The following is a 130,344-nucleotide window of genomic DNA, read 5'->3' as shown; positions in this document are numbered from 1 at the left end:
CTATGTCCCCAGCCTTACAACAACATATAAAAAACCAAACCTGTTGCCATTGAGTCAATTCCAACTCATAGCAACCCCATAGGACAGAGTAGAACTGTCCCCATAGAGTATCCAAGGAGCCCCTGGTGGATTCAAACTGCCAATCTTTTGGTTAGCAGCTGTAGCACTTAGCCACCAGGGTTTCCCAACAACATATAGCGACCACTTAATAAATATTGAACGAATGGATGCATGTTGTGTAGAAAGCCCAGCAGAATTATCATAAAAATCCAGATTTGGGGAGTCTTTTGAAATTTCTGAAAATCTTGCAGCATTGGACCCACTACAGTCAGCGGAGCTGGGGAGAGACTGCCTCACTTAGACAGAATATAGGTTCCCAGTGAGCCATAGACTCCACTACTCCCTACTGACTCCCTGTTACAGAGGCTGCCAGTTGTGAAAGTCACCATACTTGCACTTTGTTTATTTTGAGTAGAGAAATCTTTCTGAACCTTTGTCTCTGTTGAGAATGAGGTAAATGAAAGGTAGACAACAAGCCTGGTTGCCTAGCCTCTCTTGCATCACACACTTCAGGAATACTAAGGCATTTGTAATTCCCTAAACTTGCCATATTGTTTTATTCCTTTGGGTCTTTGCACAGAGTTTCTGTCTCTGGAATGCCTTTCCCTACTTCTTTGAAAACTTCTCATCCTGACGTTTTTAGTGGAATTGAAGAATCAGGAGGAAAACGGAAAGGTTGGCAGGAACAACATAATGTGGACCTTTTTTTGTTATGTAAGGGGTTTCTAGGATTTTTATCTAAAAACAATAGAACGCAACTATGCAGTTCCACGACTATTTTATAGAAAGGCGAAGAGATGCTCTGCCATAGAGCCTTCAAAAGATTAATATTATATGTTTCTGTGTAATATAGATAAGGAGCCTTGGTGCAGTGGTTAAAGTGCTCGACTGCTAACCAAAAGGTCAGCAGTTCAAAACCAACAGTGGCTCCATGGGAGAATAATGTGGCAGTCTGCTTCTGTGAAGATTTACAGCCTTGGAAACCCTAAGAGGTCACTGTGAGTCGGAATCAACCCAATGGCAGTGAGTTTGGTTTGGGGTAATTCGTAACCTTACATTTCTGCCATCTGAAGTCATTTACGCTGACAGCGTTCATTGGTGCCCTGATGTGGAAATGAACATTGCTATATCAAGCCTCGAGCCCTGGTAGCGTAGTAGTTAAGAGCTCAGGTTGCTAACCAAAAGATCAGCAGTTCAAATCCACCAGTCGCTCCTTGGAAACCCTAGGCAGCAGTTCTATACTGTCCGATAGGGTCACTATCAATCAGAATTGACTCAGCTGGCAATGGCAATATCAAGCCTTATCCTCTGAATGCAAACGCTGAATAATTGTAATAGTTACACCGACCACTAGGGGCTGATCTCACACAATATTTCTATGCTCAAAACCTCTTCCCCATATCTGACTATTGACTTTTATCCAAATCATTCTCTCCAGCCTTAAAGTTCCTGAAATTCTTTCTCAGATTTGTCTCCAGAATATAATAAAATCAAACACCGTCAATTCTTTCTTCAAAATGTTTGCACCTAGGCCCACCAGCACTGGTTCAGCTGAGGTCATCATGGAGTCTTGGCGACTCAGGTAGGGAGTCCCTGGGTGGTGCAGAGAGTTGCTACCTTTGAAAATTGAAGTTTTAAGTCCACCCAGAGGTGCCTCTCACCACGAGTCAGAAATGACTTGACAGCAAGTGGTCTAACTCAGGTCGCTACAAAGCCTGATCTGTCCTTGACTGTAACTATTTTCACAGCATTCATGATAAGGAGTAAAATCAAATTTTAAGTGAATAGGGGAGTATTCCAAGGTTGGTATTCAACTTTATTTTTTAAAAGACTAGCTGGAGGAGTAAACAAAGGGGGAAAAGGGATGAGGCTCTGAAAGCCAATAGAAGCAAGAAAGAAGGAAAATTGAGTTCCTCTAATATTCTTTTCCCATTTGTTCGTTTGCTCATCATTGTTGTTATGTTGTTGTTAGGTGCCGTGGAGTCAGTTCTGACTCATAGCAACCCTATGCACAACAGAACGAAACACTGCCCGATCCTGAGCCATCCTTAAAATCATTGTTATGCTTGAGCTCATTGTTGCAGCCACTGTGTCAATCCACCTCATTGAGGGTCTTCCTCTTTTCCGCTGACCCTGTGCTGTGCCAAGCATGATGTCCTTCTCCAGGGACTGATCCCTCCTGACAACATGTCCAAAGTATGTAAGATGCAGTCTCACCATCCTTGCCTCTAAGGGGCATTCTGGCTGTACTTCTTCTAAGACAGATGTGTTCGTTCTTTTGGCAGTCTGCGGTATACTCAGTATTCTTCGCCAACACCACAATTCAAAGGCATCAACTCTTCTTCGGTCTTCCTTATTCATTGTCCAGCTTTCACGTGCATGTGATGTGATTGAAAATACCATGGCTTGGGTCAGGCGCACCTTAGTCCTCAGGGTGACATCTTTGCTCTTCAACACTTTGAAGAGGTCCTTTGCAGCAGATTTGCCCAATGCAATGAGTCTTTTAATTTCTTGACTGCTGCTTCCATGGCTGTTGATTGTGGATCCAAGTAAAATGAAATCCTTGACAACTTCCATCTTTTCTCCATTTATCATGATGTTGCTCATTGGTCCAGTTGTGAGGATTTTTGTTTTCTTTATGTTGAGGTGTAATCCGTACTGAAGGCTGTAGTCTTTGATCTTCATTAGGAAGTGCTTCAAGTCTTCTTCACTTTCAGCAAGCAAGGTTGTGTCACCTGCATAACGCAGGTTGTTAATGAATCTTCCTCTAATCCTGATGTCCCGTTCTTCATATAGTCCAGCTTTTCGGATTATTTGCTCAGCATACAGGCTAAATAGGTATGGTGAAAGAACACAACCCTGATGCACACCTTTCCTAACTTTAAACCAATCAGTATCACCTTGTTCTGTCCGAACAACTGCCTCTTGATCTATATAAAGATTCCTCATGTGCACAGTTAAGTGTTCTGGAATTCCCATCATTAGGTAATTTAAATAGATGGGTAATCTTGAGGGGATGAAATACAAAATAAAAATCTTTAATGCCAGTTTTAAAGAAAAGGGTGTGTGTGTGTGTGTGTGTGTGTGTGTGTGTGTGTGTGTCAGGGAGTCCTAGGAGTATCAGAATCACCTGAGAAGTTTTTTAAACTATCCAGACCTCACACCAGGTCAATTATATTACAATTCCTGGGGTTAGGGCCCAGGTATTGCACAGTTTTAAAATATCTCCAGGTGATTCCAATATGAAAAAAAGATTGACACGCACTTACCAAGTTTTTTTTTCTTTTGGTCCTCAGGTGCTCAATGAGCATTTGTCGAAATATATTTGTAAAACAAGATTGAACAAAGGTGACTTCTAATGTCTATTTTCACTGTACAACTCAATAATTCCATGACCAACTAAAATATATTTTATTGCATATGCAAAATAGCCTCCCTGATGTAGGCCTTCTAGTGTGAGAAACAAAGCAGGCATCAACTCAACGTTCATGTAGAGCAGGAAGTAATTTCTTCACCCCTTGATAACAATCTGTAGAGCAATAAAGAATTGCGTACTGTTGGACTAATATGGAAAGTATTCCAGTCTGTGTTACACGTATGGCATGGATCCATCTTAGATCTTTTTAGCTTATTTGGGTATATTGTCACAGTGGCTTAGCACTTGTCTGAAATGAAGTATTTTTTGTTCCCTTCTACATTATGTCATTCAAACTCTACACCTTTAGCAACACTTAATCTCTTAACTGTCTAACAAGAAATACGAGTTTGTCTACTAATGTAAACTGCGATCAGGGATTGAATTCAAGTATAGTAGAACGGCTTTGTTGCCTCTATAAATGAGATCTGAGTGAAAGGATATTTTCTCGGCTACAACTGCAACTAATGCTGGGAAAATTTAAACCCGTTATGTCTTGACCCAGGTCTACTTAAGCATTTGTTCTTTCGCTTTACAGAAATGGAGAGCTCTCTTTCTTTCAGAATTTGTGCAGATTTGGTTAAAAGTAGTTAGTGACAACATCTTACCTTTTTTTTTTTTTCAAGATTATAGAAGGTCTACCAGCATGTGCACCTGGTAAGAGATAGGCCCAGAGATGCAAAAGTCAGGAAAAAATTAATCAAGAATCCAGAGACATCCATTTGCCTTTGAAAAGACAAGAATTATTACAAAGAAAGGCTAAGAGAAAGTCAAGGTTCAGCTTTTGAAATCCAAAATAGGATCTTTGAGTTTCAGCAAGAAAGTAGTCTTGAAAGCCAGGCTTTGCTGAGAAAGGTTTTCTTAATTCTTGTAGCTCCCACTGGCCTATCTTGAGGAGAAACAGAGGAGAAAGATGAAACCATTGCCCCATGAGATAACTTTATTTAAACAAGAAAAGGCCAAATTAAGGGTATCTCAATTGGAAGATTTAAGACTCCACCTCTCCCCCATTACCCAGTTGGGTGTGAATGTGAGGAGGATTAAGTCTGCCTTAGAAAATAAAGCAGCTACGGTTGTCTTTGTTTATGTTAATAGTCAACCCCAAAACAATTGCTAGCTTTACTCCAAGCTAAAATGTAATTCCTGCATATGGGAGATAAGGAGCAAGACTGAATTGGAGTGATAATCCCTCACCATCTGCCTCCTAAAATAGCATCAGTCTCCAAACAACAGCCTGTCAAGAGGGGACGGAAGGCAGGTTTCCCAGGACCACTCAGAAAAAGGAGTAACTAAGAGGATCTAAAATTTGATTTACTGAAGGGCCTGTGTCTGAAGGGCACTGGGGATCCCTCAAAGGATAAAAATTACTGTGGGATTAGGAAGATAATCCTGGCCCAGGCTACGAAGAGTGTAGGGGCCAAGATGGCTCCGGGGACTCTATCAAGGAACTGAACACAGAAGAGTACCATTAACTCCCAGACGTGAAAGAAACATGGGCAGTTGATACTTGAAGCTAAAACAAAAACGAACAAACCCAGAGGAAAACCACATGCTCTAGAAATAGAAGAAGAGACGGAAAGACTGGGCACCTAGGCCCCACGGTTTTGATCCTTGGAACCTAACAACAGAAACAGTGTTAGCAACCGATTCTGTCTTACCGCTAAATATTTAGTTCTGATTCTAGAGAGAAGGATTAATTTAACAAAAGGATACATTCTTTTAACATATGTGTACTAAATGCTTTCTGTGTGCAAGGTACTATGCTAAGTATTAGGGAATACAAAGATGAGTAAGGCATGGTCCTTAGCCTTAAATAATTTACAATCTAGTAGGGATGAGAATCCAGGTACATAATCCAGTGGAACATGAATAAGAATGTAGTGATGGGTACAAGAGGCTAAATGGGTCGAGTAGAAGGAAATAGCTCTTCTGATTAAGGATTCTGGAAGCAATCATGGAAAAAGTGGCTCTTCTGCTTGGCTTTACGGCTTGGATAGAATCAAAGGGATTGGAGAGGAAGGTGCTTTCCCTGGCAGGCCATGGTATGGGTGAAGCCATGGAGGCCAGGGCACACTAAAGTAAGAAGAATAGAGTGATGCTTTTGCTAGAAAAATTTAATGACCAGAAAGCTCCTTGTCCTTTTGTTAGCTCTTCAATATTTTATGATGTGTTAATACTTCATGATCATAACATTGATTTTTGTACTTAAAATCCCAATGCACCTATGCAAATATAGAAAATAGACCTGTTTTACAATGTCCTATTTTTACATAGAACAAAATAAAAATTCTTAATGTGACCAAACATCAAGTCAAGTAAAGAAATGTGGACTGGTTTAAATATTTAAAGAGACTGAGGTCACTTGTAGTCTCTTGCCAAGTGTACAGCCGCTGGATTCTAGAAAAATGAGAAGTTGGTTGCGCAGCCGTAAAGTTAAAGATTGACCATATGTTGCATTAAAAATCAATAACTGGTACGAGCTGGTACCAAGTATTTATTTCTGATATGAGACACTAAACACACCTGCTATTAACAAATAATGACATGATATTGGAGAATACCCAGGAAACCCGACCAGGGCTGCTTAGTCACACAGTGTCATCGTGCTAGCAGTTACCACTGGGCTCCTCATAAAGATACTTAAGAATTCTCTAGTCCAGTAGTTCTCAACTAGGAGCACTTTTGTCCCCAGGGAACATTTGGCGATGTCTGGAGCCACTTTTGATTGTCACGCTGAGGAGGGTGCTACTGGAATCTAGTGGGCACTGGCCCAGGGTGACACATCCTACATTGCACAGAACAGCCCCCCACAAGAAAGAATTATCTGTCTCCAAACGTCAATCGTGCTGAGGTTGAGAAACTCTGCTCCAGACTACAAACCACGTGGCATGAAAATGAGTAGTCTGAAAAGCATTGGCCCCCAAATTTCTGACCCCAAATTCCAAACCAGTTCTGAAAATTTTAGGAACTCACACTCATCCTAATCATGCAGTTTTCAGATAGATGGCCCATAACCCGTTACCGTCAATCAATTGTACAGATCAGAGTAGAACTGCCCCATAGAGTTTCCAAGGAGCACCTGGCTTTGAACTGCTGATCTTTTGGTTAGCAGCTGTAGCACTTAACCTCTACGTCACCAGGGTTTCCAGGTAGAAGGCAGTAGCCTGAATTCAAATCCTCTCTTGACTATTTACTACCTTAAGGACCTCTGGTTGTTTAACCCTTTTGTGCCTCAGGTTCCTCATTGGTTAAATAGTGGTAACTATTGCGTAAGGTTGATAAAAACCAAATTAATTAATTAATTCCACCAGATTAAAGATTGAGCAGTATACATAATACCTGTAATTAGGGACCTGCTGTTTTAATACTGTCGACGTTCAGTGATGTTCACGTGCCTATACAATGCAGTTGGATTTTTCTGCAAGATGGTTTTTGTGTATCTTTTTAACCAGACAAGAATGTTCCTTTTAATGGTCTGTGTTGTACTAATTCCTTTTACACTTCTCCCAGAGGGTTCCCCCCAGCCCCAGAATTCCCCCGATGACGCTGAATTAAAAATAAGTGAATATTTTTATATAGAAAAGGAGTCCCCCATCCATATGAGATTGTTGCATTTGCTAAGAAAAAGAGAGCTAATTTCAATTTCCTATCAGTGTTTGCTTTGTGCATCCATTTAGGATACAATTGGTTTTTTGTCTGCATATTTGCTTATTTTCTCATCTATCTATTAAGCATTTACTGGATACACCAGGCTAGGTATCTGCAGGCACTAATAACTTAAAAGGATTCATGTTTTCTAGTCACTTAACCTGCACCCCAAAGTAAGATGCAAAACCTTCAACTTTGCCCTTCTCAGGGGGCTAAGAAGCATAGAAGTAGGATAAAAGCAGGATGAAAAAAATCAATTCTTGGAAATAAAATGAGTCGCTGTATCTAAACTACTAATGAAATTCCTAGTAAAGCTTGATCTCATTTTTTTACTTTTGAGGATTCTGTCTCTAAAAGTAGTCCTGGCTATCAGGAAAGGCTACGAAACCATAGTTATCTATTAAAAAGTAATATGTAGCCTTCAGCACATCACCCCTTGGCAACTACATTTTCCCTGTACTTATTAGTCAGCAGGTGATTTATTACGTTTCAGTTCTGTTAATTACTTATCTGCTATCATTATGTTGACATATTACAATTTTCTACAGCCTCCATTTAAAAAGATAGTTTAGGAATACTCATGAGATCTGCAACAGGCTGGAGAAAGATATCTATGAAACTGTGTTACTTGATCTTTACCTTTTGCCATATATAAATAACCAAATAAAGATTAGGCTCCATAAGTAGAGCCCACACATGCTGTGGTCCTTGGAAGAGCAAATGGTCTCAGAAGAAATAATTTTAAACATGGACCTTCTTTATAGAAACTTCAGGTCTTTATAGAAACTTCAGGTCTTGAGGTCAGCAAGTAGAGCCAAAATATGGGGAGGTTCAAAAGACAAGGAACTCTTACCTTAGGCGTGCTAGGCATACTGGACCCTTGTAAAGAAAAATTTAGTTTATAACATGGAACAGACTTCAAGACACCGTAAAAGTAATAAGAATCTGAAAATGAGGATCTCGCATATTGCTACTCACAATGCTCTACCCAGGATCATAAAATGAAAAGTCAGAAATAAAAATGTTCTTTCACATGTGTCTTAGGCTGGGTTCTCTAGAGAGGCAAAACCATTGAAGAGGCTCTCTCTATGAGACACAGAGAGAAAGATTTATATCAAGCAAATGGCTCAAGTGGCTGTAGATGCTGGAAAGTCTCAAGTCCATGGGTTAGGCCAGAGGCTTCTCCTGACTCATGTAGCTGCAGGGGCTGGGAACCCAAGATCAGCAGGTCAGACAATAGGCCTCTGGCTCACAGGCTGCAGAGGCTGATGAATCCCAAGATTGGCAGGTAAGCTGCTAGCTAAAGTTCCAAGAACCAGAAATCAGGTGAACAGGAGCCAGCTGCAGGATCCAGAGCAAGCAGAAGCCCCCAAGCCTTGCCAGCAAGTCCACCTACATTGGATGCAGGCCAAGGAAACTCCCTTTCAACTGATGGGCTACTCACAGCAGATCCCATCATGGAGTTGATCTCTTTATACCAGATCTCTTCATGGAAGTGATTACATCATTATACGACTGCCAAACTACATCCTAACTGCCAAACCACTGAGAATCATGGCCCAGCCAAGCTGACACACAACCTTAACATTCATAGCATGTTAACACAGACAGTGCTCACCTTAGGCAAATTTTTGGAATAAGGAAAGGTTTGTTTTTTTTTTGTACGTCAATACATTTTAATACATTAATGTATTAATATGAAGATATTAATCAAGGTCTAGATAATGCTCCTAGTTGGAACCATAGAATCAAGTTATTCTTAAGATGGAAGGGGCTTTATAAACTATCTGGTCTAACCCCCTCACTTTTAAGTTATAAAAATGGAAGTCCATAAAGAGGAAGTGACGTGCTCATAGCCATCCAGCTAATTACAAAGAAGCAGCGTGATGTGTAGCACCTTGTGGGTGAGGTGGCCAGGGTGACACGCGGAAGTCCCTTGAGTCACCCTGTGGACAGCCATCTGCCTATCTCATCCAAATCAGGCTGACTCTGATTCTAGTCAAATCTCTCTACACAAATTAATTAAATCAAGAAATAAAATTATATGAGAAAATACTGCTTCTGTTCATGTGATACATACATTCTTAAAAACCGGTGAGTTAATTTTTTAAATAAAATACATTTTGGACACTTTGCTTTCCTCATATTACTCTCAGGAGTATTCAACGTAATCACTTTCCTTCTTGAGACTCTCTTATTTTGTCTTTCTAGACCGCACATTCTCCCAATTTTCCTCTGCTCTTACTAGCTTCTTCTTTTTTGTCTCCTTTGCTGTTTGCTTCTCTTTCTCAATCCAGCAGGTCAGTGTTGGAATGCCTGAGGCTCAGTCCTGGGCCCTCTTCTCTTCCCTTTCTATCTCGTCTCTTCCCATCTCTTCTCTTCTCCATTCTCACACTCTCCATCAGTAATCTCAACCTGCCCTATGACTTACACATATGCTAATGACTTCCAAATGTACGTCTCTAGCCCAGGCAACATCCATACCCCAGCTGCTGGTTTAACATCTCCACCTGGGTGTCCAATAAACATCTCAAACCTAACATGATCAGTGCCAAACTCTTTATCCCCCTGCTCAATAATTTTTTCCCAGTCTTCCTTACCTCGATTAATGTTCTTACCTTCCACCCAGGTGCTTGAGCCCTAGATGGGGGAGGTGGGCATCCTAGAGTCTGCTTTATGCCCTACCTCCCCATCTAAACCACCAGCAAATCCTCTTGCTTCCACTTCCAAATCTGTCTCCACCTCTAAGCCCCACCTCTCTAGTCCAAGCCACCTGCATCTCTCACCTAGTCTATCACAAAACCCCTAATGTGTCTCTTCTCTGCCCCACTGTAATCCATCATCTATATACCCATTGCTGTTGAGCCGATTCCAACTCACAGTTACTTTATACAAAGCCCGAGTAATCTTTAACACTGGATCCCTAGTGGCACAGTGGTTAAGAGCTTGGCTGCTAACCAAAAGATCTTCAGTTTGAATCCACCAGCCACTCCTTGGAAACCCTATGGGGCAGTTCTACTCTGTCCTGTAGTGTTGTTACGAGTTGGAATTGACTCCATGGCAGCAGGTTATTATTCCAGCAAGGGAACAGTGGTTAAGCACTCGGCTGCTAACCAAAAGGTCAGCAGTTCGAACTCAACAGCAACTCTGTGGGAGAAATGTGGCAGCCTGCTCCTGTAAAGATTTACAGCCCTGGGAACCCTATGGGGACAATTCTACCCTGTCCTATAGGGTCACTATGAGATGAATCAACTCGACAGCAACAGATTTGGTTTTTTTAGTTCTTCCAATGGAGTCCCTGAGTGGTACAAATGGTTAACGCACTCAGCTGCTAACCGAAAGTTTGGAGGCTCAAGTCCACTCAGAGGCATCTCGAATTACTATCTACTTCCAAAAAATCAGCCACGAAAACCCTGCAGAGTACAGTTCTACTCTGACACACATGCGATCTTCATGAATAGGAATCAACTTGGCAGAGCAACTGGTAATTCTCCCAGTGGCTGCATCATTCCTGTCATTGAGGTCTCGGCTCCTTAGCCAGCTCCTCTCACAGGCCTCTCATTCCCACTCTGATTACAACTGGCCTCCCCAATTGCTCACCTTCATACCACCCTGGTTATTTCCACTATATCATCACATTTTCCACAACCTGTAATTATGTTGCACGCATTTGTGTACATTTTTATGTTTCCCCCATTAGAAATATGAGTTCCATGTGGGCACAGACTTGGTCTTGTTTTTGTTTGTTGCCATGAAGTTAATTCTGACTCATCACCACCAAATTCCCAGGGTCTAGTATAGGGCCTGGCACATAGTAGACACTCAATAAATTATCTGTTTAATCAATGAAGTAATGGGGTTAGAATGTGCTAAGGAATCTCCTTTCCAGTTACCATGGAGTTGACTCTGACTCATGGCAATCCCATGTGTGTCACCGTAGAACTGTGCTCCAGAGGGTTTTCAACGGCTGCTTATTATTATTATTTTTAGAAGTAGATTGCCAGGCCTTTCTTCTGAGGTACCTCTGGGTGGACTTGAACATCCAACCCTTGGAAAGCTGCCAATTGTGTTAGCCATTTGTATCACCGAGGAGCTCCAAAAGAATGCTAATGGGAAACAATTTAAGAATTACGAAATCACTTACACACATGTACTTTGTGGGGGGCGTACAGATAAGAATCCCACTCTTCCTACCCTGCATTGGTTTAGAATGAGAAAACTGCATACGTACACACACACACATGCTTTTTCCAGCCAAATTACCTATTTACTTAAGGAGTATTTGCATGATTCAAAATCTTGCTCAAAATTTTTTTGTATCCCTTGGAGTTTGTCATAACAACATCTGACCTGTGACAGGCAGCTTTCTAAAGAATCCTATTGCTTTCAGTGACTTTTTCAACAGAGACTTATTATAAGTCTGCTGCTGCCATTTCTGTGTGACAAGCACTATACAAGGCTCCAGATACAGAAAGGCAATGAGGACACAGCCTTTGTCCCTGGGGAGTCCCAGTCCGGGACTAGCATCTGCAACCAGAGAAGCAAGTAAAGACAATACAGGGGTATCAGGACCAGCCTGGTGGGAGGCAGCCTCATACCATATGCTGCATGTTTGTGTTGTTTTGTCTTGCTTTTGTGGTATCACCTTTTTCTGTTGAGTGTTCTGACTTCTTTGAAGGCACCTTTCTGCCCACCACCCTCCTAATATGCTTTCCAAGACACTGTTCTCAGCCTTCTGTTCTCTTACATGCTCCACCACAGCACATTCAACCCTCTTGAGATTCCAACATATCCCTATATGAATGACTGCCTATGATGGAGAATTTTATGTGTCAACTTGGCTAGATAATGCTGTCCAGTTGTTTGGTCAAACACTAATCCGGGTGTTACTGAGACGGTATTTTGTAAATGTGATTAACACAATCAGTTGATTTTAAGTAGTAGAGATAATATGGGTGGACCTCATCTAGTCATTGAGTAGCTGGATCCAGCTATGCCTGAAGCCAGCTACCCATACATTTTCCAATTATGTGAGCCATTAACTGTTTGCTTAAGTTATTGTGTGTTAGGTTTTTAGTCATTTGTAACCAGAGAGTCCTACCTGATATACCTTCCTAAATCCAAGTTGTTCATAATATTTCAGATGTGGAAGTAAGTGCAGATGTAAAGTCCAACCCTTATATTTACATAGTAGAAACCCGAAAACTGGGGAGAGTGAATTACTCTAATATGATCACGCCCCTAAGCAGAGACTAGCCTAAAACCCAGGTGTTTTCTCTCTCAGCGCTAAGGTTTTTCTGCCAAAAAGACTACATTAAGTTAAGGCATTTTTAAATATTTCAGTCTCCTACTTCTAGGCCTTGACCTCTCAGCTTTCTATCTTTCCGCTCTCTGCAGTCACAAACTCTATCCCTTCTTACCTAGGTATTTCCTGCGCACAGCAACTCAGCACCCTTGAACAGAACTCATCTCTGCAATGAGCACTGCACGTGAAATTGCCCTGTTCCTCCTGACCTTTGAGCTTCAAAAGCTTGGTGTGGAAGAGGGAAGGAGGGAACATTACTGATCATAGTTTCCTAGGAGGGGCTAGTGACGCAGAGGTTGGCTCCAAAGCCAGCGCAGAGGTGGGGCAGAGAGGGCTCGGCCCTGAGCAGAAGTTTGGGGCTAGCAGAGGAGGCAATGGAATATAAAGCAGAAATTAGACACTAGAGAAAAAAATAACAGCGAATGGTCAAAGTGCTGATGGTTAACTCAGGTCTTCTTGCCTTCTCCCTCATTCCACTGTCAATTCCTGGAGGAAAGAGATCTTGTCTTGTGCACCACTGTGTTCCCTGCGCCCAGTGCTCCTCCCGGCAGCAACAGACTCCAGTTTCTTTGGCCATCTTTCATTTCCTCCAATTTGCAAAGCTCTTTTCTATTTCTGAGCCTGAGCAAAAGCTAAGAACATTCTCTCTTTCCAAATGGCAGATTCCTTCTTATCCTTTAGTTCGCAGCTTAAATGGTAGCTCCTTGAGGAAACTTAATTCTATTTAAAAGAAATTATACATACACGCACAAGTTAGTCTCTGGTTCAGCATCTTATTTATTTTCTTCATAGTACTATGGCAGTTTGTAACTGTTTGTTTGTTTCTTGTGTATCTCTACCACTTGACTAGAAGTTGTAGGAAGAGAAAATCCATACCCATCTTGTTCACTGTTGTAATCGAGCAGTTAGCACATCCAAGGCGCTCAATAGATAAAGGCTGAAAAAATAAAAAAGTGAATATATACAATCAGAATTTAGTAAACTTCTACATAATTTGAATTCTCTGTTATATGGGGGTTTAATATATAATAAAGGTAGCATATTTGATCAGAGAGGAAAGACGCATTATTTAATAATTACCTAGGATTAACTGAATGACCAAAACTAAAGCTGAATCTCTCCCTTCCTTTTTTACTTTTTATATCAAAATAAATTTCAAATGGATCTAAGATGTAAGCCTTAAGAAAGGAAACTCTTATTTTGGGGGACATCTGGCTCAATTGGCATAACATAATTTATAAAGAAAATGTTCTACATCCCACTTTGGTGAGTAGCATCTGGAGTCTTAAAAGCTTGTGAACAGCCATCTAAAATACTCCACTGGTCCCACCTCACCTGGAGCAAGGGAGACTGAAGAAAACCAAAAACACAAGGGAAAGATCAGTCCAAAGGACTAATGGACCACAACTACCATAGCCTCCATCAGACTGAGTCTAGCACAACTAGATGGTGCCTGGCTACCACCAACAACTGCTGTGACAAGGATCACAATAGAGGGTCCTGGACAGAGCTGGAGAAAAATGTAGAACAAAATTCAAATTCAAAAAAAAGACCAGACTTACTGGTCTGACAGAGACTGGAAAAACCCCAAGAGCATGGCTCCCGGACACCCTTTTAACTTAGTACTGAAGTTAGTCCTGAGGTTTACTCTTCAGCCAAAGATTAGACAGGCCCATAAAACAAACAATAATTCTCGTAGCTCAACCACGTATACTAGACTAAATGGGCACACCAGCCCACGGGCAAGGATAAGAAGGCAGGAGGGGGATGGGAAAGCTGTACAAATGGAAATGGAGAACCCAAGGTTGAGAAGGTGAGAGTGTTGACACGTCCAGGGGTTGGCAACCAATGTCACAAAGCAATATGTAGATTAATTGTTTAATGAGAAACTAATTTGCTCTGTAAACCTTCATCTAAAGCACACTTAAAAAAAGGAAGCCGTTAAAAGAGCTTGCAGAAAATGTATAAGAAGTTTTAATCATCTAAATGTAGAAATCCATTTTCTAAGCAAGTCAAAAAGAGAATAGAATGATATATTTGAACACATAAAACCTAACACTTTCTTCGCATACACAAACACACTCAAAACATACACAGAGACAAAAGACAAATAGCCAGTTTGGGAAAAATAATTGCTACACTTGACAAATACCTGGATTTTATTTTTAAAAACTGTGTTGGTATAAATCTACAATGAAAAGATTAATAACCCAAAAGAATAATAAATAAGGGGAATGAACTGACAGATCACACATACACACACACACAACAATCATACAAATAGCTTTTAAGGACATGAATGGAATACACAATTTCAAGGATATCAAAGTGAAAGGCATATAAATTAAACCAATGAGATAATTTTCCCATTTGGAATTGGCAAAGATGAAAAATTTTCGTAATATGTAGTGTTGGCCATTATGTGGGCAAACGAACACTGGAATATTCTGGGGGGGGTGGGGGTAAACTGGAACAGGCTCTGAGGAGGACGACTTGGCAATATGTATCAGAACTCTACATGTACATAGTCTTAGATCCAGCAATTTCATTCTAAGATTTTATTCTTCAGATATACACACATGCATAAACAAAATGTGTAGATGGAGATATTCACTTCATCATTATTCTAAAAGCAAAAGACCAGAAATAACTCATATGACCTTTGAAAGTGGACTGATTAAATAAGGTTTGGTTCATACGTGTGATGGAATACCATGTGACCACTGAAAAGAAAGATGTCAATATTGCATGTCTCTTTAGTATATGAAACATACAACTAGGCATGGAAGAGACTGTATCCAAACCCATTTACTGAAACAATAGTCTAGAAAGAGAGAGAGCTAGACAGACAGATAAAGAGAAATAAACAGAACAACATGTTTGTACATGCATAGACCATTTCTAGAACAACTCACAAAAAACCTCTTGGAAAAGGGACTGGGAGGTCTTGTAGGTTTGTTTTTCCTGGTATCCTTTTGTATTACTAGAAAAAAAATCTGCACATATTACTTTTCTAATTTAAAAACTAGTCAAATTATAAAAAGATAATGTTAGCATAACTCAATGCAACCCCCAAGGAGAGTCTATGTAACAGTCATAGTAATATTATTAAAACAGTAAGTTTTTCCAGTTTATTTGCTTAATGCCTTTGTTATCACAAGGCATAGCTTTAAATGAACTCCTAAAATATAAAAAATGACTCTTTCCACAATTCAGAAGTGAAGCAGAGTTAGCCCTTTAGTGGCGGAAACGTTATTCAACTTTAAAAATGCCTAAACTTTACTTATTAATCAATATTTTAAAGTATGGCCTGTTCAAGGCAGCTTGGGCAGTTTAAGCTGTCTACCCATCCCCAACAGTGTATTCAAATTCAATGCCAAAAGTTACTTATTAAACCCAAGAGATACAATGCCTTGGGAAAACCAGTATAAACTTTGCCAGCAGGAGGACTGAGCTCTTAATGAAATACAGAACAACTATCTAGAGAAACGAAAATGGGCAACCGTCACGTAAGTATGCATTACCTCGGGGAACCAAACAGTCAAAATTTTAATTGTGGTTTACATGTAGAGAAATTTAAACTATGAAATCACAATTGATACTATTATACTTTATTACTATGTTTACTGTTATTGTTGGTTTTAACAATAGCATACCATACTTTTAAAATCAATCGGCAATACTTTTCTCCCCATCAGCCAAAAAGCTCCTAGGAGGGGCAAAAGAGATGTGTGTTTAAAACAAGTAAATTGTGCCTTGCCGAGAGCAGATGGTTAATATGTGTTTGTGGAATGTAGACCAAAACTGTTAGTTTGTAGCAAAGTTGCACAAAACTTCATAGACTATGCCTATTCAGAGTTTTATGGGAAAGACAGGGTCATGTTGCATTATAGCAGTAGGCCAAGATAGAAATACTGGAATGAGTCTGTATAACTTGCACTGAAACATGGAAATAATTGCAGCATCATTTCTAAAAAGTATCAGACATTTAGATATATGGAAATATCCAACATGTGGACTTAATATTTTACTTTTCTTCCAAAATAGCTAGGCTCTTGTAAACAGCATGTCCTGTCCGTAAACTATTCATGACTAAAAGCTGACGAAAACGTTACCATTTAGAACCAGCTACAGACAAGACAGACCAGAGTTGAATCTGGGTTTTTCATACTGAAAAATGTAAATTTAGAGTTGTTGCAATAAGAATTTTAATTAGATTTTCCTGCACCTAGTATAGCTTCCCCCTGTAATAATGATTTATCGTGTGCACATTTAGGAGTGAAACATGAAACTTCAAAAATTTTCTGTGAACTATAACTTGGTTAAGAGGCCTGGGTGGCCTAAGTGGTTTGCAATTGGCTGCTAACCCTAAGGTGGGCTGTTCGAGCCCACGCAGCTGCTCCATGAAAAAAAGCCCTGGCGGACTACTCCCATAAAGATTACAGCCAAGAAAACCCTAAGGAGCAGTTCTACTCTGTCACACATGGGGTCACCATGAGTCGGAATCGACTTGATAGCAGCTAACAACATAACTTTATTTATAAGGTTTTATCTACACTGTATATTAAATCAGCACTTAGCTGTTTGCAAAACTACGGTCATAGTCTTCAAAGAGGTAATATTTTAAAAATCATTTGTAAACAGCATTTTTGTACTAGGCAAGATTATGAGCCATACACTTAGGGTATCTTTGATAGAAACAGAAGCCTACTTTTAAAATACTTCTGAAAGCTTCAAAGGATGGGAATAACAATTTTCCCCCTACACTCATTGGCAGCTTAGGGGGCCAAGTCCATCTTTGGAAAGTCAACCTCTGGGGGCAGCTGGTCTCAGAGAGTGGGCCGGCATTTTTATGTATTTCTGTTTTAAATCCTCAGAGCCAGTCTTACTGCCTCTCAGAAGGCAGTCAGCAGTCACCCAGAAGGGACACCCAGCTCCCAGAAGTGCAGCCTCCCAGCCACCCATCAGAGAGTGGAGAGCCAAAGCCCCAACAGCCCGTAAGCACTTTATTTTCCCTCCAAATTACAGGCATGACCAGGCTCGCTTATGGGCCCCATGTTACTTACTAAAGACCTGTCATGTTGGCCCCTCAATCCTCCAGTCTGAACATTTCCTCATCAGGCATTACTTCCGAGCAGGGAAATTTTCCCCTGGAAAATATGTTACAATACATTACAGGCTTGGTAAAGTAGGAAAAAAAAAAAAAAAACCATTGCCATCGAGTCGATTCTGACTTATAGCGACCCTAAAGGACAGAGTAGAACTGCCCCATAGAGTTTCCAAGGAGTGCCTGGCAGATTTGAACTGCTGACCCTTTGGTTGGCAGCCATAGCACTTAACCACTACACCACCAGGGTTTCCTGGTAAAGTAGAGGGTCATCGGAAAAGAGGAGGACCCTGGACAAGCAACAGCGGGCTTAATCATAACAATGCTGGTGACCATGACGCAGGACTGGGCAGTGTTTCGTTTTGTCGTACATAGAGCAGCTCTGAGTCAGAACCAACTTGACGGCACCTAACAACAACAACCGTGTAAGAATATAAACTTCCAGAGAGGACATTTTATGGTTCAGTGGTAGAATTCTCTCACCTCCCATGTGGGAGACCTGGGCTTGACCCCAGTCAACGCACCTCACGTGCAGCCACCACCATCTGTCTGTGGAGGCTTGCATGTCGCTATGATGCTGAACAGGTTTCAGCAGAACTTCCAGCTAGGAAGAAAAACCTGGCGAACTACTTCAAAATCAGCCAACGGAAACCCTATGGATCATAACAGTCTGATTCAAAGCTTCTAGAAGCTCAGCTTATATTCCCAGCAGTGTTCCTGTAATAGCATTACTAGAACTGAGAGCATGAAGCTACACCGTGGCCACTGTGACATCTCAGAAAAATAGTAGGGGCATTTAAAATACATGCACGAGGACTGAATATACATTCTAAAACTGTCTTTCTAAATGAGTAAATACAGAACCCTTTTAAAGGACAAAAAATCATCCCAGTGATGCCTGCAATTATTTGCATTAGAAAGTTACTTGAACGTGTATAAACTTGAAAGTAGGATGCTTGTAATTTTGAAGGAACTACACAACCAAAACAAATTTATAAATTAAACACAAGCAAAATACAAGTCAACGGTATCCAAATGGATGTTATTAATTTAGTAAGATAGTGTTATTTTGCTGTGATTAAATAGCTGCATTTGATGTAAAAAATGATCCTGATTGCTATCATTTTTTTTTTTTTTTGGTCTGTTTTTTAGTTTCAGCATGACTTAAAATAGGATGTGGGGTCTGATTTCTTCTTAGTCCTCCTATCATACTTCTCTGTTCAGCCTACTGAGGAACTTTTGTTTATTTGACTCTCTGTAATGCCGTTGGCCTTCTCTTGACTCAAATGCATGCTTTTTACATTAAGGCTCTGTCCGTTCTCTGTTCTTTTATCATTAGCCTACAGAGATTAAAGTGAGGCTATTTGGCATATGTACAATCACAAATATAAACACAAATGCAGGCATTGAAATCGTATGCCAGCACTCGGTCATCTCGAGCATCTGGTTTTCCTATTGTTAATTATTTAAGTTATTATCAGCATGCAGTGCACTGTTTTAAAAGCCTTATAGAACAGTTTTGAATCCTTGAGAATACGTTCACAGACCAGGGTCCACAGACAACTATTCGAAAAAAGCATTGCTCTAAAGCCAATAGGATATGAGCCAGGACATTTTCCAAGATACTGTGATATCATTAGCCAAGCCTGTAAACTGAAAGTTACTTTTTGCTTTGTGTTTCCCCCAGTTCTTTTTCATCATTAGTGACTGTTTTTGAACTGAAGACCCAGTGTCTGTGACTAACCTATTTGGAGCAGCACCATTCAAAGAGTTGCCTTAGGCCGGAGGGCATGTCTTTGTGTTCAGTGAGCTTCAGGCAGGTGCATGTAGAAAAATCAGATTCACAGAAAAATCAGTTTAGATTTAACTAGATGGCTCTTCTATTATATTGTGGCTGTTTTCAAGAGCATCACTAACTAGATGAGACCAGAGAGTTGAGATTAACACTGGGATAACTTTACCATCAGAGCGTGGCTGTACAGTGAGGAGACAGACGAGAGCGGGACTGATAAACGTGGAAACAGTCACAGGCTCAAGAGGACTAATGATTTCTGGACAATTATTTGCAAGGCTGATTAACAAGCACTAGAAAGACTACCGCCTTGCTACTCAAACTGTGCTCCTTGGACTAGCAGCAACAGCCACAGTGCCTGAGTGCTTGCGAGAAACGCAGACTCTCAGCCTTATTGAATCAGGATCTGTATTTTAACAATATCCTTACATGATTCTCTATGGGGCAGTTCTCCTCTGTCCTATAGGGTCACTATGAGTCGGAATCGACTTGAGGGCACTGGGTTTTTGTTTGGGTTACCTGATTCTCATGCACATAGAAGCTTGAGGAGCGCTGGACTAGAGCACATTGAAATCACAGGGGAGTTCTAAGGAACACTGCTGCTTGGGCCCCAGCCCGCAGAGACCAAATCTGTTGCTGTCGAGTCAATTACAACTAATAGTGACCCTACGAGGACAGAGTAGAACTGCCCCATAGGGTTTCCAAAAAGTGTCTGGTGGATTCGAACTGCTAAACGTTTGGTTAGCAGCTGTAGCTCTTAACCGCTACACCACCAGGGTTTCCATCCCCTAGAGAGCCTGACTTAATTGCGTTGGTAGATGGACTGGGCATCAGGATTTGTAAACGCTCCCCATGTGATTCTAGTGGGCAGCAGAGGATGAGAAACTCTGAACTGGAGCATTCCATTACCCTTACAAGTACACTTTAGCACACTGCCAGCGAAGGCAGGTGTCATTCTGAAGAGCCATAAATGAAAACCAGCATGTAAATGTGAAAACATCTGCTTGTGCCAATATTCAGCCAACATAAACATTGTCTAAAATGAAAAGTAGTTTGGGACTTGTAGTAGGTGGATACCAGGCGTGAAGGCGGATTAGGGAGAATACCTGGCTGCTACATGACAGGTGCGGGATATGGCCAGATTCCTCCGAAGAGAAAGGTAGCTCTGGAAGAAGGTAAAAACAAAACTGGGTATCTGGGATGAAAGCAAGTATGGGTTTATCAAAGGATGTTCATTACACTGTGATCCCCAAACTTGAAAGAGACATAGTGAACCTCAAACAATAAACAGTCTAGACCATGTAATCACAACTCCCTCCTCAGAAAATTTTTTATCCTGGAAAGTCACTACATCAAAATATCACTGAGTATGTTTTTGTTGTTAGTTGCCATCATGGCAACTCCAACTCATGGTGACATTACATAGAACAGAACGAACTTTTTCCTGGTCCTATGCCATCCTCTTGATTGTTAGTATGCTTGAGTCCATTTCTGTGGCTATTGTATCAATCCATCTCATTGAGGGTTTCCCTCGTTTTTACTGACACTCTACTTTACCAAACATGAATATAAAAACCAAACACATTGCTGTTGAGTCTATTCGGACTCATAGCAACCCCATGGTGCAGAGCAGAGCTGCCCCTTAGGGTTCCCAAGGAGTGGCTGGTAGATTGGATCTGCCAGCCTTTTGGTTAGCAGCCGTAGCACTTAACCACTATGCCACCAGGGTTTCCTAACACAAATATAGGGGGGAAGAAAAAGGGCCTCTGATATCAAAACATGACACTCTTTTTTATTGAAAGACAAGTCTCGCATTCAAAGTCTAGTTACATTTTAGACACAACTACAGAGTCCTGGTCATTTGGATTTCTTGTCGATAGTAGATTTAAAACATCATGTTAAAGAGGAAGAAAAAAGGCAGCTTCTGCAGGTAGATATTGTGTCTTCTTACTGCTCTATTCTATAGAATGGTGTTCTGTAAATATTTTTGATAGATGGATCAATGAACAGGGAGCAGTGACAAGAGATGAGATTAGACAGGGGTACAAGGTGAGACCCAAAGACCCTTGTTTGCTGTACTGAGGAACCTGGGTTTTATTACTTTAGGCTAGTCATTGTTAGTTGCCCTCAAGTCAATTCCTGCTTAGGCTAGTAAACCAAACCAATTACTGTCAAGTCAATTCTGACTCTTAGCAACCCTATAGGGCAGAATAGAACTGCCCCATAGAGTTTCCAAGGAGTGCCTGGTGGATTTGAACTGCTGACCTTTTGGTTAGCAGTCATAGCTTTTAACCACTACACCGCCAGGGCTTCCTTAGGCTAGTAGTGGTTTTTAAAACTTACAAATCAGATTCCCTTAGAGGGCTTGTTAAAACAGAGACCTGGATTCTACCTTAGAATGTCTGGGGTAGCCCATTGTTGTCAAGTCGATTCCAACTCATAGCAACCCTATAAGATAGCGTAGAACTGATCCACAGGATTTCCAAGGAACTGCTGGTGAATTCAAACTGTCAGCCTTTTGGTTAGCAACCTGAGATCTTAACAACTACACCACCACGGCTCCAGAATGTCAGGGGTGAGGCTCAAAAATTTGCATTTCTAACAAGTTGTTAAGAAGTTGCTAGTCCAGTACCACACTTTGAGAATCCCTGCCTTAAGCAACAGGGAAGAGGTAATGATCTCAGTCCCCAGGTGGTGAAAACAGTTAACAGGTTCCACTGCTAATCGAAAGATTGGTGGTTAAAGTCCACCAGAGGTACTTTGGAAGAGGCCTGGCAATCTACCTGAGAAAAATTAGCCAAAGAAAACCCTATGGAGCACAGTTCTGCTCTGACACACAAGGGGTCACCATGGGTCAGAAATGACTTGAAGAAAAGAACTAATATTTATCAAGCAAACAAAAGAAAGAAATGACTTGATGACAACTGGTAGTGGTAACGGATTTCAGGCAAGGGATAGCAAGTCAGAGCTGTACAGGAAGCTGGTGGAAATGGTTTGGAGAGAAACGTGGCCAGAAGCAAGTAAAGCACTTGAGAGATAGTGGCCGTGATAGAGAGATGATAAGGCCTTCTCTCCCTACCACCAACCAAAGTAGCGATAATAGAATTGGAGAGAAGAGGGCAGATAGGAGGGACAAATCAACAAAACTCATTGATTGATTGAATATGGGAGGTAAAGAAGAAGGAATACTAGAAAGGGATACCCCGTGTATGGTGACTTATGTACCCAGGTGGATGGTGGTGCATCTGGGGGATACAAGGCAAAGGGGAAGTTTGCAAGGCGAGAGAAAGAATTTGGTTTGGGAATCTGTTAAATTTGAGATATTTGTGGTACACCCAGGTATGATACCCAACAGGTAGCTGGATCTGAAACTCAAGAGCAAAGTCTGAGCTTCAGGTAAGTTTGGGAGGTATGAATTCATAGTTTGTTGTTGTTATTGTTTTTCTTCATAATTAGTATGTGTTTGATCACAAATAGCAGACCACCAGACTAACGGTGATTTGCGTAATAAAGACATTTAATTATCAGCCTTAGTAGGAAGTCTGAAAGGAGATGATTACACTGTTGGTGCAGCAGAATAGTTACATCATTAAGGACCCAGGCTACATCTATATTTCCATTCCGTCATCCTGATATATTGGTGATGTCTCCCCTCATCAGTGCAAGATAAGGGTCATGTGTAAGTTAATGTCCTCACAAGATGGAATTACAAATGAGAAGAAAAAGGGTAGAGGAAAAAGGGTGTAGTTCTCCTCATGTACCACTCTCCTATCAGTGAGGAAAATCTTTCTCAGAAGTTCCAAGCAGATATCCCTTTCTATCTCATTGGCCAGATTGGGCAAATATCCAATCTCTGGCAAAGAGAAATAGGATATCCATGAATTCATGATTCATCTCAGGGGCTGGAAAAACTGAAGTTCTGTAACGGAGGAAGAAGGGCTCCATTGTTGGGTAGGCAACCAATGGCATCTACTGGAGGTAATGATTAAAATCTTGGGACTTAATAAGGTCTCTTAGGGAGAGAGGATGGAGAAGTAAACAGGGTTGATGATAGATTTTTTAGGTGGAAGTGACAGAAATCCAACTCAACCTGACTAAAGTGCATAGCAAAGTTGAATCCAATGGCTGAAATCATCTTGTCAGCTCCCTCTCTCTCTCTCCTTCTTTCTATGCGTTGGCCTCATTCTTTCCTACTTAAAATGAACTTTTTCTTTTCAATGACGTGGGAGGTTAAAAGGACTGGTAAATGAGGAGACAAGGTCACAGACTGACTGGGTGCCACAGAGAGTTCCATGGTCCCACATAGCTCCAGCTTAGCAACCTCAAGGAAAAGAGCTTCATTCTCTAGGCATCTATATATAAAATGTCAAGGAAGAATTCTGATTGGCTTGGGTCAGGTACCTAACCCTTGGGCCATCACTGTGGCCAAGGTTGACCTTATGCTTGGGGGCTAGGGATACTATTTTATCATTGCTGCTTTGTTATGACTATTATTTTTACTACTACTACTGGATAGACTGAAGTAGAAAGAGAATGAAGTCCTGAAGACAGGATAGAAAGGCAATAAAATAATTTGCCCTTCAGGTGATGGGGGCTTGGATGGTTGTACTGGGAATGTAAAGGAAGATAAACTATTAGAAAGAATTTTAAAGAAAGAATCAGCAAGTTAGATCCACTATAAATTTAAACTCTCTTAGCATTCATTTTTTTGATAATGATTGAGACAGAAATTTTTCTCAAAGCAAATATAGCTGTTTCACCTAGTTTCTTTTTCAGCAAGTCAGAACTTGTTCATATACTGTTGACTATGTCCTGCAACACAGCACCATTGGATGCTGTGATGGCCCAGCTCAGCCTCTAGTCTTTTTCTCTCTTCTGTTCTGTCTGCCCACCCACCATTCACTCTTAAGAATCCCAGAGTACACTGGCCTCCTGTATTTTTTTCTGCAAGCAATGAATCTCAAATTTATACTCTCATTGAATTGTCAGAAAACAGTCTTTGGCAATAGAAGAAGGAAATGAGTAATTATTTTCTAATGAGAAAATTGCTTCATTTTTCATAACCCTTGAAGGCATGGTTTCATTCATGGTTGAGAAATAGCCACCATTTTCCCACAATCGCCTTATCCCCCAAGCTCAATTTTGTTGATATAATACAGCAGTGATTGGATGTCTGGAAGTTTACCACTCTTCAGAGGTCTTTAAGTCCCAAAACAATCTGTGGGCAACCTCAGGGCAGACAATCATTTTTCCCAGGACACAAAATCTTGTTTTCAGACAATGAATGTTATTCCACCTCTACCAGAAACTCCAAGTTCTCCAGCCCAACATGGTACAAAATGCCCCTAAGAATGAGCCAACAGGGATGTTAAAGATCTCCATGATACAACAATCATGATGCAGACAAAGTGGCTGGGGAAAGAGGGCGGCGTTGATGACAAGCTTCTTACTTCTTTGAACTTATCTTAACTCAAACTCTTCCTTCTAGTTACCCCATGCCAGTAGCCATCTTCCAGATTTGTCACTTGAGTTACTTTCCAAAAAAAAAACTGAAACCAAGGAAGACATCATGGACCACTTCTAATCTTCCCTTTTTGTAACCATAGCAATTCACTCTTGGTGATTAGAGGCCTTGCTTTAGTTGGTTCATGAATAACATTTGCCATCAGAAGCTCTGCCTTCTCAACATCTTTTAAAGTAACATGTTGACAGAATTGTTACAACCATGAGGCCAATATTTTTCAATCTGTCTATAGACAAGGAGCCCTGGTGCTTCAGCGGTTAAGAGCTCTGGCTGCTAATGAAAAGGTTGCAGTTCAAATCCACCAGCCACTCTGTGGAAACCCTACGAGGCAGTTCTACTCTGTCTTATGGACTCGCTATGAGTTGGAATTGACTTCATGGCAATGCGTTTGGTTTTAGGAGCCCTGGTGGCACACTGAGTAAAATGACCAATGGTTAACCAAAAGGTTGGTGGTTCAAAACCAGCAGCCTCTCTGAGGAAGAAAGATGTAGCAGTCTGCTTCCGTAAAGATTACAGCCTCCGAAACCCTGTGGGGCAGTTCTACTCTGTCCTATAGGGTCACTATGAGTCAGGATCGACTCAACAGCAATGGATTTGGGGTTTTTTTATTGACGTTTGGGGCCGGATGATTCTTTGTTGCAGGGGACTGTCCTCTGCATTGTAGGGTATTTAGCAGCACCCATGGCATCTACCTACTAGATGCCAGTATTACCACCCTGGCCCCCCAAGTCAATCAAAAATGTCTCCAAATATTGCAGACATCATCTGGGAGATAATAAAAATAGCAAACAAACAAAAAACCCTGCATTAGACACAGACCTTAGATGGAACAGCAAGGCTATAAGGCAGGTACAGAACACAGCCCTGTCTTTATCTGGCTGGCTCTCCACCAGAACCATTTCTTGCCCCTCTAACCCAAGTCTTCCCGCATACACTAATTCCTCTCTTATCACAGGGTAAAAGCCAGCTCATCTTGAAGACTGACCTTTGTCCTACTGTTGATGACAGCAGCAGCTGGGGGCAGCAATTTTTCCCCAAAAGGCTGTTAGCCCCTAGTAACTTCTGAAGGCAGGGTGGGAAGGGCTCCACTGCAGGTGCGCTTAGTAATGAGGCTGCTGAACTGCTGTTTCCCTGCCTAGATGAGAAATATCCACATTTAATATGGGCAGCTATTGAGCAAAACAGTCATGGGTTGACTTGCTCACCAATCCTCTGTTTTATGGGAGTCCTTGGGTGGTGCAAATGGCTGCTAACCAAAAAGTTGGTGGTTCAAGTCTACCCAGCAGCTCTGAAGAAAGGTTTTGACAATCTACTTCTGAAAAACCAGCCATTGAAAACCCTGGGGAGCAGAGTTCTACTCATGAGATCATCAAAATTGACAGCAACTGATTTTTTTTCCTCTCTGTTTGGGTGCTAACCCAAATAGTCTGGCCCACTCAGTCGCCCTGTGCCAGAGCTCAGCACGTGGTGGGCAGTCACGTGGTGGACACTCCTGCGTGTACACCTTCAGAAACAGTGGCGCCCACCACCTCAGGCTGCCAGATGTTCCTACAGCCTTAAAGTCAGATCTCCTTGCCCCTCCCCAGCCCCATAGCCACCTTTGATAGGTAAAGATCACATCAACATGTATAACCCAAAGGGCATGGCCTAAAAAAGCTTGTCTTTCTGAAAAATGACCTAGTAACACCAATCTTCATTAAAAGATGTTCTTAAAATGCCAACATATAAATAATCCTCAATTGCAGAGAAAGCTTGTTTGTTTTTTTAACCTAAGAAAGTTCACTCACCTTTCAGAACATACAGTCAGCATATGTAAGTAAAGCATGCTAAGATTTGACCCAAATGGGGTTTTTTCCACTTTCAGCCTTAGTTGCCAAATGAAACAAATGTCTCGACCGTTTTAGGATTATGGCCACAAACAGTAGCCACACAGGCCGCTTCAAAATTGCATCTCGGAAAGAATGGATGAACAGCAACGGACAGCCTCACGTGTTCCAAGCACCCACATAGGGCTGGGCAGAGCTCAGGCTTCTAAATACACATTCCTAGCTATCTGGTTTGTCCCCTTGATTGCAAAGGAACACAGACAGACTTCTATGAGGGTCCAAGTGGGAAGAGGATCTAAGAGAGAATCCTAATTAAAATGGAGCAATAACTAGATGGTGAAATACCAAACATTCTTATAAGATTCAAACTCTGCTTAAACGTACCCAACAGAGTACCCTACAAAGTATGTATTTTCTCTATTGAGTAGTCTTATTTATTTATTTTTTGTTTTGACAAGCATTTAAATGGATTTTGATTTATACCAAAAAAAAAAAAAAGGCAAGACTTTATCAAATTTATTGTTCCAAGGAAACCATGCCCAAGAAATGATCGGCTTAATGAAACTAATATGTCACTTATCATACGGGACTTGTGCTTACAGATGTCAATGGCCCCTCTCTTCTGTTTCAAATGGCCCGTCACTCTCTAGTAAAGACGTCTGTGGATGTAAGACCAGAATATTTTCTGGCTCTGAATTCATGAACTTTAAAATTACAACTCTTTGCATCCATAGTGACTGGCCTCAAAGTACAAACGAGCAACCAGTTAGAGGTGAAAGATTATTGTCCTGAGAGAGAGAGAGGAAGGAGTCCAGGTTCCACAAGCAGGTAGGTGACCTTGGGCAGGTGATTTAACATCTAGGCCTCTGTTTGTTTATCTGTAAAATAAGGTGATTGGATGTGTCTGATCTTCCCCAAACTTTTGGCATAAGTACGTCCTTCATGATTGTTGCCAAATACATGTGCTACCTGGAATATTAACTATCAATATTTTCTTTAAATTCGCTCACCTTTTTGGCCTAAATCAATGTCTTAAAAGGAAGTTTATATTAGTACCATAAATGTAAAGTAAGTATCAACTAACTGATATTGTAGGTAAATATGGTAAATAAAAGCAAAAAGAATATATTAAATTCTAACTAAATACTGCTGCCAGCTGATGCCTCAGATCCTGTCACCTGTTGTCTCTTTCTGATAAAAAGACCCATTACCATGGGATATGGCAGGAGTCCGCAAAGTAATTATTTGAGGCTTTGTGGGTCACACAGTCTCTGTTGCAACTATTCAACTCTACCATCATATTGTGAAAGCAGCCATTGATCAAGTGTAAATGAACGGGCGTGGCTGTTTTCCAATAAAGCTTTATTTACAGAAACAGGTGATGGGCCAGATTTGGCCCATAATCTGTAGTTTGACAACCCCTGGGTTAGAAGAGTGGGACAGATATACTATCACCAGGTAGACTGACTCAATCAGAAGAATTGAGAGAGAATTTTAAAAGGAATTCCTTTCCCAAGTAGAGATCCAACGGGCTTCAACGCCTTCTCAGGGCAACACAAAAAACCAGCTCTGACCAGTGGTTTTCCATGTCACCTATTTGGGACAACCATGGGTTGGATTTTTATTCTAAGATTCTATGATGAGCCTCTTCCCTTTTCATGTATCTTTTGCCCCTTTGATAAGGTTCAGCATCTTTTACCTACACAGTCCCTTGGTACATTTTTAAGTTGTCTTTCTTACTCATCGGGATGTCCATGTGGCAAGTTTCCAGTCTTTGTCAGCCCAGTGGCTCTCAACCCTGGTTGCACATCAGACTCATCTGGAGAGTTTTTTTAAATGAACCAAACCTGAGCCCTATTCTCAGAGATTCTGATTTAATATAACTAGAGTGGAACTCAGTCATTTGTATGTTTTTTGTTTGTTTTACTGTGCTTTAGATGAAAGATTACAGCTCGAGTTAATCTCTCACACAAAATTTTGTACACATATTGTCGTGTGAAACTAGTCGCAATCCCCACAACGTGACGGCACGCTCCCCCTTCCCACCCTGGGGTTTCCTGTGTCCATCCAACCAGCTCCTGTCTCTTCCTGCCTTCTCATCCTGCTTCTGGAAAGGAGCCGCCCATTTAATCTCGTGCATCTGCTTGAACTAAGAAGCAAACTTTTCGTGAGTGTTATTTTATGTTGTGTAGTCCAGCCTAATCTTTGCCTAAAGAGTGGGCTTCCGGAATGATTTTAGTTTTGAGTTAACATAGTGTCCAGCAGCCATGGCTTCGGGGATTCCTCCAGTTTTCAGTCAGACCATTAAGTCTGGTCTTTTTATGTGAATTTGAGTTCTGTTCTATACTTTTCTCCTGCTCCATCAGGGACTCTCTGTTGTATTCCCTGTCAGGGCGGTCACTGGTGGTAGCCGGGCACCATCTAGCTCTAGTCTCAGACTGACGGAGTCTTTGGTTTATGTGGCCCTTTTGTCTCTTGGGCTAATATTTTCCTTGTGTCTTTGGTGTTCTTCAATCTCCTTTGCTCCATGTGGGTTGGGATAAATTGACGTATCTTAGGTGGCCGCTCACAAGTTTTTAGGACCCCAGACACCACTCACCAAAGTGGGATGCTAAACAGTTTTCTTAATAAACTTTGTTATGCCATATGACCTAGATGTCCCCCGAAACCATGGACCCCAGACCCCAGCCCCAGCTACTCTGTCCCTCGAAATGCTTAGTTGTGTTCAAGACATTTCTCAGCTTTTGGTTTAGTCCAGTTGTACTGACTTCCCCTGTATTCTGTGTTGTCCTTCACTTTACACAAGATGATTATTGTCTACTCTCTAGTTAGTGAATTCTCCTCTCTCTCTTTCCCTACCCTTGTAACCAACAAAGAATGTTTTCTTCTGTGTCATTTGTATGCATCCCAAATGATTCTGGTGTGCATCAGGGTAGGAAAGCTACTAGTCTGTATTTTGGGGCAGTGGTAGTTCAGTGGTAGAATTCTCAACTACAAACCTAAAAGTTGGTGGTTTGAACCCACCTAGAGGTGCCTCGGAAGAAAGTCCTTGTGATCTGCTTAAAAAGGTCAAGCCTTGAAAACCCTATGGACTGACGTTCTGTTTTGCAAATCTGCAACACGTGGGGTCTCCATGGGCTGTAACCAATTCAAAAGAAACGGATTTGGTTTTTTGGTTTGGGTGATCCTCCCACTACTCTGAGGGCGAGTTGCTTTAGGAAAGGGGGAATGAAAAGTTTGGGGTAAGATGGGGAGAAGAAGAAGAAGAGCCTTGAGAGCCTGTTAGAGATGGTACAGAAAGGCCAATTCTTCACTGCCAGCTCGGAGTCATCTGATAACGAAGCCTCCTCAGTAGAGTTATATCTACAGAAAATAGCACCTATGGCAAGCACTGAAGTTGCACCCCTGCAGGGGCAGAGGGGGCGTAAGGAGCACCCAGGGTCAATCTCTGAGTTGCACCGCTCCCCTCCATTTCAGTATGAATAAACGTTGATTGCAGCAATGGGTCAGCAGAAACACTTTCTTCCCTCTTGTCTGGCTGCCTCAGTCAGGCATGTTTCATATCTGCAGTGTTTCAGAATGTCATTCCATGCCTCGTCTGGCACACACTTGGACTTGTGTCCAGGGGCAAGTGCCCCTTGCCTCCCCCTCCCCCCATGCCTCTGTGTCTACTGTGCTTGAGGAAGGACGTTGGGCCATAGCAGGCTAATAGAAACTGCTCAGTGGCGCCCCCCCGCCCCCCGTCAAGTGGTGCCTAGCTTTCTCACGTCGTCTTATTTGATCCTCCCAAGATTTTGTGGGATAGGGCAGTGGTTAATCCCGTTTACAGATGAGAAGCGTAAAACACAACTCCATTTGAATCAGAAGGGACACCATGGGCAGAATTTGACAGTAGCACCTCTCCTGCATACGGGAGATGGCTGTCTGTTTTGCCTGGTAAATAGTGGTACCCAGCCTTCATTTTCATTTCATTTCCTGCTATCTCATCAACAAGAACACTTATTGATCTCAAACCTATGCAAGAGGTTCTTGGCTTCCCTGGGCCACAGAAAAGTCACAGGTCTCAACTGGTGTTTCTCTAAAATACCAGCATTCTGAAAGTTGGACTGAGTAGGGTTTTTTAAAAGTAACTTTTATAGGGACAGGAAAAAAAAAAAAAGACAACTAATTACTGAGAAGTCAATACTAGAGTCTCTAGAGCCAGACTGTGTGGATTTAAGTCCCTGTTCCGCTACTTAAAAGCTGTGTGACCTTGGGCGAGATATTAACCTCTCCGTGTCTTGATTTTCCATCTGCAAAATATATTAAAGCAGTAACACCTTCCTCAAGGAGCCCTAGTAGCACAGTGGTTAAGCACTTGGCTGCTAACTGAAAGGTTGGCTATTTGAACCCACCAGCTGCTCCATGGGACAAAGATATGGTAATCTGCTTCCATAAAGATTATAGCCTTGGAAGCACTGTGGGGCAGTTCTACTCAGTCCTCTAGGGTTGCTGTGAGTTAGAATCAACTTGATGGCTAAGGGTTTTGGTTTAATGCCTACCTCACAGGGTTGTTGTGAGGTTTAAATGAGTTATTGTGTATAAATTGCTTGGACTAGTGCCTGGAACATACTAAGTGCTTTATATTTTGCCACCATTCTAATTTTAAGTTTTTGTCCCATAAATTTCTCTTAGATGTTTAGTCTGTGCAACTACTTGTCTGTATAAATATAAAATGACTTCTGACTTAAGATAAAATTATACAATCAGTTGTTTTGAGTTAACTTTATATCCTTATTTTAAAGGCTTCACACAAAGTACCATGTAAGGGACTCATTCAACACTCAATGGGAATCAGGTGAAGATGGAAAGAAATAATAAAAATAAAATTGAGCACTCACCATGTGCCAAGAGCTTTTGACACATATTCTTATAACAACCTGTAAGAGGTAGGTACTGTATTTACCGTCTTCCAGGTGGGAAAACAGAGACTTAGGATGCCTATTGCCATCAAGTCAATTCTTGACTCATTTTCACCCCATGAGTTACAGAGTAGAGCTGCCCCATAGGGTTTCCTTGACGGTAATCTTAATGGAAACAAATTCCCACACCTTTCTTCTGTAGTGCTGCTGGGTGAGTTCGAACAGCCAACCATTTGGTTGGTACTGAATTTTAAGGAAATAAAGTACATTATACTTTTTTGGGGGGGAGGCAACCTCCCCTCCCCCCTCCCCCAGGCATTTCTGGGTGTACTGTGCTAATTTTTTCTTTTTTTAATAGCAACATATAAAAGGCAGCATAGAGTGTTTACGAAAATACCTGGGGTGGGAGGGCATGGTTGGCAAAAAATAAAAAGTATAACACACGTGTTAATTGCATAAAAATACGGTAGTCCAGGGGAAACTGTTTGGGCTACCCAGGAACCTATCTCCATAGGATAAGAAGAGAAACATGGCATCATGACATGCTCAAAGGTAAATTTCTGAGGGTGGGGGCGGGGACGGATGGTGGACTACGGTTTCCCCAAGTCTATAATCACACAAGGTATGTTTAGCCAAAAGCATCACCATTGATTGCAGATCCGGTGAACCAACAATGGCACTGGCAATCGCTTACAGGAGCCTTCAGGGACTCTGAGGCTTCTCCAGCAGCCTTCATTGGCCTCCATTTGGCTCCTGCTTTTTTTTATTAGCCTCTGCGTGGTTTTAATCCTGGCCCTTGCTTTTATCTTTTCGGCCTCCTCCTTGTTTCATGCCAGCGCAAACAGCAGCCTGCTTTAGATCAGTGTTCAGCGAGCCCTTTGCTCTCTGCACCCAGCACTCCTTAAGAGCCCTGCTGGGCCAGAGCCTGGATACCAAGCAACCACTTTGAAATATTTACTGAGCAGAGTGCAGCAAGCCAGGGCTTCTGAGGAGATGCACTGGAAATAGGAAACAGTCATAATACCATTCCCTTTACATTTTGATAAGACTTCAGAATTTACAAATGACCCTTAGATCTTTATGCCATCGAGCATCCCACCTCTTACGTGCTACCAAGAGAGTGCTTACTGTGACTCAGCTCTGTGCTGCTCCATCCCAGCACGATGACATCTAAACCGCGCACTACCCCATAAGTAAGTGCATCACCACTTTACAGATGAGGCAACTAAGGCTCAGAGAGATTGATCAGCTTTCCTGGGACCACGCAACTAATGAGAGGCAAAGCTAGATTAAACATTGTAGATTTGAGTCCACAATCCACACCATGTCATTATGCCAACTGTCTTGGTCTAGGGATGTGGCTTGTTGTTGTTAGGTGTTATCAAATTGGTTCCAACTCATAGCAACCCTATGTCCAACAGAACCAAACGCTGCCATTCTCATAATTGTTGCTATGTTTGAGCCCACTGTTGCAGCCACTGTGTCAATCCATCTCATTGACAGTCTTCCTCTTTTTCACTGACCCTCTACTTTACCAAGCATGATGTCCTTCTCCAGGGACTGATCTCTCCTAATAACACATTCAAATTAAGTGTGGCAAAGTCTTGCCATCCTTGCTTCTAAGGAGCATTCTGGCTGTACTTCTTCTAAAACAGATTTGTTCATTCTTCTGGCAGCCCATATTCTTTGCCAACACCATAATTCAAATGCATAAATTCTTCTTTGGTCTTCTTTATTCATTGCCTATCTTTCACATCCACATGGGGTGATTGAAAATACCATGGTTTGAGTCAGGCATAACTTAGTCCTCAAAGTGATATCTTTGTTTTTTAACACCTTAAAGAGATCTTTTGCAGCAGATTTGCCCAATGCGATACATCATTTGAGTTCTTGACTGCTGCTTCCATGGACTTTGATTATGGATCCAAGTAAAATGAAATCCTTGACAACTTCAATCTTTTCTCCATTTACTGTGATCCTGTTTACTGATGCAGTTGTAAGGATTTTTGTTTTCTTTATGTAAAGGTGTAATCCATACTGAAGGCTGTAGTCTTTGATCTTCATCAGGAAGTGCTTCAAGTCCTCTTCACCTTCAGCAGCCAAGGTTGTGTCATCTGCATATCACAGGTTGTTAATGACTCTTCCTCCAATTCTGATGCTGCATTCTTCTTCATAGAATACAGCTTCTTGGATTATTTGCTCAGCATATAGATTGAGTAAATATGGTGTAAGCATACAATCTGGATGCACACCTTGTTTTGTTTTAAAACATGCAGTGTGGGGGCGGAGCCAAGATGGCGGACTAGGCAGACGCTACCTCGGATCCCTCTTACAACAAAGACACGGAAAAACAAGTGAATCGATCACACACATAACAATCTACGAACCCTGAACAACAAACACAGATTTAGAGACGGAGAACGAACTAATACGGGGAAGCAACGATTGTTTCCAGAGCCTGGAGCCAGCGTACCAGTCAGGTACGGCACAAGCACAGAGAGCTGCTCCACCCTCCTGAACTAACCCCGGGAGGGGGACCAGCCGGTTCCACGGGCGGCGTGGGACACAACTGGTAGGAGAAGTCCCCGGGAGGCAGTGACTGGTCTTGGAGCAGAAAGAGCAGCATCCGAGCCGGGGAACCGTCCCGCAGGGATTTGGACTGGACGCAGGTACGCCATAAACACGGAGAGTTGCTCCACCCCCCTGAACTAACCCCGGGAAGGGGACCAGCCGGGTCGCGCAGGCAGCGTGGGACGCAGCCGGTAGGAGAAGTCCCCGGGAGGCAGCGACTGGTATTGGAGCGGGGAGAACAGCGTCCCAGCCGGGACACTCGGTCACGGCACAAGCACGGGGACCTGCTCCACCCATCTGAACTAACCCCGGGAGGTGGTCCAACTGGTTCTCGGGGGCGGCACGGCCACGCGGCTGGAGGGACGAGAAGTCCCCGGGAGGCAGCGACTGATTTTGGAGTCGAGAGTGCACCGTCCCAGTAGGGGAGCCTTGACGCTGGGCGTGGGGCTGGAAGCGGAGGATCTGACCGTGACTCCAGCGGGCCAGACCCCCCGGGGGAAATCTCGACACAGCCAGCACACATAGGCGACGCGCCCGCGGGAATCTCAGATATAATAGTCATTCCAAGCAAGACAAGCAACTCTGGCTATATTCTGAGGTGCTACTCTCCTATCTCTCTGATCCCTCCCCCACCCTCCCCAGGCGGCTTCATTAACATCTGAATAGCCTGAGCCAGAGGGAGAACTCTGGTAGGGATCTGACTGCATTTATTTTTTAGCGGATTTTCTGGAAAAACTAGTTTCCCAGTGATGGCTCGGAGACAACAATCCATATCAAACCACTTAAAGAAGCAGACCGTGACAGCTTCTCCAACCCCCCAAACAAAAGAATCAAAACCTTTCCCAAATGAAGATACAATCTTGGAATTATCAGATACAGAATATAAAAAACTAATTTACAGAATGCTTAATGATATCACAAATGAAATTAGGATAACTGCAGAAAAAGCCAAGGAACACACTGATAAAACTGTTGAAGAACTCAAAAAGATTATTCAAGAACATACTGGAAAAATTAATAAGTTGCAAGAATCCATAGAGAGACAACATGTAGAAATCCAAAAGATTAACAATAAAATAACAGAATTAGACAACGCACTAGGAAGTCAGAGGAGCAGACTCGAGCAATTAGGATGCAGACTGGGACATCTGGAGGACCAGGGAATCAACACTAACATAGCTGAAAGAAAATCGGATAAAAGAATTTAAAAAAATGAAGAAACCCTAAGAATTATGTGGGACTCTATCAAGAAGGATAACCTGCGAGTGATTGGAGTCCCAGAACAGGGAGGGGGGACAGAAAACACAGAGAAAATAGTTGAAGAACTCCTGACAGAAAACTTCCCTGACATCATGAAAGACGAAAGGATAGCTATCCAAGATGCTCATCGAACCCCATTCAAGATTGATACAAAAAGAAAAACACCAAGACATATTATCATCAAACTCACCAAAACCAAAGATAAACAGAAAATTTTAAAAGCAGCCAGGGAGAAAAGAAAGGTTTCCTTCAAGGGAGAATCAATAAGAATATGTTCTGACTACTCAGCAGAAACCATGCAGGCAAGAAGGGAATGGGACGACATATACAGAACACTGAAGGAGAAAAACTGCCAGCCAAGGATCATATATCCAGCAAAACTCTCTCTGAAATATGAAGGCGAAATTAAGATATTTACAGACAAACACAAGTTTAGAGAATTTGCAAAAACCAAACCAAAGCTACAAGAAATACTAAAGGATATTGTTTGGTCAGAGAACCAATAATATCAGATATCAGCACAATACAAGGTCACAAAACAGAACGTCCTGATATCAACTCAAATAGGGAAATCACAAAAACAAACAAATTAAGATTAATTAAAAAAAAAAATACACATAACGGGGAATCATGGAAGTCAATAGGTAAAAGATCACAATAATCAAAAAGAGGGACTAAATACAGGAGACATTGAACTGCCATATGGAGAGTGATACAAGGCGATATAGAACAATACAAGTTAGGTTTTTACTTAGAAAAATAGGTGTAAATAATAAGGTAACCACAAAAAGGTATAACAACTCTATAACTCAAGATAAAAACCAAGAAAAACGTAATGACTCAACTAACATAAAGTCAAGCACTATGAAAATGAGGATCTCACAATTTACTAAGAAAAACGCCTCAGCACAAAAAAGTATGTGGAAAAATGAAATTGTCAACAACACACATAAAAAGGCATCAAAATGACAGCACTAAAAACTTATTTATCTATAATTACCCTGAATGTAAATGGACTAAATGCACCAATAAAGAGACAGAGAGTCACAGACTGGATAAAGAAACACGATCCATCTATATGCTGCCTACAAGAGACACACCTTAGACTTAGAGACACAAACAAACTAAAACTCAAAGGACGGAAAAAAATATATCAAGCAAACAATAAGCAAAAAAGAAGAGGAGTAGCAATATTAATTTCTGACAAAATAGATTTTAGACTTAAATCCGCCACAAAGGATAAAGAAGGACACTATATAATGATAAAAGGGACAATTGATCAGGAAGACATAACCATATTAAATATTTACGCACCCAATGACAGGGCTGCAAGATACATAAATCAAATTTTAACAGAATTGAAAAGCGAGATAGATACCTCCACAATTATAGTAGGAGACTTCAACACACCACTTTCGGAGAAGGACAGGACATCCAGTAAGAAGCTCAACAGAGACACGGAAGATCTAATTACAACAATCAACCAACTTGACCTCATTGACTTATACAGAACTCTCCACCCAACTGCTGCAAAATATACTTTTTTTTCTAGCGCACATGGAACATTCTCTAGAATAGACCACGTATTAGGTCATAAAACAAACCTTTGCAGAGTCCAAAACATCGAAATATTACAAAGCATCTTCTCAGACCACAAGGCAATAAAACTAGAGATCAATAACAGAAAAACTAGGGAAAAGAAATCAAATACTTGGAAAATGAACAATACCCTCCTGAAAAAAGACTGGGTTATAGAAGACATCAAGGAGGGAATAAGGAAATTCATAGAAAGCAATGAGAATGAAAATACTTCCTATCAAAACCTCTGGGACACAGCAAAAGCAGTGCTCAGAGGCCAATTTATATCAATAAATGCACACATACAAAAAGAAGAAAGAGCCAAAATCAGAGAACTGTCCCTACAACTTGAACAAATAGAAAATGAGCAACAAAAGAATCCATCAGGCACCAGAAGAAAACAAATAATAAAAATTAGAGCTGAACTAAATGAATTAGAGAACAGAAAAACAATCGAAAGAATTAACAAAGCCAAAAGCTGGTTCTTTGAAAAAATTAACAAAATTGATAAACCATTGGCTAGACTGACTAAAGAAATACAGGAAAGGAAACAAATAACCCGAATAAGAAATGAGAAGGACCACATCACAACAGAACCAAATGAAATTAAAAGAATCATTTCAGATTATTATGAAAAATTGTACTCTAACAAATTTGAAAACCTAGAAGAAATGGATGAATTCCTGGAAAAACACTACCTACCTAAACTAACACATTCAGAAGTAGAACAACTAAATAGACCCATAACAAAAAAAGAGATTGAAACGGTAATCAAAAAACTCCCAACAAAAAAAAGCCCTGGCCCGGACGGCTTCACTGCAGAGTTCTACCAAACTTTCAGAGAAGAGTTAACACCACTACTACTAAAGGTATTCCAAAGCATAGAAAATGACGGAATACTACCCAACTCATTCTATGAAGCCACCATCTCCCTGATACCAAAACCAGGTAAAGACATTACAAAAAAAGAAAATTATAGACCTATATCCCTCATGAACATTGATGCAAAAATCCTCAACAAAATTCTAGCCAATAGAATCCAACAACACATCAAAAAAATAATTCACCCTGATCAAGTGGGATTTATACCAGGTATGCAAGGCTGGTTTAATATCAGAAAAACCATTAATGTAATCCATCACATAAATAAAACAAAAGACAAAAACCACATGATCTTATCAATTGATGCAGAAAAGGCATTTGACAAAGTCCAACACCCATTCATGATAAAAACTCTTACCAAAATAGGAATTGAAGGAAAATTCCTCAACATAATAAAGGGCATCTATGCAAAGCCAACAGCCAATATCACTCTAAATGGAGAGAACCTGAAAGCATTTCCCTTGAGAACGGGAACCAGACAAGGATGCCCTTTATCACCGCTCTTATTCAACATCGTGTTGGAAGTCTTAGCCAGCGCAATTAGGCTAGATAAAGAAATAAAAAGTATCCGGATTGGCAAGGAAGAAGTAAAGTTATCACTATTTGCAGATGACATGATTATATACACAGAAAACCCTAAGGAATCCTCCAGAAAACTACTGAAACTAATAGAAGAGTTTGGCAGAGTCTCAGGTTATAAGATAAACATACAAAAATCACTTGGATTCCTCTACATCAACAAAAAGAACACCGAAGAGGATATAACCAAATCAATACCATTCACAGTAGCCCCCAAGAAGATAAAATACTTAGGAATAAATCTTACCAAGGATGTAAAAGACCTATACAAAGAAAACTACAAAGCTCTACTACAAGAAATTCAAAAGGACATACTTAAGTGGAAAAACATACCCTGCTCATGGATAGGAAGACTTAACATAGTAAAAATGTCTATTCTACCAAAAGCCATCTATACATTTAACGCACTTCCGATCCAAATTCCAATGTCATATTTTAAGGGGATAGAGAAACAAATCACCAATTTCATATGGAAGGGAAAGAAGCCCCAGATAAGCAAAGCACTACTGAAAAAGAAGAAGAAAGTGGGAGGCCTCACCTTACCTGACTTCAGAACCTATTATACAGCCACAGTAGTCAAAACAGCCTGGTATTGGTACAACAACAGACACATAGACCAATGGAACAGAATTGAGAATCCAGACATAGATCCATCCACGTATGAGCAGCTGATATTTGACAAAGGACCAGTGTCAATTAACTGGGGAAAAGATAGCCTTTTTAACAAATGGTGCTGGCATAACTGGATATTCATTTGCAAAAAAATGAAACAGGACCCATACCTCACACCAAGCACAAAAACTAACTCCAAGTGGATCAAAGACCTAAACATAAAGACTAAAACGATAAAGATCATGGAAGAAAAAATTGGGACAACCCTAGGAGCCCTAATACAAGGTATAAACAGAATACAAAACATTACCAAAAATGATGAAGAGAAACCCGATAACTGGGAGCTCCTAAAAATCAAACACCTATGCTCATCTAAAGACTTCACCAAAAGAGTGAAAAGACCACCTACAGATTGGGAAAGAATTTTCAGCTATGACATCTCCGACCAGCGCCTGATCTCTAAAATCTACATGATTCTGTCAAAACTCAACCACAAAAAGACAAACAACCCAATCAAGAAGTGGGCAAAGGATATGAACACACATTTCACTAAAGAAGATATTCAGGCAGCCAACAGATACATGAGAAAATGCTCTCGATCATTAGCCATTAGAGAAATGCAAATTAAAACTACCATGAGATTCCATCTCACACCAGCAAGGCTGGCATTAATCCAAAAAACACAAAATAATAAATGTTGGAGAGGCTGCGGAGAGATTGGAACTCTCATACACTGCTGGTGGGAATGTAAAATGGTACAACCACTTTGGAAATCTATCTGGCGTTATCTTAAACAGTTAGAAATAGAACTACCATACAACCCAGAAATCCCACTCCTCGGAATATACCCTAGAGATACAAGAGCCTTCATACAAACAGATATATGCACACCCATGTTTATTGCAGCTCTGTTTACAATAGCAAAAAGTTGGAAGCAACCAAGGTGTCCATCGACGGATGAATGGGTAAATAAATTGTGGTATATTCACACAATGGAATACTACGCATCGATAAAGAACAGTGACGAATCTGTGAAACATTTCATAACACGGAGGAACCTGGAAGGCATTATGCTGAGCGAAATTAGTCAGAGGCAAAAGGACAAATATTGTATAAGACCACTATTATAAGATCTTGAGAAATAGTAAACCTGAGAAGAACACATACTTTTGTGGTTACGAGGGGGGGAGGGAGGGAGGGTGGGAGAGGGTTTTTTATTGATTAATCAGTAGATAAGAACTGCTTTAGGTGAAGGGAAAGACAACACTCAATACATGGAAGGTCAGCTCAATTGGACTGGACCAAAAACAAAGAAGTTTCCGGGATAAAATGAATGCTTCAAAGGTCAGCGGAGCAAGCGCGGGGGTCTGGGGAACATGGTTTGCGGGGACTTCTGAGTCAATTGGCAAAATAATTCTATTATGAAATCATTCTGCATCCCACTTTGAAATGTGGTGTCTGGGGTCTTAAATGCTAACAAGCGGCCATCTAAGATGCAGCAATTGGTCTCAACCCACCTGGAGCAAAGGAAAAAGAAGAATACCAAGGCCACACGACAACTAAGAGCCCAGGAGACAGAAAGGGCCACATGAACCAGAGACCTACATCATCCTGAGACCAGAAGAACTAGTTGGTGCCCGGCCACAATCGATGACTGCCCTGACAGGGAGCACAGCAGAGGACCCCTGAGGGAGCAGGAGATCAGTGGGATGCAGACCCCAAATTCTCATAAGAAGACCAAACTTAATGGTCTGACTGAGACTGGAGGAATCCCGGCGGCCATGCTCCCCAGACCTTCTGTTGGCACAGGACAGGAACCATCCCCAAAGACAACTCATCAGACATGAAAGGGACCGGTCAGCGGGTGGGAGAGAGATGCTGATGAAGAGTGAGCTAATTATATCAGGTGGACACTTGAGATTGTGTTGGCAACTCTTGTCTGGAGGGGGGATGGGAGGATAGAGAGAGAGGGAAGCAGGCAAAATTGTCAAGAAAGGAGAGACTGAAAGGGCTGACTCAAGAGGGGGAGAGTAAGTGGGAGTAGGGAGTGAGATGTATGTAAACTTATATGTGACAGACTGATTGGATTTGTAAACGTTCACTTGAAGTTTAGTAAAAGTTATTAAAAAAAAAAAAACATGCAGCGTGCCCTTGTTCTGTTTGAATGACTGCCTCTTGGTCTATGTATAGGTTCCACATGAGCACAATTAAGTGTTCTGGAATTCCCATTCTTTGCAATGTCATCCATAATTTGTTATGATCCACAGAGTAGAATGCCTTTGTGTAGTCAACAGAACACAGGGAAACATCTTTCTGGTATTCTCTGCTTTCGGCCAAGATTCATCTGACACCAGCAATGATATCCCTCTTTCCTCTTCTGAATCTGGCTTGAACTTCTGGCAGTGCCCTGTTGATGCTCTGCTGCAACCGTTTTTGAATTATCTTCAGCAAAATTTTACTTGCATGTAATATTAATGATATTGTTCAATAATTTCTGCATTCCAATTGACCACCTTCCTTCGGAATGTGCACAAATATGGATCTCTTCCAGTCAGTCGGCCAGGTAGCTGTCTTCCAAATTTCTTGGCATAGACAAATGAGTGATTCTAGCACTGCCTCCATTTGTTGTAACATCCCAATTGGTATTCAGTCAATCCTTGGAGCCTTGTTTTCTGCCAATGCCTTCAGTACAGCTTGGATTCCTTCCTTTAGTACCATCGGTTCTTGATCGTATGTAACCCCTGAAATGGTTAACGTCAACCAATTCTTTTTAGTTCAGTGTATCCTTTCCATCTTCTTTTGATGTTTCCTGCGTCATTCACTTTTTTGCCCATAGAATCCTTCCATATTGCAACTTGAATTTCTTCTTCAGCTCTTTCAACTTGAGAAGTGATGGACAAGGGCTTCCCTTTTGGTTTTCTAACTCCAAGTCTTTGCACATTTCATTATAATACTTTACTTTGTCTTCTCTAGCTGACCTTTGAAATCCTCTGTTCAGCTCTTTTACTTCATCATTTCTTCCATTTGCTTTAGCTACTCTACATTCAAGAGCAAGTTTCAGAGTCTCTTCTGAATCTATTTTTTTCCTTTCTTTCTTTATTGACTTTTTAATGACCTTTTGTTTTCTTCATGTATGATGTCCTTGATGTCATCCCACAACTCATCTAGTCTCCAGTCATTAGTGTTCAGTGTGTCAAATCTATCCCTGAGTTGGTCTCTAAATTCAGGTGGGATATACTCAAGGTCATACTTTGGCTGTCATGGGCTTGTTTCTGTGGCTTACATTCCAGGAACTGAAGGCCAGGCCATGAGAAGAGTGCAGGGTTGAGACAGAGAGAGCTTTGCCAGAACATCCATTTATATATTGGAGGCAGGCCACGCCTCCAAGGAAACACCCCTTTCAACTGATTGGCCAATCATATCAGATCACATCACGGAAGGTGATTACATTATATTACATTATGTAAGAGCAAGCAGTCCAGCTTCTGCCAAACCACTGAGGATCACAGCCTAGCCAAGTTGATACATAACATTAACCATCATACCACATTTATTATGTTTGTGTGCAGAAGCACAGTGCTGGGTTATAGCAAGCACACAGGTACACAGACTTAGTAAGTAAGCATTTTGTCTGATTTCCCTCCAGAATGTCCTCCCCAACCTTCATCACCACCCCCCCCCTTGTACTTGCCTGACTCCCACTCATCTTTTGGCACAAATGTCAACCTCACCATGAAAATTCCCCTTCTCCTCCCAGCTATTTGCACCCAAAGTCGTTACCATAACATAATGCAATTGTCATTTATCTATTTATGAGTCTACTACCTTGGGGACAAGGACTGTGCTTCATAGACATTGTGACCCCCTCACCTGGCGTAGTGCTTGGCATACAATAGATGTCAATGCTTGTGTGTTGAGGGAAGGAAGAGGAGAGGGGAGAGAAGGGAGGAGGGAGAGGAAAGGGGGGGAGAAGTCAGGAGAGGAAGGAGGGGAAGGAGCATCATTGGGTGGGAGCCTAATTTGTCTGCTGCATATTTCTTTTTAATTAATTCACATTTTTTTTTCATGAGACAGTATATTCTTAATTCCTAGTCTTGATGTTATCCAAACAGAAAATCAGGACATTAGAGAAATGGAACATGGCTTCACGTAAGGCTGTGTCTTGAACAATCCTAGTTACTATGAGCAACCTATTTGTAAACCATATCCTTCAGCCAGCTCCTTCAGAATGCTTCTAAATGAAAGGTTGGAGGTTCAAATCCATTCAGAGGTACCTCAGAAGAAAGGTCTGGTGATGATCTACTTCTGAAAAATCAGCCATTGAAAATCCTATGGAGCACAGTTCTACTCTGACATACACGGGGTCACCATGAGTTGGAATTGACTTGAGGATGTGGTTACTGGTTACTACACTCCTTCAGAAGCTCCATCCCCAGAATTTGCTGCAACCTGGAGGAAAGCTTTCCAAGAATGTTCCATGATAAGAGATAAGACCTCTTTGAATTGGAGTGGAACAGAGGCTTTCGATGGAGTGTCTGTTTTTCCATTCTGGTCCTTCTGGCTGAGTATCAGGAACTTGATACAAGAGCTGACCTTTCTTGCGGGTGAGGGATGAGCTGGAGCAAGGACGTCCATGAGTCATTTCACAGAGCAGGTGTTTTCAGCATTCTTTCTGCCCGTGTGACACCACTCATAGCATCTAAGTTTACTTTCTATGTCTCCTCCCTCAAGAAAAATATATCATCCATTTCCTTGTTTTAGATGAAAGAATATAGAGACACAGAGACGTGACACGTAGACATGTCAGAAGGAAGAAAAGCCAAGACTTGAAAGTCACCAGCTTATTCCAAACTCTCAGTTAGCTGCCAAGTGCTTTAACCATTTGCATCACTCAGGGGTTCCATAACCTTAACAGCCACCTATTATGAGCATGATATTGTTTGGGGCATATCTACATCTATGTATCTACACTCATCTCTTATATACACAAATAAGATATAAAATATATGCATATATATCTTCCAAACTTGTTGAATCAAAATATGTAGACGTGAAAACCTAAAAATCATTACAAGCTGTACCTCAAAGAACAGGGGGAAGATTAGCATTTACGTAGCTCCTCTATATATCTGGCACTTGAAATGTTATCTCACGTTAGCCCCAAACCTTGCAAAATAGACGCTGTCCCCATTTTGCACATCTTAGAGGTTAATGGGAGCTTAGAGGTTAATGACCCAAGTTCATGTGGATGCTAAGGGGCAGATTCAGGTGGGCTCAAAGCTCAGACTTTAGAAATCATTTTTATCAATATCTCCTATCGTCTTACTTCTGTTGTCTCTTGTGTGTGTTTCTTGAATGGCAGTGTTTAAGCACTGTTTTTTAAAAAACAAACAAACAAAACAGCACTGTTGCTCTACCTCTATAATGCCTCATAGTTGAAATAAGTTTAATATCCATGCCCACCACCTGTCTGTCAGTTTGTCATACTATGGTGGCTTACAGGTTGCTGTGATGCTGGAAACTATGCCACCAGTATTTCAAATACCTGCAGGGTCATCCATGGTGGTCAGGTTTCAGCAGAATTTTCACACTGAGACAGATTAAGAAGAAAGACCTAGAGATCTATTTCTGAATATTAGCCAATAAAAACGCTATGGATCAAAATAAAACATTGTCCAAAACAGTGCTGGAAGATAGGCCCCCAGTTGGATAGCACTCAAAATTCACAGAGGCCACAACAGTGGGCTTGAGCATACCAATGATCATGAAGGTGGAGGAGGACTGGGCAACGTTTCCTTCTGTTATACATGGAGTCACCATGAGTTGGAGCGAACTCAACAGCAGCTAACAACATAATATCTGAGTATAGATACATGCCCACCTAACCCTCAGCCACATTCCTGACCCCTTCTGGAGCCCACTTCCCGTCCATTTTGATCTGACTTGCATACCAGCAGACCTGCTTTATTTGAAAGTCCTGCTCATGAGATCCAGGTTTCAAACACTAAAACTTCTGACTGGCAAACTGGCCAGAGGCTCCAAAGTCAGCTTCCTGCCCCACAAACAATGAACAGTGTGGGTGGAATGTCAGAACTGTATACATTCCGGAGAAGTCCTTTACCAGCCCATCGGAACAAGCCATAGGACGCTCCTTGCACAAACATTGGGTGTCCCTGATGAATACGGCCATTGTTGGGGAGCCAGCCACACAAAGGGAAAAATTCCAAACCAACTGTTTTCTTTCTGCGTTTTTTTTTTAAATCATATCACATGATTTCTTCACTCTGACATCAAATATTCTGCACTTAGGAGGAATAAGACTGAATTATCTTCTCAGGAAGGATTGGGAAAAATAACCGAGATGGCTAAGAGAAGTTCCTACAGGGAGCCACGGGACTGCGATTCTGACCTACCTTTCTGATTGCTGTTCCTCTGATGTAAACTTTTGGAATTATTTGTTACTAAGCAAAAAAGAAAAAATGAAGTCCCAATGTCATCATCTTTATTCCTAACACACAGCTCAACACTCTCCCACTGTGACCCCCAAGTATCCCTGTTATTTTAGACCAGGTGATACTCATTTACTTATTTTTTGGCCTTGGATAAACAACCTGGACACATTCAGAGGGTTCCTTTCCCACCCCTCAACTCCTGTAAACCACCAGTTGCCGTCAAGTCGATTCCATTTGTGACGATCCTATGTGTGTCAGAGTAGAACTATGCTCTATAGGGTTTTTAACGGCTGATTTTTTTGAAGTAGATCCCCAGGCCTTCTTCTGAGGCATCTCTGGATGGACTCGAACTGCCAACCTGAGCACGTTAACAGTTTACACCACCCAGCTCCATAGCTCTATGATATTTGTATCATGGAATGACTTTACTAAAACAGGAAAGCAACACAGTCAGGGGTACCATCTCCCACCTGACAGAGACAGAAAGTCTAGTTCTAGCTCTAATTGACTAGGCCGCTGCCTGGCCAGGTGACCTTAAACAAGTCTCCACACGGCCTTAGCAAGCCCACACCACTTTGTTGTGCAAATGAGAAAAGGTGCCTCCCCTCAGGGTGGCAGCCGTGCCAGCACAGGGCTTGGCAAATGCAACCCCTGCTGAATTCCAGCCCCCACCACCCCTCGGCCGGGGCTCTCAGGCAGGACATAACCTGCACAGCCATCCACAGCAGCCCCTGGTCTCTGTTTCAATTGATCAGCTATGAAATGGGACAGATAACAGATGGTCCACCAAATTCTCTGCACTGATGAGACCTGGCTCAATTCCACCTCACTGCCCAGAGTCCTCCACAGAGTCATCTAATGAAAACAAAAGGCACCATTTACTCCTTTGAGATCTCGACTTTCCTACCCTCCTAAGCTCAGAGAACCACCTGTTCTAGGTTTTGACGATAAACAGAGTCAGCTTCCTGGGCATGTGACCTCTGCAGTAGCAGAGGGCCCCATGCTCAGAAAGGGCTTGCAATTGGTTTAACGCTTCTATGTCACCATCTTAAAATTTTTAATACTTTTTTAGTAAATAGCCCACATTTTCCTTTTGCACCCAATCCCACAAATTAAGTCATTGGTTCTGTCAACTAGCCTCCATTTGTATGTAACCTAGTATAAAGATGGATTGGGGGCTATGTTTACCTCCTTTAACTTCTCAAGGGGGAAGCAGAGTCAGTATCAATAGCCCAATGCTGATTTCTGTGAGGCGGAGGTCAGACGTGCCTCTTCTCTCTGCAATCTTTACCAGCTCTGACACCAACCGTCCCTTCCACAGCACTCTCTACTTCTCTGCTGGGTTCGGTAATTCATTGCAATGGCCACACAGAACTCACAGACCATACTCATGATGAAGGGGTTTATCAGGGAAGTAACGGTTACAATTCAGGCTCAGGAACACTCAGGATACAGTTCTTCCACCGGGACAGCCTGTTCCCAGCCATGCTCGCAGGCATGCTTCTCCTTTGCCCTAGGCCTCTCCCCAAAGGCACTCAGCTTTCTCTCTTCATGGGCCAGGAAGCTCACCATGCTGTCTCCTGATGCCGGGTCTCTGCCACTGCTTCTCCAGCTCCCTATCTCCTGGTTCTGGAACTTCTCAGCTCAGGGATCCTGGGTCCGAAGGATGTGCTGACTCCTGCTTGTGCTTTCTTGGCAGTGGTGGTATCTTCTCCTTTCCTGCCTCTAGAATGGCTCATTTCAAACCCAGCAGGATGGCAAAACTGACCAATACCTTTAGTGGGCCTTAGTTACCCTATCACACAGTCCTGCCTAATCACTCAGGTGGGAGTTACAAGATAAGGGCTAGACAGGCCACACACAAAAGTGATCTATCACACTGCACCTCGTGGGAGTCTATCAGGAGTAACCAGTTGTTTTCTTACTCTTCTCGAAAGATTTGAATAAGGAAAATGTGATGTGTCACCCTGTGCCCAAACATGAAGACCACAGTCACAGAGTGTAAGACCAGGCTGAACACGGGTTTTAGGAACAAATAGAGCTGGTTGCAAAACCTCAGACAAATTCCCTAACCTGTCTGAACCCAGGTTTCCTTCTCTGTGAAGTAAGAGTGATAACGCCTACTCTTTCCTATTAGTAATGAAGAAAGGTCCGTAAATTGCCTGGCACGTGGTAGGTGTTCAACCAACGTCGGTCTCCCCTGGCCACTGTTGTGTTTCAGGAATATATGCTTCACAATGGGCCACACGCTCGCATTTAAAAGAGCAATGGGGTGATAGGTGGCCCTGAGGATCCCTCTGGCTCTAGGATTCCATGATTTTCCATCACCAAGGCCTAGAAGCCAGCCAAGGAGCCCTGGTGGCACAACCGTTAAGCTCTTGGCTGCTAACTGAAAGGTCAGCAGCTCGAACCCACCAGTGGCTCTGTGGGACAAAAGACCTGGCAATCTGCTTCCATAAAAATTACAGCCTAGAAAATCCTCTGGGGCAGTTTGTACTACATCACATGGGGTCGCTATGAGTTGGACAGCACACAACAGAAACAACAGAAACCAGCCCTCCTCCAGGCCGTGGATATTAGTTAAGACATGTTTGTTTGCAAGGGCAGAAACCCAACTCCTACTAGCTTTGGCAAAGTGGGAGTTTCTTATATAACTGAGAGGTTCAAGAACAGAGCTAGTTCCAGGCACTGCTATATCCAAGGATTTAAACAATGTTATTCATTCTCCCTCTGTCTCCACTGCCCTCCTCACACTCTCATCCCTGGTATTTGCACTCTTTTTATCTCTTCTCTGTTTCATTCTGAACTCTACTGTCTTTAATATAGTGGGCAAGATGGCCACCAACAGCCCTAGATTCACACTCTCTCAGCTTAGCAAGTCCGGTAGAGAGAAACATCTCTCTCTTTTGATATCTATATATTAATCAAAGGGAAAACTCTAATGGATCCTGCTGAGATCCCCACTCCTAAAACAATCACAGTTGCCACAGTGGCAAGGTACATGCCCAAGAAACTACTAGCTGCTTAATTACAATTAACCTCACATTTAAGATTTTTTAATAGTGATACATTTATTTTTATGGTACTTTTTATTTATACAAGTGATATTGGTTTCCCATCTTAGTGCCTATAAAAAGTTTCCTCTTTAAAACAGCTTCATTTAAGGAAAAACGAAGTAGGTCAGTTGAAAGAAAAATAAGTGAATAATAATAATATAGACACGGGTAGCTGTGGACTAATTTGCTGGTGGAGTATGCTGAGGACTGAGTCTGAGAAACAAACACTTAGTACAGAAACAGGAATTTTCTCTCCCCAAGGAGCAAAAAACCAAACACTGTGCTCTTGTTGGTCTACCTAACAACTAAATATTTTTTCTGTATTAAACAAACCATTATTCACTTATCTCTGACAACTAAATGTTATTTCTAATTCTCAAAGCTTTAGCCCCGGTCACCAAGTGGATTTGTAGTAAGATCCTAGAACCCTCAGCTTCTGGCTGGCAAACCAATTCCCTAGATATACTTGTGTATAGCCAGCACTTCAAGATGTGGGCCTACTGTATTCTCTGTTTCAGAGAGAGACACACAAAGGTGGAGTTGATGTGAAAATCGCTTGTCCTGGAGGGAGCCAGGGTGATTGTCCTTGAGAATAGAGGGGACCATTCTCCTGTGGTCATCCAAGGCCAGCTGGCCCAAGGAGTACCAGCCATCTCGGGGGCCAGAGTTTCCAGTACTGATTTCCGCACATATCCACATGTAAAGTAGCAGCTGGTCCCTGGTGTGGATGACCACTTGGTCTTCCAGTTAGCCAATTTCAGCCAGAAATAATTTCTGAAGACCAGACAAGGAAAACCTTATGGGTCACAACCTAACATTGTTCAGTTCACTTGCTTTGGGCAAGTCATCAGAAGGGATCAATTGCTAAAGGAAGACATCATGTTTGATGAAGTAGAGGGCCAGTGAGGGCATGGGAGATCCTTGGTGAGATGGATTGACCCAATAGACACAACAATGGATTCGAACATGTCAGCAATTGTGGGGTGGCTCAGGACTGGGCAACATTTTGTTCTGCTGTACGTAAGGTCCCCATGAGTTGGAGTCAACTCAGCGGTAGCTAACAACAGCAATGAATACTATCCACTCACCTTTTCAATTATTTTTTCCAGGCCAAAGCAAAAAGTCATCAGCGTTTTGATGTGGACCGAGATGTCAAAAAGCTACACAAAGCCTGCAAAGGAATGGGTATGAAAGATATTTTGTTTGCTAATATATATTTTAAGTTAATTATGTGAACTTGATCTCAAGCCGAACTTTCCCACGATTTTAGGAACATGACCTCCCACTTGTTTTGTGTATACTAAGCTAATCTAAGTTGACCATTTCTAAGGATCACTTTATAAAAGGTCTCCAAGTTAAAGGGGACAGGGTGTTATGCTAAATGGGTATAGAGGAAGTTTTGGGGAGACAAATAGTGATGATGGTTGCAAAAAAAAGTTATACAGAGAGTGACTTGAACAGAGAAAAATGTTTGGAATTAACAATACTTCGAAATGCTGTAGGGATCTGATTCTATCACTTTCTAAAAAGCCATACTTTAGTGGGGGTTTTTTTATAGTCAGGTATTCCCAACCACTCACTGTGGCTTGCTAAGGTCAAATGTTGGCATTCTACCCATGCATACGATGAATTAGACCATTTATTTCACTTATTTTGGATGAGAGATACTAGGGAATGGAGCCCCTCGGGCCATCACGTAGGCTTCAGACATCTAACTCTCACCTTTTCTTACACTGGCCAGGTGAAATGAAGAGGGCAGGTGAGGTGGGTGGGTCTAGGGGAAGACGAGGGAGTGGCAGGATGGTATGCATGGAACCCTGGTAAGGGAAGGGTGATCTCCATCAAATTGGTCTGCATAGTAATGCTATTTGTTACCCTCCGCCCCAACCTGCAGTGTCCTCAGTAACTCATGTAGCTTGTCTATTTGCATCATCTGGAGAATTACCTCAACTCTCTCAAATTGATTCTTTACTACGAAGTCATAGAATAAGTCACATCTTCCTTCATAAACTCTGGTGTATGAAACCCACAAAAGTTCAGGTTGTTAGAGGAAAAAGAGGCTTTTGATGACACTTTTCAAAGAAATACTTTGCAAAGAATTTTTTTCATGAGCCGTTTAAGGTGGAAAGTAATATACATTGGGAGTCCCTGGTGGGCTCCATTGCTAACCAAAAAGTTGGAGGTTCAAGTCTACCCAGAGGTTCCTCAGAAGAAAGGTTTGGCAATCTGCTTCCAAAAGCCTTGAAAACCCTATGGAGCACTGCTCTGCTCTGACACACATGGGGTTGCCATGAGTCTGATTCAACTCCATAGCAACTGTTTTTTTTTTTTTGTGTGTGTGTGTGTGTGTGGTTTTATACCATAAAATATTTTATTTTTCAAAATGACACAAAGCTTACATTTCCTCAGTTTTTTTTTTGGTGGGGGGGGGTGCTGATTTCCTGGCGTCCTAAATGCGTGTTTGGTCTGCATATTGGGTAACCCAGAATGGCCCCCACCTATCACTGATGCTTCTTGTCATCTCCCCCTTTGGGCTCAGGCACCCTCTCCCACCCCCACCCCAGCTCCCAGGTTCCTTACCACCAGCCTCCACCCAGGTTTGACTCCTTTGGGGCCCTCCCAGCACTCTTGTTCTGAAGAGAATGCCTTAGTCCCGGGACTGTGTGGGCCCCAATGTCCATTTATTCCCTCTGAAACATAAAGGGATGTTTGTCATCCTCTCTCCTAGGACTACGGAAACATAGGCTCTCAGCAGTAAACACTGCCTTGGAGAGTATCTATTCCCCCGTTCTCGGTTAACCCAGCCGAATACTTTGTCAAAAATATAATTTCAATAGGTAATCAATATAAAATTTATCAATGGGATATTTTACATTCCTTTTTTTACGCTAAGTCTTTGCAATCCAGAAGGCAAGATTCTCCCCATTAGTTACCTCATCCATCTGCCCTGCACCCCCATTCACAAAGGAAAAACAGGGAGTGCGAAGCCCAGTGTGTTAGTGGAAAGACTGGCCTTGGAACACCCTAATCCTGAGACAGGGCTGAGCCCCTCAGCTCCACAGGGTAGGCTGTGGCTGCGTTTGAAGCCTGAGAGGAAGGTGAACTCTCTTGCCACCCTCTTGCTGTTGTTGAGAGGTGCCTTCCAGTGGATCTTGACTCATAGCAACCCCTCGTGACAGAGTAGAACTGCCCCATAGGGTTTTCTAGGCTGTAGTCTTTACAGAAGCAAATCACCAGGTCTTCCTCCTGAAATGCCACTGGTGGGTTTGAACCAACAACCTTTCAGTTAGCAGCCAAGCGCTTAACCCATTGCGCCATCGGGGCTCCTTCCGCTTGCTGTTAGAAGCCTGTATCTGGCTCATGGGTCCCTGGGGACTTTCCCACCCAGTGACCGCTATCTGCTAAAATATGACTTAGTATCTTCTCAGAAAAGGAGCCCTGCTGGCACAGTGGTTAAGCACTTGGCTGCTAACCCAAAGGTGGGCAGTTTGAACCCACCAGAAAGATGTGGCAGTCAGCTTCTGTTAAGATTTACAGGCTTGGAAAAACCTATGGAGCAGTTCTACTTGGTCCTACAGGGCCGCTTTGAGTTGAAATTGACTCCACAGCAACATAATTCGTTTAGTCCTGGTATCGTCTCAGAAAACTGTGGGCAAAGCAAAACCGAGGAGGCCCTGAGGCAATCCTAAGGCTGACCATCACCCTGTTCTGACCTCTACCCGTAATTACTCCGCTGTGTCCAAAGCACAGTTAGGACTGAGGTTTCTTTTCTCTTTTTTCAATCTTTCCCAGAACTACTGGGGACTGGCCCCAGTGTCTCAAACCACTGTAAATGTTTACAGGAAATTCTTCAGCAGCTCGACTGCTTATATGACACGCACGTTGTGAAATGCGAAATGAGGTCACTGCTCTGTCAGTCATGTCTTGGTTGGGCCGAGGAAACAGTTCTGGGATAAACCTGAGATCCAGCTGACTTGAGGGAACTCTAGGGGTCGCGTGCATGCCCTCTTCTCAGCTCCAGGCTGTTGCTGAGCTCTCTGGTCTCTTTTCTAAAGCATTTCAGGATGGGAAAGCCTAGAACACACTTTTTTATATGTGTATTAGTTTGATTTTCCTGAATTGCCCATACAATAGTGGACTACGTGGAAACCCGAGTGACAAAGTGGTTAAGAGCTACCACTGGTAATCAAATATGTCGGCAGTTCGAATCTACCAGGCACTTCTTGGAAACCCTTTGGGGCAGTTCTACTCTGTCCTATAGAGTCGCTATAAGTCAAATCAACTCCACAGCAACGGGTTTGGGTTTGGTTTTTGGCTGTGACATTAGAGAGGGTTTTCTATTGGTTTCTCAGTATCTGAGTATGGCAGCATGCAGCTTTGCAAAAATGCAGAGAGAAGGTTCCACCATAATGATGTGCAAATGTCTCCATCCATCCATTCATTCTTTCATTTACGCGGGTTTGCATGCATTGGAACATCCATTCATTCAACCGGTCATCTGATAAATATTGAGGGCCTTCTACGTGGCTGTATCAGTAGATAAAACCCCCTGCTCCCACCGACCTTGTAGTGTAGCGGGAGAGACAGGAAGGAGAAATGATAACGCAAGGGACACAGAGGGACGAAGGCTGCACCTGGCCTGGAAAAGTCCAGTGAGTTGAGACCTAAAGGAGGAGGAGCGGGAGTGAAGGTGAGAATTAGGGATAAAAGTGTTCCAGGTAGAAGGAACAGCCCACACATAGACCCAAAGGTGAGAACGAAAGTATCGTTTTTTTCTGGAACTGCAAGTAATTTATGGAGTTGATTAAAAGGAGGCCTGGGGGAGGGTGAATAGGTGAGACTTTGAGAGGGAAGTGGGAAACACTCCAATGGGCCCACATGTGCCCTACTAAAGAGCCGAGAATTTCTTCTGGATTTGAAGGGCTCTACATTTAAAAAAGCGAGCCCTGGTGGTACAGTGGTTAAGAGCTAGGGCTACTAACCAAAAGGTCAGCAGTTCAAATTCACCAGCCGCTCCTTGGAGGTCCTATGGGACGGTTCTACTCTGTCACATGGGGTCACTTTGAGTCGGAATTGACTTGAAGGCAACAGGGTTATATTAAAAGGAACTTGGTAACAGAGTGGTTAAGCACGCGGCTACTAACTGAAAGGTCAGCGGTTTGAACTCATGCGCAGCTCCACGGGAGGAAGATGTAGCAGCTGTTTCCGTAAAGATTTAGAGCCTTGAAAACCCTATGGGCAGTTCTACTCTGTGCTATAGGGTCACTATGAGTCAGGATCGACTCTACGGGGCAACCGAGTTGTATTGAAAGGTTGGATGCAGAGGAGTGACTGCCTGTTTAGCACTTCAGAAAGGTGGTTCTGACCACAGTGGGGATGCTGACTGGAAATGGTGAGAGTAAGGCAGGAACCAGGTGGGGTGATATCAGTAGCTCAGCTGAGAGATGTGCTGGAGGACAGAGAGAAAGGGGTGGATTTGAGACATATTAAGAAGGGAGGATAAAAGTGTCACTTTAAGGACTGAGGTGTGCCTAATCGAAGCCATGATATTTTCAATCACCTCATATGCACGTGAAGGCTGGACAATGAATAAAAAAGACCAAAGAAGAATTGACGCCTTTAAATTACGATGTTGGTGAAAAATACTGAATATGCCATGGACTGCCGGAAGAATGAACAAATCTTTCTTGGAAGAAGTACGCCCAGAATGCTCCTTGGAAGCAAGGATGGCAAGACTTTGTCTCATATACTTTGGACATGTTATCAGAAGGGACCAATCCCTAGAGAAGGACATCATGCTTGGCAAAGTAGAGGGTCTGTGAAAAAAAGGAAGACCCTCAGTGAGATGGATTTACACAGATTCTGCAACAATGGGCTCAAGCATAGCAACGATGGTGCAGGACCAGGCGGTGTTTTGTTCTGTTGTTCAAAGGGTCACTATGAGTTGGAACCGGCTCAACAGCACCTAATAACAACAAGAAGAAAGGAGAATAAAGAGGTCTTAATGTGGCTAATCATAATGACCCCATGTACACAGAGTAGAACTGCCCCATAGGATTTTCTGGGCTATAATCTTTAAGGAAGAAGATAACTAGGTCTTTTCTTCTCAGTACTACTCGGTGGCTTCGAACTACCAACCTTTGTGTTAGTCATTGAGTGAAAACTGTTAGCACCACATGGGGTCATCATGAGTGGGAATCAACTCAAGGCAGCTAACAACAATCCAACAAGTGTGGCTGATTGGATGTAGGGTGAAGGAGCCAGGGATAAGCCCAGAGTCCTGGCTGGCAGAATGCAGTGGGCATTCCAGGGGAGACAACGACAGCAAGGATCCAGGCCAGGGTGTGGAGGCCCTGGACCTGGGCAGGGGCACCCAGAATGTAAAGAAAGGGGCGATTCGAGAGACACTTGCAAGAAAAGACACTCCTTTTGAGGTGAGACTTCTGGCACTCAGAAGTTGAAAAAAGATAATGACACAGAGGAAGTAATTGGATCCACATTACGTCGGTGAAGCTTCAGGAGGAAACAAAGAGGAACAATGTAAATAACAGTGTTGGAACAGAATCAGAAGGAGGTAACTAATTAACTCCTGCTATTTATGCAAGTGAGCTCATTCTCCGGCTGGAATCAAATAGCTAAAGCTTTCCAGAATTTTGGAGGTGGACATGATCCTTAAGCTTAAGTGACTGGTCCAAGGACACAGAGCTAGATGTAGCGCCAGGACCAGAACACGGGTCTCTGAACACCTAGGTCAGTGGTCACTTAGTCCTCGCACTGTCTTCCCAGATATGACTCAAGGCCTATATCTTTTGTGTTTGTGTGTGTGTGTATGCGCACGCACGCGCGCGCGCGCTTTAGGTGATGATTTACAGAGCAAATTGGTTTCTCATTAAACAATTAACACACATACTGCTTTGTGACATTGGTTGCCAATCCCGCGACGTGTCAACACTCTCTCCTTCTCTACCCCAGGTTCCTCATTTCAATTCATCCAGCTTTGCTGTCCCCTCCTTCCTTCTTGTCCTTGTCAGAGCCTGTATCTTGATCTCCACTCAATTGTAAACACCTGGTGGGTCAAGAAACAGGCCACGCTTTTTTTTTTTTTTGACGGCTTTATTGAGATAAAATTCATATACCATCCCACTCACCCATTTAAAGTGTACAATTTCATGGTTTTTAATATATTCAAGGATATGTGCAACCAACACTACAGTTAATCTGGACCATTTTTGTCACCTCAGGAAGAAGCCCATACTCTTTAGCTATCACCCACCACGGCCCTACCTCCAGCCCTAAGCAAGCATTAGTCTACCTTCTGTCTCTATAGATTTCCCTATCCTGGGCTTTCCTATGGACGGAGTCATGTAATATGTGGTCTTTTGTGACTGATTCCTTTCACTTAGCATAACGTTTTCCAACTTCATTTACATTGTAGCATATGTTGGAGCTTCATTCTTTTTTATGGCTAAATAATATTGCCTCATATGGCTAATACCACATTTTGTTTAGCTCTTCATCAGTTCCGACTCATACATAGCCACCCTATAAGGCAGAGTAGAAGAGTCCCATAGGGTTTCCAAGTCTGTACATCTTTATGGAAGCAGACTTCCACATCTTTCTCCTGCAGAGTAGCTGGCGGATTCAAACCACTGACCTTTGGGTTAGCAGCTGAGTGCTTAACCATTGCACCACCAGGGTACAGTGAGTCTAAATCGACGCAATGGCAATAGGTTTGGCTTGGTTTGGTATCTTCATCGGTTGATGGACATTTGTGTTGTTTCTACTTTTTTGGTTATTATGAAAAAATGCTGTTGTGAACTTCTGTGTACATGATCTTGTGTGGACAGATGTTTTCATTTTTCTTGTTGTTTTTGGATGCTGTTGAGTCAATTCCGACTCGTAGAGACCCATGTGACGGAGTGGAACTTCCCTGTAGGGTTTTCTTTACAGAAAGGAGCCCTGATGGCACAGTGCTTACTCGCTGGGCTGCTAACCAAAAGGTCAGCGGCTAGAACCCACCCGTCACTCCATAGGAGAAAGACGTGGCAGTCTGCTTCTATAAAGATTAGAGCCTTGGAAACCCTATGGGGCAGTTCTACAGAGTGCTATAGGGTCACTATGACTCAAGATCGACTCGAGGGCAATGGATTAACCTTTATGAAAGCAGGTTGCCAGATCTCTCCCGTGGAGCCTCTAGGTAGGTTAAAACTGCCAACCTTTCACAGTTAGCAGCCAAGCACTTTGTGCCACCGGGGCTCATTTTTCATTTTTCTTAGAGACACACATATATGTGCATATGTGTGTGTGTATTTGTGTGTATATATATATACACAGACACACACATGCCTATATGCATATATATGTATGTATATATACATATATATATATATGTAAAACCAACCAAACCCGTTGCCATTGAGTCGATTCTGATTCATAGCGACCCTATAGGGCAGAGTAGAACTGCCCCATAGAGTTTCCATGGAGCACCTGGTTGATTCCAACTGCTGACCTTTTGGTTAGCAGCCGTAGCACTTAACCACTACACCACCAGGGTGTATATATATATATATGGGAGTGGAATTAAGGAACAGGCCATACTCAGCCCTCTTTCAACCACAATGCCCAGCACCATGCTTCATGGAAGGTGGGGGCTCAATGGATATTTGTTCTGAGTGAGTGAAGAGAATACTTCATCCCATTAGTGCCAAAGGATCCATCTAGGTTCAACCTGAGCCTTTGGCGTTGTAATCTGTGAGCCCTGGCTTCCCTGGTCTTAACAAGCCTCCATCTTGTTTCTTGTTCACCGAGGCTTTGTTGCTTTCTCCTGTACACTCTAGGAACCGATGAAGCAGCCATCATTGAAGTCTTATCAAGCAGGACATCAGATGAGCGGCTACAAATAAAGAACAAGTACAAGGCAACGTATGGCAAGGTGATTCCCAGGGGCCTCTGCCGCCGTGCGCACGGTCTTGACCTTGACCCCTCTGCTTCCTCTGCTTTTCAAGGCGGGGATGGTGTCTTTAAAGCTTTATTGAGTTAGTCCGGGAAAAGTAATGAAACAATCATTTAAAATTTAATTGACTTCAGAAAAGCTGAAGTTGCTTTGTTAACTTAATAGCCTGTAAAATCTATATTCTTTAACTCATTATTTTAAAAATTAACTTCATTTTTCCATTATACCTTGAATCATTTTTTTCCACTCAATTTGGACTAATTCCACATATCAATTTACAGATAGGCCAGTGATTTGAAAATCAGTCCCCACAGGTGGGTCTTAAAATATGCAGAAGTCTTCGCTTATTCAGCAGTCTTCAGGAATGAGATATTCTTCACAAGTGACTGTTACAGAAAATTGGAACACCTCCATTTCATTAAGCATCAAAACCTCTTTTCCTTCTTGCTTGCTTTTTTTTTCTGTTATGTACAGAAATTTTTAAGTATGCATTAGGCTTTTTTTTCCTTATTAATATATAATGATTACAATTTAACTTTTTCTTAATGTCATACGGATTATTGCTATGCAAAATGAATATCAATTATGCTGCATTCTAATTCATTTACAATTTCAATCACTATATAGAGAGAGAGAGAGAGGGATTTCCCCACTTCCTTATCAATGGGCAGGTAAGGATCTCTTTAGGCCTTGAACTCAGCTATATTTCAGATGACTGAGTGCCAGAGAGATGGCTTAGAACCACAAAACCAGAAAATGTTAGAGATGACCGAGACCAAGTCCCTGTATCCGAGGGGACGCATTCCGCTCCAAAGAGAGTGCCCTTCCTAGGTAGCGCAGCTCGTTAGCAGAAAAACAGGACTAGAAGGAGGTACCCTCAGCCTGCTTCTCTATCAACATAAACACACAAGGATTTGCTGCCACGTCTGCCACTTATAAGAGCAGGCAGTTGGGGTTTCTCTTCTCTGTAGTTTTATGTAATGCTCACCTGACCCAAAAAATATTTCTCATCTGTGGGTGAATACAGATCACGGAGTTCAGACCAAAGGCTTCACAGGATACGGTGTTAGCTGTAGCAGCTGCTGAGGGACCTGACCCAACCCATTGCCGTCGAGTTGATTCGGACTCATAGCGACCCTGTAGGACGTAATAGAACTGCCCCAGAGGGTTTCCAGGGTTGTAATCTTTATAGAAGCAGACAGCCACATCTTCCTCCCATGGAGCAGTTGGTGAGTTTGAACCACCAACCCTTCAGTTAGCAGCTGAGCGCTTTAACCACTGTGCTAACAGGGTTCCTCTAAGGGATCAAGGCAATACTATTACAACCACCTTTTAAAACTGCAGATCCAGGGCCTCAAACAAAAAACTTCTGTGTTTTTCCTCATTTGAAGTCCCTAACAGCATGAGAGGAACCCTGGTGACATAGTAGTTAAGAGCTCAGCTGCTAACCAAAAGGTTGGCAGTTCGAATCCACCAGCCTCTCCTTGGAAACCCTATGGGGCAGTTCTACTCTGTCCTATAAGGTCACTATGAAATCAACCCAAAAGCAACGGGTTTCTGGCTTCAGCATGAGATGATAATAATAATAATAACAACAACAACACTAACTGAACATTTAAAATGTGCCAGGCACGGGGCCCAGTGTTTTCATGGATTGTCTCATTTAATTCTCCCAACAACCCCATGAGGCAAGTCCTGTCATTATCCCCATTTTTTAGAGGAGAAAACTGACACTTGGTGACTTTAAGTACACTCCCAAGGTCACAGAGCTACCATGACCTGTGTTCCCAGCCACCAGCCTACACTGCTGAGTAGCCAGGCCTTTCCTATGGTATGTAATCTGAGGGCCCTGAATGCCAGCTGCCCACATTGTGTCTGTCCAATGGCTGTCGCTGCGTGATATACCTGCTTTGAGATTCTTCATTTAAGTTGGGGCATGGATGACCCAGTTAGACAGAAAGCCTGCTCTTGACGCTTTCCTTATTAAACCAGAGGGAGAGAGGTGGGAGATGGCAGATCACTTGTGCTAAGAGGCTGCTCAAAGAAAAGATGAAGAAGGATGCTTGTCAAAAAGAGGGTGTCAATGAAAACTTCACCTGCTTCCCTTTCCCTTTCTCCTACCAGAGTTCTTTCTCACCTGTGCCCCTTTCAGGAGTTAACAAGATAACTAAAGGCACTATACATCCCACTTTGCCCAGAACCAAAAAAATTAAAAAACCCTTTGCCATTTAAGTCGATTCCATCTCATAGTGACCCTATAGGGCAGAGTAGAACTGCCCCATAGGATTTCCAAGGATCAGCTGGTGAATTTGAACTGATGACCTCTTGGTCAGCTGCCAAGCTCTTAACTGCTGTGCAACCAGGGCTCCTTGCCCAGAGTAGTCCCTGTTTATTTCTGTTGTCCCTCTGCAATGATTAATAGTGCCCTCTTTCACTCTCTAAAGCATCCAAAGTTGGATGGTAAATTATCTGGTCACCCTAGAGATAACAGACTTGTTTTTCAGGTCTTTCTAGCTGAGTGTTTGGGGGCAAGTCCTTCACCTTTCCCAGGTTCAGTAAACAGGCATCTCCTGTCAGCTTCACAAGGCTGTCATGAGGACCAACTGAGAAAGTTCTGTAAACCCTACAGTGTTATGCACATAAATGATGATTGTTACTATGAGTCCCTCTCTGGGGTCTCCAGGCCTGATGAGCAGTCATGGTGACTGTCCTCAAGAGCAGGTCACTCTTACTTGTAGAGCTCCTGTTGAGATTTCTCCCTGTGTGTCCGTGGCAGTTTTCCTGTGGACCCTGAGGTCATGCAGCAGGAAAAGCAGACACCTGTCCCTGTCCTCTTGGGCCATTCCCAATCTGGTCTCTTACTGTGCCCCTACAGGACCTGGAGGAGGTACTCAAGAATGAGCTGAGCGGAAACTTTGAGAAGACAGCCTTGGCCCTTCTGGACCACCCCAACGAGTATGCTGCCCAGCAGCTGCAGAAGGCCATGAAGGGTCTGGGCACAGATGAGACAGTGCTCATCGAGGTCCTGTGCACGAGATCCAATAAGGTTAGTCCCAGCCGAGCCCTCAGCCCCCAGCAGAGTGTCCATACACCCATGAGTGAGGGTTGCTGCAGGCAGAAGGTAATCTGCTCCCCTGGATTCTACCCATGGGATGGGCAAGTGTCTGGGAAGAAGCAAGTCTGCAAGGCCCACACACAGGACGGATACCTCTTCTAGCTTCCCAAAGGTCAGTCTTGGTCTTTCCAAAAGAGTTGTGTCTATCCATCTAGCTCTTGTCTTTCCAAACTGATGCACAGTTTATATGCAGGAGGCAGGATTCTTCTCCATCCCTCCCAGCCTGATTTTGCTGGTTTTCTGGCAGGAATGACGCATTCGGTAGTCCAAGCACATCTGTGTAGCTTCCTCACCCATGGCTGTCATCTAGTGCAAAGTGCAAAAAAGACTGTAACGGGCCAGGGAGGCAGGGGTGCAGAGAGGCTCCGGTGAGCACGCCAGTGGTAGCCAGCCCCTCTCTGGAGCCTTCTGCATCCATCTATCAGCAGACCGCTCCCCTTGTCCCTCCGTTTCAGGAGCTGGAAAGAACATTTGTTAAGTTCCCAGTAGAAGTGCATTCGCCTTAGGTTCTGGAAGTCACGAGGCCGAAGGGATTTGTCAAGAGTAAAGAGGGTCCACATATCATTAATATGAGACCCCTTCTCTCCTCCACAACCACCTTTCACAGCAGAATGGGAGGCCCAGTGAGGAAAATGCCAGAAAACCCTGACATTCTTGAGGCCCCCATTAAAAACCAAAGCAGCGGTTGGGGCAGGCAGTGAGGAAAGCCTGTAAAACAGAATTCTGCTGCTAAAATGATTCTTCAAGCCTCACGTGCTGCCGTCCCGGGGCAGTTCACTCCGCTCTGCTCAGCCTGCGCTGTTAGGCCACGCTTCCCAAAGTGCCGCGCAATCCGGCTACAGCCCCCAAGCCCTTTCCTGAACACCCTGGGCTCCTCATCTTCCCACAAGACAATGAAAACAGGCTTCATCTCAAGGAGTTCCAGGCTGAGGTTCTGCCTCAACTGAGGATTAGCATAGACACACCAATGGGTCAGTCCAGTCCAGCAGACACTCAGCTTTCCCCACTCAATGCTCACCCTTCCTGGATGCACTGGGGCCCCGGGATTGAGGCCTCCCATGGCAGGGGGCATGTTCCACTACTAATTCAAAGGTTGGAGGTTCGAGTCCACCGAGAGGTGCCTTGGAAGAAAGGCCTGGCAATCTACTTCCAAAAAATCAGCCATTGAAAACCCTATGGAGCACAGTTCTACTCTGACGCACATGGGCCACCAGGAGTCGAAGTTGACTGCGTGGCAACTGGTGGTTCTTGGCAAGAAGGTTAATTTCATCATTATTTTTCTAATATTTGCCCACAGATTTTTCCCCCTTCGCTTAGTTTCTTTTGTTCCCATTTCCTAGCCTCAACCAACAAACATGGCTTTTTTTCAGTCAAATAGATCCGATAGTAAAGAGAAGAACAGGGAGAGAGCCGGCCCCAGTTAAGCAGATCCTTGTAGTAGGCAGGAAGGAGGAGAAAGGGGAGGGAGCTGGAAAAACACAAGTGGTCATCCACTGCTGGCCTTCCCCCTTCTTCCTCCTCAGCAAAGCAAAGCAGCCGGGCTCCTGACCTTCCCTAGCTCCCCACGGCCTTCTCCTCCCTGCTGCTGCTCACTGACTTCCCTTTAACCAGCTTGCAGGCTATGCACTGGAGAATCACCTGCTGTTATACACTGCTGGTTCAAGTGTAAACTGAGGCAGCTCCTGACATGGGCAACTTGGTATGCACCCTTGAAATGTAAAGCAGTTCATCCCAATGGTGGTTCAGTGGTAGAATTCTCAACTTCCATGCCAGAGACCTGGGTTCAGTTCCCAGCCAGTGCACGTCATGCATCCCCACCCCAGCCTGGCAGTGGAGGCTCATGTGTTGCTATGATGCTGAGCAGGTTTTAGCAGAGCTTCCAGACTAAGACAAACTAGGAAGAAAGGCCTGGAGATCTACTTCTGAAAATCAGCCAGTGTAAACCCTACGGAGCACCAGGGCCAGATCGGTCACTGATCACGGGAATGGCACATGACTGGACAGCATTTTATTCCATGGTGCATGGGATTGCCATGAGCCGGAAGCCGACTCAACAGCAGCTACACCAATAACAACACACCCTAGAGAGAAGCCCGAACTCCTGCAGAAGCAGGTTGCTTATTGAGAGAAGCTTTGTGGAAACAACCTAAATGTCCATCAATAGGAGGCCAGCTAAACAAACTGAGGCTTATTGTAGGATGGAACATTTTGTATAGGCTTAAAAAACACCAGGTAACTATCTATGCACAAGCCTAGCTGGGTCTCCAAGACATATTATTGAGTGAAAAAATAAGCCAAAGGATAATATGTGCAGTATTCCACTTTTTAAGCACCTAACACATACATGGAAACCCCTGGTGGCGTAGTGGTTAAGTGCTACAGCTGCTAACCAAAGGGTCGGCAGTTTGAATCCACCAGGCGCTCCTTAGAAACTCTATGGGACAGTTCTAGTCTGTCCTATAGTGTTGCTATGAGTCAGAATCAACTCAACGGCACTGGGTTTGGTTTGATTTTGAACATATACACAAAACAATTCTATGTATTTTCAGCAGTACATACATATGTATTCAAATGCAAAAAAAAAAAAAACCTTGGGAAGGTAATACCCTGAAATTTCAACACTGGCTGCCAAGCAAGGGTTGGGGAGAAGTAGAGAGGGGGTGAGACGGGGTGGGGAGGTGGTGGAAGGAGGTGTTAGCTTAGCTGTAAAGCTTCCATTTTTAAATAAGGAGGATGTACGCAAACGTCACCATGTAGGTTGAAATGTCTGCAAGGAGAGGGTCCCTTTACACCTCCAGGGATGTGCTCCAGGCCTAGCCCTGACCCATAGGGAAGGCCTTCTTAGGAGGAAGTAAGCAATGCAGCCTGTACCCAGAGAGGCTCCTGCCTCTTCCCTCTATATATCTCCGTGTCTCTTATCAATTTACCCACCTTGGACTATTGATTTTATTTATTACCTTCCCTAGGAAATCATCGCCATTAAAGAGGCTTACCAAAAGCGTAAGTGACCTTTTGTTCTGACTTTAGATAAAGAACGTTTATTTCCCAAAGTTTATTAGCGTGACCAGGGTAGGTGGGAAGCCCTAGTGGTGCGGTGGTTAAGAGTGTGGCTGTTAACCAAAAGATTGGCAGTTCGAATCCACCAGCTACTCCTTGGAAACCCTGTGGGGCAGTTCTTCTTTATCCTATAGGGTCCCTATGAGTCGGAATCAACTCCACTGCGGTGGGTTTTTGGTAAGGGTAGGTGGGAGGGAGAGGGAAAGGGAGACTTATTGCTTAGGAGACACTGAGCTTGTGTTAAGAATGGTGGGAAAATTGGAAAGGATAATGGTAACGGTAATGGCAGAACAACATGATAAACATAACTAATGTCACCAAGGAAATCTTGATGGTATTGTGGCTAAGAGCTATACCTGTTAACCAAAAGGCCACCAGTTCGAATCCACCAGCTGCTCTTTGGAAACTCTGGGGCAGTTCTACTCTGTCCTATAGGGTAGCTACAAGTCCGAATTGACCTGACAGCAATGCACTTAATGTCACCAAACTGTACTTGTGAAGAATGTTGAAAAGGCAAATGATTTACCACAATGAAAAAAAGAAGGTTCATTTCACAATACTTCTAGGAAAATAAATCTGCTTTCTCCCCTCCTTTTTTCTTCCTTGAAAGTATTTGACAGGAGCCTTGAGTCAGATATCAAAGGTGATACAAGTGGGAACCTAAGAAAAATTCTGCTGGCCCTGTTACAGGTAAGAGTAAAGTGGTCTCACCCGCTTCATGGTCTTGGGAACCATCCTTTGGCAACATGGCACCATGATGAAAATGGCAAATGAGTGTAGACGTTTCCTTCTTTTACTAAAAACATTATTGAGGGATTATCAACCCATGTTCCTTCAGCCCAACTATTGTGAAGTTACTCTATTGGGATTTCACCTGTAATAAAAATCTGCCTGGCCATTTGCAGTTTGCAATCCCTTTTTGTTAATGGAGTAACTCATTAAACATCACCACCCCCTTTGCCAACGAGGAAATTAGGGCCTGGGGAGGGTGAGTAACTCTCCCAGGTTTACTCCGCTAAGGATTAAGAACCAGACCTTCTGACCCCAAGCAGGGCCTTTTTACAACACTACTCTGCACTTACTTCCTGGCTTCACCCTGGGTGTAGGTCTGTAAGAATGGATGCAGGAGCTCAGCCAGGAGAGCAGGACATTCAGGATTGGCCCTGCTAGGACGCCAGCCCTGAGTCTCCACCTGGACAGCATCTTCATGGGCTTTGTGTGTTTCCTCTGCTTCATTTCTCCCACTGTGGCCAAGCGGACAGCACAGAACCAAAGAATAGGCTTCAACGGCAACAGGAAGGATGCAGTAGTTTCCTACTGCTGCATAAGAAATTCCTCAAACTTAATGGTTTAAGGCAAAACCGATTTGCAGCTTTCATGGGTACAGGTCTGGGTACAAGTTAGCTGTGTTTTCACTTAGGGTGTCACTAGGATGAAATCAAGGTGTTGGCCGAGGCTGGAACTCTCGTCTGAGTCTCAGAGTCTTCTTCCAAGTTCACTGGTTATTGACATATTCATTTCCTTGTGGATGTCTGACTGAAGTCCCTGTTTTCTTGCTAGCAGTCAACCAGAGACCACTGTCAGCTCCCAGAGGCAATCTGCAGTTCCCTGCCCCCTGGCCCCCACAGGCACTTCACAACATAGATGTCTGGTTTCTTTCAGTCCAACAAGAAGCTCAACTCTCTGACTTCTTCCATCTCTTCTTTGAAGGCCTCACCTGATTAGGTCAGACCCACCCAGGATATTCTCCCCTTTGATTAATTCAACTGATTAGGGACCTTAATTACATCTGCAAAAAATCTCTTTTGCCATGTAACATAACATGATTGAAGCAGTGATATCCTAACATTTTTATAGGTCTCAACCATGCTCAAGGGGAAGACATTATACAAAGGTGTGGGTCATTGGCGAATCATCTTAGAATTCTGCCTACACTAAGGACTTGGATGAGCCAGCAGGAGAGCTTTTCATGGCTGACTCAGAGTTCTTCTGCACTGGGAGCCTGGGTGAAGAAATTGATATTTTGAAGGGAAGATTCATTGCTTTCCGATGGCCTTACTCTAGGAGACACTATCAGTTCCTTTCAGCCTGCTCAGGGGCTAATGGGGTTTGCAAATAACCCTCCTTTCTACCAAAAACAGAAAAAGAAAAAAAAAAAGTTGCCATGGAAGCCGCCTCTGTTTATCAGTCGTGCCCAACAGATGGCAGCAAAGAGCAGGCATTGGCTTTGCCAGGCTGAATTGAACTTCATATGGGCAGCCCCCCTGAAGCTTCCCCAGCCTTCCACAACTTTCTCTATTTGTCTTCTGTGGTCAGGCAGCAACTCGAGTTAATAACAATGTGTCGATTTTTCTAGGCTAGCCGTGATGAAGGTGATAACATCGACAAAGACCTAGCTGGCCAGGATGCCAAAGACCTGTATGATGTAAGTGCGGGGGTGTGCCAGCCTCAGCAAGTACTTATTATTGTCACTGTTATTTCATTAGCATCATTTTCAACAAGTTTCTCTTTATTTCATGCTGTTTGGAGTTACTTGGGAAGTAAGTTTTATCTTTAAGAACTGAAGATATGCTTAGTTCTTTAAAATACTTTTCATACACATAGTCCATTACCCTAAAAGAATTGCTCCTACTCTTATACTCTGAGGTTAAGCCCCTCAGATCCATTTTGGAACGTGGGAAGATATAATATAAATAAATAGGTATGTTTGTGGGTGAGAAGCTTCAAGCGCCTAACCCATTGATCTGACTTCTATTTAGTACATATTTTAATGGCTTCCTGTGAGGCATGATGGGAAATACAGCACTGTATATTCAGTCCGTTCGCAAAAGGTTTTTTCAAAATGCTCGCATTTGGTCCTCGAGGCAGGGGAAGGCCGCTGGGGCACTGAAGAGCTTGCCTTCAATGAAGTCCTAGCCAGGAGGAGCCTCAACCAGTTACAAGCCACCTTCCAAGCCTATCAAATTGTAAGTAATAAAGGACTGGAGCAGCAGAGCACACACTGAAACTGGTCTCTAGCTACTTCCAAAAGGAGCCAAGATCAGTGATATGGGAAGTGGGGGGCTTCTTTACCACAGTGGTTCTCAATCGAGGGCGACTTTGCCCCCCAAGGGATGTTTGATCATGTCAGGAGACATTTTTTTATTACCTCAACTTGAGGGGGAACGATGCTGGCATCTTGTGGGTAGAGGCCAGGAATGCTGCTAAACACCCTACGATACACAGGACAGCCCCCACAACAAAGAATTATCCATCCAAAATGTCAGTAGTGCTGAGACCGCTCCCCAAAACAAAGACTAGTGCCACTGAGGTTGAGGAACCCTGCTTTACAGTACAGACTGGGGAGACGCGAGTGTCGTGTAGGGGAGCAGAGCCCTTGGAGTCAAAGGATCCAGGTTCAAGTCCTGGTTCTACCACTGGCCAGGGATGCAGCCTCTCCATGCCTTAGTTTCCCTGTTTGTAAAACAGGGACCATGATCATCATCATCATACACTCCTGGGGTCATAGTAAGAGTTAAAATAACTGTAAAAGGCTGAACAGTATCTGGCGTGTGGTAAACAACAAATATTTGCAATGGTTATTATTCCAATTTACAGTTGGGCAAACAGTGCCCACCACCCTCAAGACAGGTGGGATATACCTCAGAGATCCACTCCTGGAAGGATATGTATACATCATTATTGTTATTTTTAGTCTAATGTTTTTAAGCCAACTAGGTGAGTTAGCTATTAGAAAGCACTTTGTGGCCAGCCCTTCCATGAAAAGCAGTTTTTAGTTTCAAGAAGCCTTTTATGGAGTCAGATTTTTGGTTTTTTTCATCTCCTATTTTGGCACAGTAGTTAACAGCTATGGCAGCTAACCAAAAGGTCGGCAGTTCAAATCCACCAGCCGCTCTTTGGAAACTACGGGGTAGTTCTACTCTGTCATATAGGGTCACTATGAGTTGGAATTGACTCCACAGCAATGGGTTTGGTTTTTTTTTTTTTTTTTTTGTAGAGTGCTTTTAAGGATTGGAAGCACTTCTAGGTCTTGTATCTCATTTTATCTTCACAACAATGCCGTAACCACATAGGAGGATAAACAGCTATTATTATGCAGAACTGCACAAGGAAAGTCTGTGATGAGTGAGAAGCCAGCTGTAACTTATCAGGACCACACAGCAAGTCAGTAGCAGAAACTGGATGAGGACTTCAAGATCCCCCAGCCTGAGCTCCTACCTCACTGGAGCTGGCCGCTCCTCACTCGAAATAGCGTTCCCTCTGAGTTGCCAGCAGATGAAAAGACAATAAAGCTTTGGAATTTTATCATGACTGTATATAAGCCTTGAAGGCCCTGCACTTTCAAATCATGCCCAGAGTCATGATCAAAGGCAGCTGACCCCACACTCTCCTCCCGCCCCCACCCCACCATGCCTGAAGCCGTGGAGCTTCTGAGCTGGAGGCCTGCTCCACGACCAGGTCCTTTTCCCACGTGACTGGGGCCACGGCTGGAATTTGGAGTTTTGGGGGATGGCTGTCATTGGTGATCACTATTGAAGCACACATATATGTGAGTAGGCGTGTGTGTGTTTTCTAGGTCAATAGTTCTCAAAGTTGATCCCCCAAAGCAGCATCACAGCACCACCTGAGAACGTGTTAGAAGTGCAAAATTCTCAGCTTCCCCGTAGACCTATGGGATCAGATTCCATGGGGTTTGGGTCCTGCTATTTGTGTTTTAGGTCTCCTGGGTAGCACAAGGAAACCCTGGTGGCGCAGTGGTTAAGTGCTATGGCTGCTAACCAAGGGGTCGGCAGTTTGAATCCACCAGGTGCTCCTTGGAAACTCTGTGGGGCAGTTCTACTCTGTCCTGTAGGGTCACTATGAGTCACAATCAACTCGACGGCACTAGGTTTGGTTTGGTTTGGGTTTGGGTTTGGGTGGCACAAACAGTTAAGCACTTGGCTACTAACCAAAAGGTTAGTGGTTCAAGACCACCCAGAGTGCCTTGGAAGAATGGCCTGGTGATCTACTTCCAAAAGATCACAGCCATTGAAAACTCTGTAGAGCACAGTTCTACTCTGCAACACATGGGGTCGCCATGAGTCAGAATCGGCTCGACGGCAACTGTTTTTTTCTGGTTTATCTGTGTTTTAACAAGCCTTCCAGGTGATTCTGATACATGTGAAAGTTTAAGTGAGCCCTAGGCTATTAGCTATATGACCTTGGATAAGTTATTAAGGGCTCTGTGCCTCGGTTTCCCCACCAGCAAAACAAGGATGATAATAGTATCTACTTCATAGCATCAGGAAAAAAAGAAAAAAAAATTTTTTTTTTCATAGCATCATAACAAGGATTGAATGAATTAACGGATGTAAAACACTTAGGCACTACCTGGCATGCAGTAGGCGCTCGGTAAGCATTAAATCAAAACTAAACCCATTGCCGCCAAGTCGATTCCAACTCACGGCAACCCGATAGGGCAGAGTAGAGCTGCCCCATAGGGTTTCCAAGGAGCAGCTGGTGGATTCAAACTGCTGACCTCGTGGTTAGCAGCTGGGCTCTTAACCACTGCACCACGAGGGCTCTGTAAGCATTAGCTGTTATTATTAGAATTTCCCTATGTGAACCAACAGTGTCAACAATCGAAGCTAAAGCCCAGATGGACAAGGTCATCTATCGATTTGATTGTTCTTTACATGAAACCAGCCCTAAAGTATTACCTATTCATCTGTTCCGAAAAGCTTGCTCTAAGGTGGTTCATCTTGCTCTTCATCATTGATTTCAGAGCTCGTCCTGCTTTAGGGGCCCCGGTTCTATCAGTTTCCTGAGGCTCTCTGGCTAAAAGCACTAAAATCCTAGCATGAGAGCACTGCAGTATATTATGTGACATAGGCTGTCCTGGCATGGGGTCAAATTTGAATTTTTGGCCCAAAACTCAGGCTTTTGCCTTTTGTTTGCCCTCCTGACCTGAGTCTTAACTACTGACACTCTCAGCCATCCCAGCCCAGGCAATAGATCTCTCCCAAATCCACTGCTTCATGTAAGATTATTACACTCCTAAATTTTACCAAATATGAAAGTACACAAGTCACCCTTGTAAAGCCAAAGTAAGTTCCCGAAACAGGGGTCAACATAAATCATAGGTACACATACCCAGAGCCCAGCCTCGCCCTGACCCATCGCCCTCCTCGCTGCTTCTCCCCACCACCTTTGTGTGTCCTAAGCCCATTCCAGAGCTTCCACCCCTTGACTGCTGTTGGCAAAGCCAGACAGTGTAAGGCTCTGCTGCGGGCATGCTGCCAATTTGGAAGAATCCATTTCAAAAGAAAGAAATGTCTCCGGTGTTCTTCTAATAGCCTCCGTTGTGTTGTTGCCAGTTGCTGTAAAGCAGATTTCAACTCATGGCGACCCCATGTGTGTCAGAGTAGGGTGCTCCATAGGGTTTTCAACAGCTGATTTTTCAGAAGTAGGTCACCAGGACTTTCTTCTGAGGTACCTCGGGGTAGACTCGACCCTCCAACCTTTAGGTTAGCAACCAAGCACGGTAACCATTTTTACCTCTCTATAAAAAATAAAACAAACCCATTGCCGTCGAGTTGATTCCAACTCATAGTTACCCTACAGGCAGCTTAGAACTGCTCCATAGTGTTTCCAAGGAGCGGCCAGTGGATTCAAACTGCCAACCTTTTGGTTAGCAGCCGAGCTCTTAACCACTGCGCCACCAGGGATCCAACCTCCCTAGGCATTGCAATCTGTTTAGCTTTGGAGGCGTGTTTGGAACCTACCCTGGCAATGTGCTTTTGTACTGAGATCAGAAAATCTGGTTCTGTCGAAAGAACACCCTAAGAATTAATTGTTCTAGTAACTGAAGTGAAAAGCCTACCACTCTCCTCAGATGAGAGAAGAGAGATGAGAGTCATGATAGCTCCGGCCAGTCAATTGTTTTCAAATTGTGCTCTCTGTGGCCCCTGGAGGTGCCTTGGTAACTACCAGGAGGGTGATGGGGGCAGAAGGTAGGCAGAGAAGAAGGGCAATACCCTCTGTTGCCAAACTCCAGCAAGCACAGGTCATGTTGGATTGTGTCAATAGTGCCCCCAGTGTTGTGCAAAGAGGAGGCCCTGAGAGGGCAGAGACATGGCATTAATGCCCAGGGTTCGGATTTGGAGCTCATCCCCTGCCTCTCAGACAGCTCTGCTTTTGTGCCTTTACCTGTTTTGTAGGCTGAGATGCCACAAAAAAAAAAAAAGAAAGAAAGAAAAGAAAAACATTGGCCCAGCGTTAACAATAGAAACAGAAAGTAGCTCAATAGAGGGTCTTTAGTAAACGCAGACTCGTGTGAACGAGATGTCCTCTTGAAACAGAATCTCAGTCTACAGAACAAGAACCCTGTTTATGGGAAAGTAATACCAGTCCCTCCTGAAATCCTTACTCCCCACCTCAAACCCAAGAAAGGCTGGGGGCAGCTAAGGATTGAAAGCCGCCCCCCTTACAAGCCCCTTCAAATCTAGGCCCCCTGACCACACACCTAGGTCTCTAGCTATTACTAGGAGGTCAAGTTTCATTAAATCTGGACCCTTCTCCCCCGACCCCACATATATTGTGCTTGCATTGCAAAGAATATTTTGTCTGTGTGTTTTCAAAATAAACCACATATACTCCTCTGATTTGTACACAAAGGCTCCAGTTATTTATAGAATCAATTGTGTCATCTCCTCAAAAGGTAATTTCTAAGAAAGAAGTTTCAGTATTTCTGTTGCTTCATTACATTTCCCCAGACCCAGCGAACAGCTCTCCTTCCTCTTTATTTGTCTGCCCTGAGGTCGTCGCGGGCAGTATTTGTGTTAAGCACAGTCACAATTTACTCTGAACTTCAGCTTCTGTAAATATTTGGAAAGAAACCTAATGTGTAATGCCGTACAGAACAATACATGAGCCAGTGGGGAATATATGATCATCTGGAATCACCCCAGAGTGGAGAAAAGTAGCGTTTTGACATGCTCAGGCTCCCAGCTCCCAGCCCAGGTTCCCCCACTTTATCAGGGAAAGAGAGAGTAAAGCTACACCATTGCTTCATCACTAACTTCACAGCCTCCACTTATCTCGCCCCCACTGTACGTGGCTGAGTCCCCCAGTCCCAGGACAAAGGACACAAGAGAGGGGTGGGTAAGATTATTGTAATCACCAGTTGCCATCAAGTCGTCTTTGACTCATGGTGACCCCATGTGTGTCAGAGTAGAACTCCATAGAGTTTTCAATGGCTGATTTTTTAGATTGTCAGGCCTTTCTTCTGAGGTGCCTCTGGGTGGCTTCGAACTGCCAACCTTTTGATTAGAAGCTGATCGCTTAGCCATTTGCACTGCCCAAAGGTTCTTATTATAACCACAGCCTCCTAAAAAATTGGAACTGAGAGTGATGAAAAACACTTAGAAAACTAACCAAAAAACTCATTGCCATCGAGTCAATTCCGACTCATAATGACACTATAGGACACAGTAGAACTGCCCTGTAGGGTTTCCAAGGAGCAGCTCGTGGATTTGAATTGCTTACCTATTAATGAGCAGTCGAATGCTTAACCACTGCGCCACCAGGGCTCCTGGGAAACTAAAGTGCTATATAAATTTAAAGAATTATCATTATGGTATCTATTTGTTGTTCTTCAACTCCCCAATTTTACAGATGAGGACATTGAGGCTGAGACAGTGGCATTGACTAGGGTCAAGTCCACTAGGGGTCAAATCTGGACCAGCTCCTCAGTGACGAGAGCCCCCTTTCTAATGGGTAGCAACCACACCGTCCCTACAAGGTACTAGGCAGTATAAGAGTTCCCTATAGCCACATGACTAAGTCAGGAAGAATTAGGGGCTTTCTGTGTAGAGGAACAATCTTAAGAGCACCAAGGTCAAAAGCAAAACCTGGATTAATAGTTGAACTTTGTTTGTCTTCTAGCTCATTGGCAAAGACATCGAAGAGGCTATTGAAGAAGAAACTTCAGGGAATCTGAAGAAAGCCTATTTAACTATTGGTAAAGTAAACAGAAGACAGTCCCTGTCTTGGGTTGGGCTCCCTAGCAGCAAACTCAGAGACAGTGGTTCGTGTGCAGGAAGTTTTAAAGGAGTGGTTTTTGGACCAACACCTCTAAGCGGCACTGGGCAAGGGAGAGGTCATGAACGCAGTTGTGACAGAGGCTGTATGGGCTCCACAGGAACTCGGAAGATGGGGTGTCCAATGTGGAGCCAAGGGGACCAGGTCTTTGCACCTACATCAACCAGTCACTGGCCACTGGCTGCACCCAGGAAACATTTGTAACCTTGGGCGGGGTAGCTCCCTCCTGTAGGGGGTAATCCCTGGGAAGAGCCTCAGTGGTGAAAAGTCAGCTGGTGACACCTGGGGAGAGGCATCTGGGCGGTGTACCGTAGGATCCACTACAGTCCCACTAAGACCATGGGTCTCTGGGAGCATCTGTCAACAGCCTGGGACCATTGTCTAGTCTCAGCCAGCGGCATGAGATTCATATGACACGCACACCCCAAAATACCCAAGCTCAGGGTCCATGAACAAGATTTTTTATATGCCTGATGGCTCGAGGGTTTCCTTTTCCGTTTGGTTCTTTCAACACCTGGCAAGAATGAGGTCTGTTTAAAAAGAAAGGGAAGGAAGACCAGATCTTGACCCTGCCAAGCAAATGCCAGGACCTTCTCTCCAGGTTTTGCCTACAGACAGGAAATAGCAGAGAGATGGCCACGGGGCTGTGCCTGGCAGGCTCATTTTCTTCTTTTTGCAAGCCCTGGAATAAAAAGGCATTGTCCATTGTCCACGCTCCTGTGGCGAGGAGTCCAGGGCACTGTCCCAGATGGCACAAGAAATGGAGAGGTGTATCCCCAGAAGAAGAGAAAGAACTGAAAAAGCAGCCTTGGAAGTCAAAAAATGTGCTTCAGTTGCCCAGCTATTTTTGCGGGGGAGGGGGAGACAATGTCAGGAATTGATTTTTTTCATCTATCCTTACTTTGAGTTCAGATGCACAGGACCTCTGCCGTGACATACAGAGGCCTGAACGCCCCTAGTGTGACCCCTGACCCACACTGTAAACGCAAGAGCCCTTAAATGGACAACCGTCCTTAGGACTCAAAGGAAGAGTCTTGATTAGATGGGGGGGGTGGCATCTGCTCATGGCCTGACTCTGAGGCTCCAACCCTGTTCTGTACTTGCCATGGTAGAGGAGAAAACGCCAGAATGCCGTCGGAAGATGGTGATAAAACCACTCACTTATTTAACGTTTACTCAGCACCTGTCTGGACCCAGGTAGTGTAGTGGTTAAGTGCTACGGCTGCTAACCAAAAGGCCAGCAGTTCAAATCCACCAGGCGCTCCTTGGAAACTCTATGGGGCAGTTCTACTCTGTCCTATAGGATCGCTATGAGTTGGAATTGACTCAATGGCAACAGGCTTGGATTTTGTTTTTTTTGTCTGGACCCAGGGGTTGTGCTAGGTGTGGGGATCACAAGCAAATAAGACCCAATTCTTGTTCTCAAGAAACTTCAAGTTCATGGCAGATACACACCAATCAATTGGTTACCGGTGTTGCTAGCTGCCATCTAGTTGCCCCCTAGCTCATGGCAACCCCGTATGCAACGGGAGCAGGACTGGACTGTTGGAGCAACAGGATTTTCATCAGTTGATTTTTTGGAAACAGAGCACCAGGACTTTTTTCCAAGGCACCTCTGGGTTGACTTGAACCTCCAACCTTTCGGTTAGCAGTCGATTGCATTCACTGCTTGCACCACCCAGGGACTTCCTGGGGATCACAGTGAGTCTCAAATACGCTACTCCCCAAATGCATGGATCCCCCTACCCCATACAGCGGCTTCTGGATTGTTCTCTCAGGCTAAAGAGCTCATACACTTGGGTCTAGGAGATGCTCCTCTCCCCTGCTTATGAGGATCAATCATATACGCAATTACCCAGGAAACAAGGGTCTCCATCAAAGGATATATTAAGGATGCACGCTCCACACTAATGCTGAATTCATTGCTTATGAGTAATCACCAACATGGAATCATTTTAAGAGTTCTAGAGAATTATCCACAACCTAAAGAGTAAATGATGTTTCCGCCAGAGTTAGTCATGATGGCCCAATATGAGCCTGGGTGGAGGGGCAGAGGGATAATCACTTCTCCCCAGGAGCAGAGATGGTTCCTATCACCTGGATGATGAGTAGAAACTATGCTTCATTAATCTGTGGATTCAGTTGGCCAGCAAAGGGGCAGGAGGAGGGGCAGGGAGGGCAGAAAAGAGCAAATACCGGCATCATATAGGAAGCTGATCTGCAGGAAAAAATAATAACAAACCAGTTGCTATTGAATTGATTCCAACTCATGGCGACCCCATGTGTGTCAGAATAGAATGACGCTCCAGAGGGTTTTCAATGACTGTGATCTTTTGGAAGTAGATCTCCAAGCCTTTCTTCTGAGCACCTCTGTGTGGATTTGAACCACCAACCTTTCAGTTAGCAGTCAAGCACTTAAGCATTTGAATCACCCAGGGACTCACAATCAGTAGAAAGGATTGAACATTTCCTCAGGCCCACATCCCAAACTAGGAAGATTGTGGGGAACATGGAAAAGATTCAGAGATGAGGCTCAGAAAACAAACCCAATGAGGAAAAACAAAGGATAGCCAGGTTGTTTAGCACAGGAAAACCGGCCACAGTTCAACTGAGTAAATCTTCAAGGCTATGAAGTTTTATTACAGTAAAGTTGCCGGCCAGCCAAATCTGTGTTTCCACTCAGAACCCAACTCCAGCATCGGAGATATACTTAGATACTAGAAGGTTTTTCTGCTGGTGGGAATCATGAACTTGTAGGGAGAGTCTGAGGCTGGCCACAGCTCTTGTCCTCCAGAGGGTCTTCAAGACTAAGATAGGGTCTTACTTGTTTACAGTAGTTTTGACTGGGCTCTGGTTAAAGAGCTCTGGTGCCCTGACCCGGGAGAATCTTCCAGACCCCATTACACAACAGCATGAAGTTGGCTCATTTCAAACATTTGCCTCACAATTAAGTCAGCTCCAGGGGCAGCTAGGTGACACTTGGACCCAGCTTTGTTCCTTCTGAGGGTCTCCATGTTATTCAACAAAACAGAAAAGCCTTGTGTTCTCTTTTCCCTCTGCCTGCCAAGTGAGGTGTGCCCGGGACCGTGAGGGCTACTTCGCTGAGTGTCTGTACAAGTCCATGGAAGGTACGGGCACTGATGAGGAGACGCTAATCCGGATCATCTTGACGAGGGCTGAGGTAAGATGCACCGAACTCCCGAACGGTGGGATGGAGCTCCTCTTTTCTCCACTTCTGGTATCATCAACAAATAGTTTTTATTAAGGGCCTATTTACAGAGAAAGTAAAACAGAGATGGTCCTTGCCTTCCCAGAGTTTGTAGAAGACATTGTGCTAGACTTCAATCTGTTTCTTTTTACAAAAATACAATCATGGTAATTATTTCTGTTTTTGTCATCTGGGGCTCCAGAGCTCAAGGCGGCGTGCAGAGGGGATCTGGTGGAGCTGTTGTGTTCGGCTCCATTTTAAGGAAGACAAAACAGAGACGCTAATAGGTTGGCTACTGACAAAGTCACCCAGCAGCAGAGACAGTGAGACTCCTGAGCTAGGCTTTTACTTCATTGAACACACTGCAGAAGCACAATTTTATACAAGAAACACATCAATATAAAACTCGTTGCCATCAAGTTGATTCCAACTCATAGCGACTCTATATGACAGAGTAGAACTGTCCCATAGGGTTTCCAAGGAGAGACTGGTGGATTCGAACTGCCAATCTTTTGCTAAGCAGCCAAGCTCTTAACCACTGCACCAAAAGAGGTTGAGAAACACTGTCTGTACATCAGTATATCTAGAATACAGTGTTTCTCTATCTCTTTTTCATGTTCGTCTCCCCCTAAGGACCCTTTTTAGAATTTTTCCTAATTGCCTCCTGCCAAGAAATTTTATCACCACAGATATACCATATATCTGTTTATGTATTCTATGTATATCTGTGCTTTTTATGTGTCTTGGAGCCTTGGTGGTGCTGTGATTAAGCACTTGGCTGCTAACTGAAAGGTCAGTGATTTGAATCCACCAGCCACTCTGCAAGAGAAAGATGTGGCAGTCTGCTTCCATAAAGATTTACAGCCTTGGAAACCCTATGGGGCAGTTCTACCATGTCCTATAGGGTAGCTATGAGTCGGAATGGACTCAATGGCAACGGGGTATGTGTCTTAGTTACCTAGTGCTGCCATGCAAAAAATACTACAAGTGAGTGGCTTCAAAGAACAGAAACTTATTTTTTCACAGTTCTGGAGGCTAAAAGTCCAAATCAGGCTGTTGGCCATATCAATTCTTTCTGTGCACGTCTCTTCTAGTTTCTGGTATCGGTCAGCAATCCTTGGCATTCCTGGGATTAGAGATGACATTGATTTGAATTTTGTTGATTGGCACTAATATCCTTGCTGATAAGGGTACAAAAGAAAAATGCTTCCTTAATTCCATCATCTGTCTCCCCACAGTGTGTCTCTGTGTCTATTCTGCTCTTTTTATAACTCAGAAGTGATTAGGTTTAGGACCCACCTGGTGGCACCGTGGTTAAGAGCTTGGCTGTTAACTAAAAGGTCAGCAGTTTGAATCTACCAGCTGCTCCTTGGAAACCCTATGGGGCAGTTCTGCTCTGTCTTATAGGGTCACTATGAGTCACTGTCAACTCGATGGCAACGAGTTTGGGTTTTTTGGGGTTTGCTCTGGTATGACCTCATTAGCATAGTATCAGAAACGCCCTATTTCCAAACAGGATCACATCCACAGATATAGGAGCCAGGGCTTCAATATGTATCTTGGGGGTATACAATTCAATCTGTAACAATGCATAAAAAAGATTAAGAGTTTTCTGCCCTCCAAGACCCAATTTTTGCCTCCTGGCAACAATATCATCCCCGTTGAGAATGCATGAGTATAATAAGAGGAAGGGGCAGGGAGATGAGTAGCCAGACGCTTGGCAGCAGCTGTCAAGGTTTACAGCTAGTGCTTTGGAATATGTAAAGCCACAGGGTTATAAAATAAGGGGTGAATGGCCTTTTGTTGCAGTCAGGAAGCCTTGGAGAACAAAGGAGAACTACCACTTGAAGACCACAGACATCTTCCCTCCAAAAACTGTCAAAAGGATAAAGATACCAACGCAAATTGCGATCCACAGCTTTTTGACAAATAAGACTTAACATCTGACACTGTTTTTAAATATAACTCAGCAAGAAGAGAGTTCTTTGGTTTTTATTTCTATTCCTGGAATTTCTCCTCCCCTTTCCTTCTTCTTCTACTACTCATCTTTTTCTTTCTCTCTTAAAGCCCCTCTTTCCCTTTGCCAGTCTCTCTGCTAATCTCCTGCAGCTTCTCTTTCTCTCCTCCCTGTCTCTGGACCTGTCTCTTTCCCTCCACTCTCCAGGTAATGGCCTCTCTGCTGTCTCGTAGCAACTCAACCCACAGCCAAACTCATGAGAAGTCTTGAGGGACCCAAAGGAGACAGGTTGGCAGCAGAGCAAACCAAGCATTCCAAAAGATCTCCAGGGAGATTGGATCGATCTGAAGGGCACTTCGAGATTTCACGTTCACGCCAACGTGGGCCATGGGGTGTTTTATTCCAAGACACTCTGACCCATCTCAATATTGACCAAGGCCTTGGGTCATCTCCAGATTGGGACCATTTCCTCAGTAGGCTTCAGGCCCAGCCAGATATAGCAGTCGCTATCGAGTCGACTCCAACTCATAGTGACCCCATATGTGTCAGAGTAGAACTGTGCTCCACAGGGTTTTCAATGGCTGGCTTTTCAGAAGCAGATCACCAGACCTTTCTTCCAAGGCCCCTCTGGGTGGACTCAAACCTCTAACCTTTTGGTTTGCAGCCAAGCCTATTAAGTGTTTCCACTGCCCAGGGACCCCCAGCCAGATATAGTTTGGCCAATTCTCCTAAGCTCCTAAAGCCACAGGGTACTAGAATAGTCCCTGCACTGACCCCATCTTCCTGCCTCTCCCCTGGCCCCGGGGCAAGAAGCCAGGCAGGTACAAGCCAGGAGAGAGGAGGGACTTAAACCACTGGCTGCCTGTGGCTTCTGTCCTTCTGATCACCATCTACCTAGGACAATCCCCCATTCTTCTGCCTTCTCCTGTTCTCATCTTCCCTCTCTCAGTTCAGCCCTCTAATTGGGGCAGGAGAGAAAGAAAAGAACCAGACACCTGAGCCACAGTTTCTGGGTCTAGAGTGCAAGGTAGAATCTAAACCAAAAACATTCCTGCTTAAAGACAGCTCTGTGCTTCTTTAGTGAGACTTCCTATGTTCTCTCTGGGACTATAGGCTCCCTGGGTAGTGTAAACGGTTATTCAAGTCCAGGTCACCATGCACCAGAATCGACTCAACAGCAGCTGGTATGCTTGCCATCTGGAACTATACCTTTCCTGGTGTAAGAGTGACTCCCTTACTAGGTTCTAATATTCTTTAAGGTAGAGTAATCTTCTTATTTGTTTTCCTTCTGAGTCCTCACTCCATCTCCAGAGCCAAGCTTCCACTGAATTAAATTCAACATAAGCCCTCCAAATTGACGTTGATTGGAATTTTGTTGATTGGCACTAATATCCTTGCTGATCTGGGTACAAGAAAAAAATGCTTAATTGCAAATCCCTGTGTTGACAACTTTCTTAACCTTACACCAAGGGTCAACAAACTGCAGCCTGCAGGTCAAATCTGGCCCACCACCTGTCCTTGTACAGCCCTGCTATCTAAGAAAGGACTCATTTTTAAATGCTGTTGTTGCTAGTTACTATCGAGTCAATTTTGATTCATGGCAACCCCATGTGTGCAGAATAGAGCTAATCCATAGGATTTTTAAGGCTCTGACCTTTCAGAAGCAGATTGCCAGGCCTGTCTTCCGAGGTGCCTCTGGGTGAGTTCGAACTGCCAACTGGCTGGGTTTGGCTAGTAGTCAAGTGCTTTTAACCATTTGTACTACCCCAGGACTTCTCATTTTCAAATAGTTGGGGGAAAAACTCAAAAAAAGAATAATATTTCACAACATGTAAAACCTATATGAAATTCAAGTTTCAGTGTCCACATATAAAGTTTTACCGGAACACACACACATGCACACACGCACGCACGCACGCACACACGCATAGACGGCTCTGTGGCCTTTGGAGACCTGAACTTGGCTTTCCCTTCCTCATCTGCAAAACAGGAATAACAATTGCTCCTGCTTCAAAGGACTGTTTTGAGGTATAAATGAGCAAATGAGTATCAAGTTCTTTGAACAATGTCTTCTGTCAATGGTGAGCATTCCATAAATGTTGTCCTCCTCGCTGCTGTTCTCTCTCCTACAGGTTGACCTTCAGGGGATAAAAGCAAAGTTCCAAGAGAAGTACCAGAAGTCTCTGTCTGACATGGTTCGCTCTGACACCTCCGGGGACTTCCAGAAACTTCTGGTGGCCCTCTTGCACTGAGCCAAGCCAGAGAAATGGGAGAACAGCGAGGAACCTCCTTTTGTCAAAAGCACTTCCCATACCAGACTTGCAAGCGGAACTCCAAGACCAAAACCCCTCAAGATTCCTGGTTTATATTCTTGCCAGTTTAATCAGTGCAGTCAGACCAAGCTGTTTAGGTTAAGAACAGCATCCTCAAGAAGCTTAGGAAGTATCTAGTATCTTAGCAAGTATCTCACTGGCTTAGCAAGTATCTGGGCTGTCCCTTCCCTTTCCTTTAGGGTGGTAACTGCATATTTTCTAACACAAATGAAGCACAAATGAGATCAGAAGTTGATGGGAAAAAAAAAAAAAACAAACATGCATTTGTCATCAAATTTTTAGAATATGCATCTCACAGGAGTGTGTATGTTCTAGATGGAGACTGAATGGTTAAGTCACAGGAAAGACAAATAAACCAATTCATTAATTTTCCTTCGGTGTGTTCAACGTCAAAGCCTAAATGTTAATTAAAGTCGTGGATTATGCCCCCCATCAGCTGCTTTTCTAAAGACTAGGTTGATTCGTTTTGACTCTTGGACTGGAAATATATGACTTGTGAAATTCAAACCTACTTGGGAAATGCAGTTAAATTTTTAGTAATCGTCAAGGACAGTAATCAAGGCTGACCACAAGGAAACTATTGGCTTGTCTATGTGAAATGTAACTAGTGAGAATAGTCACTCATCTGCTACCTGGTTTAGTTTTTCTTGCTTCTCTAGACATCTGACCCACTTGAGTCTTCCATCCGATTTCCCAAATACAATTAGGCAGAGCACAATGCCAAGAGAATCAAAGTCAACAATCTGACTCTCAAGTGGATTGGTTCCACACCAATAAAATCTGTTCCAAGATGTTTGTCTCATAGCCACGTGTTGCTAGACATACAGGGGTCAGCCGAGAGAACGTGGATACTTTGGTCCAATGATTATTGTTATTGTTCATTGAATGCTTATGTGTGCCTGGCACTGCTAAGTAGCATAACTTCATATTTAACCCTCCCAACAACTCTGTGAGGTTAATCTTACTCTCGTTTAGTAGTTTAAGAAACGGAGACATTAAGTAAGACAGCTAAATTCATTTGGAAGTGATAAAACTGGGATTTGAAACAAGGACTGGAAAAAATAACTCAAAATACATGGTAATGGGGTTGCCATGAGTCAGAATCGACTTCATGGTAACAGGTTTGGCTTTGGGGTCTGTATTCTTTCACCTGCTTAACTCCCTACTATCTGCCAAGCATTGTGCTGTGGTCTAGGGATATGCAGATAAGCAGGTTGCTGACTACACCTTGGGCAGTTTGTTACCAGGCCAGAAATGGAGACAGATATCTCCATATTCAACAGAATGCAGTAAGTACATTAATAAAGCCATGTAAAGGGCATTAATAAAGGCATGAGCAAAAGAGAAAACTCACAGAGATGCATTTGTTCTGGGGTTTTGAAGAAGGAGTAGAAACTCTTCAGAGCAATAAAGGTGGAAAGGTATGGACAGAGGCTCAGAAGCATGAATGGGCAGGATGTGTTCAAGAAGTGGTGAAATCCATTCTCCTGGGGCATAGTTGTGGTGAAAGGAAGGAGAGCATTGGGGAGGCAGGCGGTGAGGCTGCTGAAAAGTCTGTCTGGATCATATTAGCAACGGTTTTGCCTGCCAAGCTTTGGATTGGTCCTTTGGGCAATGACAATCATTGGAGATTTTTAAATGAGTGAGGGACATGATCAGATTTGGGCCTTAGGTAATCACTTTGGTGGTACAATCAACATGTAGCAACTAGCCAAAACACTCAGTATGAGCATCTATGTCATGGTCCGTCTTTTAGTGGCTATAAAACATTGATGGACAGACTAAACAGTTTTGTTAACATTCATGTCTTCAACATACTGGTTTGTCTCCCTAACAGTTGTTGTCTTCATTATGAGCTTTGACACATAAAATGGCTGTTGAAAGCCAAACTCAGTAATAAAATACACTCATGTTTACTTATTTGTAGCCAAAGCTGGTCTTTGTTTTTAAAAACAGAAACAAAAGCAATTGGTTCTTGAGATCTGAGCTCATAGTAAGGACAGAGAAACCAACAGAATGAAAAGAGATCTGTTAAAAACACGCATAATCTGAGAGTGTGGATGGCTGTAATTCACCCAGAGAAGATAGAGAGGCTATTTCCTATGTACGTGTTCAGCTAGAGAAAACCTAACTAGTAATGGCTATCTTTTATTGGGCATTTGCTCTGTGCCAAGCACAATGCCAAGAACTTCACAGCTCCATACCAGCATCCCATCACACCAGTATCTCCATACCAGTATCTCCATAACAACCCATTTCACAGGTGAAGCAACAGGCTGAATAAGGTTAAGTCTCTTGCCCAAGGTCACACACAGGAAATGCCAGCATCAGAACTCAAACCCAAGTCCTTCCAACTCTGATGCCTGTGCTCATAATCACACTAGCCACCTCTTGTGGTCTGCAGCTCCAGGTTCAGCCATGGTTCCCAGCCCGCCCCTTCCTCTCCTCCTAGTGAGTTCTTCTTTGAGGACTTTGGTGTCCTTTCCCACAGGCTGACCTCAGGACCATCTGAATGTATCAGAGGGATTCTAGAAACACGATGTCACTGAACATGGAATTGAGAAGAGATGTGCAATTGCACATTATACAGTCTTGTATAGTATTTCCACCATCAACATACTATAGACCTAATTTCAAGAACACAGGTAATAGCAAAATGCAGTAAATAATTGGGAAGTGATAAATTTTGAGTATTTGTTATAAGTATAATTTATTTAATTATACACATTACCCATTGCTATTGAGTCAAGTTCAGCTCATAGCGACCCTATAGGACAGAATAGAACTACCCCATAAGGTTTACAAGGAGCGGCTGGTGGATTCGAACTGCTGTCCTTTACGGTTAGCAGCTGAGCTCTTAACACTGCACCACCAGAGCTCCTTTTAATTATAAGTTTATATAATTTAATTTTTATTAATGGTTGTGTTTAACAACCAGCTCACTAAATTCCTGAAAATGTAACAACTGGCTCTCATAATCCAATCAAGCTGGCTCCAGCACTCTACTGGGTCTAGGTCTCAATCCCATTTCTCCCAGAGGACTCCCAATGTAATTTGCAACCTCTCCCCAGGTACCAGCATAGAAATAAGTGATTATCCTGAACAATTTTCCCCCAGGGCAATGGGTTGCTACCCACCATACATTTCAGGGTCACAGTAAATGGTTGTATAGGTTGTCTACTGCACAAGGTTGCCTGGCTGAGTGGATGTTTGGGACCTAGCTCCCACACCAAGACTTTATCTGCAGGGCTACATCTTGCCTAGGGAGGGCACCTTCCGTTAACTTACACAGAGGTACGATATGGGCTCCCAGTGGGCTGGTTCTAGAATTGTGAGTAATCTGTTTTACTGACGAGGGAGCAGTCAAGAGACTCTTTCCTGGACAAAATGCCTTGTTACCAGCTTCTTATTCTAAAAATGTGAAGTTCTGCTTCTTTTTTTTTAACCAGTTGCTGTGGAGTGGATTCCGATTCATGGCGACCCCATGTGTGTCAGAGTAGAACTGCACTCCATAGCTTTTTCAGTGGTTGATTTTTCAGGAGTAGGTCGCTAGACTTTTGTGTGGATTCGAACCTCCAACCTTTTGATTAGCAGCTGAGTGTGTTAACTGCACCACCCAGGGACTCTTCTGCCCCTCTGGGCAACACATAACCATATAATCAATCCTTGTAAATGCATCCCCAGAAGAGTGTTTGAATGCGAAGATAAAAGAGAAAGAAGAAGATGAAAATAATGGACCAGAAAATGGGACAGAGGTTGAAACACATACACCAGGAGATTGCTGGTGAAGAAGCACAAGGAACCCAGGGATGAAGAAGGATAATAGATGGCTAGCTTCGGATAAGCATCAGCACAGTCAGAGACAGATGTGACAGCCCAGCAAAGCCTGCTGTCCTTTCCCAGGGCGGCAGCGAATCCCTCGCCTGGCAGGGTGGAGTCTGGTTTCTCCAGCAGCAAGAGGCCCGTGCACAGGGCTTGTTCGCATTGCAAGCAAACTGTGTCTCGAACCCCGTTATGACAGCCAGTAAAAATGCCTCAGATAAGCCCCCAGAAACTAGATCAGCCACAGAAATAAGTGTGCCAGAAACCAGAAATAGTATTCAACTCCCCTTGCCAACAAGGAAGAGCTGCCATGTTTAATACAGAAAGTGGTCAAGCCTGCCTCTTAGTGAGGGGCGCTGCAAATTATTGCACGACCAGGGATAGAGATGGAGACAGAGACAGATGATCCGTCTGTATCTGCATTAAGCTAAACTTGAGTTTATACTGACCTTTTTGACTTTCATTTAGGACCTCATGGTTCCTTCTAGTCTTCCCCAGAAGGGGGGTTTTGACATCTTGAACACCACAGAAGGACACAAGACAGTGGAGGGCAGCTCATATTGAGAGGGGCCATGGGAATAATCAACACAAGCGTGCAGCGCTCTAGGTATGCCATACTTGTGCTTCCATTCTGGATGGCAGAGTGTGTGTCCAGGGATTGGGGAGAGGGCAGGCCATCGTTGAGGGGGTCTTCAGACCTCCACTACCAGGTACTCAAGGAATTGTTCTCCAGCTTTGAAGAGAATGCTCCCTGGCTTCTTTGTGGCTAAACCAGAAATACTGATGTCTTCTGTTCTAATGTAACCAACTTTGTAGGAGTTCAAAATGCATTCAGTTGATACTGATACCATACAAAGGAAGGAGAAAGGAAGAAAATGTGAGAAATATGAGTACAGACCGGGGAGACTAAGGCACCTAGAGCCTGACTAGTCCCTGGGAGAGTTTGCACAGCATCCGAGATGGAGTTGGGCCTTTTCCTAGGAAACAGGCCCACCTCTGTCAAGGACACTCCTGTTTTGTGAGGGCTTGAGTGAGAAGGGTTATAGATCTACATGGGCTGTCTACCCAGCAGTGTGAGGACCATCTTCAGCATCAGAACCAAGGGGCGGGGGGTGGGTTATGTCTGTGTCTTCCTGTTAGCAATGCTTGCTTGGTCACCCAGTAAGTGCCACTCCAGGCCTGTATAGAACAAGGTGGCTCAGGACAAAAGAGGCCTGGGGCCCTTTTAGACTCTGAGCCAGAAGAAATAAAGCACTGGTTTTGAAGCATTCCTCACTGTGAGTAACGAGGACCAGAATAATAAGATTTACAGACCAAAATGGACCACACTAATTGGCTGAACTCTGAACCCAACACGAGCATTAATTTTTTTTACTGCACTGAAAACAAAATCAAAGTTGCTTTTAAAATCCTAGTGCAAATTAGAGCCAGTCTTTAGAAAACATTGAGCCAGAAGAAAAAAAAAAAAATCAGAAAAGCAAGTTCATATCCACACAAGTATTTCATTCACTTCTAGTGCCTATCACTTACATTTATGTGCTGTGTGGTATTTTATCAGTAGGAGCTCTCTGAATTGAATCTCACTTAATCAATTTGCCTCCTTCCCTCTGAATAACCTGTTGGTGGGTGCCCTGGGCGCTCTGAAGGCTCCCAGCCAGTGGGCTACCAGGTAGGAAGTGCTCTCTCTTCTGGCGGATCGTGTGCTTTGCAAGAGTCCATTGTGTTTGTTCCCAAACCTGTTTGTACGTGTTGTACTTACTATTGTAATCACATAATTTAACTCAATATTATTAAGTAAGCTGATCAACAATAAGGGCAAAAAGAAAGACTGCTTGTTTCTATGAAAGCTGAACTGAATGCTTTGGAAAGACTAGATAAAATGTGTTGAATTAAAAAATATATATAAACAACAATCCAAAAGCCCATACATGGTTCAGACTCAAAGAAAAGTTCTCAGTAAATCAATACACATTTGAATATTTCATATGAAAAATAAAATTATGAATATTTATTTTAAGGAGCCCTGGTGGCACAAAGGGGTAGATGCTCAGTTGCTAACCAAAGGGTCAGCAGTTCGAACCTACCAACCACTCCACTGGAGAAAGATGTGGTAGTCTGCTTCCATAACGGTCACAGCTTTGGAAACCCTATGCGGCAGTTCTACTCTGTCCTAAAGGGTCGCTCTGAGTAGGAATCGACTCAACGGCAACGGGTTATTCAGTGTAATTGTGAGCTTACCAAAAACAAGAGCAACAACAATTATCTTTAAGCACAAATGGAGGAGCTGTACTGGCCCTTAGGATCTTCGTGTGGATTAAATGAGATAAAGTATCCAAAAGGTCCCTAGGTGATGCAAATTGTTTCTACTCCACTAGTAACCTAAAGGTTGGCATTTGGAACCCACCCAGAAGTACCGCAAAGAAAAGCCTGGTGATCTGCTCCCATAAAAATTACAGCCTTGAAAACCCTTAGGAGCAGGTCTACTCTGTAACACGCAGGGTTGCCCTAAGTCCGAATCGACTCTACGACAGCTAACGACACAACAACAAAGCATCCGGGCCCTTAGCACGGTGATGGGCCCAGGCATACGGACTACATCATTTATCTAACCAAGTCACGCTGTCCACTATGCCGGTGGCCAATGGAAGTGGAAACATGGAGCAGTGTCCTGCACAAGGAGGCAAACCCGAGGCTCAGATCCTGGGTGGAGTCAGGCCCTCACCCTTTCCCACCTGCTCTAATGTGATAGACCAGTGTGATCTCCCCACCCAGTCATCTACCTCCCCACCTGGTCATCTGCCTCCCCACCTGGTCATCTGCCTCCCCAGGTATTTCCTAACCCTTTGCTCCCGGCGCCTTTCTCACCTGAGCTCTCTTGCTCACTGTCACCAGATGCCTGTGGGGACACTCTTACATCTCAAGTCTTTTTATAAGAGCAGCTTCCTTTCCACTGGGATGTCCAGTTAGTATCTCATACTAGATATGTCCAAAACAACTGATTATTCCCACAAAACCAGACCCTTTCCAGGTCTTCCCCATCTCAGTAACCTACCCCATCCATCCAATTAGTCAAGTTAAACACATACAAGTCATTTTTTATTCCTCCCTATCCCTTAATCCTCAAGGACTATGCATCAGAAGTCCCATTCGTTCTATTTCTCAATATCTCTTAAAAGTTCCTGAGATTCAAATCCCACTCCTCGGAATATACCCTAGAGAAATAAGAGCCTTCATACAAACAGATATATGCACACCCATGTTTATTGCAGCTCTGTTTACAATAGCAAAAAGCTGGAAGCAACCAAGGTGTCCATCAACGGATGAATGGTTAAATAAATTGTGGTATATTCACACAATGGAATACTATGCATCGATAAAGAACAGTGACGAATCTGTGAAACATTTCATAACATGGAGGAACCTGGAAGGCATTATGCTGAGCGAAATCAGTCAGAGGCAAAAGGACAAATATTGTATAAGACCACTATTATAAGATCTCGAGAAATAGTATAAACTGAGAAGAACACATACTTTTGTGGTTATGAGTGGGGGAAGGAGGGAGGGTGGGAGAAGGTTTTTTACTGATTAATTAGTAGATAAGAACTGCTTTAGGTGAAGGGATGGACAATACTCAATACATGGAAGGTCAGCTCAACTGGACTGGACCAAAAGCAAAGAAGTTTCTGGGATAAAATGAAGGCTTCAAAGGTCAGCGGAGCAATGGCGGGGGATTGGGGACCATGGTTTAAGGGGACTTGTAAGTCAATTGGCAAAATAATTCTATTATGAAAACATTCTGCATCCCACTGTGAAATGTGGCGTCTGGGGTCTTAAATGCTGACAAGCGGTCATCTAAGATGCATCACTTGGTCTCAACCCACCTGGATCAAAGGAGAATGAAGAACACCAAGGTCACACGATAACTAAGAGCCCAAGAGACAGAAAGGGCCACATGAACCAGAGACCTACATCATCCTGAGACCAGAAGAACTAGTTGGCGCCCAGCCACAATCGATGACTGCCCTGACAGGGAGCACAACAGAGAACCCCTGAGGGAGCAGGAGATCAGTGGGATGCAGACCCCAAATTCTCATAAAAAGACCAGACTTAATGGTCTGACTGGGACTAGAGGAATCCCAGCGGTCATGGTCCCCAAACCTTCTATTGGCACAGGACAGAAACCATTCCCGAAGACAACTCATCAGACATGAAAGGGACTGGACAGTGGGTAGGAGAGAGATGCTGTTGAAGAGTGAGCTAATTATATCAGGTGGACACTTGAGACTGTGTTGGCATCTCCTGTCTGAAGGGGGGACAGGAGTGAGTTGGAAGCTGGCAAAATTGTCACGAAAGGAGAGACCAGAAGGGCTGACTCATTAGGGGAGAGCAAGTGGGAATACGGAGTAAGGTGTATATAAACTTATATGTGACAGTCTGACTTGATTTGTAAACATTCACTTGAAGCTCAATAAAAGTTAATAAAAAAAAAAAAAAAAAGTTCCTGAGATTCATCTTCTCCACAGCCATCACCCAGGCCGAACCACCATCTTCTCCACCTGGATCCCTGTAAAGGTACATAAGGGGCCCCTTCTTCCATGGTTGCTTCTGTTCTCACAGAGAAGCCCTAAAATCCTCTACTGATTCCTGTAATGCCCAAAATAAAGATCCAAACTCGTGCTTTGGCCAAGGAGGCCCTACCTACCTTTCTGACCTCTCTGGAACCACTTTCTCCTCACTCAGCACACACTGGCCACACTGGTTTTTCTATCCCTCAAACATGTCAAGTTTGTTTCTGCCTCATGACTATTACACTTGCAATTCCCTCTGCCTAGAACTTTTCTTCTCCCAGACCACCTCATCATCCAATCTCAACATACCTTCTCTAGAGGCTTACCCTGGGTGCCATATCAAGTCCCATCCCCACCACTGCCCTTAGAACACACCCACACTTTCCCTTTAACATTATCCTACATTATCTTCACAGTGGTTGCCATCAGAAATTATCTTATTTCTTTACTTATTCATTGTCTACCTAACCCCACTCCACCTTTGGACTGTAAACTCTGGGAGGTCAGGGACTTATTCTCTCTCATTCATCACTGTAACCCCAGCACCTAGAACAATGCCTGGCATATAGTAGGTGCTCAGTAAAATTTGGTTGTTTGATGGAATGGATGAACACCTAACACAAACACAAAGCCCTTTTTCCCTTTCTTCAGAAAACTTTGTCCCTTGACTTCCACTTTTCCTTTCAATTGTAGATCAAGCCTCACAGTCCCTTAGAAGGCAAATCTTGCCTTTCCACCACCCCCTATAGTTAATCACTCCCTCTGTGTTCTCCTTTTTACACTTCATCAGAGCACTTCTCCTTCTTCTGCATCATTCTTTTTATCCATATCTCCAACTAGACTGGGAACTCTGTGAGGCCAAGGTCTTACTCAGCCCTCCAGTCGCAATGCACATAGAAGTTCTCCGTATCCCTGACCTCCTCACCTTCCCTGGCCATTAGATCTAAAATGGCCCCTTCTTTATCACAGTGCCACCATTATAGCACTTATCACCATCTCAAGTCATATTTTCTCTATTTATTGATTCATTAGTGAAATGTGCAAAGATGGAGTTAGAAAACCAAAAAGGAAGAATGCGCTTGGCATTCCTCAAGCTGAAAGAACTGAAGAAAATATTCAAGTCTCGAGTTGCAACTTTGAAGGATTCTATGGAAACCCTGGTGGCATAGTGTTTAAGTGCTACAGCTGCTAACGAAGAGGTCAGCAGTTCAAATCCACCAGGCGCTCCTTGGAAACTCTATCAGGCAGTTCTACTCTGTCCTATAGGGTCACTATGAGTCAGAATTGACTTGATGGCAGTGAGTTTTTGGTTTTTATATGCAAATTATTATTGAACGATGAAGGAAGCTTCAAAAGAAGTTGGAAGGAATACACGGAGTCACTGTACCAAAAAGAATTGGTTGACTTTCAACAACTTCAGGAGGTAGCATATGATCAAGAACTGATGGTACTGAAGGAAGAGGTCCAAGCTGCACTAGGGCATTGGCAAAACACAAGTCTCCAGGAATTGACAGAACACCAATTGAGATGTTTCAACAAACAGATGCAACACTGGAAGTGCTCACTCATCTATGCAAAGAAATTTGGAAGACAGCAACCTGGCCAACCAACTGGAAGAAACCGTGTCTGTGCCCATTCCATAGAAAGGTGATCCAACAGAATGTGGAAATTATCAAACGATATCATTAATATCACATGCAAATAAAATTTTGCTGAAGATCATTCAAAAGTGGTTGCAGCAGTACATTGGCAGGGAACTGCCAGAAATTCAAGCCAGATTCAGAAGAGAATGTGGAATGAAGGATATCTTTGCTGATGTCAGATGGATCTTGGCCGAAAGCAGAGAATACCAGAAAGATACTTACATGTGTTTTATTGACTATGCAAAGGCAATTGACTGTGTGGATCACAACGAATTACGGATAACATTGCGAAGAACGGAAATTCTACAGCACTTAATCGTGCAAGTGGGGACCCTGTACATAGACCAAGAGACGGGTGTTCAAATGGAACAAAGGGATACTGTCTGGTTTAAAGTCTGAAAAGGTATGCATCAGGGTTGTATCCTTTCACCGCACTTATTCAATCTGTATGCAGAGCAAATAATCTGAGAAGCTGAACAATATGAAGAAGAACATGGCATCAGGATTGATGGAAGAGTCATTAATAATCTGCAATAGGCAGATGACACAAACTTGCTTGCTGAAAGCAAAGACTACAGTCATCAGTATGGATTACACCTTAACATAAAGAAAATAAAATTCCTCACAAGAAAATAAAACAACATCATGATAAAGGGAGAAAATACTGAAGTTGTCAAAGATTTCATTTTACTTGGGTCCACAATCAATGCCCATGGAAGCAGCAGTCAAGAAATCAAACAATGTATTTCATTGGGCAAATCTGCAGCAAAAGACCTCTTTCAAGTGTTGAAAAGCAGAGATGTCACTTTGAGGACTAAGGTGCACCTGACCCAAGCCATGATATTTTCAATTGCCTCATATGCACGCGAAAGCAGGGCAATGAATAAGGAAGACTGAAGAAGAATTGATGCCTTTGAATTATGGTGTTGATGAAGAACATTGAATATACTGTGGACTGCCAGAAGAATGAACAAGTCTGTCTTGGAGGAAGCACAGCCAGAGTGCTCCTTGGGAGTGAGGATGGCAAGACTTAGTCTCAAATACTCTGGACAAGTTATCAGAAGGAACCAACCCCTGGAGAAGGGATTTGTAAAGCAGAGGGTCAGTGAAAAAGAGAAAGATTCTCGACGAGATGGATTGACACAGTGGTGGAACAATGGACTCAAACATATTATCAATCGTGAGGATGTCATAGGACCAAGCAGTGTTTCCTTCTGTTGTGCACAGGGCCGGTATAAGTAAGAACTGACTCGATGGCACTGAACAACAGCAACAATTGATTCATTTGTTCTTCTATCTTTTAGCTTTCTCCCCCACTCTTACCCTAGTGCCTAGAGCAGTGGATGAGACATAGCAGGTGCTCAATAAAGATTTATTTACAAATGACTCACTCAATGTGTTTGGTAAGTAGAGAATAATTAACCTATTGGCCACCATGAGCACTGCAAACCTCAGGTTACCCTAAAAGCAGGAGATTCAAGGCTGTGTTTACAGCACTTACTCATGGTTTCCAAAACAGGACACATGGACATGATTCATGAAAATCACATTCTGAAGCACATGTTGGGCGAGGAAGAGGGCAAGTAGAGATTTGGCTAATGAGCGACGTGTGTCTTGAACGGCTCCAGGGCATCTACCGCCTGAGTTACTGACTGGCTGCTTCTTTTGTTTTGGTACTGAGAGCCCAGACAGGAGCCATAGGTCTTTGCAGCTCTACTAATTCTATCCCAATTAATTCAATTAGAAACAGGTCTATAGACAATAGCTCAGGTATTCCATTTCATCAGAGATCAGACTGCACATAAAGCCCAAGAAGATTAAGGTGGATATTGATGTGCAGACAATGGGGATAGGGAAGGGGACAAGTTTCAAGAAGAGTAGAAGGTGATTCAAACAGCCCCTTTCCAAGAAAGAGGCCTCAGTTCACCTGCCTTCTACAGGACCCTCAATCTGGGTCAGCTGAGGAGCGGAGAGGTGAAATTTGCTGGAGACATTGGGTTGGCATTTCCCGTGCATCATGTAAATAATATCAACCGTATTAAGTCATAGCCGAAGACGTGATAAATAGAAGTTGGGCGGTGTGGCAGCCACAAGGGCAGTGAAAGTGGAGGCCGGTACTGAGCCAGGCTGATGCAGCCAAAAGAACAGCAGCCAGCTCAGGGCTGCTAACAAGCAGCCCCAAAATAATGTGTGTTCAAGGTAGCATTCAAGGCCTGGCTAGGACTGGGCCATCCCAGTTGAGGGAAACTTGGGGCTAATTCCAAACAGTTTATCAAATACAGAGGAGCACCCAAGAACTTAGCTGGCTGCACTTCACACTTGGGCAGGGTCTCTGTGAAGAAGACCAGATGAGAAGTCGTTGGCTTTTCTTTTATCTCGTACTGTGGGTAAGATATGCCCTATCTTCATCACGCCTCCAGTCCGTTAGAGACATTGGTGGCATCTAGCACAGCGGTTCCCGACTTTGCTGCATAGTAGAATCACCCAGGAAGCTGATGTCTGGGCCTCATCCCTGGAGATTTGGATTTAATTGGACTTGGACTGGGTTTCTGTCTGCGAATGGGAATTTAAAAATCTCCCAAGAGACTTTCATATGAAGCCAGGGTTAAGAACAACTCAGACTGAGAAAGCTCCAAAACTCAGGCTCCATCTTCACCCAGTGACACTCAGATTTTACTGAGGCCCTCATAATTTGCTATGACATCCTAATTCCTTAGGCTAGCATTCTGAGGCTTCTACCTACCTACTAATATATTCCTCCAACAAATACTCATTAAGCACCTACGATGAGCCAATGTTTTTGTTCTCATAAATCTTTCATTCTATTAGGGGAGACTGAGATTAAACAAAACAAAAAACACTAAAAATAGAACAATTTTTTTTTAATGAAATTACGATAAAAAAATAAAGCAGGCTTATGTGATACAGACAGGTGGGGGTGTGCACACCTTCAGCTGGTCAAGGAAGGAATGTTTGATGCAATGACATCTCAGCTGAGTCCTGAAAGTGGAGGATCCAGCCACGGGAATATCTGAGGGAAGAACATTAAAGGCAGAGGAAAGAGTAAATGCAAAGGCTCCAGCCTCAGTCTCCTCGCAGACCCACTTCAACCCCTCCACTGCCATGGTGGTGTCACTGGCTCCCTTGCCTTTGCACTTTGGATTTGTCCCATCTGAGGTGCGAACCTCCAATCCAAACTCATCACTTCCTTCAAGAACCCCACCCCTCAGCTACCATCACTGAATATTTTGATCAAAGATTCTGTAGAAGAATCCTTATCAAAAGGGGGAAAATATACAACACAATTTCAAATTCTTGTGGACTCTAGGCTTTCTGGAGCCAAAAGAGCTTGATGAATCCCTGAAACTATTGCCCTGAGATAATCTTTAAACCTAAAACCAAAAAATATCCCCAGAAGTCTTCTTAAATCTAAACAATAGTTTAGTTTAACTAGTAAAAAATGTCTGCCTTGAGCATTATGCTTTTTTAAGAACTATCTATATGGGATCAGATTGACAACAGCAATTTAAGAGATTAGAGAGGAACCTTAGGGGACAGTGAGTTTATATTAATGAAGGAGTAACAACTCAGGAAAGGAGGGTGAGTATGGTTGCACAACTCGAAGAATATTATCAGTGTCACTAAATGATAAATGTAGAATCCGTTGAATTGGTATATGTTTTGCTGTATATATTCTCAACAACAACAAAATAAAAATTTTAAAAAAGAACCCCATCCTCTAAGAAGCTTCCCATGGTCAGCCCTTTCTCATTCTGGCCACTCCTTACTTTGCCTCAAATATCCGTGAGTGCCCTTGGACAATTTCAATGGGTATAAAAGCCTAAGACTTGATTGCTACTACTCATTCCTGAATTCAGCAACATGCCGGAATGTACTTTGAATCATCAACGCCCTTGATTTTATTGTCATGTTGTTTCACCTGGGTGCAATGTCTCCTCCTATGGGATTGCTGGTCTGCTTCCTTGGTAGCCTCGATTGTTCCTAGAACAGAGCCAGGCATTCATTCACAGCCCTTGAACAGAACTGTTTATAGTAAGAATTGACTAGGTTGTCAATGAGTGCTTGTTTGAATGAAAGAATTCGTTAGTAAACTCTTCTCCCAAACCACACAGCCTTCATTCTGTTCTGTACTATCATCATCTCCATATTATAGAGGTGGAAGCATAGGCACAGATAGATTAGGTAACTTGCCCAAGGCTGCACAGCTGATAAGTGGCAGAGTTGGGATTTAAACCTAGGTCTGTCTGCTATCAGATGTTTCCCCACATTGCATGACATGGCCCCGTTAAGAATGGAGATCAGTATTCCCATTCTCTGTTTTTCAATAAAGAAATTAAAACTCATAAAAAAGCTAACAGGTAGTCTGGCTTATGAATTGAGTTAGTGTCAAAGCCAGAGTGGGCATTCCCAGCTGTGGATGCCAAGGCTTCTGGGCTCTCCACTCTGTCACATCCTCAGAAAGGTCAAAATTCTGGTCAGGATTCAGCCAAAGGATCAAATAATCACTGTGCCCTCTACTAAATGTAAGTGCTGCCAGGGAGCTCCTAACAACAGATGAAAGGGTCTAATGAAACAGTAGATGAGAGGAAGGCCAGAGCATTTTCATTCAGTGTAGGTAAGGTTTTCTCTTTCTCGTTCTTTCTCCCTCCCTCTCTGTTATGGATTGAATTGTGCCCCCAAAAATGTATGTTGAAATCTTGACCCCTATACCTTTAAATATGATCTAGTTTGGAAAAAGAATTCTCCCTGTTACGTTAATTGGTGGCTAAGCCCTTGGCTGCTGCTAACCAAAAGGTCAGTAGTTCGAACTCACCAGCTGTTTACTCAGTGGGAAAAAGATGCAGCAGTCTGCTTCTGTAAAGATTACAGCCTTGGAAACCCTATGGGGCAGTTCTACTCTGTCCTTTAGGGTTACCATGAGTCAGAATCGACTCAATGGAAACAGGTTTGGTTTTTTTTTTTTACCCAAATAGGGTGGGTTCTAAATATAATCACCTCTGAGTTATAAAAAGAGCAGAACAGACACGAAGACACACACAGGGAAAAGAGGAAGACAGACAATGGAGACAGATGTATGACACGGATTACTGGCAGCTACTAAAAGCTGAAATAGACTAGAAATGACCTCCTGCTATAGCCATGTCCTGAATTCAGACTTCTAGCCTCCTGAACTGTGAGAAAATAAATTTCTGTCTTTAAAGCCAACCATTTGTGGTATTTGTGTTGCGGCAGCACAAGATAACTAAAACACTCTTTTGGCTGCTTGAACAGTGGAGATAAGGAAGGCCACAGCAAGAAGCTAATATTTGTCAAGTACCCTCAGCAAGTTACTTAATCTCATCTGTACTATAGGCAAGAGTTGCCAGATTTAGCAAATAACAACACAGGATGCACAGTTAAATTTTAATTTCAGATAACAATGAAAAACATTTAGTATAAGTATATTGCATGCAATATTTGGGACATATACTAAAAACCCTAGCTTAGTGAAATGTTTTCTACTAGAGTATCTTGAGGTACCTCCAATGGAAAGTACGCAGCACCATCCATGACACATTTTTGCAAAGAAGAACCGGAATCTTACCAAGCCTCTCTAGACCAAACTTCTAATTTGTAGGAAATAAGGGGAACAGATGAACATATTAGACAATTCCACGGCAAAGCCATCAGCAAAATCGGAATGAGAGAACTTCTACAGACCAATGACCCAGTTTCTTCAACAAACCCATGTCAAGAAAATAAAGGGTTGGGGAAGGAGAACCCACAGATGAAAAGAGATTTGAAAGTCGTATCAACAAGTGCGATGCATGAACTGAACTTGAACAAATCAATGATAAAGGATAAATTAAGAGACAACCAGAGAATATGAACGACTGGATATTAGATGGCATGAAGGAATTACTGGGGTTTTAAGAAGATGCAATAATGATATCGTGGGGTTTTTTCAAAATATTTTTATATTTTAGTATCTACAGATGATATGATGTCTGGAATGTGCTGTATCCATGTGGGAGGTGGAAGGAAAAATAGGTGGACGGTAGATGAAGCAAGACTGGTTGATGGTAGATGGAGTTGGGTAATGGGTATTTTGAGGTTCATTATACTTTTTGTCTGCTTTGGTATATGTTTGAAATTTTCCATAATAAAATATTTAAAGGTTAAAAAAAAAAGAAGAGTAGCATGAGGGTTAAACAATATATTGAATGTAAAGTTGCTCATGGTTACCTGACTAGTACGTGGCAGTGCTTGGCTGCACCTGGGTCTGTTCAAAGACCGCTTTTCTTCCTTTATATAACAGTCTAAAAGGAACTCTCATAGAGGCCAGAAATATGACCCTCGTGGAATAGTTCCTCGCTGTTCAATAAAAAATTTTCCTTGAGAAAACATGGATTCCCTCAATACCCAAGGCTCTGTGCTCTCTCCTTATCTCCAGAAAAGGTTTTTTTCTCCCTAGCAAGTCCTTTACTTTTTTCTTGAGACATCTTGACTTGGCTAGAGGCAGCTTCCACCCAGAGATATAACTAGAGAAAGTGGCCTAGTTTACAAAGCCACGCCATTTGGGAGGAGTAAGTGTACCTAAGGAAAGAAGAGGGGAATGGAATCTAGCCGACCAAGACAGTCAGGTCCAGAAAGGTTCTTCACGAGAAGTGAAAATAGAAGAGATAACAGGATAATGGTTTTACAAACAAAATAATTTGGCTAGGCAAGAGAAGTAAATGAGATGGGGAGATAGTGGGGGAACAGGGCCTAGGGAAAGGCCACATGAAAAAGTTGGTGCAAAAATGTCAAGTGGGAAAGGCCTGTTCTGCTTAAATCAGAACAACTGGGCACCTGGCCGGATGGACTGGGGAAGAAGGAAATGTTTGCAAGGGTCCCTAGAGAACCTCAGGTGGAGTGGTGAAGCAGACAAGTTTGTCTTCAACACCCTTTCCTCTGTCCTTTCCATAGTTACACTGACCTTACTCCCTGCCCAGCATTCCCCAAACATCAGAGACACCATCCTAAGAAAAGCACCCCCTCAATGCACTACCACCACCGCATGTTTGGTACCACTCTATTTGCCTGTCCAAGGTGCCCCTTCTCAGAGACCCACCAGCACTGACAAACTAATCACAGGACTAGGAATACTTCACATTTTCACAGCACCTTCTGGAAATAGTCTCTTTTCCTTCTTTCCTGCACTTTCCTTCCCACTGTTGCCAGGATCATCACCCGCTCTAGTCGGTGGAAAGAGTGCTTGCCAAGTAGAAGGAGCTGTTGTCTGACCCGGTAAAAACAGGATCTTTGAGTGTTTCTCCAAATACATTCCACAGGCAGTGGACATAGTAGGTGTGTGTTATTGTTAGTTGCCGTCTACTCGATTCTGACTCATGGCGACCCCATGTACAACAAAACAAAACGCTGCCCAGTCCTGAACCACATTCACAATTATTGGTATACTCAAGTCCTTTGTTGTGTGGCCACTGTGTAATTTGAGTGTCTTCCAACCTAGGGGGCTCACCTGCCAGCACCATCCTGGACAATATTCTGTTGTGATCCATAGGGTTTTCATAGGCTAATTTTTGGAAATAGATCACCAGGCCTTTCTTCCTAGTCTGTCTTATTCTGGAAGTTCCTCTGAAGCCTGTCTACCATAAGTGACCCTGCTGGTATTTGAAATACCAGTGGCCTTGTTTGCAGCGTCATAGCAACACACAAGCCACCACAGAACAACAAACTGACTGATGGGTAGTGGACTAGGTATATAGTAGGTATTCAATAATTTTATATTAAAAAACCCGCTGCCGTGGAGTCGATTCTGACTCATAGCGGCCCTATAGGGCAGAGTAGAACTGCCCCATAGTGTTTCCAAGGAGTGCCTGGCGGATTTGAACTGCTGACCTTTTGGTTAGCAGCTGAAGCACCTAACCACTACGCCACCAGGGTTTCCAATTTTATATTAGAATGAGATAATCAGTATGCCCTGGCTCTCCTAATTTCAGGGAATATCATCCTTATTACGGTTTCTTATACCATCGTTTCTGGAGGGACATCCTTTCGCCATACATGTTCTACTTTGGAAATCTGGAAATCGCAGAGAAAGTGTTGCTTAGGCATTTGTGTTCAAGACAGTTAAGGAGATGACAATGGGAAGAATGTGCACACCTTCAGGTGGAAAAGCTGATCCCTGGTTCCCATTATTATTATCAATATTGTACAACACCTTTGGGCAATGAACAATGCACTGGGTGTTATGAAGAGTTTAAATAGCAGGCTTTCTGAACTCCAGCTCATGTCTGAAACTCCATGGCCTGTGCTGGCCTGCCCACTGGAATGGTAAACACAAGATACTGCCTACTTCCTTACTCAAAGGCCTGGGGACTTGGCGAAGTTCCCCAGGAATGGGAATTACGAAATCATCTATGTTTGCCTTTACCCACTCTTTCCTACATTTGATTATTCAGGTGTAGGAGAAAGTAAAGAGATGACAAGGGAAGCCTTTATCCTAGGAGCTCCTGAACTCATGATAGGTTCTGAGGACTGAACCTCAACAATATTTCGAACTGGTGTTCTAATACAAAATAGCATCTGTCTTGTTCTTATTGTTGTTAGCTGCCATTTTCTCAGCCCCGACTCATAGTGACCCCATGCACAGGGGAACAAATGCTGCGTGGTCCCGTACCATTCCTATGATCCATCGTGGATTGAACCATTGTGATCTGTAGATTTTTATTGGCTGAATTTTGGAAGTAGATCACCAGGTCTTTCATCCTCATGTGCCTTAGTCTGTTCAGCATCATAGCAACACAAAGCTGCCACTGACAGATGGGTAGAGGCTGTCCGTGCGTGAGGTGCACTGACCGGGAACAGAACCTGGGTCTCCCATATGGAAGGCAAGAATTATACCACTGAACCACGACTGTCCACCAAAAATGACTTCTAAGGAATGGTGAATACTCACCACCCTTCAGAAAATTAGGGCTGATAAACAACCTGATAGCAGAATCTGGGGGTCACTTGAATGATGACAAAGTAGATGCAGTTGACTTGAGAGAAATAGTGAGTAACCACCCTGCTTTGCCTCCTGAAAGACAGGAGGTCCAGTTCTCTGAAAGTGAATAGGGAAAGAGTTCCCTTCTCCCACATTCCTGCTCCCTGACTCAGAGACCCAAAGAATAGACCAATCTTAAAACTGGCCAATTATTCTTCTACTGCATGGGTGATACCTTTTGAGGCAGCCAGGGTACAATTTTATATATAGACACACACACCGCACAGAATCTTTCCATATCCTTTCAGAGACTGAAATTCTCAAACAAACAACAGGGCAAGATGGCGGAGAGTGTCCCTGACAGAGCCCCTTTGCATCCTGGAGTGTCAGTTCAGCATAAGTAAAGTTTTGAAAGCTGTGAGGAAGACAAGAAGAGGCTGTTGGAGGGTATTGCTGGATAGTTGGCAGTTATAGTTCTTCAAGAGCTAGAAATTGAAGGAAAGCACACCTCAGCCCCTCAAGTCCAAATTATACGAATGCCAGATGGGCCCCTGGGAATGGAACTAGGAATTGGGAAGAACACCAGCCATTCCTCCAATTGTGGTTATAAGAAGGATATTCAAGTAGTGTCCAGGGGGACAGCCAGTGATTCCAGTGGCAAGCTACACAGTCTGTTGGTTGGCTATCGCTGGTTCTGGATAAATCTCATTTAAAGCTGAAGAAATAGAGAAAAAAGCAAACTATGAAAAAATACTGCAAGACAAGGAAAGGGAACATCATTCGGAAGACTCAAAAGTCTGTCTAGAGGACATTTTCTCAAAAACGTCAGTATTAATAGAAAATGTTCTACATCTGACTGTGGTGAGTAGCAACTGAGGCCTTAAAAGCCTGTGAGCAGCCATCTGAGACACACTTACTGATCCCATCCCGGCTGGACCAAGGAGAATGAAGAAGGCCAAAGGCACAAGGGAAAGATTCATCCAAAGGACTAACGGACCACTACTATTACAACTTCCACCAGACTGAACCCAGAGCAACTAGATGGTGCCCGGCTACCACGACCAACTGCTCTGGCAAGGATCACAATAGAGATTCCAGCACAGAAAGAAAAAAAAAAAAATTTTTTTTTTTTTGACAGAGGGGGAGAAAAATGCGGAATAAAATTCAAATTCACACACACAAAAAAAAAGACTTGCTGATCTGACAGAGGCTGGAGAAACCCCAAGAGTATGGCCCTCAGACACCCTTTTAACTCAGTACTGAAGTCACTCTTGATGTTCATCCTTCAGCCAAAGATTAGACAGGTCTATAGGGCCAAAAATAACACAGGTGAGGGGCATGCTTCATAGTTCAGTCACATAAACGAGACTTATTGGCACACCAGCCAAAAAGCAAAGGCGGGAAGGCGGGAACAGACAGGAAAACTGAATGAATGGAAACAGGGAACCTGGGGTGGAGAAGGGGAGAGTGTTGACACATCCTGGGTTGGCAACAAATGTCACAAAACAATTTGGGCATTAACTGTTTAATGAGAAACTAATTTGCTCTGTAAACTTTCACCTAAAACATACAAAAAAGAAAAAAGTAAGTTAAAAAGCGTTTTAGAAAAACTTAAGAGGGAGCCACTAGTAAAAATATAAATCTGGAAAAGGCAAAAGAAAGCAGCCTGCAGTGTCGGTTTCTGCTAACAAATTCCATTATGCTTCTTCCCTGTCTTTCCAAACAAGGGGTGGGGGTAGGTAAAACTTATCCCTGCCCTCAAGGAGTTCACAATCTAAAATAGCAGAGAGAGATGGAAACACATGATTAAAACTCAGCCCCGTGAGAATTTTACGAAGATACACCTATAACATTCTCTTTCTGTTGGGACCCAGAATTCACAGGGGGAGGGGGAGAGGAGGGAGGTTGAGGAAGGTTTCCTTTCTGAATACTGACAACATGAGGTTATTTGTCTTCTCTACCAGACTGTAAGCTCTATGAGGGCAGGGATCTTGTCTGTCTCGCCAATGTTTTATTCAATGGATGGATGGCTGGATGGATGGATGGATCTTAGTTAATCAGATCCTTAAAAAATAAAAAATAAACAGTTGCAACAGAGTCAGTTCCAACTCATGGTAATCCTGTGTGTGTCAGAGTAGAACCATGCTCCACAGGGTTTTCAATTGCTGATTTTTCAGAAGATGACCACCAGGCCTTTCTTCCAAGGTGTCTCTGGATGGACTCGAACTGCCAGCCTTTCTACTGTCAGACAACCTTTCAATTAGCAGCAAGCTTTCTATTTGTATCACCTTGCTCAATTTCCATTTCCTGTAGAGATTCTAGTTAATCCCACTTCTGAAGTAGGGAAGTTCACCCGCCCAGTGAAATCTCCTTCTGCAGGTCAATCACCTTCTATACCACAGCAGCAACTTTCTAAACCACCCCTAAGTGGCCTGAGGAGTTGGCTCCTATCTTGCCATCAGGGAGTGCCTGGCCCCTGGGGAGCAGAGAGGCCAGGGCACTGTATTATTCTTTGTGACTCACAGCACTAAAACAGGAGAGTAAGAAAGCATCCTTGATCACATTATTTCTTTCTTCCCCAGTTTGATTCAGAGCCCAGAAAGCTGATCTGTGGCATAAATGATGTATGAGGTCAGACTTCAGTTTGCGGGGAGAAGGGGGCCAGGCAGTCGGGTTATACCAACAGTCCACTAACCGTCCTAACGTCATCCTTGTCAGCCTTGCCCTCCCCAGGCGGAAAAGATGTAAGGATATTTTCTGGTGGGGGTGCTGGGTGCAGGAAGAGTTGGGAATACAGACTTTTTGGTACTATTGGCCTAATAAAAATGGCCTTGGGTTCCTAGCTCGCAAAGGAAGGTAGTCATGGCAACGCCTAGAATACAGGAGCAGGGCCACTTTCCGGTATTGTCTGGAATACAAAGCCCTTGTTCAGCTTTCATGAGTTGGTTAAAAAAAACATTCAACTAGGTTGGTATAGACACAGACAGGCACTCACATACATAGAGAAATTTTTTAATTACCTGTCAAGAGCTCTGGTGGAGCAGTGGTTAAGAACCTGGCTGCTAACCTCAAAATTGACAGTTGGAATCCACTCCACCAGCTGCTCCTTGAAAACCCAGTGGGGCAGTTGAGCTCTGTCCTATAGGGTTGCTACGAGTTGGAATTGACTCGACAGCAATAGGTTTTTTGTTTTGGTATCAATAGCCAGGAGTCCCTGGGTGGCACAAAATGTTAAGCGCTCAACTACTAGTGGAAAGATCGGCAGCTCAAACCCACCTAGGGGCACCTTGGAAAAAAGGTCTGGCCATCTGCTTCCAAAAGGTCAAAACTCTGTGGAGCAGCTCTACTGTGCATATGTGGGGTTGCCCTGAGTTGGAAACAACTCAACAGCAAAAAAAAAAAAAAAATATCAAGAGCCAAGGTCCTTCCTACAGCCTTTAAAGATCTGGTTAATTGAAACCTTATTTGCCTGCTCCTCATGTTTCTCCTCTGCTTGCCTACTATGGGAACAGCAGATACTCCCATGCCAAGAGGGAGTGGACTTCCAGTTAGAGAGTAGCCTCCATGGGGTCTTCACCTGCAGTTTGTACATCCAGGAAATCCACCTCCTTGGTACACAGCCATGGTTCTCTGTGAGTGTGAATGTCACTGGGTGCAGAAGAGGACGAACGTGCACGGGACAGCATGTTTTTTGACCTTCCATGCCTGAAGCTGTCAACCCATCACTGATCTGAACTAGCCAGCCCTTTCTTTGGAAATCCGGGCCCAGCACACACAGACAGGAAAGACATGGAAGCCTCGCGAACCAATCTAATGCCAATCAAAAATTCTGCAAGGAAAAAGAAGCCTTTTTGAATTTACTTAAAAGAACAAAGTACTACAGAGCCCCAGCTGGCAGCTTGCCTGGCATTTCTTCTCTGTGCATGGCGTCAGACCGGAGACGGGCTGAGGAGGCCTCCTCACCGATGCTCAGCCCATCCTGCAGGTCTATCTCCAGACCACAGCCTGCAGAGAACACAAGCCACAGAAGGGTGAGCTGGAAGGGGTGGGCTCAGAGGTCACCAGGTCTACACTTTCATAGGTGAGGATGTGAAGTATAGAGAGTTTAAGTGACATGTCCCAAGATACACAGCCAGTCTATGGCAGAGCCAGGAGTTGAATCCAGGACTCCTGGATCAAAGTGAATAATGAGGAACACAGCAATTGCTCAAGATAAAGGAATTATCTACAGTGAGTGAGAGGTCAGATTAAACTGGGCATGAAGACCCACTGGGAGCTAATGAGGCTATTTCAGAGTATTAATGTAATACCATCGTAATTTACTGTGAGCTTCCACTGTGCCAGGTACTGTATGGGGTGTTTCACATACATTATTTCTCTGAGACAAGGATGGTTATTCCCATTTCACAGAGAGAGAAGCTGAGGCTGGAAAAATATAAGTAACTTGCCAAGACCACACAGATACTAAGGGAAATACCAAGATTGTCCCCAAGTCTTTCTGCCCCCAAACCTGGGCCTTGACTCATCATATACTGGCTTTCAACAAAAGGAGGGGCAAGGAGGTAAATATTTCCATTTATTTTAGGTTCCCTAAAAAAAAAAAAAAATTGTCTTTTTTTTTTTTTATACTAAGACATGGAAACCCTGGTGGGGTAGTGGCTAAGTGCTACAGCTGCTAACGAAGAGGTCGGCAGTTCAAATCCACCAGGCGCTCCTTTGAAACTCTATGGGGCAGTTCTACTCAGTCCTATAGGATCGCTGTGAGTCGGAATCGACTCGAGGGCAGTGGGTTTTGTTGTTTTTATACTAAGACATGGAGGCCCTGGGTGGTACAAACGGCTAATGTGTTTGGCTGCTAAAGGAAAAGTTCAAGGTTCTGGTCCACCCAGACGTGCCTCAGAAGAAAATCCTGGCACTCTACTTCCAAAAACTCAGTGACCGAAACTCCTACAGAGCGCAGTTCTACTCTGACACACATGGGGTCTCCATGAATCAAAGTCAACCGACAGCAACCGGTGGTGGTGGCAGAAACTAAGACATCTTCTAGATAAAGTTAAGACAAACGTATAAAGCCCTCTAAGAGAAACGGATTAATGAACAGAACACAAGCTGGTTGGCGTTATATCTGGATGGTAAGAGAAGTCTTTGGCTGGGGTTATATGTGTGTGTTTACTTAGAAGGTAAACACTTAGATTCTCTTTGTGTCTTTTCTGACATTTAATGTAGAGCCAGAATTCCCCTAGCTGGCCAGGTCAACAGAACAGGGTCTGTTTTTTCTAACCTTTAGAATCCAGAGCATTTGTTAACTCCCGTCGGACATTGACACTGCACCCCAGGGTTCACTGGAACACTGGACAGAGCTGGGCTCCAAAAGGTCTCATTAGGGGAAACTCCAAGATCTCTACTAGTGGATGGCTCCATGTAAGTTCGCCCCAGAAATCCCTATGACTCTCACAGCAAAGCCTGGGCTGGAGGAAAAGTAAGACAGGCATTGTTTCAGAGCACTAAGGGGGGTCCTTCTCCATTGTGCTGACTCCGAAGCCAAGGACTAAAGCTCTAGCTTTAGAGTTGGGAGGATCCCAGTTCAGTTCCTGACCTTCAACATAACTCTTGCTCTACTGTACAAAATAATGGCTTTACTTTTCATTTCATCACAGTATTGGATTTGAATAAAATGAGGGACACCCAGGGTCATTCCAAGGCACCATTTATATTATACTCTACACACCAAGGAGCCCTGGTGGTACCGTGGTTGAGCATTCAGCTGCTAACCAAAACATCGGCAGTTTGAGTCCACCAGCTTCTTCTTGGAAACTCTGTGGGGCAGTTCTACTGTGTAGGAATCAACTCGATGGCGACAGGTTTTCTACACACCAAGCTGTACTTGACAACCCTGGTAAACTTACATAGCAAAAGAGGGCGTGAAGGCCACTCAACGAGGTTCCCTCTCTTTCTCCCTTCTCAGTTCTCCTTTCTACTACAGCCCAATTCAGCAACTATATATAATTTACCCACTATGCCAGGCACTGTACTGGGCACCCGAGACAGTAAGATAAGGCTCCTGCCATCCAGACACTTACATTCTAATAGGAGAGTCACAGGCAAGTAAACATAGTTGCAACGAGGCATGAGGCATGCAATGTGTTAGAAGTACACGGAGGGAATGAGAACAGTACAGAGAAGTGAGAAATGAATTGTCTGAGAGGGCCAAGGAAAACTTGCAGAGAAGCTGATATACAAACTAAGTTCTGAAGGGTGAATAGAAGTTCAGCCGTGGAAATGGAGGAACTGCCAAAAGGAAGCACGTGCAAAGGCTCAGAAGCAGAAATAGCTGGACCTTAGGCCCTTTAATCACCGCCCATCTGTCCATTTGTCATACTGTGATGGCTTCCTTGTTCCTGTGATTCTGAAAGCTTTGCCACAAGACTAAGACAGACTAGGAAGAAAGGCCTGGCAATCAACTTCCAAAAATTAGAAACCTCGGTAGAAACCCTATGGATCACATCAGAACATTGTCCAACTCACTTGCTTTGGATGCATCAACAGGAGGGATCAATGGATGGAGAAGGACATCATGTTTGGTGATGCAGAGAGCCAGCGAGGGGCGAGAGAGACCCTCAGTGAGATGGACTGACATAGTAGTCACAATAATGGACTCGAACATGCCAGTGATCATGAGGATGACAAAGGACTGGGTAATATTTCATTCTGTTCTACATAGGGTCATCCATAAGCCGGAGCTGACTCCATGGCAGCTGTCTGTCTAACCATCTATCTTTCTATCTCGGTCCTTTTAGAAACTTGGCTGCCTATTCACCTGTTATATCACCAGCATCACTCAGAAGCTCAGGAATAGCCACCAACTCTGATATCAGAAACCCCAGTAGTGTAGTGGTTAAAAGCTACGGGTGCTAACCAAAAGATCAGTTGTTCGAATCCACCAGGAACTCCTTGGAAACTCTATGGGGCAGTTCTACTCTGTCCTATAGGGTTGCTATGAGTTGGAATCAACTCGATGGCAATGAGCTTATTTTTTGTTTTTGTTTTTTTTCTGATATCGGTACAAACAGCTTCTCTTTCCAGCTCCTTGCCTATATCTCCATGGGTCTCTGATCTCCTTGGATCAGGCCCTCTGCTCCAAATTTTGGCCTCCGGACCCTTGACCCAATGACAAGGATCCCTGACCTTGACCCTCTGGACTTCTTTGGACCTTTTCCTCCTCCTCTTTCCACTTTTCTCCTCTTCTCTCAACCTTTCCTCTTTTCACCTCTACTCCTCTCCCCCTCCTTCCCTTCCCTCTCTCTTTCTCTGTCTCGCTGGTACACCTTTATCCTGGAACAATATGACTTACCTCCTGACCTCTTTCTCAAACCTACCAGATGGATGAATATGGAAAAGTAAAACAGAAAAACAAACCTAAACTGTAAAACCTAACTGAAGAACCACTCGTATGTGTCCGTGACAGGCAGGTATGACATGGATTAGCAGAGACCTGACCATAAAGAGTGGTCAGAGCTTGTGGGCAAGGAGGCCCAACAAAGGTTTGTTTTCCTGAGTCTGGAAACTCCAGGGTGCTCAATAGATATTAAAAAGCAATCTTTGTCACAGATTCGGTCACCTTGGAACCTAGAGGAGGAAATCACAGCCTTCTCCAATGACCCCGCCAGGCAGATGGTGAGAAATAGAGACCCAGTGAGCAGAGCCCATGAGCCCATGTCCTGGCTTCCTTTGTGACCACCTGCCACCTTCGTCAGGGCCCAGCGCTATCTTCAGTGACTCTCCACAGGTCGTGGCAACCTGTTTACAGACATCTAGAATTCCCAGGCACTTTTAGGACAAGAGAATCAGGATGTTTCCAAGTGGGCAGCAAGGTCTTCTTCCAGAGAAGCTGTTCCTCTGGATCTATTTATGCTGCTGTAAACACATGCCAAAGAAACAAGGCGTGTGGGCATGCGCCAGCTCTGCAGGCCCGAGGGTGGCTGCAAAAGGCAACTGGAAAGTCACATGTCATAACAGTGGAAAGTACATATGCGACTATTCTTAGCCCTGGAATGTATACACTGTCTCCTGCCCAGCAGCTCTTTCACAAAGCTCTAGAAAACTGTGAAAGTGCCTTCAGCATAAACAAATCCAGAAATCTTCCAGGACAGACCATTTGCCAACTGAAGGAAAGGCCTGGGTTTATGGTTTCCCTTGAAGTCGGAGGTCGAAACTTTCCGGGGAGACAAGGGGGACCAGGCATCGGTGGATGTCACTGCAGCAAAACAAGGTAAATGTCCCCAATGCTGGCTTCTTCTGCTGGGAGACCGCCAGATGTCACCCAGTAAACCCTGTCCAGGGTGTTGTTTGGTTTCTGCTTTCTATTTATCCCATCTTAAAAATGAAACCGAAAAGACTCAGTAAAGTCAAGTTTCAAAAAAAATTGCAAAGACCCATTTTCGTGGTTCATTTCGGTCTAGTTACCAGAGGGCCACGCCCCCAGAATGACATCCCTGGGGAAGGACAAACTCGCAGAAAGAGACATTTAGATGCATTTACTTAACAACAGATATGCTGAGAATCTGGAGAAAGGCTTACATACTTCTTCTAGCCACGTACATTGAATATTATCTTACATCAAGCCCCTGATAGTCCAGAAACTTCCAACAACCTTTTTTCCCCTTCTGACTAGCCAGAGATCCCATGTGCATGTTACTTTGGAGAGTAATCAACCAAAAACGGAGGTGTCGGCTTTGAGATCTGGGGTGCGGGTGGCCTCCCTTTCCAACCTTCATTAAATGATGCCCTTGGCCACACCAGAAGTATCTAGGTGAACAGACATAAATGCTTCACATCTCAGAGCCACCACAGCTAAACCCTCCAGCACATTCTAAGACTTGACTCTCCCCCACAGCTAAACCCTCCAGGACATTCTAAGAAAAACTTGATTCTCACTCCCTCTTGGGGCTTCCTCCCCTCTTTGTAGGATGGACGAGGAGTCGCCAGATGGGCTGCTCTTCAAAGACCTTGACTTCTCTTCTGACTTGCTGAGGCAACTCAATGGCTTAAGACAAGATGGGATCCTGACAGATGTGAGCATCTGTGTGGGTACCTGGGTGGTGCCCTGCCACCGAAACGTGCTGGCCTCCAGCAGCCCCTACTTCAGGGCCATGTTCTGCAGCAACTTCAGGGAGAGCAGTGAGTCCAAAGTTCAGCTGAAAGGCATCGACCCCACCACTCTGGACCAGATCATCCTGTATGTCTATACCGGCAAGGTGCACATCACAGCTGAGAGAGCTCTCCCTTTGATGGAGGCAGCTTCCATGTTGCAATATCCCAAGCTCTTTGAGGCCTGCTCTTCGTACCTCCAGAGCCAGCTGACCCCCAGCAATTGCCTGGGCATGATCAGACTCTCTGAAATCTTAAGTTGTGAGACCCTCAAGAAGAAAGCGAGGGAGGTGGCCCTAAAGTATTTCCCAGAGGTGGCCTCATCGGCCGACCTGAAAGAACTCTGTGCTTTGGAGTTGAAAGATTACCTCGGAGACGATGGGCTCTGTGGGGAGGAGGAAAAGGTGTTTGAGGCTCTCATGGTTTGGATCAAGCATGACCTCGAGGCCCGGAAACGCTATGTGCAGGAACTGTTCAAGCAGGTCAGGCTTCAGTATGTCCACCCGGCCTTCTTCTACCATTTCATAGCCAGCGACGCCCTCCTTCAAACCTCACCTGCATGCCAGGCCATCTTGGAGACAGCCAAGAGGCAGGTGTTTTCTTTGTATGGCACCACTGCCCCAGACCTCAAACCCCTGTGTCATGTCCCTCCAAGAAAGTCTTACCAAGATTTCCTCATCCTCTTGGGTGGAAGGAAGGACAACCAGCAGACCACCAGGGATGTTCTGCTCTACAACGGACAGACCGACCAATGGCAGGACCTTGCCAAACTCCCGACCCGGCTGTACAAGGCCTCGGCCGTCACCTTGCACCGCAGTGTCTACGTCATTGGGGGCATGGCCATCAGGTCACAGAAGAGTCTAGCCAGCCCCAACGTTTACATCTTCTCCCTAAAACTCAATCAGTGGCAGCTAGGGGAACCTATGCTGGTGGCCCGCTACTCTCACAGAAGCGCTGCCCATAAGAACTTCATCTTCTCCATCGGGGGGCTTGGAGACAGGCAGGAGGTCATAGGCTCCATGGAGAGATATGACAGCATCTGCAATGTCTGGGAGAGTATGGCCAGAATGCCAGTGGGTGTTCTCCACCCTGCAGTTGCTGTGAAAGACCAAAGACTCTACCTCTTTGGGGGAGAGGACATCATGCAGAACCCTGTGCGCCTTATTCAGGTAAATGGCTGGTCCTTACGTCTTGTAAGCGCATGAATGTACCCCCTACACACACCCACCCACCCATTTCTCATTTATGCAGGATGGATGGAAGGAAGGGAGGGAGGGAGGGAGGGAGGGAGGAAGGAAGGAAGGAAGGAAGGAAGGAAGGAAGGAAGGAAGGAAGGAAGGAAGGAAGGAAGGAAGGAAGGAAGGAAGGAAGGAAGGAAGGAAGGAAGGAAGGAATTTTTTCAGCAAGATTTCATCAATTTATGTGTCCTTTTTGTGTAAATTCAATACACACAAAAGCACATGAGATACAATCCCTTTCCACAAAGAGTTTATTTGAGAAAAAAATCTAACAATTCAAGCTAGAACACACTTAATATCAGATGCTGAAGTTCTACAGGAATTTAGCAGATGTTTCTAACCCAAATAAGTATGGGCTTAGAAGAAGATTCCCAAGCACTGATTCACAGACTGCTTATTACCTAATCCCCTCAACTCCATCTCAGCGCTACGCAATCACAGTCTCTTTGTGTAGGGTCCAGACATTTACTATTTCCGGAAGATTATAAGGTGCAGCCAGGTTGGGGAACCCCTGCCTTAAATGACAGGTAGATATTATTTTCACTCAGAAGCTCTCAGAAAAGTAGGATTCATAAAAGATCAAAATTTCAGAATAGTATGATATTTTCCAGTTTTATGCAAGTTCTGGTTATCTGCAGCTCATCTAATGATGTGGAAAACCTGAGTAACAAGTCTATCTTTAAAGATCCTGAGGGAGACCACATGAGATTTGCTTTGTTCCTTTCTAAGGAAGAGTTATGTTGAGTGCCAACCACTGTGAGGGCCCTGAAGACACAAGCATGTGCAGCAAATTCCAGTTGCCCTCAAGGAGCTTACGAGAGAATTACAGTTCAGATGCTGCAATACAGGGGTGTTCTAAGAGCATAAGGGGGTGCCCAAAACCAGTTTAGTGGGAGTCAGGGGGCTTTAAGTTTCAGGAACTTTGGACGGAACCCTGTGAGGTCGGCTTAAGCTGACTTGAACAGAGAGGTCAACCCCAATACCTACTACAATTGAGTGGATTATGAATCATAGTGACCCCATAGGGTTTCCAAGGTTGCAAATTTTTACAGAAGCAGACTGCCACGTCTTTCTCCTGCAGAGCAGCTGGTGGGTTTGAACCGCCGACCTTTCTGTTAGCAGCCAAGAGCTTTAACCACCGCACCACCAGAGAGGTACAGAGGATAAATGGCAGGTAAAGATGAGGAGCAAAGAAGCTTTGCATTTCCAGAATTTCCCTCTGGATGCCTGTGGACATGTAGAGTGGATGTCAAGAGAGCCCAGAATAGAAGGATCTGACATATGGAAGGAGGCAAGGAAGCTCCTCTGAGCAGATGTTGAATCTGCCATCTGAAGGAGGAGTCGAGTTATCTACTGAGGGAGGAGGAGTGTTCCTGGGTAAGGGAACAGCTTGTACAAAGGCTCTGAAGCAGATAGGGGCACAGCCCATTGCCTTGAGGAGCTGAAAGAATGAGCAATGTGGTCGCAACACAGAGCAAGGAGAAAGGTATTGTGCCAAGGAGTAGCTGGGGCGGGGGCTGTTAACCAGTAACCACCAGTCGCCATCAAATTGATTCTGACTCATGGCGACCCCATGTGTGTCACAGGAGAACTGGGCTCCACAGGGCTTACAGTAGCTGATTTTTTGGAAGTTGATCCCCAGGCCTTTCTTCCAAGGTACTTCTGAGTGAAGTTGAATCTCCAATCTTTTGGTTAGCAAGTGACTGCATTAACCCTTTGCACCACCGAGGGCAGGGGTGTTAGTTTCCTAAATAATCTCCATCAGCCCCCTTCCCAAGCTACCAGAGCAACCCCCTCCTCCCAGGCTGCTGCCCCTAAGCCCCTCCTAGGTAGAAATTCTGGAAAGGGGTGTGTTGGGAGATGAGGATGGTCTGGCAGGGCTTTGTAGGCCTTGACAAGGAATTGGGCCTATAGCCAGAGAGTAATGGGACATCATTAAAGGGTGAGGAATTCTAATTTGCATTTCCAGAATTTTCCTCTAGGTGCCTGTGGAGAATGGGTTGAAGGGGGGTTCAGTGGGCGAAGGGATGTGGGTTGGGGGAGGGCTCTTCCTGAGGTTCAGGCAAGGGATGATGATGGCTTGGACTAGGTCAGTGTCAGTGGGGCTGGAGAAAAGTGACTTAAGTCTTTTTCCGTTTTTTCTCATCTTCACTTCTGCAGCCCATATTTTTGGTTGCTCCTCTCAGACTATCAAGGTGGATTCTTAATCTTTCCAGTGATGCTCCCTGCTTCCCTTCAAGCTCTGACCACAGGATGCAGATATAATGAAGGGCCTCTATGTAAAGCTAGAGCCCCTTCTTCTTTCTTGACTATTTTTCAAACTCAGGTCAACAAATATATGGAGGATTTCACACTGCAAAATTGTCATCAACTTCCTAAGACAAAAACGCAAAGCTCTAAATTAGCATATCAAGAAATGTGTAGTGCAATCAAATGAGCTCCTCGCAGAGCCAAAAAAAAAATTTTTTTTTAAACAGATAGTATGACCCTTGACATTGGGTAAAAACATTAATTTGGATGTTTTTCTTACCCATTTAGGACTAGCATTGAAATGGAAATTTCACTCATTCAATTATAGTTTAAAATGAATGCTTGGGGTTACTTGATGGGTTTTTAGACATGGGCTCTGAGTTTTCTTCCTAGGATGGTTCATTTGCATGCATTCTTTCAAGAATTTATACTGCAGCAGGGCTACTGAGCAAATTGTGTGTGTACGTGTACCTTGCTACCTGGCCTTCTTTCTACCTCTATTTCTGGAAAATCCTTCACCATAGCAAAGTGTCCCTTGCTCCATTGGTCAAAGATCCTCCCTTGTTATCCTGGGCCCAGCCTCTCTGGGGTATTATGAGGATTGTGAACAAATGTTTAATCTGTTTTTGATACCATACGCAAAGCTGATAGAAAACAGAAGGCCAGGAGGTAATTACTCACTTGAGTAAAATGCAACCAGTGTTTGCTTTTCTTCCAAGGAGTCCACTGCATTTTTCCAAGGAGTTTTGCCATCTACTTATGTGCAGATGAAACCATGAGGCTTCATAGTTGTCTGGTTCCCCCTGTCTCTAGAACTTCTGTGCTTCACCAACTCGAGGGACTCGCAGAGACCTCAAGTGGTCTCCAGTCTCAAAAACCTCCCTCAGGAAAAGCCACACTGACATGGTCCCAGACAGAGCCATGGGTGTGGTAGTTGAGAGCACGAACTCTAGGCTCAACCAGACTAGCTCTTCCACTCACTCTAGCTGTGAGACCTCGGGTATGTGCTTAACCTCTCTAAGCCTCAATGGTCTAATCTGAAAAATGGGAAGAAGTAATAGTAAGTACCTAATAGGATGGTTATGATGATTAAGTCCAATAAAATGAACAACCTAAAGCCCTTAATAATATTGTTGTTGTTGTTGTTGCTAGGTGCTGTAGACTCAGTTCCAACTCATAGCAACCCTAGGTACTGCAGAACAAAACACCGCCTGGTCCTGTGCCATTCTCACAATCGTTGGTGTCTTTGAGCCCATTGTTGCAGCCACTGTGTCAATCCATCTCATTGAGGTCTTCCTCTTTTTCGAGACCCTCTACCTTACCAAGAATGATGTCCTTCTCCAAGGACTGGTCCCTCCTGATAACACGTCCAAAGTACATAAGACAAAATCTTGCCATCCTTGCTTCTAAGGAGCATTCTGGGTGTACCTCCTCCAAGATGGTTTTGTTCCTTCTTTTGGCAGTCCATGGTATAATCAATACTTTGGCTTGGGTCAGATGTACCTTAGTCCTCAAAGTGATATCTTTACTTTTTAACCCTTTAAAGAGGCCTTTTGCTGCAGATTTGCACAATGTAATGGTCTTTTGATTTCTTTACTGCTACTTCTATGGGCATTGATTGTGGACCCAAATAAAATGAAATCCTTGACAACTTCAATATCTTCTCCATTTATCATGATGTTGATTATTGGTCCAGTTCTGAGGTTTTTTTTTTTTTTTTTTTTATGTTGAGGTGCAATCCATACTGAAAGCTATGGTCTTTGATCTTCATCAGTAAGTACTTCAAGTCCTCTTTGCTTTCAGCAAGCAAGGGTATGTCATCTGCATAATGCAGGTTGTTAATGAGTCTTCCACCAATCCTGACACCTTGTTCTTCATATAGCCCAGCATCTCGGATTATTTCCTTAGCATATTTCAGGATAGATTCTTGAAATGTTCTTTTTGACAAGAAATGTGACATCATTCCTCTTCAATTTGTTCCTCCCAGCATAGTAGAGCATATGATTGTCTGGTTCAAAATGGCCAATACCTGTCCATTTCAGCTCACTAATGCCTAGGATGGGGCCCTAGTGGCACAGCAGTTAATAGACCAACTGATAGCCAAAAGGTCAGCAGTTCAAATCCACCAGCTGCTCCTTGGAAACCCTACAGGGCAGTTCTACCCTGTCCTAGAGGGTCGCTATGAGTGGGAATCAACTCTAAGGCAACAGGTAAAGCTTAGGATATTGATCTTTATGCATTCCATTTCATTTTTGACAACTTCCAATTTTCCTAGATTGATACTTCATACATTCCACGTTCTGATTATTAATGGATATTTGCAGCTCTTTTTTCTCATTTTGAATCATGCCACATCAGCAAATGAAGGTCTCAAAAGCTTGATTTCATCCATGTCATCAAGGTCGGCTCCACTTTGAGGAGGCAGCTGTTCCATAGCCGTATTTTGAGTGCCTTCCAACCTGAGGGGCTCATCTTTCAGCACTATATCAGACAATGTTCCACTGCTATTCATAAGGTTTTCACGGGTCAATTTTTTCAGAAGTAGACTGCTACGTCCTTCTTCCTAGTCTGTCCCAGTCTGGAAGCTCTGCTGAAACCTGTCCACCATAGGTAACCCTGCTAGTATTTGAAACAGCAGGGGCTTAGCTTCCACCATCACAGCAACATGCAAACCACCATGGTATGACAAACTGACAGATGTGTGGTGGCCGTTAATAATGTTGGAAATTATATTTCATACTGAAAGAACTTCCAGTGAAGGGAACTGCCCCATTTTCGTCTGTAAATAAGTGTTTTCCTTCCTTCTTTTCTTATCTATGAAGTCCATTCTATATGTTTGTGATAATTTTGCCTGTAAGGAACTAATTTACGTTTGACATTTGGATTTCAAGCTGAGGGAATTAACAGGAGGGAGTCATGATGTAGGGAACCACGATTTGCCTCACTATTTCAGAGCACATCAAAGGACAGCCTGGGGATAGAAGATCCCCCTCCGCCCTGCCCCCTCCTCTTTCTCCTTTCTTCCTTTTCTCATTCTTTCTTTTTTCTGGGACTCTGTTGACTGTCAGGCATGAACTGTTCAAAAACCTACCCCATCCAACTCCAGACTGACTCATGATTCTAGGACCCTCTCAAACCCAGGACACATTGGAACATTGAGAAACTTAAACATGAGCTTAGAGAGCAAAGCAATTGAAAACTCATTTGTCTTATCAATACCCATTTCTCACTAAAATAGAAAATGTCCCAAGGAAGAAAAACAAATGCATTCCACAGTGCAGAGCCCTTGGCCCGTTCTATAGAAATCCAGCCACTGGTCGCATGGGGTCACATAAAGACCAGTTGCTAATAATCTCCTTTCTGTTATTGAATAGTGTATTGTTTAGTGAAAGTAATATACCTGCAATATTAAAAAGTGGAAAAAAGTAAAAAAAAAAAAAAAAACACTCAAATTTCAGCATCCTAATTATTATTACTGTCTATCTATAGGTATCTATGTATTTATCTATCTATCATCTAGCTAACTTTAAAATGCAGTGCCATGATTATAATGGGGCCCTGGGTGATTATAGCCATGATTATAATGGGGCCCTGGGTGATTATAATATTTCTCCCTCAGGTTTATCACATTTCCAGAAACACATGGTTCAAAATGGAGACAAGAATGATCAAGAATGTGTGTGCCCCTGCAGTGGTGCTTGGGGAACGGATTGTCATCGTGGGAGGTGAGTTTAAACAGAGTATCGCTAGGCTGGACACAAACTTGGCATCTCCTGTGGAAAAAGGGTCAATAACAGACAGATGTTGTCCTACAAGTTGGTCTTTTTGAAAAAGCACATCCATCCAACCTGGGGAATGTGAACAACCTGGCAAAGCTCTTTCCTCGTCCTGAAGTTTCTCTGTGCCTCTATCTGTAAACAAAGGATAAAATAATACCTATTTCAAAGATACGTTGTGGCAATTAAATACACTCGTGTATCTAAAACACTTAGCACTATCCCAGACACATGGTAAATGCTCAAAAATTGTTTGGTAGTATTAATAAAATATTTGCTACTGTGAATAATTTTAGCTATTAAGTGGTCAATTCTCAGTCAGAGAAGCATAGTGTCACAGTTAAGAGGACTGGTTTGGGGGTTCAGTTAGACCTGAGTTCAAATCTCAGCTCTGCCACTAACTGGCTGTATACTCTGGCAAATTCTTAATCTCTGTTGCCTAGTTTCCTTATCTGGAAAGTGGGGATCATAAAAGTACCTACCTCAGCCCTCAGCTCCCAGAAACACTTTCTTGGATGGTTACAGTTCCTAGACGGGCATATGACAGAGATGAAAAAGCTAACAAGGCTAAGGAAGCTACTGGAATGAGGAGGCTGCACTCCAATTTAAGAAGGGTTTACATGCTGCCTTAATTTGGAGTTGAGTACACAGGGGCCAGAGCACACAGACCTAGGTTCGAACCTCAGCTCTGACAAGTACCAGCTGTGTGACCTTGGGCAAGTGCTTAAACACTAAGCTTTCATTTCCTCTGAGTTCCAGCCTCAGGGTTAGGCAATGGCAGGATCGGACAGTACCCAGGACCACTGCCCTCCAGCCCAAATGAACAAGGCTGAGCCTGCCAATGTACCGCTTGGTTTCCAGGTTACACACGGAGGATTCTTTCTTACGACCCTCAGTCCAACAAGTTTGTCAAGTGTGCGGACATGAAAGACCGGAGGATGCACCACGGGGCCACGGTGATTGGGAACAAGCTCTACGTGACAGGTGGGCGGAGGCTGACCGTGGACTGCAGCATTGAGGACTCGGACGCCTTTGACTGCTACGACCCCGAGACAGACACATGGACATCCCAGGGACAGCTGCCTCACAAACTCTTTGACCATGCCTGCCTCACTCTGCAGTGCATACCCCACAGGTCTGCCTTCCCCTGAGGTGGACGCAAACCCTTCCATCTTAGTCAAAATGTTTGCTGTTGCAAGTAACAGAAAACCAAAAAAAGAAACCAAACCCGTTGCCATCAAGTCGATTCTGACTCATGACGACCCCACGTGTTACAGAGTAGAACTGTGCTCCATAGAATTTTCTTGGCTGTAATCTTTACAGAGCGGATTCCAAAGCCTTTCTTTCATGGTGCCGCTGGGTGGGTTTGAACTGCCAACCTTTAGGTTTGTAGCTGAGAGCAAACCATTTGTGCCACCCAGGGACGTTAAGTGACAGAAACCCAACTACAAATAGCTGAGATTTAAAAGGATTCACGGAGAGCTCACAAGATGAGGTACCAGAGCCTAGAGTCCTGGAACTAGGTATATTGTTGCCAGAAATCTCTCTTTCTCTCTTTCCCTCTGCCTGTCCCCTCCCCCCCAGACTCATCTATATTAGGTTTCATTCTGCAAAAAAAAAAAAAACCATTGCAACCGATGAACCCAGATTCCTCTTTCTCCTGCTTTGCATCTTCAGGAGTCAGCTTTCGGTACCATTGTCCACAGATGAATCCCAAAAACTGACAGTGATTGGCCCTTTTTGATCCCACACCTACCTCTTGAACTAATCACTGTTCCCAGGGATTAACTAATTAGCTAGTTGCCATCAATTCAATTCTGACTCATGGTGACCCCACGTTTGTCAGAGCAGAACTGTGCTCTGTAGAGTTTTCAGTGACTGGTTTTTGGGGAGCAGATCACTAGGCCTTTCTTTCAAGGTGCCTCTGGGTGGACTGAACCTCCTGCCCTTCAGTTAGCAGCCAAGTGTGTTAACTGTTTCTACCACTCAGGGACTCTGTTGCCAGGGATTGGGTACTATAATTGAGTAGTCCTGGATCATGTCCATATGGGCAGAGATGGGATTAACTATTTTGAATGACAGCTCTTCAAACTGCACATAATAGAATAAAAACAATTCCCTCAAAGGAAGAAATGCTGGGCTGACACAAACTGCATCTGCCTAGGATACTACTGAAATCAGAACAAAAGGACTAAGAGACCCAGAAGGGTCCTGGGAGAACGTGGTCCCTGTGGCAGCAGCAGAAATGTGCCCTTACTGTCCGTCTCTGTACTCTGTGGATGGAGTACATTGAAATTACAGGAAAGTACATGCAATTCAGTATCTGGTGTTTGAAAAGTATCCTGTGCTGCCAGAATAAAGTTTGTTTCTGGTGCCAATGATGTTTTTTCTCCAGCCCCTGGGGAGCTTTAAATCTGCAGAATTAATCAGGATTTTCATTTTGGTAAATGTTATGAGAGCTGCTTTTTGGAGGGTGTCTTAGGCCGGGTTCTCCAGAGACGCAAAACCAGTAAAGCTTATAAATATATAGAGAGAGCTTTATATCAAGGAAATGGCTCACGCAGTTGTAGAGGCTGGAATGTCCCAAGTCCATGGGTCAGAGTAGAGCCTTCTCCTGATTCACATACCCTCAGGGGCTGGTGAACCCAAGATTGGCAGATCAGAGAGCAGGGCTCTTGCTCACAGTCTGCAAAGATGGACGAACCCCAAGATCAGCAGGCAACACCACAGGTAAGCTGCTAGCTCAAGACCCAAGAACTAGAAGACAAACAGGAGCCAGCTGCAGGATCCAGAGCAAGCAAAGGCCTGAGAGCCTTGCCAGAATGTCCACTTATATTCGATGCAGGCCACATGTCCGAGGAAACTCCCTTTCAACTGATTGGCTACTCACAGCAGACCCTATCGTGGAAGTGATCACCTTATATCAAATCTCATCGTGGAAGTGATCACAACATCATACAACTGCCAAACCCCTGAAAACCATGGCCCAGCCAAGCTGACACACAACCTTAACCATCAGAGGGGAAATCGACGAATTTCTTCAGTGATTGTAGCAATCGTTGCCTTTCTGATGCCAGTGTTGACTATTCCTATTCAGTGTCCCTCACCCCAGCTCAGTCGCAAGCTCAGGAATAAACTGAAGCGTACAGCAGTAAGAATTACCTAGGAAGACGTTTTAAAACAGGGCTGAGCCCCATTCCAGAAAGGTTGACATGAATTCTCAGAGGTGGGGCCCAGAGCTCTGTATTTCTGAAAAGCTTCTAAGATGAATATAATATGCAGAGCCAAGCACCACCAGTCTAAAGATTTTTCTCTTCATTCTCTTCCCACTCCTGCGCTGCTCGGCAGTGGGCACCTGTATATATTGGCTCCATCCAGTCTGGGGCCAGTTCTGCCCAAGCCCCATAGTGTATCTATACAAAATCGTCTCCCTACCAATGGAAGCCTCTGGAATGAGGCTTGCTGCCTGGAGCCTGGCGCCAAAGTGCCCCTGAGCTGTATAGCCTTCCTGCCCATATGGCTTTGCAGGTTCATGTTTTGGACTTGCCTTTCTGCCTAGTTCATATTTTTTGTACTTCAGCTTCTCCTGCTGGAGCCTAAATCTCTGCCCTGCTACCTAGACCACTCGGCTGTGGTCCAAGGATGCTGCCCAGATTGTTAGCCCCTCCTCCTGGGCCTGGACACTGCCCCTTCATCTGTTAGCTGGCATCTTACTCCAGTCTACTTTCTTTGAACCTTTCTGTTCAGGCACTCGCTCCCACCTCTCCCTGAAACTGTGCTAGTAAAGGTAGCCAATTATTCATAAGATGCCAAAATTGGCAATAAATTTTAATTTCTCATCTTCCCCGACCTATCAGCAGCAAATAATCCAAAAATCCCCCCCTCATCTTGAAATGCCTTCCTTACTTAGTCTCTAGAACACCACTCCTAATGGTTCTCCTTCTTCCTCCCTGCAGTCCATTCTTGCCTCCTCATTTTCCTGACAGATGGAATACTGGTGAGCTCCAGGCTCAGTCCTTAGGTCTTTTTTGTTTCTCCTCTCACTCCCTAGGTGAGGGAGCTCACTCAGCCCCATGGCTTTAAGTACCATCCAAATGCTGATGACTTTCAAATTTTCTCTGATTCCAGACTCATATATCCAACTGCTTGCTCTACATCTCCAATTTGATGTTAAAACGATATCTCAAACTAAGCATGTTCAAAACCTCCCTTTCTTTGGGAACATTTTGACTTTCTACATTTGGAAATGTTGCCCTGATTTACAAATTGTTATTAAATAAACTTCAGTTTCTTTAAAAAAAAAAAAAATCTTTCTTCAATGCACCAAACTACTCTTCCCATAAGCTTCTCCATTCTGGAAAGGGGCAACACCTTTCATTCAGTTTCTCAAGTCGCTCTGTCTTTGCCTCTTTCCCTTCCCCTTCTCTGCCCTAGATAGAATTTGGAAAGTCTATGTGAGGTAAGAAGCGGCCTGGCCTACCTTGGCCAAGCCTCAAGGGTGAAGGGCTTTGTCTGGAGGACCCTATTTGCTTAGAATTAGAAGTGGGAGCATTGCCATCTATAAACTCATGTGGCCTCCAAAAATCCTTATGTCCTAGACTAGCTAACACCCTGCCTTTCTTTTTCTTTCCTCTCAGTCCTGTAATTAATTACCTGTCAGGGTTTGTGGCTACTCAAAGCTTATCCAAGTCTCCCTGGAGGCCCTGAAGAACTATGTAAATTGCCCCTGGGGATTTATATAGAAAGGTGGCACCAGGGCCAAGCACATTTGTACACACCTCGCAAGCCAACTCTGTATGTGAAATGAGATGTCTCTGTGGCAGATGAATTCACACACCTGGACATCCCCGTGGCCAAACTCCGTATCTTAATGGGGTTGCAAACAACTCTCCAAATAAGAGGGCTCCTTTCCAATCTGTTTAGGATAATTCCAGTCCAAAAAGAAAGAGAGAGATGGTTTTGGCACAAGGCTTCCTTGGCCTCGCTGGCTGAGCAAAGAGTCACAGCCCATAGCTGAGGTCAAAATATATTTAGCTAACAGCAGTTAAACTGAAAAGTTTCAAGTAAAAAAATGTGAAATCGTCTGACTAGTCATCTCAGCAGGCAATAAGGCGAAGGAAAACATGAACTGGAGCAAGGCCTAAACAAAAAAACATTAACAAAATATCAAACACCCCATTCTAACATAAAACAGTGGGTAGGGAGAAAGAGAAGGAGCCAGCAGAGAAAATAGCAATGGAGGGAAGAAACTAGAGCAGGAAGAATTGGATGTGGGGAGCAGGGTGCCCAGGGGAGGCTGCATGTCTTCAGCACTGAAAAAACCCACCCCAGCCCAAATGTGCAGAAGGCATCTTGAAAGAAGGCCTGGTTCTACTAAGGCCACCATTAGACCATATGCTGACCAGGACATGGCCAAGCCAGACACTGCATTGGGCAGTGCCCCAAGAGAGCAACATGATCCCAGCAGGGTGGAGCCACTGGCATCCTGGCTCCACCTCACTCAGACTCTTCCCGACTCTCTCCCCGTAGGCAGTGGTGGCTCCAAAGGTGAACCAGTCCTGGCCTGGGACAACCACTTCCTCTTTCAAGTGATCCCCTCCTTAATATCTGCCTTAGCCTCTCCCGCAGCCACTTTCTCTGCTAAACAACAGAAATGTCTGAGTATGCACATCTCAAAACCAAAGTCCCAAAGTTGGCTGAATTTACCTTCTCCACTGCTCTGGATTGTATCCCCCCAAAATATGTGTTGTAATTCCTAACTTCTCTGCCTGTGATTATAATCCCATTTGGGAATGGGTTGTCTTTGTTTTTCCTAATGAGACAAGATTAGTGTAGCTTATATTTTGAGTCAATCTCTTTTGAGATATAAAACAGATTAAGCAAGCAAGAAGAGGAGAGACAGGGGAAGAGAGATGCCAACCCCCATCAAGATTGCCCAGGAGCACAGGCTCAAAGAGACAAGGAACTTCCTCCAGAGCCACAGAAAAAGAAAGCCTTTCCTTAGAGCCAGCCCCCTGAATTTGGACTTTTAGTCTCCCAAACTGTGAGAAAATAAATTTCTGTTTGTTAAAGCCACCCATTTGTGGTATTTCTGTTATAGCAGCACTAGATAACTAAGACAGACACATATAATGAAAATCTGTAACAGCCCAGAGGGCAAGGACTAAGACTGGTGTTACTCAAACTCTTCATCCTTCTCAGGATACCTGACCCTTCCTCAGTCTTCAACAAGCCATGCACTTCCATGTCTCTGTGCCTTTTCACATGCTATTCCCTCTGCTGTGATGCCTTTCTCCACCCTTCCCAGTAAACTCTTACTCTGACTTCACCTCCTCTGTGGAACCTTCTCCAACCTTTCTAAACAGGTTCGCTCCCCTCTTCTCCCTTTATTCCAGCATCTTTCATATCATGTCGTTGTTGTTACGTACTGTCAAGTTGGTTCGGACTCATAGTGACCCATGTACAACAGAACAAAATCCTGCCTGGTCCTGCCCCATCCTCACAATCATTGTTATGCTTGAGCCCATTGTTGCAGCCACTGTGTCAAGCCATCTCATTGAAGGTCTTCCTTTTTTTTGCTGACCCTAGTGGCATAGTGGTGAAGTGCTACTGCTGCTAACCAAAAGGTCAGCAATTCGAATCCACCAGGTGCTCCTTGGAAACCCTGTGGGGCAGTTCTACTCTGTCCTATGAGTTGGAATCAACTCGATGGCAACAGGTTCGGTTTTGTTTTGTTTTCTAGTTTATCAAGCATGATGTCCTTCTCCAGGGACTAGCCCCTCCTGATAACATGTCCACAGTATAAGAGACAAAGTCTCGCCATCCTCGCTTTCAAGGTTCACTCTGGCTGTACTTCTTCCAAGACAGACTCCCTTATTCTTCTGCAGTCCAGGGTATATTCGGTATTCTTCACCAACACCATAATTCATAGACAACAATTCTTCTTTGGTCTTCCTAATTCATTGTCCAGCTTTCGCATGCATATGAGGTGATTGAAAATATCACGACTTGAGCCAGGCTTACCTTAGTCCTCAAAGTGACATCTTTGCTTTTTAACACTTTAAAAAGATCTTTTGCAGCAGATTTGTCCAATGCCATGTGTCATCTGATTTCTTAACTACTGCTTCCATGGACATTGATTGTGGATCCAAGTAAAACTAAATCCTTGACAACTTCAATATTTTCTCCATTTATCATGATGTTGCTCATTGGTCCAGTTGTAAGGATTTTTGTTTTCTTTATGCTGAAGATGTAATCCATACAGTAAGTACTTCAAGTCCTCTTCACTTTCAGAAAGCAAGGTTGTGTCATCAGCATAACACAGGTTGTTGATGAGTCTTCCTCCAATCTTGAAACCCCTTTCTTCTTCATATAGTCCAGCTTCCTGAATTATTTGCTCAGCATACAGATTAAATAGGAATGGCAAAAGAATACAACCCTGACACACACCTTTCCTGACTTTAAACCAATCAGTATCCCCTTGTTCTGTTCGAACAACTGTCTCTTGGTCTAAATACAGGTTCCTCATGAACACAATTAAGTGCTCTGGACTTCCAATTCTTCACAATGTTATCCATAATTTGTTATGATTCACACAATTAAATGTCTTTTCATAGTCAATAAAACACAGGTAAACATCTTTCTTGTAGTCTCTGCTTTCAGCCAAGATCCACCTGACATCAGCAATGATATCCCTCATTCCACATCCTCTTCAGGATCTGGCTTGAATTTCTGGCAGCTCCCTGTCAATGTACTGCTGCACTCACTTTCAAATGATCTTCAGTAAAATTTTACTTGTGTTTAATATTAATGGTATTATTTGATAATTTTCTCATACTGTTGGATCACATCATAACACCGTAAAAACAAATACTAATTGCTGTCAAGTAGATTCCAATTCATGGAAACCCCACATGTGTCGGAGTAGAACTGTGCTCCTTAGAGTTTTCAGTGGCTGATTTCAGAGAAGTAGATAATCAGGACTTTCTTCCAAGGCACCTCCGGGTAGATGTGAACTCCAACCTCTCAGTTAGCAGCCAAGTGTGTTAGCCATTTGCGCCACCCAGGGACTCCTCATAACACCATAGGGACTTGTTTAATCGAGCTGGAACAGGAGCTCTTCAAGGAGGCAGAGACAGAGTCTTGGTGTCCTTTGAGCCCCAGCCACAGCTCAGTCAGTACTTGGCACACAGCCAATGCTACCACGTTTGTGCAACGAAGGAGAGGATGCATAGTGAATCGATCTTATTCGCCATTTGAGAGTTAAGGCTGCTCTTGGTGAAAACAATTATTTGTTCAGACAAATTGTGGTTGAAGTCAGGTAGGTAACCAGATGGTACCTAACCTTTAAAATTGGGTGTTACTGAAGATCTGAGAACAATGAACAACTCTAGCCTGGAGTAGTAGAAAATGCAGGGAAGGAAGAGGATGACATTGACATCTACCCTGAGGCCCTACCTACTGCCAGCCAGAAAACCACGCATGCCTGCCATCAGGTGATCCGAATCCCAGAGCTCCTTAGCACTCTACCTTCTTGGACCATTTTCCAGGCCATGGTCCCCTCCATTGTCTGAACGTGGAAAGCATTAAAGCCTTTTTCAGCCTCAGGGGCCTTCCTGGGAGACACCAACTACCTTCCCTTCCCACCAAGTGCTTATTAGTAAAGCAGCACATTGAACTGCAAGGAACACAAACTTGGGAGCAGAAGAGACCTGCAGTCGAATTCCAGTTTGCTCACTAACTGACAGTTTAGACAATTACTCCACCTCTCTGAGCCTCAGTTTCCACATCTGGAAAACTGGGGAATGCTTATCTACCTGAGGGGTTGTTTTGAGGAGGCCAAGAAGGATAATGGACATAAATGTACTCAGCACGCTGCCTGGCACAGAGTGGGCAATGGACACAGCCACGTTCTCTTCTCCTCCTCCCTATACAGTCCTTCTCCCTGTCTCTATTACTGGCTAACCTGCATATACCCAGTGAAAAACTGTCCAAAATACCAACTTTTTGTTACTGTGGTAGAATATATATAACAAAATATTTGTCATCTGAACCATTTTGAAATGTACAATTCACTGGCGTTAATTACATTCTCCATGTGTATAACCATCACCACTCTTTCCGAATGTTTTCCATTGCCCTAAACGGAAACTCAGTACCCCTTAAGCAATAATTCCTTCTTCCCTCCTCCCCCCAGCCTCTAGTAACCACTAATAAATGTTGATCTCTATGCATTTGCCCATTCTAGATATTTCATATATTTGTCCATTTGTGTCTGATTTTCTGACTCAGTGTTCCACTGCTATTCATTGGAACATTGAGTCAGAAAAGTCAGACACAAAAGGACAAATACCCATGGAAGCAGCAGTCAAGAAATCAAAAGATGCATTGCACTGGGCAAATTTGCTGCAGAGGACATCTTTAAAGTATTGAAAAGCAAAGATGTCACCTTGAGGACTAAGGTGACCCAAGCCATGGCGCTGTCAATTGCATCATATGCATGTGAAAGCTGGACAATGAATAAGGAAGACTGAGGAAGTGACGCCTTTGAATTGTGGTGTTGGCGAAGAATATTGAATATACCATGGACTGCCAAAAGAACGAACAAATCTGTCTTGGAAGAAGTACAACCAGAATGCTCCTTAGAAGCAAGGATGGCGATACTGCATCTTACCTACTTTGGACATATTGTCAGGAGGGATCAGTCCCTGGAGAAGGACATCATGTTTGGTAAAATACAGGGTCAGTGGAAAAGAAGAAGACCCTCAATGAGATGGATTGACACAGTGGCTGCAACAACGGGCTCAAGCATGACAAGTATTATAAGGATGGCTCAGGACCAGGCAGTGTTTTGTCCTGTGGTACATAGGGTTGCTATGAGTTGGAACCAACTCGACGGCACCTAACAACAACAACAACAATTTCTGACTCAGCATAATGTTTTCAAGGTTCATCCATGTAGTAGAATATATCAGAACTTCATTTCTCTTTGTGGCTGAATGTTTTTCCATTGTATGGATAGACCACATTTTGTTTATCCTTCATCTATTGGTGGACATTTGGGTTGTTTCTAAATGCCAGCTCTTACCAAGGAATGGCCCACCTCCACTTCAGCTGCCATGGCTTTGAGCACTAGGATCCACTTCCTGCAGCTTGCTGACTAGTCTACCTTGGATAGCACTGCTGTTCTCTTCATTCATTTATTCTGACACTCATTCATTCATTCAACAAATATTGACCAGAACTCCTATGTGCCAGGCATTGTGCTAGGTGTGGGGGTTACACAGTGAGTGAGGAGGAGAATGAGGCTCCGCCTTCAAGGGTTTTGCAGGCCAGCGGAGTTTCCATCTTGGGGTGTTCAAACAGGAAAGGGGGTGGGGAGTCAAGTGGCAAGACTCTGAGAGCTGTTTTTAGGGACTCAGCTCAGATGTCACCTCCCCCAAGAAGGCACCCTTGATGACCCTTCCTCACCCCAGTCTGCCCCAGGCCAGTCACCATGGCCCTGCCTCGTGCCTCTTCAGGGCATCTCGTGGGCAGGAATAATGTCTTTTCATCTCTGTATCCTCTACTCCTAGCACAGGGTCTGGTACCGATGGCTCAGTGGTAGAATTCTCACCTCCCATGCAGGAGGCCCAGGTTTGACTCCTAGCCAATGCACCTCATCACAGCCACCATCAGTCTATCAGTTGAGATTTGCATATCGCTATGATGCTGAACAGGTTTCAGTGGAGCTTTCAGACTAGGACAGACTAGGAAGAAAGGCCTGGCGATCTACTTCCAAAAATCAGCCAATGAAAACCTCATAAGTCATGATGGTCCAATTCCCAGTCCATCTTGGGGACGGTGCAGAACCAGGCAGCGTTTTGTTCCATTGTGCATCGGGTCACCATGAGTTGGAGGCTGATGGCAGCTAACAACAACAACAAATCATTTTACAAGGACTAGGAATATTTCAACAAATTATTTTACAAGGACTAGGAATATTTCAAGCAGTGGGTTTTTTGTGGAGGAATATTTCAATGGACCCGCAGGACTAAAAGGCGAGCGTGTACAAGCACAGCTTACGAACAGCTTCCCGAAAGACCAAGGTGAGCAACACTTGCCAAATGCCAACGAGAAGGAATTAGGGTCCTCAAGGAAATGCTCAGGATCGGGCATGAGAACTTCTCTAAGAGAGCTAATCTGTTAGCACAGGGTCACCGGCAATGTCCTCTTCTCCATCCTGCCAACATAAGCTTTGGGGTGACGTCAGGAGAGGCCACATATTAAAGTAGAATCCAATGCGGAGGGTGATGGGAGGTGGGGGGCCTGTTTTCTGAAATGTCAGCTCTCGTGTAATCTTACAGGAATTCTCGGCTCCCGTTCAAATGTCACGTCATTCTCTACATGTGGGGGATTTGGGTTTTGTTTTCCCTAAAGATATCAAGAGTCTTTTTTCCTCTTCATTTCACTTGTTTCATTTAATTAGGATGCCAGGGCTTGTGATTCAAAATTCCCCAGTAACCACCCCATAACAAGCCAACAATGGTCCAGAAAATGGTGCTTTCAGGGCACAGACGTGGATTCAAAACCCCGAAGTGTTTACCAGTTACGAAGACACGGACACAGAGAGGTCTGTCCTACTCAAAACCGGAACTGTCTTTGTGTCAGCCCTACCCACATTCATAGGCAAGAAGGCCACCTCAGGGCAACTGCAAAGTGAAAACCCTCTGAAAGGGGCTGTAAGGGAAGCCATGTGGCCACATTAGTGCTCGAGATAAGACCAGGGAAAAAAAGAGTGGACTTCATTCACAGGGCCTCTGAGAGGTTTATCTTTTTGGCATTTCAAAAAGAAAACAATTAATTCCCACTTTGGGTATGGATTTATTTGGCTTACTTATCTGAAGGGCAAACCTAATAATGCTAACGGGCTTTTGGGGCCCAGAAAATTCTCCACTGAGACAGAGATGCACAAGGGTGTATCAATTAGCCCTCCAAAAAGTTTGCTGAATGAATGAATCAATGAATGATAATGGCTAACATGTATTCCCCGTCCACTCTGCGTCAGGCATCATGCTAAGTGCTTACCTATGTTACATCGCTCAGTTATCACAGAAACTTCTCGAACCTCCCCAACACCCTTTCCTGACCACGTTGTCTAATGTAGCCCCCACCCCATCCGTTGTATTAGTCTCTTACCTCTTGTCTCTTCCCCTCATGCATTTTATCAAATTTATTTGTTGTTTTATGTAGTTTAAAACAAAACAAAACAAAACCCGGTGCTGTTGAGTCCATTCCTACTCACAAAGACTCCTTCGTGTCAGAGTAGAACTGGACTCCATAGGGTTTTCAGTGGCTGATTTTGCAGAAGTAGATTGCCAGGCCTTTCTTTTGAGGCCCCTCTGGGTGAATTTTAACCTGTTTGTGTAGTTACTTGAGTTTATTTAGTTGGCACTCTCACCAGAATGGAAGCTCCGCAAGGACTAAGAACGTGCCTGCCTTTTTTGCACCTGTTTCCCAGGTACCTGACTGTCACAGTGGTTAAGAGTTATGGCTACTAACCAAAAGGTTGGCGGTTCGAATCCGCCAGGCACTCCTTGGAAACTCTGTGGGGCAGCTCTACTCTGTCCTATAGGGTTGCTGTAAGTCAAAGTTGACTCAATGGCGATGGTTTTTTTTTTTTTTTTTTGACACAGAGTAGGCAATCAACAAATATTTCTTGAATGAGTGAATGCATGCATGAATGGCATTCCAGGCATCTAGGATGTAGCAAAAATGTGAGAGAAGGTATATTTATGGGCTGGCATGTAGAGGAATGGACTTAAGCATACCAACGAACATGACGATGGAGCAGGACCCAGCAAGTTTTCCTTCTGTTATATGTAAAGTTGCCACAAGCTAGAGCTAACCTGATGACAACTAATAATGACAACATTTTTCTAAAAGACGAATCTGGCCAGATCTCTTCCTTGCTTAAATCCCCTTAATGGTTTCCCACCTGGAAGGATTTTGGCTCCACTTCCAGATCCCTGGGATCTTTTACGTGCAGAAGAATGAACGGACTCCACTTGATCAGATAACAAATAAAATGCTAACCAAGGGCCCCCAACAGGCACTCAGCGAATGCTGCTTTCCCTGTTGCCCCCACACTGCCTGTGCTCTTGAACTGGCCAAAGAGAACTCTCTTGTTTGCCTGTTAACAAACAATGCTTAGCTATTAGTTATTCTGTGTTTTTTGTGTTTCAGTAGGAGGTCCCTGGAGAGTGCAAACGTTTGCCCTGGACTACTAAAGGTTGGTAGCTCAAACCCCCCGCCAGAGGCACCTTGAAGAAAAGGCCCAATGATCTGCTTTACAGCCAAGAAAATCCTATGGAGCAGATCTACCCTGAAACGTGGGGATTGCCACGAGTCACAACTGATTCTACAGCAACAGGCTTAGTTGGGGTTTTTCAGTGCCGTGGAGTCTATTCCAACTCATGGCAGCCCCATGTGTTTCAGGGTAGAACTGCACTCCACAGGGATTTCATGACTGTGACCTTTTGGAAGCAGATCACCAGGCTTTCTCCCGAGGAGCCCCTGGGTGGGCTTGAACCACCAATCTTCCAGTTAATAGGTCACTGCTTAACTGTACAACCCAGGGACACCTAGCTATTCGTTAGTTATAAAACCCAAAAAACTCATTGCTGCCAAGTTACTTCTGACTCATAGCAACCCTATAGGACAGAGTAGAATTGCCCTATAGGGTTCCCAAGGAGGGGCTGGTGGATTCGAACTGCCAACCTTTTGGTTAGCAGCCAAGTTCTTAACCATTGTGTCAGCAGGGCTCCAATTATCATTGCTGCGAATATACAGAAACAGAGACTAAGTAGATCTCAGAACTTGGCCACCAGCTCCTCGCACTCTAGAGACACAGTGGCCCGCTCTCCCACCCCAAAGGTACAAGACATCCAACCCATTACAGCTCAGACCCCAGGGAATGTGGCCAAGGACTTATTTTCTCAAAAGGTTTCTAAAGAAAAGCTTTTGCCGTCAAAATTGCCCCCTTCTTTTCATCTGGAATGATGATTTCTTTCATTATTCAGTGCCTAAAAATCCATGAAATTTCGCGGTTATAGCAAAAATATGTGACACGCAATTCCATTTGTCCATGAAATGGGGCTGAGAAAGTCTGACGATGAAAACCACTATCCCCTTCCCCCACAGAGTTAAATGGCCCTCCAACCTGTTTTCTTTAACTCATAATATTTTTATCACCTTAATCAAAAACATGGCTTTTAAAATACATATAATTAGAGATAAGACTGTATAAATGAAAACAATTGTCAAAGCACTGTAGTTTCTTAGATTAGTTCAAGGCTCAAGTTCTCAAATGCAAATGTGGCATTTCCAAGTCATGGAGCTAGAAGACATGAGAGACCAGAGAGACAGCATGGACAAATGGAAGCACCTTCATGTGAGCTCTGGGTCTCCTTGTTCCGGCATGGGACCTTGGGCAGGTCACTGAGCTATGACGATGCTGTTGTCTGTAAAGTGGGATTCATCTCATCTGCCAACACACTCCAGGGAATTGAGATAGTAAAAGTGCAATCAGAGAGTCAACTGTGCTCTGTGGTGGCCAGGGATAAGCATTCTCCCACATTCTTCACCCCATCTCTCCA

General features: G+C 43.7%; 2 protein-coding genes across 2 annotated transcripts; both read left to right on the top strand.

The window, feature by feature from the left end:
* The first annotated feature begins 15,922 nt into the window (after positions 1 to 15,922).
* ANXA13 (annexin A13) lies at positions 15,923 to 80,393 on the top strand. The gene is made up of 12 exons (XM_003408178.3): positions 15,923 to 15,937; positions 17,306 to 17,425; positions 49,678 to 49,753; positions 57,406 to 57,500; positions 60,397 to 60,567; positions 63,603 to 63,636; positions 64,304 to 64,383; positions 66,050 to 66,118; positions 66,558 to 66,659; positions 72,619 to 72,694; positions 75,843 to 75,955; positions 80,072 to 80,393. Exons 1-12 carry the CDS (start codon positions 15,923 to 15,925, stop codon positions 80,189 to 80,191), a joined length of 1,071 nt encoding a protein of 356 aa, XP_003408226.2. The 3' UTR covers positions 80,192 to 80,393.
* A 27,640-nt stretch (positions 80,394 to 108,033) lies between these two features.
* Positions 108,034 to 117,204, top strand: KLHL38 (kelch like family member 38). The gene is made up of 3 exons (XM_023546060.2): positions 108,034 to 109,613; positions 115,552 to 115,657; positions 116,570 to 117,204. Exons 1-3 carry the CDS (start codon positions 108,264 to 108,266, stop codon positions 116,857 to 116,859), a joined length of 1,746 nt encoding a protein of 581 aa, XP_023401828.1. The 5' UTR covers positions 108,034 to 108,263; the 3' UTR covers positions 116,860 to 117,204.
* Positions 117,205 to 130,344: the final 13,140 nt, after the last annotated feature.

Source organism: Loxodonta africana, chromosome 14 (genome assembly GCF_030014295.1).
Source record: "Loxodonta africana isolate mLoxAfr1 chromosome 14, mLoxAfr1.hap2, whole genome shotgun sequence".
Taxonomy (NCBI): domain Eukaryota; kingdom Metazoa; phylum Chordata; class Mammalia; order Proboscidea; family Elephantidae; genus Loxodonta; species Loxodonta africana.
This window is presented reverse-complemented; position numbering and strand designations above follow the sequence as displayed.

What these genes read in the sequence shown, in the direction of transcription:
- KLHL38 (XM_023546060.2), top strand. Translation starts at nt 108,264, where the DNA reads ATGGACGAGGAGTCGCCAGATGGGCTGCTCTTCAAAGACCTTGACTTC. An exon ending in ACCCTGTGCGCCTTATTCAG is followed by an intron (nt 109,614 to 115,551) that starts GTAAATGGCTGG and finishes TTTCTCCCTCAG; the next exon opens with GTTTATCACATTTCCAGAAA. An exon ending in ACGGATTGTCATCGTGGGAG is followed by an intron (nt 115,658 to 116,569) that starts GTGAGTTTAAAC and finishes CTTGGTTTCCAG; the next exon opens with GTTACACACGGAGGATTCTT.
- ANXA13 (XM_003408178.3), top strand. An exon ending in AGCCAAAGCCCCAACAGCCC is followed by an intron (nt 17,426 to 49,677) that starts GTAAGCACTTTA and finishes TATTTTTTCCAG; the next exon opens with GCCAAAGCAAAAAGTCATCA. An exon ending in TCATCTTGACGAGGGCTGAG is followed by an intron (nt 75,956 to 80,071) that starts GTAAGATGCACC and finishes TCTCTCCTACAG; the next exon opens with GTTGACCTTCAGGGGATAAA.